This window comes from Suillus subalutaceus (genome assembly GCF_016647625.1).
Source record: "Suillus subalutaceus strain FC151 chromosome Unknown DFJ58scaffold_47, whole genome shotgun sequence".
Lineage (NCBI taxonomy): Eukaryota > Fungi > Basidiomycota > Agaricomycetes > Boletales > Suillaceae > Suillus > Suillus subalutaceus.
In genome coordinates this window covers 127,697-266,289 of record NW_024540296.1, presented here as the reverse complement: position 1 = coordinate 266,289, position 138,593 = coordinate 127,697, and the positions used below count along the sequence as shown (strand labels likewise).

The window sequence follows — 138,593 nt, the reverse complement described above, 5'->3', positions numbered from 1 at the left end:
ACCTATCGGATGTTCCTCCTTCGTCAGAATCTGGCGCGCTCGAAAACAGCAGTTGGAACACCCGAGGATGGACCGTTCAGGAGTTCCTCGCTCCTAAAATTATTCTCTTCTACCAAGCAGATTGGACCCTATATCTCGACGACCACTCACGCAACCACAAGCAGTCTGTCAGTATCATGAAGGAATTGGAGCGTTCAACTGGCATAAATGCGCAGGCGCTCGTCGACTTCCGTCCAGGGACAAGAGATGCCCGAGAGAAACTTCGATGGGCGTCAAACCGTGACACCACGAGAGAGGAGGATATCGCCTATTCTTTGTTTGGCATCTTTGATGTCAACCTTCCTGTTATTTACGGAGAGAAAAGACAAAAGGCGCTCGGACGACTCTTGCAAGAGATCATAGCCCATTCGGGCGACATCACAGCCCTTGATTGGGTGGGACAATCATCCAACTTCAACAGCTGTCTGCCAGCCGGCATTTCCTCATACAAGGCTCCGTCATGTATGCTGCCATCTCTATCCGAAGACGAGATGCAGAATTCGGTCTCCACGCTGCGAGATACTGTGACTGTGGAGTCGGCTTTGAACCTGTATACCCTCCTTGAGAATCTCAGCGTTTCTCGTTTTGCCAATGCCAGACTGCAATTGCCTTGCATCGCATTTCCTCTCACAGAAGCCAGGCGGAGCCCTGGTCAAGCCTACGGGGCTAGATGTTTCACTTATGACGTCAAGGCAGACGGGCTACAAGACCTGCTGGTCACAACAGAAGACAGGCTGGTTGAATTTTCGCCTGAAAAGCGTACTGAACAGTCATTCTTACTCGTCCGTCCCTGGAATCGGTATGATCTCGGGCTGAGCACGCAGCGTGCAGAAGGTTGGCGCGAGCTTGCTTCTCCGTCAGATGATACGCTCGGCAGCTATCCTGGATACAACGAGTCGGCTACGCGAGGGTTGCGGTTGATCGTTCGCCTCGGACGGCCTTTTGGCGCACTTTTGCTAGCGCACCAGTGGGGTGGTGAGTATAAGAGAATCGCTTCGGATAACACTATCATCGCACAAGTCAGGGACATGGCTTCTGTTGATGACATGATGGACGTCAGGATGCTAGATATATTGTAGCTGCGAAGAACAGGACATTTTCATCTCATACGCGTATACCTTGACGCATGAACAGTATCTCTAGAATTTTGTATGGCATCGATCTCGATATTTCATCATATATTGTCTCGTATACAAACAAGCTAATAACAAAATCAGACGTCCTAGGGAAGAGGAGTTCAGTGCAAGCGCTTCGCAGAACTGCGCTCATTCAGATTCGTCCGGTCTTTCTAACGCGTCTCTCAACGACAGGCAAGCAAACCACCACGATTGGTCTTTTATGTAACAACACTCACACCTTTATTAAATATTCCCTGTTCCCTGATACTCTCATTATGTCGGTCAGTCGCGAATTTCACATTGTTTTTAATCCTTTCTTATACTTATCCGTAGGCGAAATTCGTGTTCAAGCAACACAGTATGTCCAAGACCGTATCACCGCACTTTGAGCAACCACAGACAATTATCAAAATGCATCAGTCGCATCCGCGGCGCAAATGCAATGAAATTTCACCTTGCTTGCAAGGTTACATATATAGCATGCGACAAAATCTAACGGACTGTTTCAGTGCCAATAAGTAATAATCGATATCCCCGATTCCTGGCCGTTATTCGCAGGAGCCTGGTTTCCTCCTCCGACCACGACGAGCTCGCACTGTCTGGGGTCAGCACACAGCTGCCTGCCCGCCCCGTGATAGCAAGGCAACGTTTGTCGTATGCAGGCCACGTCATTGAGGATACACCACTCGCATTTGTCGCATTCCAGTGGGAGTATACATCATGACAATGGCAAGACAACCGTGACATCTAGACGATGATGAACAACTGCCGGCTCGGTAGTCCTTCAAGCTTCAATTTTTGTGTGGACGTGTCACGCTCCTTTGTAGGACGGACGATTGTCTTCCTATAATGATCTAACAGCAAATGAACTTAGTATGCGAACCGTCGCGTGCCAGCAGTATTTCATGTCTGCACCCCGGGTCCCCAGGTGACCATATCATTTGATATTCAGGCTCGGGATCAGTTCAGGGTTGATTCTATCAATGTGCGTGGGGTACCAAAAAAGACATCTGCTTGCCGTCGTGACCACTAGTACAACGAACATCCAATCCTTCTTTGCACCCCATCAATCATGCTTCAGCTACCTGACCTGTACAACGCGCAGCTTGTCCTCAGTGCTGCGGCTTGTCTTGGTGTTGTAGGAGTACTCACTAGGGCTTACCGTCATAAATCAGAGGGCCACCTTCCTCTCCCACCTTCCCCTCCCTCTTGGAGGCTTTGGGGGCACTTCCTGCCGCATCACCAGTAAACTTTCGAATTCGATCTGTTGTCCTTTGAACGCTGATTGTGTCCTCTCACCGATAAGCCCATCCCTCAATATAGCGAGATGGGTTGACAAGTACGGTCCTCTGATCACCGTACGGTCAAGATTTGATAACATCGTTATTATTGGCCGTTACAAGGTCAGTCCCTACATACTGAGTGTCATATCTGGGATCAATGTTCTATTGCAGGCAGCCGTAGATATCATGGAGAACCAGGATAAATTTACCGCCGATCGTCCTCGCATGAATGCTGCTGGAGAAATGTCTACCGGCGCAATTAGTATTGCGTTTGTGCCCTTTGGGGACAGGTTCCGTCGGATGCGTAGGTTAGTAATCTACTTCCTCTCGTTTATCTCCGTTTTCAACGCGATGTAGAACACTTCATTCGCATCTCCAGCCTAAAGCAGCTGAGGCCTATCAACCCCTGCAAATGTTACACGCGAAGAATACAGTTCTCGGCATTCTCGATGATCCATGCAACTATCATAACCATGTGACAACATGAGCGCTTTCGGCGATGATTGTACTTTGCTTACAGATGGCTTGAAGTTATGCTGCTACTACAATCATGAAAATTGCATATGGAAAGAGTACGCCCACATCTGCGACCGATCCCGAAGTCGTTGAAATCAAGCAACGGGTTAGGATGTCTACTGCAGTCACGCGTCCTGGTGCTTACCTAGTGGACTGGATCCCGTGGCTCAAATATCTTCCTTGGTATGGACGAGACTTAAAACGGGCATTTGAGAGCACCAAGAAACTCAATACTGGTCAGCTGAACCGCGTGAAAGAGCAAATGGTGTGTATTTCCTTCTCAATCTTGACTTCATATCTGAGCTATTGTACGGCAGAGCGACAAGGACATCGGTCCTTCGTTCGCGAAATATATGCTAGAGAATGTCCATCTCCATGGTTTGACAGAGATTGAGATGGCCTTTCTTGGCGGTTCACTTTTTTTAGCTGGATCTAGTACCGTGAGGTTTTGTTTGTTGCATCCGGAAATATGTGGCTGAAATCAGGCGAAAGACTTCTGCAGCAATATCCACGGTACTTATGGCAGCTGCATGTTTCCCCGAGGAGCAAGCTCAAGTTCAAGCCGAGCTCGATGCGGTCATCGGAAGGCTCCGAGGTAGCTTTGATTCCCTATTGCAGTGCTCTGATTCAATCACATCTGCACAAAAGTGCCTACTTTCGCCGACCAAGATTCTCTTCCTCGCCTGCAAGCATTCATCTCCGAGGCTTTGAGATGGAGACCACCCTTGCCTACCGGTGGTAGGTACCTTCCTTTTGGTTCTATCCCTAAATTTCACAATAATGCACACTGCAGCATTAGCTCACCGAACAACCCACGATGTGATTTGGGCAAGTGATCTTTGAACAACTTATCGCATGAATGATGATCCGGACCATCAGGAAAACTATCGTATTCCAGCTGGGACCACATTGTTTGGCAACCTTTGGTAAGCATCATGCTGCAAGATACGAATGATCTAACGGTTACTGCCTTAGGTCCATCTCTCGAGATCCAGATGTCTACCCGGAGCCTGACGCGTTCAAACCTCAGCGCTGGATTGACGACCAATATCGCCTAAAAGATGATTTAAAATTCTTTGTCTATGGCTTTGGTCGGCGGTAAGCACTGCCTTTCTGCTACTCATTTTTTCAATGACATTACTTTCAGCGTATGCCCCGGTCAACATGTTGCGAACAGGTAAAGTTATTATTCCACGCACATCGTCTTCCGAACTCACTGTGATCAACACAGATCGGTGTTCATCAACTCGCTCCTGATCATGTGGGCCTTCCAACTCACTCTGGATCCTGCGGGGCCGCTGGATGACATGGGATTTATGAATGGGGTGATGTCAGATGTCCCACCATGTGCAATTAAGTTTGAGACAAGGATTACGGAGTTGGAGCTCAGGCGCATGATGCAGCATTATCCGCAGGATGCATGAGAAGCTTTGATGCCTGGATGGATCAGGGAGAGATCGAAGAACCAGTTCCCAACGAATCGCCAATTGTACGCATTGGTGCATCCCTTCAGGACTCGCAGTCTGTTGTAATTTTGCCTTTCATGCGATTTCAACTGTGCGTTATCATCATCATTTATCTCATCTTAAACAGACCTCGTTCAAATAAAGCAAGCACATGACGGGACAATTTGCAGCAGCAACTTGAACAAAAATCGGGCACTGCCACGGGCAGGTACGGTATACAATTCAGGAGCGTGGGGTGGAGATCTCAGCTAGACTGTCACTTCCAATTTAGTTTGATACATCTACAGATCCCACGCGACATATGCGGATGGATGAAATTCACCGGTATAGACGTGGATATATCTTCCCACCCAAGCAACTCGAAAAAATTGCGAGTTTCTCTTCTGCGATGGCTAGTTTTCGCCTTCGTCAGGTGCCAGTGGCAATAACATCACAAGTGCGACGGCAAACGCGAATCATTTCCCAGCAACGTTTGACCACTCCCAATCGATGATGATGCCAAGGATATCCAGCTTGGTCGTTGATGAGTATGTGGTCCAGTGTTCTGCCGGTTGCCGAACGTTCGCCAAAGTCGGTGAACGTTCACGTCCAGTCAAAACTCACGACAGCCTCAGCCAGGCTGATCCAACCCACTTCGGAAACCTGACTGAGCGTGGATATTTGAACCATTTATGGATAAGCGCGTATGTACAGTGCGGACGAACGGCACAGGGGACCAGTGTTAATACAAGAACTGAACTGAGTGGGGAGGACGGAGTAGAATCTGAGTAAATATATACAGGATGACGAGTAGACAGGCAATGAGAAAATGATCGAAAGCGGGAGTTGGGGACAATTGGTGCGCACGCACCGCTACGATTTGTACGACTGGGGCCTGGGAGGCATGACTGCAACGGGCCCCGCACTGAGTCTTTGCCACTGGCACAGTGGCACAGCTGCTGGAAGCCGGACGGAGTCGGGTCTCGGGTCCTGATACCGGCGGGCGAAGAGAATCGGCAAATTCCGGGTACGGTAAAAACCTATACTAGTAGTACTACCACACAAGAACCAAGCTTACGTCTTTCCCCGCCTCTATTGCTATTGCTACTCGTGTAGCTCGTTAAAATGATTCCGCGTACTACAATATGGCGTTTTCCAAGCGTCTTCAGAGCTACTGGTGCTGCTCGCTTCACTCCTACAATTGTACACCGGACTTTAGCTACTCCCGCAACACCACCTTCTCCGAATGACCCCTTCGCAAATGGTACCAATGCCTACTATGCAGAGGAGATGTACAGAATTTGGAAACAAGATCCAAAGTCTGTGCATGCTTCTTGGAATACATACTTTTCTGGCATGGAACATGGTCTTCCTAGCGCCAAAGCTTTCCAGCCACCCCCAGGCCTAATTACGCCCCCTGCAGACGGTGCCCCTGCGCTATATGCCGGCGGAGGTTCTGAGCTCGATGACCATCTGAAGGTGTGGCTCCTGCTCTCTGCTGTGCTGCCGGGTAGCTGATCCCCTGTAGGTTCAATTACTTGTACGGGCCTACCAAGTTCGTGGCCACCATGTCGCCGAACTGGATCCTCTCGGCATTCTAGATGCTGATCTCGCAGATGTTCACCCTCCTGAACTTGAACTAAGCCGATACGGGTTCACCGAGCGTGACTTGGACAAGCAGATTGCTCTTGGACCAGGTATTCTGCCCCATTTTGCGACAGAGGACCGGAAATCAATGAGTTTGAGGGAGATCATTGCACTTCTCAAACGGATATACTGCGAGTTATGTTTATTTATTTACTTGACCGAAATCCTTATTTTCTCTGTAGGCGGCGCTGTGGGTATTCAGTATGTTCACATCCCAGACAAGGAGCAATGCGATTGGATCAGAGAGCGTGTCGAAATTCCAAAGCCTTGGAACTATACGGTGGAGGAGAAACGCATGATTCTTGACCGTCTTATCTGGTCAGAGTCGTTCGAGAAATTTATCGCAAGCAAGTACCCGAACGAGAAGCGTTTCGGTCTCGAAGGCTGTGAGGCGTTGATTCCTGGCATGAAGGCGCTCATCGACCGATCCGTCGATCATGGTGTCAAGCATGTCACAATGGGCATGCCTCATCGTGGTCGTCTTAATGTTCTTGCCAACGTCATTCGCAAACCCATTGAAGCCATTCTGAACGAGTTTATGGGTACGGATGTTGACAACCCAGCGGGCGACGTCAAATATCACTTGGGTGCAAATTATGTTCGCCCAACACCGTCTGGCAAGAAGGTCTCTTTGTCACTTGTTGCCAACCCATCGCATCTAGAAGCCGAGGATCCTGTTGTCCTGGGCAAGACCTATGCCATACAGAATGTGGAGGGCGACGAGTCCACTCACAACACTGCAATGGGTGTGCTGCTGCACGGTGATGCCGCATTCGCTGGTCAGGGAATTGTCTACGAAACCATGGGCTTCCACAACTTACCCAACTATGGTACTGGCGGTACCATCCATCTCATTGTGAACAACCAGATTGGTTTCACTACTGACCCTCGTTTTGCGCGTTCCACCCCTTACTGTTCCGACATAGCCAAGTCTATAGATGCCCCAATCTTCCACGTGAACGGTGACAACGTCGAAGCCGTCAACTTTGTCTGTCAACTCGCGGCTGATTATCGCGCAAAGTACAAACGTGACGTTGTCATCGACATTGTTTGCTACCGTCGTTACGGCCATAATGAGACGGATCAGCCCCATTTCACTCAACCTCGGATGTATCAAGCGATTGAAAAGCAGCCAACACCACTTACCCAGTACACGAAGTTCTTAGTCGGCCGTGGGACCTTCACTGAGAAGGATATCGAGGAGCATAAGAAGTGGGTCTGGGGGATGCTGGAGAAGGCAGCCGGTGCGGCCAAGGACTATGTTCCGACCAGCAAGGAATGGCTATCCGCATCTTGGCAGGGTTTCCCTTCACCTCGACAGTTGGCAGAAGAGACGCTGCCAACGCGTGCGACAGGTTCTGATGAAGAAATTCTCAAGCGCATTGGAAAGGCCATCTCATCATATCCTCCTGGTTTCGCCCCGCATCGCAACCTTGCTCGTATCCTTAGCGCCCGTGGCAAGACAGTCGAAGAAGGTCTCAACATTGATTGGTCAACAGCTGAAGCCCTTGCATTTGGCTCTCTCGCACTCGAAAAGATACACGTGCGCGTCTCCGGTCAGGATGTGGAGAGAGGTACATTCTCTCAGCGGCACGCTGTCATCCATGATCAGAAGAATGAACAGCAGTATATCCCTCTGAATGACCTTGGTTCAAATCAAGCCCGGTTTGTCGTATGCAACTCGTCGTTATCCGAATACGGGACTCTCGGATTCGAACTAGGCTACTCACTAGTTTCACCGAGCTCTCTCACTATGTGGGAGGCGCAATTTGGCGACTTTGCCAATAATGCCCAGTGCATCATTGATCAATTCATCGCCTCTGGCGAACGGAAATGGTTGCAACGCTCCGGCCTTGTCATGAGCTTGCCACACGGGTACGATGGTCAAGGTCCTGAGCATTCAAGCGGAAGGATTGAGCGCTTCCTTCAACTTTGCGACGACCACCCTAACGTCTTCCCTACACCGGAGAAAGTCGAGAGGCAACACCAAGATTGCAATATGCAAGTCGTGTATCCGACGTACGTGTATTTTTCTAACCTTCATGACGCCACTGATCTGATGGGTTGCCTTAGTACTCCCGCTAATTATGTAAGTTCCGCCCTTCAACTTCGTGAGTACCCCACTAAGTTTCTTGTAGTTCCATGTTCTTCGTCGTCAAATTCACCGCGACTTCCGCAAACCACTCATTATCTTCTTTTCTAAATCACTTCTACGCCATCCCAATGCTCGTTCGGATCTTTCGGAGATGGTCGGCGACACTCACTTCGAACGCTATATTCCCGATTCCCATCCTGAACACCTAGTGCCTGCTGAGGAAGTGAGACGTCACATCCTCTGCACCGGTATGTTGCATGTTTGTTTAGTTGTCGAGTGAACTCAACATGGGATTAGGTCAAGTATACCAGACCCTCATCCAGGAGCGTGAAGCCAAGGGCATCAAAGATGTGGTCATCAGCCGCATTGAGCAGATCTCGCCCTTCCCCTACGATCTCGTGAGTTAGATTCGTTTAGGTCGTCTACAGTGTTTCACCAACGTTTACAGATCACTCCTCATCTTGACAAGTATCCCAATGCAGATATACTTTGGTGTCAGGTAAACCTTTGTGTCAACTCCTGGTACTCCAGCTAACTCTTACGTAGGAGGAGCCACTGAACAACGGGGCGTGGACTTATGTTGGACCTCGTATTCTGACTGCCGCCAACGAGACACAGTACCACAAAGGCAAATATCCGTACTACGCAGGAAGGCAGCCGACGGGCTCTGTCGCTACAGGTAGCAAAGTGAGTAGTTGGGTCTTTGATCGTCTACCCATTCTAACCCACACGAACAGGCCCAGCACAAGAAAGAGATTGAGGAGTTCTTGGCCGCTGCCTTTGCTTAATAGTGTATGATGCTCAGTAACAATAATATATACATATCATAGCGGCGCGCAAACGCCGGTCCCCTCTTTTGACTTACCGGTGTACCTTGGCCATAGGGGCATAAAAATCATCTACCTCAGGTGTATTTTCAAGATCGAGAGCTTACTTTTAGCAAACAGGCTAGGCGACATTTCACCGAGATCTATACTCATTCGTACGTTCGTATGGGGCACCTCCGGATCCGAGCACTCCGAGTCAGCGCACCAGCGCACATAACTAAACTTCTTGATACGGAAGTTCAAACATGCTCGAAACTATTTTGTCAACCGCCATTCTGGTGTTCTGGCAGACAAACTCACATGCTTCTAGCTACATCACCTTGTTCCCGACATCCACTTTAGTGGGAGAGGGTTCTATAGAAAATAAATGCCATGCCGTCTGTCATTTCATGCGCGCAAATTACCTCCCTTATTTGTTACTGGGACCCTGCTGTGTCCGATGCTATCCTTGGTTTGAAAACTGAAACTTTGAATCAAAGTGCAAAAGTAGGTGAGCGTTCTCCCCGTCATATTTACGACCATGATTGCTTGTTTATCTACCGCAGACGGTCCACCGTGCGGTGCTCCATATTTTTCACAAAACACCCTTCTGTTGTCTGTCACATCTGCACGATGCAAGTTACCCAAATCTGACTTTCGTTGTCCGTGCCTCAAAGTACTGGACCCTCAGGCCTCGGGTTGCGGTGAGCATGTCGCTGGCCGAGGAACGAGGCCGAGCCGATATGCTCACCGTGTGCCCGCTATGATCGGCGGTCCCGTAAGATGCTGAATGATATCAGTGAACACGATGTTATGTCCGTTCTGTTTTTACCTGTACTGGTAGAGACTGTATGTAGAGATATAACTCATGATGCATATGTGTCAGGGGCTGGCGCGGCCAACGTGTTCAACTTGCAAGTTTCGTGGGAATTTAAATATTTAAATATTCATGGACACTGGACTACCGTCAGTCCATCACGTGACAATCACGTGTACACGCGTTATGGTTGACATCCTTTTCTGCACTGTTGACAACACTTCTTTGCAATCAAGTTCCTCAAGTCCTCTTCAAATCTAGGCCGGGTCTTCGAAAACACATGTCTGGCGCACACAAGATTAAGATCGCCGCGCGTCTGCGACCTCGCATTGAGCACGAGATTGACGACCAAGGGATACAAATTACGCACGACGAAGACGGAGAGGGACCGTCGTGGATTTGTGTGCCCAACCCACGGGACGTGACGCAAATCTTTCGCTTTCCGTGAGTGCGGGTTTTTTCGATTCTAGCATGTTTAGGTGTCATGTGCAGCGACTTATTATTCAACTAGATTTACCAGTTGCTATGACCAAGATTCTACACAAGAGGAGATCTTTGAGCAGGATGTGAGACCGCTCATTGACGTTGTATACAGTGGCGTCGTACGTCCTTGAATTTTCCTTCTGGATTCTTTTATATCAATGGACATAGACCGTAACAATCTTTGCGTACGGCGTAACGTCCTCTGGTAAGACACACACAATGCAAGGAACAAAAGCATGCCCTGGTGTCATTCCAAGAGTTGTTGAGGTGTGTATACTTTCCGCTGCATGTTCCGCGTTACATGATTGCCAATGCCACCGCGACAGGCCATGTTCGAACAGAAAGCAGTGCTGCTAAGGTCCAACGTCGAGCTCGCAGTATCGTACATGGAGATATATAAAGACGAGTGTTATGACTTGCTAGTTGATCGGGAGACGGTATGCTCAAATTCTACTGACCGTCTTCCAATGGCAAGGTTGCTAACTGATGTCCCGGGATGTGTAGGCTCCAAAACTCCCAGTACGAGAGAATGATGTAGGCCAAGTCTTTGTTGCAAACTTGAGTTCCGTACCCATAGCCTCAGTCGAGGAATTCACTGCAATTTATTCGTACGTACTTTATTTTAGTCACTCGCATCATCGCGGGTGACACCCACGCATCTGCTTACCTCTGAATGCAGCCAAGCATCAAAGCAACGCTCAGTGGGCGCAACAAACCTTAACCGTTCTTCATCTCGTTCACATGCGATGTTAACACTGGAGGTAACGATGACTGATTCTTCGGCAGAGAGGTGTAAGACCCAATCGTGACCTTCCATCTTCCCTAGACAGCTAATGTATCATATCCTTCTAGCATTGACAGGAAAGATTAACCTCGTTGATCTTGCTGGTTCAGAGAATAACAAACTCACCGGGAACGACCCCACACGGATGGCTGAGAGCGCAGCCATCAATAAGAGCCTGAGTGTCCTCGGGCAGGTTGTACATGCATTGAACCAGGGGGCTGTGCGTTTTTTGGTCAATATGAAGGCTTATAAACTGATGGCATGCGCAGTCTCGAATACCATATCGCAATTCCAAGCTCACGCGCATCCTCCAAGACGCCCTTGGCGGGAACTCCGTGGGGTTGCTCATTTGCAATCTTGCTCCTGGAACGAAATTTAGGCAGGATACGCTGAACACGCTAAAGTGGGTTGACATTTATATTATTTCAAGATCTTTAGCCCAGCTCACAACCACCTTCAGCTTCGCAGTGCGGACAAAGAACGTCGAGAACAGACCGGTGGTTAACGAACGCGGTGCGCTACCATTACCGAACTGTCGCATGATTCATGAAAGCTTAATGCTCTGTAGACATGCGACCCCCAACCCAAACCCCACTTTGCAGCAATCCTACCACCACCTCCGAAACTTGCTCCCGCCATACTCCAGCCTTTGGAAGCTGTTGCAGGTCCATCGCGTGGCCCACGTCCCAGCATCGCCCGTGTCGCACCCAGACCAAGCCTTGCTGGCGCAGGTCAAAGCAGATCTCGCGTACCACGCGCCAGTGGCATCGGGGTATTTGGTGTCCAGAAGAGACACCGTCCTTCGGGAGTGCCTGCACTTATTAGTGAGACAGCAGAGACAAGTGGTAGCTCAGGGATGATGCAGTTGACAGATAAGGAAATTGATGAGCGGGTGCGCGAATGCTCCTATTCTGGATCACCCTATACGTTACTAAATACAAACCGATAGATTGCAAGAGCCGTCGAAGTAGAAGTTGCACGCCGTCTTAAGGAGCGCGAAGAGTTTGAACGAGAGGAGAAGGAGAATATCGCATTACAGCTGAATCTTCAAAGAGAGAGGGAGCAAGAAAAGTTGAAAGAAGAGGACCAAAGACTTCCAACTGGGGTGCTTACCCCGCTCATGGCCCGGCACCGGGATCTGGATAATGAACTTCGTGCGAGGCTCGAGGAGTTGGAAGACAAATAGTACGTCCGCTCTACCGGCGAGGTCATGTCACAGTGCTGAATGACTTACAGCGAACGCGGAACCAAAGAACTTCAGCTAGCAGATGTGCTTTCACCTGCTTCACGGAAGAAAACCGGACGCGCGTACGTGATGCTGGCCCGCGCTCACTCCGAAAAGTACGTGTCCGCGTCCCGACATATGCTATGCATCTACCTAACGACGTTAATAGGGGTGATCTTCAAGTAGCGCTCGACCTATACCGCAAAGCCGAGTCATATGTCCCAGATAACGTCAAGTTGAAAGAGAGGTGGATACTTTTTGTTATTCATGTTTTCCTTTGTATGGTATCCGGGTCAAAGCGATAATTCTGACGTTTTTCTTTGCTTGTCTTTTCTTGTCTCCGCGCGGCGGCATGCATGAAACAGAGTCATCGAGATCGAGTGGGCGGTGAAGAATGGCGCCACGTTCGTCCCTTCTCCGAAGAAGCCCAGAAAGGCAAGGAAGACGAAGGCTGGAAAGCGCAATGCGGTGGGCAAGAAGGGCATGAGTGGAGACGAGGATGAAGAGGACATGCCGATGGATGGGATCCATCAGATGCTGGAAGGCGAGTCAAGTGGATCTGCAAACCCGCTGAAGAGGTTTAAAGTCGAGGAGGATGTTGTGCAGGCTATATCGGAGACCCCACAGAAGAGGGTGAAATGCGAGATCAAGGTCGAGGGAGATGCATGAGCTTTTGTTAGTTGCAGCGCCGCAATGTCACATGTATGACTGTTTTGTGTGTTTAATTTATTTTCCACCTGGTGTGCGACTATTCTTCATAGCGCTCAAAATATAGATTCGCCAGTATCAGCTGCTTCAAACGCCCCAAGTCCTCTTGGTCACACTCAAGTCCGTGGGTGACCCTGCGGTTTGTTGACGGGTGTATGATGTCCCGTGAACCGTACGCAATCAGACTGCACTGTCAGTTTGCTGTCAATTCAGACTTTTGCATTTCCCATCTTGCAATAAGCCAGTCTCCTGCATCCGCTAGCTTCGCCGCGTGGCAAACAAAATAGTTACTTACCTGACATCTACAGCCAGGCCCACAACGGATATTAATCATCAGGTTCGTGAAGGCCAGAAGCCGGTTTGTTTCTGCAGCCCTGGTATTTATCTTTTTCCTGGGTGCGTTCCCAGCATGTTTGCCTCGAATTTTGCGCGACAGGACAGTGGACTGGTCAAATGGTCAGCCTCTTTCACATGTGGTTCGTGACAATCTTCCCTCAAGGCTCTATTTCAGATACTGAAAGAGCCTGGACTCCGCACTTCACTTAAGGTACAAGTTCCGTAGAATAGTAATTGTCTAATATCACTACCTACTGCAAGGACTGGCATCGGTCAACTCAGACTTGAGTGAAACGATAGAACCCCCTGGATCACGAGCTACAAACGGGCCAAAGATCACTTCGGTAGTTGTAGGATTCGCGGCTCAGTAATCGACCAAGGGCATCGGACCATTGCCGCTGCTTGTCGTGAGTTAATGACAAGACCGATTGCTTGTGAACTGAGTGGACGACTTCTAACGAAAACCCACTTACAGCCGTTTGCAGAACACTAGGCCAATCATCAAAAATAAAACAGGACAGCGTTGTTTGAATTGCAATGTCCGATCAGATGCGATGATCCTTACCACAAATTTCTGGGTATGTAACGTCCTATGGTAGGAACGCGATTGATCGTCAGAAGTTGAAAGTTCGTGGTTTTCCGAGTCGGACTTACTATAGTTACTATAGCTAGTAGCTTGCCGACTTATGTTTTTTCTTTTTTGGGGCTGGCCTAGGCCTAGCCTTCTGTAAGTACAACTTCTGTATGTTACTATGTACTCATGAGTCATAAGAACTCCGGAGATGATGGCGATGGCAAATCTCGGTGGCTATACAATAGCATAACAATCAAATCTAGTTAGCGGCTCGTTGAGCGCTCGTTTTGGGATACATATGTAGTCACTCGTCGATAAACACTGACTCGAACAAAACGTAGTCACATCCCCTCGCGGTAGGTGCCGGTGAAGTTCGAACGCAAAGCCAAGCAAAATCAACGATGCAACAACAATGCGGTTGCAACGAGGCGCTTAAGAAAGGGAACTCGACCCGCAAAAGGAAAGGCATAAGTTACAACGAGTCACATCTCTAGTCACGTGTAGCACGTGCTCGGGCGCGCCCCCATTAGTCAAGTGGCGTGTCCCGCTTTTCCCAGGCGAAAATTGGAAGATGGACCCCTGTTTTCTTCAACTCAATCTACCACCATCCTTACCGCCGAACAAAGCCAAATCTCAAGTACTACGGAAGTGTTATGGTCGCCTCGAAAACCAAAAAGACGTCCAAGTATACGTACGCGGAACGTGAGTAAATTTTTTCACCTCCTTTAACGCGTGTTTGGAGGGATGGCAAAGGGCATCGCTGATACTGACGACTCTCAATCTAGGGGTTCTCAGTGCATTTTCGCAGGCACAGAAAGAGCACAGGAGGCACAGTGTACATCTCGCTACCCTTCGTGCGCATGGTAAGGTGTCCATGCTTGCAAGGGGATTGTTTCTCATCACCTTTGTTACCAGTAAGAAAGATCGCGAAAGATAGGAAAGATAAACTGGGACCTCAGTGGGCATCATGGGTAGGAAAGGCTGTGAAGAAGCTTGTACGCCTAAATATTTCGAGTTCTCTGAAATCTACTGATTTTAAGAGAGCAGGAAGAGCAGGGAGTTTTGCAACCTATAGACTCTAGTGGGTATGTGGGCATGACTCCAGAGGGCAAAAAAGTGTAAGTCTAGTTGCTAAAATCATTGCAACGTCGAACCCAATTCCTTTTAGCCTCTCATATGCTCGTCGCAAGTTCCTTCCGACCGCCGTTGGGGACGCATCACCCGCGCAAGAGGATGCTGTCTGGAAAAACGTCGCCGAACATTTTTCCCCTTCAGTGTATAAACGGCAGCGCGCGATATCTGCATCTCGTTTTAGGTCAGTTTTCGGCGAGGAAGAAGCTGAGGAAGATAGCGCTTCCGCTCGCGGAAGTCCTAGGGCAAAGAGACAGCGACGGGCACCGTCCCCCGTCAAGCCCCCCGATCGGTCCTTGACAAAGATGACCAAGGCAGAGGTTTGTTTGACGTTGTCAGTATCTTAACTTGCACCTCACCATGATACGTAGCTCCAAGCTAAGGTCCGAGAGCTCCAACAGGCGAAGCTTACAGATCAAAAGCTGAAGGGGCAACTTGCGGACCGCGATGAACAGCTACGCGAGGTTCAAGCTGAACTCAGGATGTTAAAACTCTCCGCTGAAAGGGCGTGCGCGGCCTTGCGCGAAGAAGAATTGACAGAACTGGATGAACAGGAATTTCAGCACAACATGGACGAAGAATTTCCAGTGCCAGATTTTGCAACATTGTAAGTCCTTTCAATGACTGCCTGCTCTGTTTGTTATTAACGCACTTGGAAGTGATGTCCAGACCCCACGCGCTGGAACGCCTCAAGATGCAGTTGTGAGACGGACCCAATCGGGCTCTATCATTCACGACATCTCTATGCGGCCCACTCCTGCACCAAGCTCTCCTGGTGCCGAACGCGACCGGAGATACCGAGACGATGAAGACGTGTTTGCGGACCAGCAGCGCGACCATCTTCGTACCCCCGAATCTCTGCCAGACCGCAGGACCTCACAGACCGATGAACAACAACAGCGTGCTCTGGCGAACACGGTAAGCTCACCATGTGACCCTGTCTACTTACTTTGTTGACGTTCCGCATAGATTGATGCCATAGAGAAGGAGATGACGAAGCACGTGACAGAGATCCAGACTCTCAAAGACACAGTTACCAGCCTTCAGAGCGAGCTTGACAACCTAACAGGCGCAGCTGATGACCACAAGTCACGCATAGCCGACCTTGAGAGCGAAACCAATGAACTTGAATCTGGGAAGCGCGACCTGCAACAGTGCCTCGCTGATCGCGATCACAATATCACTCAACTCCAAAATACAATTCTTGAGCACGAGCAAGCTGCCGTCCAGCTCAATGTAACGCTCGCTCACAAGGACGCCTCACTAAATGCAATTTCCATAGAGGCTGAGACGCTTTTGCGCACCAAGAATGAGATTCTTGCTAGGGTTCAAGGAATGGAGGACGAAATGACTGCTGTGCGGAGCGAGAATAGGCGCTTGACAGACGGGCTCGCTAGTTCTCACAGAGAAGAAGAAACCCTTCGGGAGCGGATGGTGGAACTCGCCCGAACCACAGAGGAAAGACAAGGGGAGCTCGCCCAAGCCTTGAGTGTTGCGCAGAACGAAGCCAGACACGGGGCTGTACTCGCCCAGGAGCTTCTCGTCATGACCAAGACTACCAAGGAGCTCGAAAAACAGCTCTCTGAGGCCAACAGCACCGCCACGACCCTCGATGCTGAACTTGCGGAAGTCCTTGGATGCAATGGTCAACTTCAGCTGGTTCTGGAAGGGTCCAGGAAGGAGATTGAAGAGTTGAATAGCAGGATCACGTTTTCCGAGATGAGGGAGGCAGGATTGTCGTCAAAGTTGCTCACCGCTGATGCGACGAAGCAGTTCTTGGAGGATGCCGCTGCAGTCGTAAAAAACACTTCACGAGTTGAACGAGTGAAGGCGCAGTCTACCATTCTTGGGCTCCTCGAGAAGATTGATGGACTGCAAATTCTGCGCGACGACGAAGTGCGGAGTTTTGCCGACCGGATTGCAGCTCTAGAAGGTGAAATCGAGGATCTTAGATCGAACCTTCACAGCCTGAGCGAGGCTCGGCGGAGCGCCCTTTCTGCTTTGAAGAAGTCCAAAGACGACTTCACGCATTTGGAGAATTTACTCGCCGCAGAACAGACCACTGGTAATGGCCTTCGGGATAGTCTGACTCAAGCGCAAGAGCAAACCTCTAGGTTGAAGGCAGAAAAGACAGCCTGCGAGTCGACAATTGTCAATCTCAAGGCCATTTATGATCAGGGGAAGAAGATGCAGACAGACTGGATGTCTGGGATAGAGAGCACAGTATGTCGTCTCGTGATTTGTTTGTCGTGTGAGACGCTCAGAACGAACAGTTTGCTTCTGCCCAGTTGGGTTCATTGGCACACGCGTAACGATGCATTTGCCTGAACTACTGCCAATGCTGATGCAGAGTCGGCAAAACGGTCCTCGATGTTATGGGCAATGTAGGTTTCATGTGAGACTGGACTTGAACATTTATTGCGGATATACTTAACAATATTTGTCTTCATTTTGAGAAAAATTTAGTTTATGTTAAGTAGTCGCAATCAAGCGTTAGCATTTAAATCTGTCTGCTTTGATGAATCAAAGTTGAATTATGCCTTGACCATGTCTTCAATGAAATTTAAGCTCGTCATCGTACGCGAGCACACCTATTGGGAATCCTTCAAGACGTGGCAAAGATATTTATATGCTCAAACATTGGTGCCTAGCTGTGCCTAGTTTGATTGGTATTTATTGGATGATGTCAGATGATGTGCCGGGCCCGAATTTCAGCGCTAGCGCTTAGGCACTGACAAAGTACTTTGTTCTGAATCCCTTTTCAGGTCGTGTGCTGTCCTGTGAAGTCGTGCGACTGTTGTGACACTAATCAGTCCTACGTGCACAGCTCGTGAACCCGAGTGCGGAATGGGAATTTGGTGGAAACCAGGGTCACTGTTATGAGGTGGCACCGTGGAGTCTGAATCCGAGTCGGTGTCTCCCGTCAGCCTGAGTTGTCATCTTATGCACCGAAATGCACCGAAAGTTGAAACCATTGAACCATTCCCCTGGCACAGCCTGGCACTTCCTGGCGGCAGTTTCCAACGTACTTAAGCGTACTTGCCGCACAAACTCAGCGGTAGTGAATGTCGGGAGCAATGACCAAACATTACAGCAACGCATGACAATCTATATGACAGTTTCTGACAGCCTACTAGTAGTGCGGGGTACAACCGTTGGACCTGTATGGCAGGCCCTAGATCTTCATTCTAAGGGTCGGAGATAAGAGCTTATCCCGAATTCCAAGCGAGGGCACCTTGCATTGTCGGGCTGGTCCGAGGTGGTGCGGAAGTGGAGTCGGAGCAGGAAATGTACAAACACGTTGTGCAGATAATGCAGCATGTGAGCAGGCTGGAATTAGTTTATTGAGAGATTGCGGTTGGTTCGAAGATTGTCGAGGCTCGTGAGTTAGGCAAAGACCCCGGAATGACCCCAGCTGATCTCTGAAGCGCGAAATTTTTGACATGATTGATCGTGAGCATCAGTAATTTCTGTCTCTTGTGGAGATACCTTGACATATATCAAAACGAATCCTCTGTCCCGCTTATTCTGGAACGATGTCTGAACGCGGGTCCGTGCTGAAACTACGCAGCACCAAGATCATTCATGAAGTTTTGCCAGACAGACTTTTTCGCTTGCTCGGGGCCTCGCCGCCTCGGAGATGCATTTGAACAAAAGAAGAGAAACGAAACAACTCACCGAACTAAAAAAAACATGACTCGTACCAGAAAGGAGACTCAGCAAGATTGCAACAATGTAGAAGATACTAGTGGTGGGCGATATGAAGCAGTGGCTGCGGGGTTCCACGTCACACGATAGGCGCGCGCACAAAGATAATAGGAGAGCTCACACGAGGTTCTTTATTTGATTGTGGAAGTTGGAACGCACTATGTCCACTAGTGGCCCACAGACGAGCCTATCGACGAGCCTATTGATGTAGGGCTGTACTTATGAGTGGACTTGGCCGTTGGTGGCTAGCCTCTAGTGGTGAGGCTCACAGCCGCTGTTTTAGATAATTGACTTAGACTCGATCTGAAATGAAATTCACATGCAAACAATGCGATCCGGATGATTTAAAGACCGAGGAATGAATCCGAGTCATATCCATTTGTGTTAAGTACTTGAACCTGCTACATCAAACGCTTCAACTACTACTTGAGCTAACACTCGTCGATGCCATGTCTGCTGCTTTTCGAATCTCTCCAGCCCTATGGGACAAGATTCACCACTTTGCAAGCTTTCCTCAGACGGGCGGTATGTCATCTGATATCCTCATAACCCATTGCCCCGGATCTTTAATTTTTATAATCTACAGTCTCGCTGCAGCAAATGGTGCTCTTCGGTCAACATCCAAGTCAGGGAACTCTCCTTAAGGCCAGCCAGTTCCTTGCAGGTAACTTAATCTCTGTTTAGGTTCGACTAACTCTGACATCATGGTCAGAAGAGCTGCCCGTCCGCCTTGCGCATCGTGTCAAGGAGCTCGATGAACTCCCCCACAATCTCAGTGACATGCCTTCCATACGAAAGGTCAAGAATTGGTATGCTCAGTCCTTCGAGGTCCGCTGTAGCCCATTTTCTTTTATCTCCACTTCTTCTCACCGGATCTTGTACAGGAACTCATCAGCTTTCCTCCCGTCCATCTCCCACAACACCTTCGCCAGCAGCTTTGCTCGACAGGCCAGGATATCTTCTTACCTGACAGTACCCCAAACCCAAGTCTTGCCGCCCTCCAGGACCACGATCACCCTCTCTTCAACTTATCCCGTCTCAAGGGCAATGCAAACGGCATCGGTAACGTCAAGCTCAGGGTCCCTTTGGAACGCAGGTTCGTACCCCCTTATCCCCCTACAATCCATGCATACCATGCTCACTTAGTACAAGATATTACGCAAAGTCATCATCCATCGACTGGCCACCCTCCGTTCTCGACTATAATGCCCGTTTCACCCGCATGCTCGAGGCCATCAAACGCAGGCACGACCCTACAGTCACAACAGTCGCACAGGGCGTCCTAGAATGGAAGCGCAGTCAGAACGCAAAGAACATTGGCCTTGATATACAGGCTTGGCTTGATAGATTCTACATGAGCCGTATTGGTATCCGCTTTTTGATCGGCCAACGTTAGTTTTTCTTAGTTTTTCTCCTTATCATTGTCTCATCTCATCTCCGTTGCTTTTCCTCAGACGTCGCACTAAACACGCAACAGCCACACAAAGACTATGTAGGCATCATCTGCACTAAAGCTGTACGTTGCTGTTCTCTGTCTTTCCCCATTCACTAACACCCTTCCTTCGCCGCAGAATGTACACGATATCGTACAGGAAGCCATCGAAAATGCCCGCTTCGTCTGCGAGGAACACTACGCCATGTTCAAAGGCCCCCCTGTTCAGCTCATTTGCCCTCCCAACCTCATCTTCCCTTATGTCCCAGGCCATCTCTCCCACATCTGTTTCGAGCTCCTCAAAAACTCCCTTCGTGCCGTCGTCGACCGCTTCGGCCACGATGCACAAGACGAAAAACCATACCCGCCCATCAAAGTCATCGTTGTTGAGGGCAAGGAGGACATCACCATCAAAATCACCGATGAGGGCGGGGGAATCCCGCGTAGCGCCATTCCCCTCATTTGGACATACATGTATACGACTATGTCGGGACAGAGCATTGATCAAGACTTTCAGGCTAGCGATTTTCAGGCTCCGATGGCAGGATTTGGGTATGGACTGCCATTGTCGAGATTGGTGAGTGACGTGCGCGTTTGTCGGGGTTTTGCGCTGATATGTATTGTTGACAGTATGCGAGGTATTTTGGAGGCGATTTGAGGTTGATATCTATGGAGGGGTACGGGACGGATGTATACATCCACCTCAATAGGCTTTCGAGTAGCCGGGAGCCTCTTCCATGATCCGCGTGCATCTGATTGATCATATTTGCGGTAGAAGAGCTATGTACACAATATAGGGAGGGACCTACTAGTAGATCCACTCGACAAGTACTGACTGTAGTTCACCGGCTCGTTCGGGACCAGACAGACGACTGTTTCACAAGCTTTATGACACGGCATCATTAATGCAATGTATATATTTACATTAGTAACATAGCAGAATCGAAAATTGGAATACAACAAACACTATTTCGTTGAGGAGTTGACATGGGGAGGAAGAGATCTGGCACTCGATATTTCGTGTCTGTCGTCTGTATCGGTCGGCCAATGTGTTGCTGAGACGTTGTACATTGTACTGTATATAATAGCAGAATCGAGATGCAGAAAGAATAATCCAAAGGGTGCCGGTACCACAAAAGTACAGTGATAGCACAAAGCAGAGCTTGTCGGGCTGCGTACAGATGTCTACATGATTTTGCATGCGTGTAGCACTGATAGCGATGTGCGATGGATTCCATGTGGGAATCAAGAGCGCTAGCCTCAGGATACTAACAAAATCTGCGTGGACCTGATCAGACTGTCCTCAGAGTGTCACACATCGACAACGCAGAACCGGTGTGGCTGGCCATGTGCGTCCGGCCATACATACGATCACAAGCCCCTTTTCATCGAGATTAAAAGCAACGCTGTACTGCTTGTGGCCTTGAAGACACTCCCCCGGGGACCCGAATCGGCAGGGGTTCCACGCAGACGAACTTGCAATTTGGAAACAGGCCGCAGACGTCAAACCCGCGATCACATTTGCAGGACTTGTGACGAGCACTTGAATATAATTCAAGGATCTGCCGACTAATTGAAAGAGAAATACAGGAATAGATTGCGTGACGACGTCCGCCGGAAGGGTTCTCGACATACCTTGATCCGTGTACGTTTGAAATCATCTGACATCACTAGCCCAGTCATCTTGGAAGGACGATACAAGTTCCAACAATCAAATGGCATTCCGCGTCGTGCCAACCACCAGGCCTCAGGTCTGTGCACCTGTTGTAAATCTGAAATGTCCTTCGCCATGCACCTGGTGTCCATGCGCGTAGAGAATCACGCAGCAGGCGACAATGATAAGAGTGATAACAGATGCGGCTTATATGTCAAGCAGGAATATTTCGTCAAAGCTGATCGTATCACACACCTCATCGAAATCTCGGATACATCCAACATGTGGTTCACTTTGCCGGTCAACCCTAGTGGCAGACAAGCCGCCTTCTCGTTCCAGTTCAACCGGAAACAATCAACGATATCCATAAGCTAGCTGTGATATCGAGCCCGCGGCAACTGTATGACAACAATTCTGGTGAGGAAGGGCTCACGCCTGAGCATGAATACTCAGACGAAATGAGGTCCTGAACCAGGGATTACATACTTATGCCCTTTAAGTTCTTTTCCAATCGGCTTCCCGGATCCTCCCCTGTTCGGTTCCGACATGAGGTAAGGTTCAAGTCCCCGCAGCGCCAAAGCCACCAGCCAGAAAACGTCATGAGTCGGGATAACCTGTAACTTGATAACCGGCTTCTACAGAGCGATCTTTTGTAGAACCTACCTCAGTATATGTGAAAGAAAGCCTTCAGTGAATTGAGACCAGCCAAACGCGAACAAGAGGCCCACCTTCAACCTGTCGACTTGTTCTGTCATGTAGAAGCGAAAAGAACGTACCATGAGGAAAAGAACAATTACGGGGTCTGCAGCCTGCATTGATTAAGTTGACTCTCGCTACTAATAGATCATTCAGAAAAATTTATCGTTGGAATAAGAGGTAGACATATAAATACAGACGATCTGTTTCACGCACTTGAGACTTTGAGGACCGAATCACATATGTGCACTGGCTGCGTCATTGTCGTATTGCCGCCTGCCATAATTAAGTATTCTCCATGTTGGTAATTCATGCCAATGCCATGGCTGTGCGTTGAACTGACTGGGGGGATCATGCAGTCCTTACTGGTATGTGCAAGATCTTGCAAACTGAACCTGGAGAATCTTTAGATCTATGAGTCTTTCGCACAAGCATCCAGGTGGAAAATAAATTCAACATACTAGTAGAACAGTCGTATACATCGTAGGCCGCACCTCTTGCGCATCTCCTGAGCTCAAAAACACCCCTCGTGCCGTTGTCGAGGGGCAAGGAAGATACCCCCATCAAATTCACCGACAAGGGCGGGGGAATCTCGCGTAGCACCATTCCCCCTCATTTGGACTTACATGTAATGCACACGACCGTGACGGCGCTGACGGGGCAGAGCCTAGCAGAGCATCGATCAGGATTTTCAGGCTCCGATATTTTGGGTACATGGGGTGCCGTTGTCGAGATTAGTGGGTAGCATGCGCGTTTGTCGGGGGCGTGCACTGACCGGTGTGGGACAGCGTACGAGGCATTCGGGAGGTGGTTTGGAGCTGATATCTATGGAAGCGTTAGTGTGGAACGGATGTATGAATCCATATCAATAGACTTTCGAGCAGTAGCAAGCCTGGCAGTCCGTGCTCCCGGGGTTGATCATATTAGAGGAGCCGATGTACACCATGTGCAAAGTTTCTACTCGATTCTGACTGTGACTGACTGGCTCGTTCTCGGGACCAGAGCCCAGACCTTATGACACTGTGTTATTAGTACAATGTACACGATACCACAGCCAAATCGAAATGCAAAAAAAAATAAAAAACCATGAAGATGAAAGTACTCATATACAAGGACAGCATCACGCAGAGCTTGTCGGACAACGTACAGATGTTTACATGTAGCATGCATGTATAGCGATGTTGGGGTGTGGCGATAGCGTGTGCGATGCGAGAAACATGATTAGAAAAGAGCCAAGCAGGGGGGTATTGACAGTGTCCGAATGGGAACCAAGAGAGAAAACTAACAAAATCTGTCTCACCCAGGCCCGTCCTCAGAGTGCCATGTACGCTTGAGCGATGTCGAAGCGGGTATGTGGATTGCAGGATTCATGTGTGCCAATGACGACGACAACGCAGGGCTCGTGTGGCTACCCATGAGCGTCGACCAGTCGGCACTATCATGTGGGTGGACCAACGTCAGATGCTGGTATTGCTGCTGATGGTGTTGTTGGTGTTGTTGGTGTTGTTGGTGCTGCTGTTCCTGGTGGTGTTCCGGCCCACGCACCTCCAACGCATCAACTTCCTCATACAACCTCTGATTCGCAAACCGCAACTGCTGCAGCTCATACTGCCAACTACTTCCCCGCGCGGTATCTAGCTCATCGAATATATCATTAGCCTCAGCGTGAACCAGCGTATTGGAGCTGCTTGAGTTACTGAGTATCGTGATTTGTATGACGAGCGGGTGAGCAAGTGATGGGGAGGGCGCTTGGGAGGGCGTCGAATTTAGGATTGGGATGGGTGGACAGTAGATTACGAGCCGCACGTGCACTGTGCCACGATCTTTACGCAGCATCATGCATACTACTGCAGACGGCTCGCTCCCCGCGTGTCCACGTATCTGCGTCTCATTTCCATTGGCGCGTTGAATCGCCGCCTCCACACGACCTCGATCCCCACCAATGACCATCGCACCCAGAGACTTGCCGATAACCTCACCAACGCTCCATCCAAGGATATCGCGAACGCTGGCGCTGGTGACGAGTACGGTCCCGTTTGCGCTCACCATGCCCCATACCTCCTGTTCGCCAAGCCCGCCAGCATGGGCGATCGAGCGCCAGCTGAGCGAGGGCATCCATTTGCCACGACCGGAGAGGATGATGGCTTTGCGACCTTTACCAGGTTCGACGTGGAGGCGTCCCCGGCACTCGATCCAAGCGTATTCAGAGGATTTGGCACGGGCCCGGAAGAGGAGGTCGACTATTTTGGGTTGGCTGGGTAGATTTAGTGAGCTAGGTGGTATTGGGGAAGTGGAGTCGGCTGATGGGGTATTGGGCGTAATAGAGGACTCTTTGAGCTCGCGCATGAGTGGGACGAGGTCTGCAGGATGGCAGTAGTCAGATATGCTCTTTCCGACGAGCTCCTCGGGTTCGTATCCCAGGACAAGGCGCACACTCGGGGCGACGTAGAGAAAGGCGCCTTTGAGGCTGAGAACGATGATAAAGTCGGGGGATTTTTCGAGGAGGAGCATGTGCAGGAGCTGGTTGCCGTCGTGAGTGTCAGGTTTGTCAGGGGTGGCTGTAGATGGAGGGATATTGACACTTGTGGAGAGGGGGACCGATGAGGTGAATTTGGCGTCTGTGATCAGACTACGCAATTCTTTGCTCAGTACGCTATTTGACGGCAAGGCAAGTCGACCTCTGGATGGAGGCCCGAGCGGGGATGGCACCGGTGCGCCTGCGCCCACGGTGTAATTGACGATGTAACTCCCATCGCGCAGTTTCTGCAGAATCGCATTGGGTTGTTCTGTAAGATCGACCTGGAAACCGACGTGATAGGCGACCTCGTCCGCTTCTTCTGGACGGTTTGATATGCCACCCCTGAGGGGAATCACAGTGACGAGATTGGTGAAGGGCTGTCCGCCTTTGCGGTAATTGGTGATTCTAGTTTGGCACTCCTTGTCCGCAGAGAGAGATTTTTTCAAATGCGCCACAGCATCTGGTGCGACGAAGCGACGCTCCTCGCCCTTTTGTACGTTTCCATCGGGGGACTGCAAGAAGCGACAATTGCGACCGAGAACCTCGTGCTCAGCATAGCCTGTGAGGCGATAGAAGGTGGGGGAGGCGTAGATGATGGGACAGTCATGGCGACGAACATCGACGACAGTAAAGGAGCAAGAACTGTCGACGGGACCGAGGACGACGATTGGGTGGGGACGGGAGACTACGCGAGAGAGGAGGGAAAGGAGGTCGAAACCAGAGGAGGAGTAAACAGGAAGACCTAGGGGGGATGGTGCAGAGAAGCTAGTTGCAGCATTAAATTTGAGGATGTCTGCAGCTGTAAAAGAGGAATTCAAGGTAGTTTGGATTGGAGGTGGTGGGGGTGGGTGAGGGTAGTCGACTTGGGGATACGGTATAGAATGAGGTACATTCGAATAGGCATCGTAGCAATTGCTCGATTGCGCATTACTAGCACCAGATGCTGCCTCGACGCTCACAGGGTGCCTCGACCGAGAAGAAGAACGAAAACTATACGAAAAATGAGCATTAGAGGATATCACAGGTATTATTTGTACTCACGGGGCAAAGCCATTGTTTGCAAACCAGGATGATGCGAACGAACCTGGACTGTCAAGAAGACCAGCTGGTAGGACCTCCGCACCACCACCTGGGGCTAATATTGGAGGTCCATTGTACATGAACTGAGGTATCTGAAACTGAAGCCCATTAGAGTAAGCATGACCGTCATCAACATTATAGTGGCCATCGTTGTAATCGCCGTAGTGATTAGAGTACTGCTGACTCCGCTGCGGCTCATCATGTGCTAAATATCGCTCAAAAGGCATGGTGGGCGGTCTGCAACAAGATCATCCAAGAGGAGTAGAACTTAAAAGTCGATTTTGGGGGTTGGTACTTAGAAGAAGTGTTGAAGCATCCACCTTTGGATGCTGGGTGCTTTAATTCACGTTAGTCTAACGTTATAAAGCCGGCTGGCCGCCGTCAACGGTCTGCTTTTTACCTACTGCAAACATTAAGTTTACCTCACCAACGCTTCGTGTAATCCACGTTTAACTCCACTCATTTCATATTACAAATCACACGATAGGTGTACCTACAATGCAGTACAACGACAAACACCTTCCCGTTTGTGTCAATAACAAAATTCTAGCATGCAGGCTGTTAATCTTTGCCCTCGTTCCCCTAACCATCACCCACATTGGATGATGTAGTGAATAAAAGGGCAAGTCTCACTCTGTCTCAAGGTCAAATACTTTGTCTATGAATCGCGCCGTGTCCTTGGCGTGAGAGTGAATGTTATCACCACATATCTATGCTTGGAGTTGTACACCGTCTGAAGGTCAAGTACTTTGTCAATCGCGCCGTCTCCTCGGTGTGAGAGTGAATGTTATCACCTCATATCTAAGCTGTGTACGCTCCAACGAGCCCAGCTGGCTCAGATAAGCTCCATCCCTGAACATCGTATGCGTCAACTTAGAATATCCCAGATAACCGCATAAAATTATACCCACTAGAAACTCTTCTCTCCTCCTTAAGCTTCAAGTGATCCTCACGGCCCATATCTGTAAAGCCACGCTTCTTTGACAATAATCCTTTGCCAGCCTGGGAACTTGTACCATCCGTGGTGGAGAGCCTCCTAGATGACCGCATCGTTCGATTCCTTGCAACGGATGAAGAGGATGATCTGCCCTATGTTCACCCACGCGAGCGCATACCAGTCTGAAAACTGGATGGAAAACGTAAAACATATAGCACGAATTCATATCCGAGTCGCAAACCTATCGGCACCTGCGCAACTCAACATCTTGTTGATTATATAGTGACGTGAAATGGGTGGACTCGGACACGTATGTGGAACGAGTCCTTGCCAGACGTCTTGATAACGTACTTCTTGGCGTAGATGCGAGCTGCTTCAAGCGCCTAGGGGCTCAACTACTCGTACTCGTCGGAGACGAGATGGCAGCAGAAAGGGAACTCGTCCACAGAAACACGCTTCCGGCCGAGGTCGAAAATTCTGATCTATAGGAACGGAATGAGAACGTTCGTGACGAGGTGTGAATGAACGGACCTTGGTGTCAGCCACACCACGAGTTGGGGTAAGGTTTGTCCTTACAGTAGCGGTAGCAGTGGGCGGGACGACCGATTGTAATAATCTGCGGCAGGATTGAAGTCAGCACCTGGGTACATGGTCTTGCAGAGTCACATCCGAGACAATAGGATTACATCCACCCCGACTAATCGCAATCCAACATTCTTTCGATGTCAAATCACCCGAAGCATCTAAGCGTCATTCGACAACTGGAAAAGTAACACTCACATGTTACATAGAAGTGAGGTGCAATGGGTACTTGGCAGATGAGCCCTTTTTATCAGTGGGAAATCGGATTACCAAAAGATGACAAACCTGACTCGGCAAGTGCCGGGGGACTTCAGCTCATGCGTCAACGTCTGGTGTTGCGCTCGCTCCAAGTGAAGCTTAGATCATAGGCAGTAGGGAGGTCCCGAGAGTGCTGCAGTGTAACCTGCCAATATCAAGTTATACGCATGGTCTGGACAAGAAATCCGAACCACTACGACGTCGAGATCATCTTTTGTCATAACTGCGATAGTCACCAACTAATGTTACAAACGATAAATGAAAAGGTACACAATATCAGTACTTATTTCATGGCGATCAAGAGAAATTGATGAAACGTCGCCTTTAGTAGAACTGTACTCGAGTCTCGAATTTCGTGATTGAATCTTGAATCGCTTTCTGTTTCTCTCTCTTACACATCTCATGGTATTGTGTCGATCCCTGCCACCCTGCCCATGCCGTCTCATTCAACACACCCCACCATTCGTCTTTGAACGGGTGTCCTGGTGCGCCTGCATAACCCCAAGGTTTGGACGTGTACGGCTGCACGAACGGATTGAGCACCGCCACAAGATCAGGATGAACTGGTCCTGTGAAATGCACGACTCCGGGATCCTTCATGTCTCCCAATGCCAGGATATCTCTATCAGCCGAGCCAATCTCCGCGTAGGTTCCGAGTCCCTGCGCATTCCAGCTCAGGTTCACTTCGGTCCAATCGCCAGCAAAGTGCAGATTTAGCACGTCCTGGTCGCGATAGCGAGCGTCTTTCATCTCACGCACCCGAGCCTCAAGCTCAGACAGACGCGTTCTTGCCTTTGCTAGGTCAATCAGGAGCATGCCTGCGTTGAAGTACCGCCTTCGTGAGACGCCATCATGACCCATTGGGAATCCAACATCCATCGCTGCACCAATCGAGGAGCCCTCCAAATCAGTGTTCCACAACTCCTCTAGGCTCCTGCGCACCAGCATGTCTGCGTCCAGGTACAAAACCCGCTCCACTGGCAAGATCTTCATCATATCAACTTTCGCCCAGGTTACGCCTAGCACTGCAGCTAGACTTCCAGTTGGAAGATCCAGGAATACTAGTGTAACATCGTGTCGCTCGGGAAGCGACGACTTAATCTTTTCTTTGTCTTCCACACAAATTCCACAGTCCACGATATAAATTGTCATACGTCCCACGGTCTTTTCGATGGCGCTGCGAATTGTAACAGCTGCTGCCATCGCATACGAGGTGTCGATGGCGAGGACCAAATAGATCCCTAAGCCCAGAGCGCTTGCGAAGCGCCGCTCAGCTCTCTGGTCTACGAGAAATCCGATTCGCATCTCACTGGTCTTCCTCAAGATCATCTGGTATTGCTCTGCGGTTTTAGACAGATGTTCATACTCCCCTGCATGGAGCGCAAGGAATGCATCGATTCCGCGGCGGGGATGGTGAACACTTTCGACGGGCTGCTCGGGCCAATTATAGTCGTCCAAAATGAATATGCATCCCTTACGCGCGAGGCGCCATGCAAGTTCTGCATCTAAGAGTGTATCATCTGCGCGGTGCGATCCGTCCACATACACCCAGTCAAATCCAGCGCTCGCGTCCCGCACTATCTCCTCTTCCAGGAGCGCATATAGTGCGGGGACGCTGAACTGCGGGAGTATGCGAAATGGGCGACCCGTCCGTTGAAGATTCTGTGAGAGCTTGTGGTGCCGCTCACGTCCCGCGGGAGTACGCATGAGGTCGAAATGGTCAATACAGACCATCTCACCGCCTTGAGCGCAGAGCGTGGTGAGTAGAAACACTGCGGAGCGCCCTTCCCAGGACCCGATCTCTAGGATACGTGGCTCAGGCGAAGTCACGAGTGGGAAGAGGCTTTTCCAGGATGGAATATGATAGGTAAACCAGTCTTGTGTTGGCGTAAACTCGTATTCACCTGTAGATACCGACAGATCAGTAACTGTGGATGCAGACATGTTTGGCTGCAGGTTGATAATCAATGTGAGCATCTCAATATGTGCACGAGGAGTGGAGCTGACCAATTGGTACATAAGGTGTTATGAACTAGTCCTGGTGCTGTTTCTTGACGCCTTCCAAAATTTGTGATTTGTACCTGTCTATACATAGCAGGAGTCCATCAGACCGTCGTATCAGTTATTTTGTCAAGTGATCCCTTACTTTTGGTAAAATTTCGTTACCTTTAGGATCTTGAAGGGTCTTTGTGTATTCTGATTCGAATCTTAGGGTGATGGTGCATATCAGGTTCACACAGCGAGGGTTTCGACTAGACTCGTGACCAGCCCCTCTATGAGGCACCTCTATCGACTGTTTGCCTCATAGAGGGTCACCAGTCTAGGTTTCGACATTTTACCACATTTTGCCACTAGTGAAATCACATTCGAAATGCAGTCTAGAGCGCCCCAGAGCGTTCCAGGCTAGGTCTAGAATGCTCTAGCCAGGTCTAGATCTGCTTTTGATTGAAATTTTGCAGGAGGTAAAATGACCAAACCTCCGATGATGTACTTCTCTCACTAGCACCGTTGCTATAGTATAAACAGGTATAAATACATTCTCTGCACACGCTTACATGTGTTTGGGCTCGTCGATCCTATATCCTATCTCACTTTTGCACAGTTTTTGCCCACCATATCAATAGACGCGCTCACTCGCGTTTCGTGTTGACCATCCTCTGATACATTATCGATAGAAAGGTACATACAATCTCCCCTGAGTCGGTCGAAGCAGCTCGTGGGTATGTTTCCGAACTATAGTACAGCGACGGACTCAAATATTTCAGTCAAAGAAACAATGGCGACCACAGGCAGCCCGCGTCGGTTTCTCGTTACCGGCGGGAATGGCTTCATTGTACGGGCCTTTTTGCTATATACATGGAGCAATGTTGAATTCAATGTTCCCTAGGGGTCATATGTTGCAAAGGCATTATTTGAGAAGGGCCACTATGTTCGCATCGCAGATATCAAGCGGACCTCATATTTCAACGAGCGCATTTCGAATGAGGTTCTCGTTGGAAACCTCTGCGATCTGTCATTTTGTGAAAGCGCTGTTCAGAGCATGGACACAATCATGCATTTTGCCGCGACAATGGGTGGCATGGGTGCAATCCACGAAGCAAACGATTTCGTGATTTACAATGACAATTCAACAATGACATTCAGCCTCGTACATGCCGCTGTAGACCGGGGTATTCAGCGTTTCTTCTATGCATCCTCCGCCTGTGTTTATCCAACATCATTGCAGCACCATGGAACGAATCCCGTATCCCTCCGCGAGCATGATGTATGGTCTTCCGGAGCCCCAAACCCGCAAGGCCTCTATGGTCTTGAAAAGCTGAACTCCGAGCTGCTTTTGATGCAGTTTGTCGAGAAGATGCAGATACGCATTGCTCGATTTCATAACATTTTTGGCCCATATGGCGCATGGGTTGGTGGGCATGAAAAAGCGCCCGCTTCGCAGCTCAGAAAGGCGCTTGCTGCACACATGGATCCTAGCACCCAGCATGAAATCGAGATCTGGGGAGATGGGAAGCAACAGCGAAGCTTCCTCTACATTGACAATTGTGTCGAAGCAATTCTCCTTCTTCTTGAATCCGACTGCAGCGAACCAATGAACATTGGATCTGATTGCTCGGTGACCATCGATGATCTCACGAAGATTGCCATGCAATCTGCAGGCATGGACGTAGGAGATCTTCATTTCAGATACATGGATGATTCTCGTCCTGTTGGCGTCCATGCCCGTAATTCAAACAACGAGTTCATCACGAAGACATTGAGCTGGACTCCGAAGATAACTCTCGAGGTCCGGTATGATGAAGACCGCGGGCTGGATCAGAGGGGAGATGGAGAAGATGCTCAGTGATAACGCCAAGACTGCCCAGACAGAGCTGCTGAGCAGTTTTAAAACGAGCAAGGTCATATACTTGAATCGGCCCACCATTATATTCGCCATCCTACTTCCCATCACATCCCGTGGTCTCGAGGGACCGGAGAAGAGCCTCGATAACCTTCGGATCTTTGCAAAGTCTCTTGTGCGCACCACATGGCGTGACACTCGTGAACTTGGACTCGTCCACTTTCAGGTGAAGATATACTTGGGAATTGATGCAGATGATGAGTTTCTCCTGCGCCCCGCGGGAAACGGTGAAATGTTGAACATTGAATCGCTCTTATCGGAAGAGGGAATCACGGATGTTTCTACCGAGATCTGCAACGTATCCCGTGGTCATGTTTGCGCCATTTGGCGCCAGTGTGCACACCGGGCTTGGAAGGAAAAGGCAGACTATCTTGTTCTAATGGGCGATGATGTCGTTCTCCTCGATGAAGGCTGGATGAGAGACATCCACGAACAGTTCACGCTGATTGCACAGCACGAACATGTCCCTCAAGGCATGGGATGTGTCGCCTTCACAGATGTGACTTTTCCCGGAATGCCCACGTTCCCCGTTATCCACCGCACTCATATGGACACCTTTGGCGGCCAAGTCATACCCAAGGTTTTTATTAATCAAGATGGGGACCCATTCCTCTTCCAGCTGTACCGCAAATGGGGCTGCTCTCGAATGATACCCTCAAGACTTTCCAATGGCATTGGCGGAAGCCTACCTGCACGCTACATCCAACAACATGCAGATGGATGGACGTTCGGCCCGTTGACCGAAGCGGCATCAGTGCTGGAAGCATCGTTGGCGACGTCTTTCCCAGCCGCTACTCGCAAAATGACCCTGGACATCGTCATTCCAAGCTACCGGGTTGTGCTCGCTTTCCTCGATCCCATCCTCGCCCTCAAGGAGTCTCCAACTTGTGATACTATGTTCATAGTCATCATTGACAACCCGCACTCACCGAAAATCACCGAGCTAGAGGCAAAATATGCCCATCGCTCAGATGTTCGCATCCGTGTCAATGAGAGTAACCTTGGCGCCTCGGCGTCACGAAACAGAGGCATGAAGGAATCTGCCGCAGATTGGATTCTATTTCTTGACGACGATATCACGCCTCAAGGTGACATTCTGATCGAGGCCGAGAAAGCCATTCGTTCGAATCCACAGGCTGCTGGTTTCATTGGAAACATTTATTTCCCAGTTGCCAGCACTATCTTCACTAACGCCGTTCATCTTGCTGGCGTGACTTACTTTTGGGACATCGCCGTGAAGATGCCACAGAACGAGAGTGACATGCCCTGGGGTGTCACAGCCAATCTCATCGCCCGTCGTGTTCAAGATGGTGTGGAATTTGACTTACAATTCCCGAAAACAGGCGGAGGAGAAGATATCGATTTCTGTCGGAAGAAGCGCGACTTCTCTGTTGCTCACGGGGGCGAAGGTTTTTATCCCGCTCCTCGTGTCGTCGCGACTCACCCTTGGTGGAGTGATGGTCAAAGATCGTACTGGCGTTTTTACATGTGGTCCAAAGGCGACGGGGGGCTCATCAAGCTCTACCCAAATCTGACGTATCTAGATCAATCTCCCAACAGCGCAGAGCTGCTCTTGATCAGCACAGCATCGACAGTCCTAGGCGCGTTAATGTACCTCTTCACAAGGAGCTCTATCGTGTTCATTGTTTCAATGAGCCTCGCAATGGCGACGGTCATTGCAAACATAGTGCACGATATGTACCGTCATTTGTGGAGAGATACGAATCGCACAGAAGCTCTCAGGTCTTCACTGAGAGGACCAGGATGGGCTGTCGCAGTCGCCGAAAGTGCGCTGATCAGGATGGCGAGCGAGGGTGGGAGGTTGATCGGCTTACTTGAGCGTGGAGAAATTATGCTCATTGGGCACAGGTTTGACTGGTTTACAGGGAGGGCAGGAGACGCTCCGATGAACGAAGAAATAATGAATGGACAACAGAGAATGGCGCTGGTGGCTCTCATCTTTGGTGTGTTGTGTTTCAAGTTTTGCTACTAGTGCGTCGCTGGGGCTATCAGTTTGATTTTATGTTTGATTTCTACTCATCCTTTCTCCGAGTCTGCACGTCTGCGGATCGCATGATCAGTGGTGTACGATATGTATCATCTATCCTTTCTCCGAGTCCGTACGTCTGCCGTGATTGTTGGTGTACGATATGTATCATCCTAGGAGTATCCTTTTTCCGAGTCCGCAAGGTCGTTGGTGTACGATACGTATCATTTTAGGAATAGCCTTTTTCTGAGTCCATGTGTCTGCTATGATTGTTGATGTACCATATGTACCATTCTAGGAGCATTTGTCTCCCGATTCTTCGTTTCTTCGAGCCATACAACCTTTGACGACATGCATATACCATTCTAAGAGTAGCCCACCGTAAGAAAAGTCGTGTTAGGCCTAGGACGATGGTCTCCTAGCCAGACCCATAGAAGAAGGAAGACGGTCATTGGCTTTAATGAAGCGAACGCCGAGTGCAATAGGCAAGCAGAGACCGATCTGGTTCCATTCGGTATGAAAGACGGAATGAAAAAGAGAGAGAGAGAGAAACCGAGAGGCAGCCCAAAAAATTCACGCGACTGCAGCGATGATTAGGCATCAATCATAATGGGAACGCAGTAGGAAGGAGCACTCCACCATAAGACAAGTTCACAAGGAGCTTTTCCTGAACCAATTCAACCTAGCTGGGTCACGCTGTAGACGGAAAGTAGGAATTGAATACCTCAGTTCGGGTAGTCCTCCGTACAAGGCATGATGCGTAGGGGACCAGGGACCGAATCAGCCACGACACGCCATCCCGTCATTCTTGTCAACAGTACTAGCCATCATCGGGAGTGAAAACGAAAATGTCATCACCGGTTGGTGTCACCTCCATCCCTGCACCACAGCTATCGATGGTAGGCGGGGTGATGGTACTTTGGGCAGACCTGTCCCCCAGCTGTGGAATCTGCATACAGTCTGCGTAGACTCTGCGTCACAGCTAAATCCCGCACTTCCTGAATGAACGACTGCCATCTTACATTTCATGCAACCAGATCCGGGATATGGTCTAGCAGAATGAGACTGGGGGCATGAGTGTGGCACGACTTTACCAGCCTGCGTCGAAGAGCAGGGCATCTTGAAAAGAAAGAACGACTGCTATCTTCCGTCTTATGTTACCAGATCTTGGATACCCAAAAACTAGTGCCACATTAGACTGGGATTGGCAGTATGGTCGGATCACAGTTCATGCAGTAGAATGGTGAAGAACGACAAAGGGAGCTTTGGGTAGCTCAAAATCAAATTACTTCCCAACTTCGGTTAGATAATCTGTACAAAATATGCTGCTATAAATCTCCGGTACAGCGCAATTGTATCTATACAAAACATGAACGAGAGCATTGCCAAGGTAAATCGTAATACATATGCAAATGCGATGGAGCGATGAGTGCTGAAGACCAAAAACAAAACAAAAAAACTAGGTGCAATCCGTTGAGTGGACCCATTAGATCCGGGTGCTTACAATGAGCTCCGGACGACGTCAGTAGCGGGCGATATGACAGCGACCAATACTGAGATATCTGCAGGCTCTTGAGAAAGGTGCAAGTCATCAAGTCAATAAACGCACCATCTATTTTGCCGCCTCTGAATGGTTTCCCTGATTCCCTTGCACGACATGCAAACGGTACCTCATCCTCCATATCAAACACGCCGTCCTCAATGTCTCGCCCCCTTCTCTCGCTCACGCGACGTGCACGTGAACAGAGCGCTTCGCTCAGCATGCCTGCTAGCGTTCGACGGCCCAAAAGACCCTCACGGCCCTCCTTGTCACTCTTCAGGAATGAGCGCTTGAACCGCACTACTTCATCCAGTACCTCATAATCCCACAAGTTATCAGAGAGCCCATCGGAAGCAAGAATGAGAATATCGTCTGATTGGACTGGGAGGCTGAGGATCTGGGCATCTCGAGGGCGTGCAGAGGATGCTGGACCGAGCTGCACGGGTGTGTTGAAGGCTCTCCACATCTCTTCGCTGCGCCACGCGATGTTCTCGTCGCGCACCAGCATGCCCATGCAGTCTCCGAGATGGGCGATCTTGAGTACTGCGTCATGAGTTTCTTTGCGAGAGGCTGTGTCCGGAGGGTTCTGGAAGATGAATGGGCGGGGTGGGGAGGTGGCTGGGGGAGGCGTACTGGAAGAGTGTTGGAGGACTGCGACGAGCGCTGTTGAAGAGCCTGTCATGAGGGGGATCATCTTTGGAAGGGAAGGTTCTGGTGCATGTGGGGTGGACTGTGGGGAATCGGCGGAGGTGGTGAGGGGTACCTCCTCGGGTATGGATGCGAGTCCTGGAGATAAGGCCGCCTTCGTAGGCGGACAGGGAGGCTCTGGAATGACATGAGCCTTGAGGGTCTTCTCGTATGCACGTTCGAGGATCATTAGGACATCCAGTCCGTCTTCAAGATCCTCCAAAGAGTCTTCGAGCTCTTCGTGAAGCTCGTCTATTTCGGCCTTCCACGGCCATGCGGCATTGTGGACCGTCGATCCCGGATGCCGGTGCGGTGATTTGGACCGAGTAGGGGATACATCCCGGCGACGGAATGATGAGGCCTCGGCTTGGAGGGCCTCTGCCGAACAATGGTGCATTAATCGGCGGGCGAATAATGCACTAGGTGACGGATCTGTGGATACATGATTTGACGAACTAGTATCTGAGAGTAAGGTTGAGAATATGAAAAGTCTGATGAGAATCTTCAAACATACCAGGTGTCTTGGCTCTTGACCAACCGCCGACACCATCTGCGACGCCCATAGCATTCTCCTGTATAAAGTAGGCATCCTCGCCAACTTGGACGGCGAAACTGAGATCCTCTTTCTGAGGTTGGGCGTCAATCTTTCGCCAACTATTGCTATTGGCGCCGCCTATGGCCATGCCCCTCCCCGAGACTTGGGCTTTGTTCTTCTTCGGTATACCATATGCACCGACATCGAGATGGTAGCGAACCTTTTGCTTCTTTTCCCGTGGATGGGAGTCAGTGTGGGAGTCTGCGACGGCGATATTGTAAAAGGGTATTGGTGCGAACGGGGAATAGGGAAAGAAAGAGGAAGACTGGTGTGAGGGAGGGGTGTGGGGAGGAGAGTTTGGGTTTGCTTGTGGTGAGGTTAGTGCCAAAGAGAATGGGGGCTGTCCATGTGATTGATGTGCAGAACCCTCGCCCTCTGCCTTAGCAGGAAGGCGGGATGTGGAGAGAATGTGGGGTTTGCTAGGCTGTGGCTGAGGTGGAGGTGGAGAGTCGAAAAAAGCAAGTGGATTGGAAGAACTAGTAGGTGCATTGTAAAGAGAACGAGCAGAAGGTGCTGAACCAGATCGTCTACGGGAAATTGGAGATGTGGAAGGTGCCGATGAGGATATGGAGCGGGGAATGACAGTGTAAAAGCGCTTTTGAAAGGTCTTCATCGTTGGACCTGGTGCGCTCATGTTGAGCAGACCGTCGTGCTCGATGAGCAGAGACTATTATTGATTGTACTTATACAGTCTGCAAGTATTTGATGTAAGAAGATGTGAGAACAGGCAGTGCGGGGTTAGGTGGCACCGGAAGAACACGGATGGTCGGGTCACAAGACAAACTCACACGATTTCATTGGTCACATACTCAGAGTTGTACTACGGTATATGCGAAAGCTCGTGCATGAAAGGCGAAAGATATAAGACTTTGGGTTCGCATCCTGCAAAATAACATGATGCGGATGCACGACATAGCGCAGTTACTTAACAGGCAGTCGAAGAAGAGCCATGATGCATAAAATAGATATAGTCGAATCTAATATAAGGCGACTGAACACACCTTTCGGCGCTTCGGAAAAGACAACCGCAACCCCTCAAAAGCTACCGTCTTTCAAGCCAGGAAAGGGGATGATTCCCGGGCCAGAACTTGGCCTGAAATACATATCATCCCATGATGGATTCGGAGCTCGCGACTCGCGAGCCCAGTTTGGACAGGCGTACTTGACAACGTCTGCAGCTGAACAACTTTGCTGGTGCGCTACATTTGAAAGCCCTCAAATCAGAGATTGTCTGACAATGAAGAAGTGGAATAATCGCTTCAGGGATGCCCGGGATTCGGCAAGCTTTCGACTGAAAAGCTGTCAGTAAAGCCAATTCTGGGACAATAATGAACGCCGTTGGAGTAGACTGCTATACGTGGCCATCGTGTGTCTGCAGCCAGTTCCGCTTGCAGTGGGTCTGTTACTCTGTAGCTAGGATATTGTGGATCTCCCAGACGCCGTAATAGACCTGGCTACGGTGGCGAAACGAGGAACGTCGATGGATATTTTGATCTTAGCAAGTCATGGGGTTTGATAAATAGGCTCTGCTCCGAAATTCCGAGAGTACATTGAGAAGAGCCATCCTTTCTGGAATTCCTTCAAGTGGAAAGAGTAATGAGCGAATAGGGAGTGGGGTCCCGGGTGATGGCATGATATGCACTTCAGGGAGGTTGTATTGCAATCAGAAATATAGCCATGAGTGATAGATATTCACGGGAGTACTAGCTATGTCGTTCGTAGGAATATTCATAGCGCATCGGGTCCAAGGGAAGCGATGAGGGGCAACGCGCTCAAGGCTGGCACGTGTGGGTCGTATAACTTGTAGACCTCTGTTCCTGGGAAGCCGTGCAAGCATCTTCACAATGAAATGTGCCCGCCCGGCTTGGCAACAAGCTGCTCAAGTTGGACCGCGGATGGATTCGATGAAATTCGGATGCAATGAGTCAACATTTCTCTTTGTCGGCTGATATTAATAATCGGTGAATAGCCTATAGGTGCGATGACCTGGGTCCCTTGCCAACATTCATGGGCCCCGCACCCTTGACAGAGAGGCTATGGTATGGTACTGTCAGTTGTCACTGCAAGCGCCAATGTGCGATGCGAGAGAAATTCACATAAATCAAATGATGAACGTGTTGGTATAGCCTTGCTGCGCCTGCGAGACATCCATAAATAGGATAGGGCTGCGGCTAATTTTATTTATGAGCGGCAAAGGCTGAGATCAAGGGTAAGGCCACGTAAATATCATCCTGAATGTCGCAACCACCACCAATTCCACCTCTTCCAACGGACTACGGTGCACCTCGACCACCACTACCACCACCTATACCACCACTTCCAATAGAATATCTAAGAGAACAATCCAAATCACCTTTACCTGCTCCTCGTGCTCATCGAGTTGATCTAGATCTACCATACAACGTGAGTTCTCATCTCCATCCATCCGTACATGCACCCAACTCATTACATACTAGATGGCTAGATCCTTGGATAATGCTGTTTATCCCCCTCATCAACGTAACCCAAACCCAGGTTTCATCCTACCACTTCCTACTGCCGTTCCTCTCCCTGTTTCACCACGTCCACACCACTCTCCTTCAATGCCACCACCTCAACCTCACTACCCACGACACTCTCCTCCTGCACGTGCTCAAAGTCAGAGCGCCGTTCCCAGTCTCACAGCCCCTATTCCAACCGTACAGTCTCTCTCCATCGCACTTCCCACAATACAACAGCCCGCTCACGATCCTGCACTCAAACTCGCTTGGGCCCGTGACGTTCTTGTCCTCGTAGATCGTACTCAAAATCCTACCGCAACTGACATCCCAGCGGGTCCAGTCACAATTACTGATCCACAACTACAACGTCTCATCGCAAACCGCAGTCCCTCTCATACAGCACCTTGCAAACATAAATCAACAACCACTTCCTCTATTCGCAGCTGAAGCAATATACCTCCGTGCCACCCTAGAATCAAGCGGTGCTTACCCGGATCGCATCCCACACAATCCCCGTCAGGCATTCCGCGATTTCGAAGCGGCTGCACGTGCAGGTTACGCTGCTGCATGGTTCCGTCTCGGTCGCGATTACGAAAACTTTAACGATGCAGTCCATGCCAAAGACTGTTTTGAACGAGGCGCAAAGTTGGGCGTCGAAAGCTGTGTTTATGTACGTCTCTCAATTTGTTTTTCTATCATTTATCTCACCGGCTTCTAGCGCATGGGTATGGCCAATCTATTGGGTCAATTAGGGTTTCCTCCAAATCCGGCTGCTGCCCTCCCCTTTTTGCAGCGCGCAGCTACACTCGCCAGTACTACTACCCCTCAACCCGCCTATGTCTTTGCCCTCCTTCTCCTCGGCGAATTCTCCGCTGCTTCATTGCCTGCCTCTCTCCTACCTCAACCGCACATCGCTCAATCAGAGGCCCGCCGCCACCTCGAGCGTGCAGCCTACCTTGGTTTCGCACCCGCACAATACAAGCTCGGTCACGCTTACGAATTTGCAAGTCCACCTTTCCCCTTTGATGCATTGCTCAGCGTCCAGTATTACTCTCTCGCTAGTCAGCAGGGCGAGGTCGAGGCAGATATGGCCCTCAGCAAGTGGTTCTTGTGCGGTGCGGAAGGTGCATTCGACAAGGACGAAAGTCTTGCTTTCACCTTTGCAGAAAAAGCTGCCAGGCGCGGGTTACCAAGCGCTGAGTTTGCCATGGGGTATTATAAAGAGGTCGGCGTGGGCGGTGAAAAGGATATCCAGGAATCGATGAAGTGGTACTCCATCGTATGTCTTCTTTTCGTGTTCATCGATTATCACTCACGAGTTTGCAGGCTGCTGAACATGGAAACACAGATGCTGTAGAACGTATCGCAGCGCTTAACCAGGTCGTCCCTCAAGCCCTTTCACGACAAGAGCACGACACCATCACCGAAGCCCAACTTGTCCGAAAGCGTACTCAAGCACGGGAACGATCAAGTGGACAGCCACGCATGAGCGCGGAAGATGGAAGACAAGTCATGGAAATGGCGAGAAAGAGTTCAATCGTGCGACAGCAATCACCACCCCAGTCGCATGCGCACATGATCTCGCTTGTTGAGAATTCATCGCCTTCTGCTGTACCCCAGCAACTACCTCCACAACAACAACAGCAACAGCAACAACAGCAACAGCAACCGCAGAGGCAGTTCGCGGGTCAACATCGGTACACCCTTGTAGACCCTGGATCTGGGGGTGCGCCGCCGTCGCGTCAACAGTCACCGTCACAACAGCCACAACCACAGCCAGCGTATGCAAGAGCGGCTGGGAGACCGCCTGGCCAGAGGCAGGGATCAGGGCCGCCTCAGGGGCAGTCACCACAGGCTCAGGCTCAGGTCATACCGGGCGACAGAGCACCTACTCCTCAAGGGTCTACACGTCCCCCGGGTCCAAAACCCCCCACGACGTTTGCAGAGATGGGAATTCAAGGTGCAAAATTAGAGGAGAAGGAATGTGTCATTATGTAGGTGCTCCGTGTATACCCTTTTTCGAACTCTTTTTTTGGCGACCATGTTTCAGTTTGTGAGCTTTTTACGTAGGATTACATGGACGTAATGGCTAGATGTCATGTTTTCGTTTATACCTGGTGTAATGCTATCATGGGCTTTATTATAATTGTTTGGCTGTGTAGCCTCGGTGATGAAACGTTGCGGGATCTAGGAAAAACTTGCTGCTGCGTACTTACGTTCCTCTGATTGATCGCCGTCTAGATTACGCGGACTGTAGGCGCGGACATGACGGAACCTAGGTCAACACCAGAGCTCTGTAGTAGCACGGAGTAGGAACGAGACTCAACGTTGAAGAAATGATCCATAGAACGGAATCCTACAAAAACCTTGACATTTCCAGCACGAGTTGTGCTCACGTATACCTATCCCATACTAATCAATAATCTGCCGACGGTAAAAAAAAAAGTTAGTGTATGGTTATCAGTAATGTATGCAAAAGAGTAAGGGGAAGCGCGAGAGTGGTTTGATTGTTCGGTATACCAATGCAAGGATCGTGTGTAACGTGAAAGTGCAAAATCAAAACATGTCGACTTGAAAGCAAAATCACGGTGGTATCAAAAAAAAAACCACAAAAGGGAAAAGAAAAATCAACAGTCCCATTTCATCAGAGATCAGCACCGACAGCGTCTACGACGTATAGGACTTGCTGTGGTCGGACAAACAGTCCCCTGGACTCAGATGTTGACAGGTCCGATGCTGCAGGCGACGAACTTCGCATCCGCTTCGTGCGGTCCATTCCTACCGTCAACTGGTCTCCTTCTCGTTTTAGCCCGCGATTATCCCTCCCTGATCCGTTCATCCAGTCCATCTTCCGCCGTCTCTGCGTCTGATAATCGTCTGCGCCAAACTCCCACTCTGACCCATTACTCCCAATATCGAAATAACGGATGCCGCCCCAGGACCCATCGTTCCACTGACGGCCATCTGAGGGGTCACCAACCCAGGCCTCCAGTGGTACTTCGATGCCGACCCAGGGTCCGAGCTCACCCTCAACTTCGCCGATGTACCGTGCAAATGCCTTGAAACGCTTGCGCTTCGATGACACTATGCACGGAATGCCAACATCGAGCGTCGCGCCGCGAAGCTGAACTAAAACGTTCGCCTCCTCCGGGGAGGCAGATGATTGTTCGGGAGTCCGTACGCTTGTGGTGATCGTGTCTGATGACCCGCGGCGGGTGAGTGAAGGAGGAGAGTCTGCTGCAGGAGAGGCCCCATCTTGCGTCGGAGAGTTGGTATCATCATCATTGAGGCTGGTGATCTCGCGATCCTTGCCTTTGTCCAGGTCGCTAAGTGTAATGCGAGGCGATTTTTGAGAGTGGTTCTCGATGACTCTGCTGAGCGGCTTCCTTTGTGAGGGGGTAGTGGTTTTGGCAGGTGTACGCTTGGAGGGGGTGAGCTTGGTAAATTCAGGTGTTCCCGCGGCGGACGGATGTTCGTGTGGCGACGGAAGTGGTTGTCGTTGAAGTGGATGCAGTAGATGACAATCTTTCTCTCACAGGAGTGCCTCTGTTCGTCCCAACCGTCCTTGCGCTCGCATTTGATACAGTGGATCCTCCAGACCCCTTCCTTGAACGGGGCGTGAGCATTTCAGAATGAGCAGTCCTGAACGTAGCGTCGCTTATCGCACTCGACAAACCCGAATTCGGGCGGGGAGCAGATGGAATACGGAGTGTGGATTCTCTTGTGGAGGAACGAACGGTGGAAACACGTGAACGCACCGAGGGTGCAATGGATTTTGGCTTCGGGGAAGGTGAACAAGAAGTGATGATTTTACTCAGCGCGGGCTTGGTCCCATTTGGCGTAGGACTGACATTGCCTGTACGAGGCGAGGGTGTCTTGCGTTGCATAGCCTTCTCTGTCGTACTCGATCGCACGGATGTGATGCTCTGCGAGTCAGGTGTGAGCTTAGAGTCAGGGCGTACATCGTTAGGCTTGGGAGTCGTAGCATTGCGTGGAGACGAACGCCCAATGGTGCGCACGCTTGCCGTGGATGATGTCATTGTAACCTCACGGGCATGTTTGTGAGGGCTGTTGATATTACGGCTCAGCACAGACGCGCGCAGCGAATGCACACTAAGTGCATCAGAGTCTGCATCTCCAGTTGCAGATGACTTGCGGAAGGCAGTGCGCCGGAGGTGCGAGGGCTGAGCGGGTGATATGAGGTCCTCAACAGAGACTTCCAGTTCTGATAAAGATACAGACAAGTTTTATGAATCAAAGAAGAAGACGAGCACATAAAACGTACCCTGAGAGATCTCTTTAATGGCCCAGCCCTCGAGGCCATCGAAACCACCCTGCTGACGCGTGCCCGTCCACCGCTTTCGGATGTACCGAATGAGATCCGCACGAGCGTCTTCAACTTGCACGCGGATGTGCGAGGTGGCGGAGAGCATGGCAGCGTCTTCATCTGTCGGGTGTGGTCGTAGGAGGATATTCACAAGGCTCTGATCAAATATTAGCATCATGATAATTGACCTCACGTCAATCCTCACCTGATACATTGTTCCAGCGTGTTTCTCAACCATTCCGCGTTTAAATCGCTTCCATCACCCAGGCAACCCTCTCGCTATCATCAAACCTCTCGCCATCAGCCTCCATAATCTGTAGCCAATCATCCTGTTCGAAACACTCGGCACTCTGACTCACAAGACATTCATCGATCGCTTTCCGCGCCTGTAGCACCATCTCCCGCGACGTGTCTGCCCAGGCATCAATGACAGAGTCAAGCTTTTTTATCGCGTGCTGCGCGGCGAATAATAGGGGAAATACGTTCATCGGCGTCGTCCGCTTTGCTAGACCCTTTAGCAGATTTTCTCTGATCTTCTGCGGGAGCGATGCGAATTCAGAGATGCACCAGCCTTCCCCGAACAGGCCTACGAGTGCCCGTCGCGCGCCCCGTTCCAAGTAAGTGTTCTTGACATCGTCTGCAAGCGCAAATTCGAGCACACGTGGGGCTCGCCGAGCGCACTGTCGGCACCGACACCCGCCAGTACCCCACTTGGACCCTGTGATGCGCTCATACTCGTTGAATTCGAGAGACGCATGAAACAGCCCATGAATCATCTCGTACACGATCCGGGCCTGTATTTCAGCGACCAGCCCGTCCAAAGATAGGTAGGTCGCCGACTTAAGGATCGCGAACGCGGTGTCCAGGTCGTATGTCCGGTGGGAGAACACGAGGGTTCCGGTGTAGATGTACCCCAGAGTAAAATGGAGCGAGGCGGGGGTAAAAGGAGGCGAGGGGAGCGTGACTGTGATTGGTTCGCCAGGCTTTGCGGGCTGGGCCCAGTTCAAGAGCTGCGCATGGAAGTAGGGGGAGCGAGACACGAGAATGAAGCGGTGGGAAGAAAAAATAGCGGTTGCTGGCTCGTGATTTGTCGAGGAAAAGGTGCCAGATAGAGCGATACGTACGTCAGAATAGAGACGAGATCGCCACATAAACACGAGGTCTTTGCGCAGCTTGTCAACGCGGTTCTCCTCTGCATCAACAAGCTCGCGCGACTCTGAGGTATCAAAGAGAAATTCAAATGCCTCGCCAAGTCCCTCGCCTGTGTACAAATATTCCAACTCATTGGAAAACAGCGTTGTGCTACTAATAGCTGGTATGCGCATGACGGTGTTGAGGTTGGTGGAGGGTGAAGGGGATGATGAACGGTACGGAGATGGAGAACGAGATGTCTGAGCGTAGTCCAGGGTGAGACTCAAGGACATGGCAGACTGTGCTGGCGCTGGAGAGGGACTGGTAGAGTAGGGAGTCGGGGAAGCGATGGGAGGGGGACGGAATTGAAAGTAGCGTTGCTGGAAGGAAGGCGGGGGCGCGTGCATACACGATAGCTGGATTTTATTAGCAAAGACGCGATGAGCGAACTCTAGGTACAACTACCTTTGTGGCCCCAAACTTCATCGTGATCATCGTTATTATCGTCGGAGTGGAGTTCCCAAACAACATCTGCAAATCGATCCTTTGCTTGGTGAAAGAGGTTAGTGAGGTCATTACGCCAGGCTCGTGTTGACTGTCTTGTCGCTTCCTGGACAGTATACGATGGCGTAGAACCAACACCGGCCATCGCCATCGCCTGCAACGATGAATACGACGAGCAATCGAATGGAGACGGTGTGGAGGACGGTCACGAAAGTTGCAAGCACCAGAAACACGTGTTGTAATAGGGTTAAGGTTATTGCAGGTAAGCCAAAGAAAATAAAAATATTAATTCCAGGGTTAAGCCACTAGTCGTAAGTACAAGGATATGATTATGTAATCACCGCAAGCAACACGCCCCAAACCAACTTCAAAATCAAAACAACTCCTCCTCTTCGGGCTTCCAATTCTTCGCCTGATCCCAATACCCCGCTAACCTCTGCCCCAACACCTCCTTAGCCATCGCATCCGTGGGACACCCCCTAGGCTTAAACGTATTAAACGCCCGATCTCTAAGTTGACCCTCCCACACGAGATAACACGCATTGTTTTCGAGAGAGACTGTTTCTTCGGGTTCTGCGGATTTACCAGGACCACCAGGGCCAGTAACATCACTGAAAGTGGCGCCATTGGTTTCTGTGCCTTCTTCGCTTGCGTTATCGAGGACCACATCCTCCCCACCGCGCGGACGCGCAGCTTCGGTCCAAGTGATACGATGAAGCATCAACCGCTTATAATTCTGAATGAACTTGGAAGCGCCTTCGACATATACCATGCTAAAGGCAGGATTAAAAATGCACACGCCCGTTAAGTTGAGTTGTTCTGCGTTTTTGCGGACTTTGAAGCGGTGGGAGGGGTCTGTGAGCGTTTTGACCCTGTTGCACAAGTAAACGTAGAAAAGTGAGTGAAAGCAAAGTCAGCTTGGATAGTACCGATGAGCGAGGGGCGCGCACTTGAAAACAGCTCCAACAATACCCTTCTTCTCCTGTTCAGTTTTCTTATTCTCGATCTTCTCTCTGCGTTGTTCATCTGTAAGTTTACGTTCCGCATTCGTCTTTTCGTGCGTGTGTTTTCTCATCGCGACTTCTCTGCGCACGCGAGCTTCGACGCGCGTGGGGTCTTGGACTGCGTCTGATGTCAAAACTTTCATGAGGTTCGACAGGCGGACTGTGTGACACGAATCGTCAGCAAGGTCGAAAAGGTTTAAAGCAGTTGAAACATGCCTTTGGGTGGGTCAGGCGGGATGAGACCCATACGAATACGATCACGTTTATCTTGACGTTCGGCTTGACGGCGCTGCTTTCGCATCTTCTTTGTCTCCTGTAGTGTCATGTCAGATTGTACACACCCATACAAGATATATGCGTGCCTTTTTGGTCAACATGAGCGGTTTCAAGCCAATTTTGTTTTCTTCCATTGGAGCTGGGATGGGAATAGGGTGCTGGACGTACAGTGTGACTGGCGAATCCTGAGTTCGGATGTTGAGATGCGAAAATCCGAGGTAAAGATCATCGTAGGTTTTGTTTGGCAGTAGAGCTGCATCCCACCATTCCACTGTTGGGGGAGGTTCACGCTAGGAGCCATGGTTAGGGATGAAATGAATGATTGAGTATGGACGTACCTTGATGTTCTTCTCCAGAGTCTCGAACTCTGAATCTAGACCAGCTTTACGCGCACTCTCGGCAATACGTTGCTTGAGCGCCTCGAGCTGCGCTTCCTGACGCATTTGTTCGGCGAGCTGTTGATACTTGCCTTGAGGATTGAACCGGAAAGTGCGACCATGACGCTCCTTTGGTGCACCTTCGAAACCACTGTCTTTGGCTGCGGTCGAGCTGGAAGCGTAAGGGTTGGCTTTGACTTCGACAATAGGGACTGGGGTTGGCGCTGGAGGAGGGGTTGGCGCATTTCGGATGTTTGCCTTGGAACAGAGTCAGTTTCAAGGACATGTGTAAGCCAGTCGTGCGCACCTTGATTGAAGCGAACTTGGGCTGCATTGGTTTGTATCGATCCTTCTTCGACTGTGGTGCAGCAGGAGCGGTATCAAGGAGAAGGGGATGAGCGGTCATCTTCAAGCCAGCGCCTTGTTGGGCTGGTTCGATGGGCTTATGCTTCTTGCCCATTTGAGGCACCGACTAGACGTATGACTTAGAAGTAAACATCGTCGGAAATTGAGGAGACTGACCATGTATGGGTTATCCTTGACGGCAAGCTTCGTTTGTGCCTCTGCCACACGGCGCTTGGCCTCTGCGACCTTGCGAGCAAGGTCTTCGGTGTTCTGAAGCGGCGTGCCTGGAGCTGGTGAGGGGCTGTCTGTCTTGACTGGTGGAGCCTTTGCAAGACCAGATATGCCGCCTTTCATGGCTGCGACCTTTGCCGCAATCTCTGCTCGTTTCTGCGCGATGAGAGCATCTCCAGATAGCTGTTGAGAAATAAATGAGTGATTGAATGAGCTTGAGAGAGATGCACTGACAGCTGCTGGGGCGTTGTTCCCATTAGAGTGAGCCTGTAAGGAACAAAGGGTTATAGAGACATGTGAGAACGATGTAGCAGGTGAATTCACCTTGAAGAAAAGAAAGTTGGACTCACAAAATCACTAGAAATAAGGGATGAGCCGGCTAAACAAAGGCACTAGTAGGATTGACTGACTTTTTTTGTTTTTTTTGTTAATGGAGACTCGCCATTGCCGTCGAATGCTCGCTTGCTCATTGTTCGTGGTGGCAAACAGAAGCTGCGCGCTCAGTTCAATATCACTTGACACAGCTTAACCCCTCCAAGTGGGGTTATGTCGAGAAATTATGGTGCGAATCACTTTTATGGTCTTAGAGGCACCTCAACGCATAATTCGGACCTTATTAGATTGCCATAATGGGGTGGGAATGGCATTCTACTTGGCAGAAGTATGATCTTCACTATCCCACTCACTGCCAGTAATACCACGAATAAATGCTTTATTCCCTAAACACTTGCTAACATAACTTGGCTATTATAGGAGGCTGCCGAGGGTAACTGTTGGCTAAGTCAGCAACGTGATTCCCAGGCAATCCCCTCCACTTTTGGCAGCACCCACGATGTGTGCTCATCACCCATATGCACTCGCTGTTCCCCACGATGAGCAAGGTAAGTCCCTCAGCTCTGGACCATTTTGTTTCATTTTTTATTCATTCAGATGCTATATATGTTGCCAATCACGCTCGTCACATTCCTAAAGGCCTGTGCCCTTGAGGGCACCTGTCATATCCTGTATTCCAGACCTATGTCCGATGATGTTCCCACACCTTCTGGATGCACATTCGGACATCCATACCCTTATCCATGACTCCAGTACTCCAGTCCACTATCAGTTCGGATCTGTACACCTTCATACATCCATATATCCATACCTACGGACCTCTGCAGCTAAGCCTGCTTCATCCACCCTTGATCCTATTGGATCCGATGTAGAGGCTCGATCCTGGGTAGCCTCACAATGGCACATATTGCAACATAGGTCGAGTCTACAGTATCATGCATGTAACACGACACTTGCGCGATAAACGCGACGCGCGCGACTTAGGCAACACTTCCGCGACATAGGCGACACTTCTGCGACTTGCGCGCGCTTTAGGCGAATTTTCCCGCGCCTAAGCGCTATAGGGCGCCTGACTTCCCACTGTGTTTTCCCATGTCCAACCAAGTTCCCAGGTATGCATTTCTCCATTTATCATTTATTTCAACATCGTACCATGTTTATTTTCACTTGGTACACATTTTTCACTACACATTTTTTTACTTTACACAACACACATTACCACGGACCACCATCATCATAGACAGTCACCATCTCCGAGTTTTTATTATGTTTTGAATAAATCATCGCAAGCCCTAGTAGCAGTTAGCTCTAGTGGCCATATCCGCATCAGTTGTCTTATCAGCATCTCAGTACACGTCTTAACATCTCACTATCGCTCGCATACCGCTTTCACCCAGTTCCGCTTTTCGACGTGCGACTTTCCCACGTGCTTCGCGCGCCTATAGCGCCTTTGTTCCCGCGCTTTCGCCTTATCACGCGCTTTGCGCATTCCCCCTAGAGTTGACCAGTGGATATTTGCTTTCTCCGCTTCCCCTAAGGGACGAACATATCGCACTCATATTTCCTCCCTTCAACAATTATATCAGCTGCACCCTCAGCTGAGTTGAAGATCCTTCAACTGGAGCCCACCGCGAGGGGATCAGTCAGCACATCCACACATATCCAACTCCATTCCACTCTACTCCACTATCCGCATATCCGCTTCCCACATTTTCGCCTTATTCACATTATCGCGTTTCTGCCTATTCCGCCTTTCGCTATTTCCGCCTATTCCGTGCATCCGCATATCTGCCTTTTCTGCTATTCCGCCTAAAATCGCGAAATTCGCGATTCACGTGCCTCCGCTTTCACGCTATGAATGCGCCAGTAGATTCCCTTGGCATGCCTTTGCGCACATACAGTGCAGCTCCACGTTTTGGAGGTGACTACACTCAGCTGGTCAACTTCCTGGAGTCAGTAGAACGACTTGCGCAACCACTTGGGCTGTCAGATAAGGACATCATCAAGTATGCCTTGAAGTATACTGCGCCTAACGAGAGAGAGCTGTTTTCAGTACTACAAAGGTAACAACTACGAAGAGTTCGCTAATTCCGCCTTGTTCATGTACCCAGAATGTGGCATTGAGCGCCGTTATACACGCCCTACTAGCGCGCAATCCGCTATTCCGCTTCCGCCTTGAAGCGCACCATGAAGCGCCACTCGTAGGCGCACCTCAGCAACCAGAACACGCCTTAGATCAGCCAGCAGTTGCAGTCATGGCGCCAGTACACGAAACACGTGAAACCATTCCCCTTCCGCCTACTCCAGCATCGCCTATCATTGAAATTGCTTTCGCACCAGCCCATATCGAGGCGCCTATTGTAGGCGAACCTACAGAGCTTCAAAGCGACCCAGAAGATCAGTTGGACGAAGTTGTTTTACCCCAGCAAGAAGTACAAGCACCTACCGCTATCGCGAACGCGCTAAACGCGCCACTAGAGGAGATCGCATCACCCATCATCAACAACGACCTCAAACCCCCATCGCATTTTAGCGCGCCTATTCAGGAGCATTCTGCAGTGCCAGAGCTCCAAAATGCGCCATACCTTGACCAGAGTTTGTCTCTGGTAAATCCGCTTGTTACTGACAATACCGTGCATATTGCGTGTTCCGCTTTCAGTGACTTCCGCTTGCCAGTCAAACATCCTTGCATCACATCACCCACTCACCATATAGATCATGTCTCAGGCGACCCTGACGCGCCTCCAGTGCACCCTATGGCGCCTGAAATCGTGCAGTTTGCGCGCCTAGAGGCAATGTACATTCAACCTTCGCCTTTTTCGCCTTTTTCGCTTGTTTCGCATTTTTCGCTCTCAAGGAGTTTTTTATCAGTTGCTAATACTTTGCTTTCCCCTTCAATCAAGCTCACCATCATTCCCTCACTTAGGCGCCACAGTCGCGCGCCTAACGCCTTAATTCTCACGCCGAAGGCGCCCATCATTACACCAAAGTTTTCCCTCGATCGCGTTTTTACCACCTTATCACTTTTAAATCGCATTCCTTGCATTCATCATGACTTATATTTCAATCAGCCATTCAGGCGCGACTTAGGCGCGTGCCTGGCATGTACACATCCGCCTACAGCATCCATCATTACAATTAACTTCACATCATTTGTCCTTATTCGCATTTTTCGCGTTTTCGCCTATCACGTCCATATCACCTTTTCATTTTCTATCAAACACCAACCATTCATGACCAAGCGCCTATGGCGCCTTGATAAATCGTCCATACTCATCATCTGCGCCTTATTCGCGCCTAATCTTGCTTCATATTCATCTTTCACTAACGCGTTTTCAGTATATCAGCCTATCCTCGCAAATCCAGAGGATATAATCATTTTCGCGCCTAAATGCGCTAACGTGCCAGCGTCGCCTGCAGCCTATCATGCTGTAGTGCATCTCTACTACCCTCGCCTCGCCTCGCCTTGGCGCGCGCCTAATAGGCGCCACCAAGTGCAAGAATTCATCCCTCCAGTCACTAGTCCGCCGCCATCGCGAGTTTGCAGAAGATTCAGTTCATGCCCGGTTGAAGAAGTTGTTGCAGAGTCTTGAAGATGAGGATCACATCATTTCCTGTCGCCTACCACTGTCGCCTCACGCGCCTTCGCCTCGCGCCTCATCCGCTTCAACCGCTTCAACCATCATTTCGCAAACATCAGCATATACCATGTTTTTCATAGGATATAGTTTGTTTTACCCTGGTTTTCATCCAGCGCTTTTCACCTTTCATTTTTATTATCATTACATCGCCCTTAACACTAATAACACACTGATATATACACTTATAGATCCGCTTAGAAGAAAACAAGAAAAACAACAAAACACCCATAGACTCGTGCCCACCTCACCCAGTAGGATATTATTTTCGCTTCTAACGCATGCTGTGGCACCATGCACATTATTACCTTAGAATGCTCCCCTATAGCGCCTCATTCTCGCGCTTATCGCCTAATTCCCGCGCCTTACGCGCCTCGCGCGCGCGCTTTTTTCGCGCTTAGCGCATAGAAGGACATAGATGTTGATAGTTGCACGAAGAAGACAAGACGGACAGGACATCTGCAAAGTTTACCATTTCACTTTCGCTTTTTCACTTATATTTTTACTCATGTCATTCATTCCCTTAGCACCTGTTTCATAGCGCGCCTAGTGGGACTTGGTTTGGACATGGGTTGGACCACTTCCTCAACACGCAGTTTCGCCTTCCACACCTTGGATATCACTGGACATTCGCCTCTTCACCTTCCCTGCACTATGCGATGCTTACGCGGCATACGCGACATTCGCGCTTATCACGCACATCCGCGCACCTCAGGCGCCTCAAGCGCGAATGTTCCCGCGCCTTACACAGCACATTCACGCCACACTCGCATCATCAGCCATCTATTGTCATCATGAGTTCGCATCCTTACGCCATCTTGAAGAGTCGCTATCACTTGAATACCGCATTCGCGCACTTCCGCTTCATAAGCGCGAATGTTCCCACGCTTCGCGCGCCTATGACGCCTTATTCACGCGCATACACACATCACTCTCGCCTCATTGCAGTCATCTCCATATCATTCAGGCAGTTGTCACCATCACATCCCCAAGCTTTTGATTGTGTTTGCACACACCAGAGTCACTTCGCGCATTCCGCTGTTCTACCGCGCTTTCACGCCCCTATGACGCCTTACGCCTGCGCCTCTCCCGCGCCTAGCGCGCCATTGTTTTGCCAGTCTCGCCTCATCACATTCGCCTCAGACACGCTCGCAGTACACTCCTCTCGCATCACATACCCCCATCACAACTTCGCTTGAGTTCACCACTTGATGCACTGAGTGGGGACACTCAGAATTTAAGCCCCCAGGAGATGTAGAGGCTCGATCCTGGGTAGCCTCACAATGGCACATATTGCAACATAGGTCGAGTCTACAGTATCATGCATGTAACACGACACTTGCGCGATAAACGCGACGCGCGCGACTTAGGCAACACTTCCGCGACATAGGCGACACTTGCGCGACTTGCGCGCGCTTTAGGCGAATTTTCCCGCGCCTAAGCGCTATAGGGCGCCTGACTTCCCACTGTGTTTTCCCATGTCCAACCAAGTTCCCAGGTATGCATTTCTCCATTTATCATTTATTTCAACATCGTACCATGTTTATTTTCACTTGGTACACATTTTTCATTACACATTTTTTTACTTTACACAACACACATTACCACGGACCACCATCATCATAGACAGTCACCATCTCCGAGTTTTTATTATGTTTTGAATAAATCATCGCAAGCCCTAGTAGCAGTTAGCTCTAGTGGCCATATCCGCATCAGTTGTCTTATCAGCATCTCAGTACACGTCTTAACATCTCACTATCGCTCGCATACCGCTTTCACCCAGTTCCGCTTTTCGACGCGCGACTTTCCCACGCTTCGCGCGCCTATAGCGCCTTTGTTCCCGCGCTTTCGCCTTATCACGCGCTTTGCGCATTCCCCCTAGAGTTGACCAGTGGATATTTGCTTTCTCCGCTTCCCCTAAGGGACGAACATATCGCACTCATATTTCCTCCCTTCAACAATTATATCAGCTGCACCCTCAGCTGAGTTGAAGATCCTTCACCGAGCTCATTCCATCTCAAACTTTACCTTCCCTAGACTACCGGTCTATATCCATGATCCATATCCTAGTCTCGTCTTCACCTAGATCTCTGGATCCGCTCATCCGATATCCAGACGCCTCATCCGATATCTCTAGACCTTCAGATCCGACCTATACTCATATCCGAAGCTCAAACCTTAAATCAGTGTCTATCTCCTTATGGTAATCCCCTTGACTCTGGACTTCGGTTATCTGTGTTTCCCTCTTGCTTATTGATCCTTGTACTCTGTTCATATCCGAGTTCATTTACTTATGTTCCATTCATACTTACCAATATGTTTCCACATGCTTGTACATAGCATTCGTGTTCAGCGTACTGATCCTCTCGGATCCCTTCCAGTATATAAACCTCTGTACAACTCCTGTAAAGTTTCCTGAGTTCGAATATCAACATAGACTTGCTCTCTCTCGCATCTGCTCTTGGACTTTGGTCCATCTTAGTCTGACCTTTCTTTAGGCCTAGGGAAGGATTCCCTAGGCTGACTTTCCAGTCCTCTGGATTTATCCTTCCGTCTACATCCACGCTTAGGGATTGACTCCCTAAGCTGGAGTTTTGCCTTTCCAGCACTTCCTGTCTTTCCAAGACTTCTGTCTACTTCCTGTCAACTCCGTCTCTACTTAAGTGTAGTCTACCTCTGTTTGTTTCTACTCTGGACCTTGTGCGTAGTAGCGTTTCTCCTCCTGTCCTAATCCTGTCCGCTCCTCCGGTCCTCCTAGACCTTTGTACGTCGTAACCTTTGTACGTCATAACCTTTGGATGTCTTAACCTTTGGACGTTGTAACATTTGGACCTCCGGATGTCCTGTCCTTCGGACCACTCCTCCTATCCTATCCTGTTTTGGACTCTGTCCATTGCAGTCCCTCCTCTATGTGTTTCCATCTAAGAAGCTTACTATGGGAAGTCCTTCAGCACTCCACCAGAGTAGCCAGTCTCCGGAAGTCCTTTGGACTTCGTCGGATTCTATCCAGACTTCATTCTGAAATTAAGGGCACGTACTCGGGTAAGGGGCACAGCGCACAAGCTGAGGCCAAGCCCTTTGGATCTGGTACCTCTTGAGTACGGTCTTAACAGCACCATGTATCAAGTGTAAGTCACTTTACTGGAACTAGAGTTTAAAAGTCTGGTCAAGTCCGGTTTTTTGCCTAATCTGGATGCAACTGGACCTGAACCGGTCCTTAATTTAGTGCTACTATGGTTGGACTCAAACCGGACCAACGGAAACCGGTCTTCGCTGATTAGAAGGGTCTTGCAGTCAGTCTTGGACCGGTTGGGAGTGCAACTGGTTCAAAAACCAGTAAAACCAGTTAGAACTGAGTTTTCAATATGTAAATCTACATGTTGGCAACATGATGTGTATATAGTGATGCACTACTGGTACCCACAAAGCCCACTGCTCATCCATACCCACCAAGCCCACCACCATCATGTATCGAAAATCTTCTTGTCCTAAAAAACCATCTGAAAAGGCTGCAGCGATGGCTTCGTCACATTCTCATAACAATACATGGTCTCGCCCACCAAAGTCCAAGGTGTCCCCAAAGCATGCGGGAAAGCGAAAAAGAGCACCTAGTAGTGAGGACAAATCACCATCTGAGTCAGATGATAGTATCATCAAAGAAATGCGCCATACCTCAAAAAGAAGGCGGGGGTGTAGAGACTCGATCCTGAGTAGCCTCACAATGGCATATATTGCAACATAGGTCGAGTCTACAGTAATATGCATGCAACGCGACACTTGCGCTAATAAACGCGACGTTCGCGCGGCGCGCGCGACTTAGGCGACACTTCCGCGACATAGGCGACACTTGCGCGACTTGCGCGCGCTTTAGGCGAATTTTCCCGTGCCTAAGCGCTATAGGGCGCCTGACTTCCCACTGTGTTTCCATGTCCAACCAAGTTCCCAGGTATGCATTTCTCCATTTATCATTTATTTCAACATCGTACCATGTTTATTTTCACTTGGTACACATTTTTCATTACACATTTTTTTACTTTACACAACACACATTACCACGGACCACCATCATCATAGACAGTCACCATCTCCGAGTTTTTATTATGTTTTGAATAAATCATCGCAAGCCCTAGTAGCAGTTAGCTCTAGTGGCCATATCCGCATCAGTTGTCTTATCAGCATCTCAGTACACGTCTTAACATCTCACTATCGCTCGCATACCGCTTTCACCCAGTTCCGCTTTTCGACGCGCGACTTTCCCACGCTTCGCGCGCCTATAGCGCCTTTGTTCCCGCGCTTTCGCCTTATCACGCGCTTTGCGCATTCCCCCTAGAGTTGACCAGTGGATATTTGCTTTCTCCGCTTCCCCTAAGGGACGAACATATCACACTCATAGTTTCCTCCCTTCAACAATTATATCAGCTGCACCCTCAGCTGAGTTGAAGATCCTTCAGCGGTGACTAAGCGTGCACAGTGCCAGAGCCAAGTAGCTGTTGAGGTTATTGAAGATAGTGGACCCGAAGAAGAGACACCAGGGATAGTCAATACTGAAGCTACAGAAGATGGCACTGAATTTGAAGAGATAGCTAATCCAAGTGGTAAAGAGCAGAATGAGAGAGATGAGGTTGGTCTCTTATTACCCTGAAATAAAACATTAGCTCAGTTGCAAAAACAGGACAGTGATGACAGTCTTGAAGATAGACATAGCGCAGCGCTGCCTGAAGCACTGAAACCCAAGAACAGATCCGATGGACATATCCGTCGTCTGGTCCACAGATCTGATCTGATTCTTATTTCATGTTCTGTTCATATAACTCTAACTATCATTCATCTCCTTTTGGTATTCCTGTACACCAGTATTCCAGTTATCCTTTACTTCCGCTACACTTACTGATCCGCTTTAACTTATACTTCATTCCTGGTTCATGATTTGTGATCCATCCGACTTACCAATATGCTGTGCACATACTTTGCTTATACTTCATACATAGCCTCGCACCTTTGCTTATTGATCATTCCGTTAGTTATCTGTAGTATATAAACCCTTGTACATGCGCTGTAGTAGATCAGTTCAAATATCATCTTAGATTGCACTCATTCCATCTGGACTCTAAGTCCCTCTGTTGTCTGTCCGGACTTGAGTACAATACTCTTGTCTACTCCGAGACTTAGGATTGACTCCTATAGTCTGTATCTTCGCCTCTGTCTTCGGACAGTCCTCATCTGTTAGTTTCTAGTTTGGATCTGATCCGGATTAGCTGTTACTCTATACGTTCAATATCCAGAAGCCTTAACAGATCCGTTACGGTACTTATCTGTCCTACTAGATGCGATACTTCAGTACTCTGAAATAAGGGGCAAGACTCAGGAAAGGGGCACAGCGCATGAGCTGAGGCCAAAGCCCTTCGGATCCGATACCTCTTGAGTATAGTCTTAACACTGGTGCAATATATGCAAGTAAGCAATAGCATTCAAGAAGATTTTTAAATACTTACCTCAGATAAGAGTAAATCCAAGATTTGTTGCAGAACATGGAAAATGGAAGACTTTTATGTTGGGAGCAATTCAAGCTGCCGTCAACATATTCGCAGCCATTATGAGGTGTATCAGAAGAAATGTTCCGAGATGGGACTATGCAAGCATCACCATGTAGTTCCATGTGCATTGGTGCAAGAATGGCAACAGGTGAAGCAACAAGAGAAAAGTGGTCAGAAGAACCTCACAAAGATGTTCCAAAAGAAAGTAGAGTTGTCCAATTTCTCAAGGGATGATGTGCTCCGTACAATTGCAGAGTTTGTCATCTCTGATGATCAGGTAAGAATAGTAGATTGCTGATTAGATGCAGTGCTGATGCCAAACGAAGTCGCTGGCTGTAGCAAACAAAGCCACATTTCGAAACTGTCTGGTTGCAATGCGTCCTTCTGCAACCAAGACTGATATTCCATCAATGCATGATATTACGGTCTTCATTCATAACTCCTTCCTTGATTTCTTCTCTCAAATCAAGTCTGAAATCCAAGTAAGTCATGTTTATTTTAATGAGCTACACTAACTATGTTTGCCTCATAGTCTTCAAATACTGGTCACATCTCAACAACAATGGACCTATGGTCTGTTGATCAGACAAAGGCCGCCTTCTTTGGTCTCACTGCACACTGGATACTTGCCAATAAGGAGACCTGGTAGATGGACACTCCAATCACAGGTGGTTGCATTCAAAGGTATATCAGGTGCTCATAGTGGAGAAAACTTAGGACACTACTTTGTTGGGATGTGTGAACGTGCGGGGATTGTGTCTGGTCAGTCATTGAAGGTACGTAAGTTCTAACTCATGCATATATATGTCGACTTAATTGCTGTGCAGCTTTTTTGTGTCACTGCAGACAATACTTCCAATAACGACACGGCATGTGCAGGAATTGAAAGCATCTTCCATTGCCGACAAATATATTCATTTGACACACTGCAACATCGTCTCCCTTGTCTCGCACATGTTGTCAACCTCAGCATCAGTTGCGGTCATGTCAGGAATCACAGTGGATCAGCTAACATTGAAACCAGCACGGCGATATGGGAATTTGACCCCAATGATCACAACAATCGTGTCCTTGGCAACTCATTAGATGTTGTCGCTGCAGTGCGCACCATTGCTATCAAGGTTTGTTTTATTTTATTGTATTCATTGTCATTCTACTAACATACTATACAGATTCAATGTTCTGGACAGCAGATAGAGTATTTCGAGATGCTTCAAAAGAACTGTGGCCTGGAGAATACCCTGAAGATCCCATTACACAGCAATATCAGGTGGGGCACTGCGGATGGATGCTTGGGCATGATATGCACTATGACAGGTATGTATACACTCGACTCATTGTTGACATGACACTTACCAAATTACATTGCACAGGTTATCAACATATTCATCAACACAGCAGACGAGCTCTTTGGGCCAGTCACAACCATTCGGCGCAATGAGAAACTGGTCAAGAACATTCCTTGGACGGCATTTACCTTCAAGAATGCAGATTGGGAGCGCGTGAATGATGCGCAAGAAATCATCGCTGTAAGTCAACATTTTCTTATATATCTCATGCACTGATTATTGTTTCATAGAACGCTAATGACATTCAACAATACTTTTCATCAGAAACACAACCAACACTGTGGCGCGCCATCCCAGCAATTGAGGAACTCCAGACTGCATGGGAGATGAAATGCGATCTACCAAAGTACGAGATCTACAAGGACACCATCCAGGCTGGTCTCGACAAGATCGGAAAATATTACCAGGAAATTTGATGACAAGCCTGTGTATGTTCTCACACTCGGTAAGTACCATTTACTTGCATGTCTACTTAGTATCACTGACACTGTATTTAGTTCTCCACCCATATTATAAACTTGCATACATCAAGCTGCAGTGGGGTGGGCCTGAAGAGCAAGCGAATGAGTATGCTGCTGGAAATCCAAACACTATTGATTGGTATGATGAGGCCCTCAAAATAGTCGAGGCCACCATGCAAGAATATTCCCAATGCACTCAATCATCGCTGCCATCAGCTTCTTCCACTGTCAGGCATCTCTTGTAACACTGTCGGCATCGAATCGGAATATGACCGTCATTGTCATGAGCCTGGTGGAGAAGGCAAGCCTCCAATATCATTCAGGCTGGCATGCCGAACTTTGCTGTTATCTTGCTGACGTGCCTGATGATGTCTCGAAGGACACAGACATCATTGAGTGGTGGTCGGTATGTATTTATTACAATCTGTCATGTGTCATACTAACATAACAATCAATCAATTCAGACGAATGTTGCCATCTACCCTATCCTTGCATGCATAGCAATGGACGTCTGCGCTGTTGTGGCATCTTCTGTGCCTTGAAAACACATATTCTCAGGTGGCGGGAAGACTGCAACTGACAGGCACTCACGACTAGGTTCCGAACGGTTTGAACAGCTTCAGATCCTTAAGTTTTTGTGGCGAAGTTCAGTTGTCGATCGCGTTGCTGCAAATTCAGCTGTCACCGAGGAAGTCTTACTTGAGGAGTATGTTGAATTGCTTCAGCTCAATGCTGAGATGTCCAAAAATACTGACAAGGAGATTGATGTAGTCCTAAACTGAATTTTATGTCATGTTTAAGCTATACAGTGTATATACAAGTGTGCCCTGCCTGTAGGCAACCAGTTTGAAAAAGACCAGTTGCAGTCAGTTTGAGCTCAGTCTTTTTTCGTTGGTGTAACGAGGCAACCACAACCTGCTAGAATTCTGTTGGTGAAGCAACCGCAACTGTGGTCCGGTTCAAAAAAGTCCGGTTCAGGTCCAACTGTGGTCTTTTTGCGGTTTTGCAACTGGACTCTTAAACTCTAACCGGAACATGCATGTGACTTTGTTATATCACCAACATTAAGCCCACTTGTTCATCACTGTCAGCAACATCTCCCTTACTCTTCTCTCCCTCCAACGCTATGCTGAAGGAAAAAGGCATCTCACAATTGGTCACTCTCATCATTGGAAATGCTTGCAAGCACAGCACACTCAGCATTTGACATCTTAAGCAATGGGACCTTGTCAATGAGCATATTCGTTGACAAGATAGATATGACCTTAGTACATCAAGTACAGTGTTTTCATTGAGTTTGTCTTGATCATACCTATTCTAAGATGACATAGGTCTAAGTGATGAGTCTCTAACACTACTCTCCAACCTCCAAAACCCAGATGCAGAGACCACTTCTGTAATGGATGTTGATGATCCTGCTATGGACCCAGACCTTGAATGGGAGACCGTCCCAGAGACATTAAAGGATGATGCTACATTCATACATGCAGTTCGGGATATTGTTGGAAGCCAGTAAGTACTTAAATCTTGTAATGAGTCCTGACCATCATATAGTTGAATTTTCTAGGTGGAGAGTGTATAAGGATGGGTGAACTTGGCACCAGCATGTTACTCACCTCCAAGAGAACTGAGAACCGATCATCAAGGACTTAACTCTAGCATATCTAACTTGGAAGTGCCCTTCAGAGTCTTCCCCCAGCAATGCAGCACTTCCACTGTAACTGTCACCATCCCCTTCCAGTTATGACTTCAAAATTGGATGCATTGACCTTTACACACTGTCCAGCACGACTCACATCCAGTGTGACACTGATATCAAGACTGTCTCTGAGGCTCTTGTTCTGAACGGTTATATTGGAGCAACTTCACAGTCTCCCTCCATTACTATCTCACTTTGCACACTGGAACTTTACTGCAGAATTCGCCTGCAAAAACTGTCGTTTAGTGCTGAGGCCTTTACAAAGGTTCTATGCGATCTTTATAATGTATGTCATCATGTTTATAGACTTGTCAACCATTTCTTATATCCACTTTGTCGGAAATTTCCTAGAGCCATTGCAATTGTCGTTGAGATGTCAGTCCCACGACATCACGTGGTGTTCCAGTCTGTTAGAATATTTGATAATCATTATCATATCTTGTTGATATTGGCATATCATTCCCATGATTGCGTGTGCCGTTTCAACACATTGGAATGCGAGATCTCAATTGATAACATTGCTGTCTGTATACCTGTTCATATCACTATCAAATTTGTGCATCTATACATTATTATTATTATTGGACTGTATACACATTCATGCCACCTGAACGGACCTCGATTTGTGATACCTGCAGCCAGAATTCAAGAGCCATGGACTTGCTGCCCACCAGAAGGCCTGCAGGAGGGATAACTTACGGATGCAGGAAGATCGCGAGAGACAGAATACTTGAGCAGGTGAGTACATTCAACTAAGTCTATGTGATCTGTGCGTATTAAGTATTATTCCTCTTGACAGCTCAAGCCCACCCTGAGCCACTGAATGCTTAATACCGTCCAGTCCAATTATCACAACAGCCAGGCACATCCCGAGGTTTGATTCAATTTAATGGATCTGTATTTTATTTAACAATTTCTAGGCTCTTGTGCAGCTCCTGCTATGCGCGGACCTACTTTCGATGACTATGTAAATCCTGACGAAGGTATGTTAATATTTCTATTGTCAATAGATTATTCATTCATTTCATGTAGGTCTATCATTCACAGCTGCTGCAAGATGCACCGGATGATCATGTCCTGCCACCTGCATTCCAGCAGGATGATATTAGGACAGAGTACCATCCTCATAGCGGCATCCCTACGAAAACCGATCACTTTGGTGATTTTCATTGCCATACTAATACTGCTCACTCACAAGTACCTCAAAATACTACTCCCTGGAAACTGTTCGGCTCACACATCAACTTTGACTTTGCTGAGTTAATTCTCAAAGCTAACCTTACAAAACTGCAGACGAACGAGCCTATCGCTCTCATCCATCACACTGCATTTGAAAGACTCTCAGTTACTGACTACAATGGTATCTGTAAAATGTAGGATGCAGCTTCTCCTCGCCATGCAAACGTAAGTCTCTGCTGAGTACTGACTTGCTATACGTCGCTGATGATTGATTTTCAAGTGCAGTTCAAAAAGGAAGTGATTTTGGTCCCACATAGGGACCAGGAGCACAACTTTGATGTTTGGTATAGGCCACTATGGGACTAGGTCTGTGACCTGCTGAAAGACCCTCGCCTTGGTCCGCATTTCATATTTGATGCTCAGCGGTTGTACAAGTATGATGGACAAGACTTTGTGTGTTTTTTTGATGAGCCATGGACGGCCAATGCTTTCTGGGATAGTCAAGTATGTATGTGCTACTAAATTTGAATGTTCTAACAATGTAAATATGTGTTTTGTAGTCATCCTTACTGAAGGATGAAGGAAAACTGTTCACTTTTATCATATACACTGATAAGGCAAAATTCTCTTCGTTTGATCGTCAAAAAGTGTATCCCGTCATTGCAAGATGTGCAAATTTACCTGTCGGAATATGCAACAGTGAAGGTTTTGGCAGTGGTTGCCTTGTAGGCTGGCTTCTGATTGTATGACAAATTATTCAATTTGTATGCTTATGGCTGACTCTTGCAGGTTGAAGAAGAGAAACAATATTCTGGGACTCAGTCCTTCGTCAATTTCAAGAATGTTGTCTGGCATGAATCGTTTAAGTGCATTCTCAAATCGCTCGCATCACTCTCGAAAATCAGGGTTTTGCGTCAAGTGTTGGGATGGTATTGAGCGTCTTTTTTATCCACTTATTCTTATTTTATCAGCTGACTACGAGGAGCAGTACGTGTGTTGCCTATATCATTCTGATTCACTAATGGTTATTCTACAGATGTGTTATGACCTTCATACGTGGAACGAAGTGCAAATTCCCTTGTCCCGTCTGTCTCGTTCCTAGAGAGGAACTCGGTAATGTGCTTACATCATATCCATTGCGAACAACCACGTCTATGCAAGCTACACTTCAAGAGGCTCAAAGTTTCACTTGACAAGAAGACAAAGAGAAGTTATTAATGTCTCGAGGCCTCCGGGATGTAGATGTATGTGTCCTGTTGCTGTATCTTCGTTCCCAACTCTAATTGTTTGTTTTAGAATGCATTTTTGGATGTCGCTCACACGAATGTCCATTCTGCAGTCTCATTTGACCGCTTACATGTAAATAATGAAGGTAATTTTTCTGACCATCTTTGGACCCAGTTTCAGGAACAGGTCAAATCAATTGGTTGGCGGACACAGTCTAAAATTGACAAATAGTATGTTTTTCGGCTTCGGGTATTATAGTAATAGAAACTGACTTTACAATTTGAATAGCTTCAGCTCGATGCCATGTTGGCACAACATCAATCACTTTAATTATGTCATGGACATATCATTTTCTGATGGCTCGAAGTACAAAGATATCTCTAAGGTAAGGCAGTTTCATTGATTCTAACTTAATATACTACCGATTCTGATGGTTCTGTAGCTTATTGTATTCGCTGTGCATGATGTCATCGACCAAACCTCCCACGCACTCCCTTATCTGCTCCTTCGATGCATCCATCAATATGTCAATGTCGACATGTATGCAGCTCTCGAAGTCCATATGTCCGAAACCATCACCGAAGGCTGTCAGGCCATACAGGAGTTCACACGACTATTGGATGTAAGCTTCTCATTTGAGTTGCGTGTGTTTCAAGAACATTGCTGAACAGGTGTGTACTCTCATTTGTTCATGAGATCAGACAGTATTTTATTGATCTTATCCAGGTACTTTGCCTCGACCATTGCTTCCTCATTGCACATTCAATTCATTTGGATATCAAAGACTATGATGACCTCATTATATCTGAGAGTGACCATTTGCGCTCGGATGGCGAGGATGATAATGAGCACCCCAACAATGATTCTGACAACACATTCCATGTTAAGTTGGGTGCTGTGCAAAAAGAGCAGACATTTGCAGCCGTGGAGCAACTACATGCAAATGACAGTGCATTCAATCGATTTCGCATCAAGCTTGCAAACTTTTTGAGTGATTCCCTCCCTGTTCACGTAATACCCTTACCTGGTGGAAAATGACTCAAGTTCATGCCCGATGAAACTGTATGTTGTTCTGTTGTTTTCTAATTCATGTCTAAAGTACAGAATGCAGGTGACTGAGCATCAATTCATAAAAGTCAACTATGAGTCCATTGTAGACTGGCAAACCACCACAGATTACCTTCGATGTAGTCCTCCATTTCATAACTTCCCTCGATATGACTGCGTTATCATTCAGGCTCAAGCCGGAGTGATATTTGAGGGTTTACTGATGCTTTTCACCTGTGTTGTGGATGGTCAAACTCATCCAGTCGCTCTCATTCACCCATACGATGCTCCAGTTGGACAATGTTCCCTCACAGATAATCACTTTCAGTTCTGGTGTATTCGTGAAAGACCGAGGATCTCATCCGAATTTTTTTCAGTTCATTCTATTATCCATGGTGCAGCACTAGCAGAAGATCACAGTGTCTGGGGTGATTACCTCGTTATTGACACAATTGACACTGACATGTTCTTGCACATGAAGTCAATGCACAAGTCCACTGGTCATCCAGCATGAAGAACTAGCCTTATCTCATCTCCCTCCCCACCAGCATCTCCAGCCCTATTGGACACAAATATGCCTGCGGAGCTGCCAGTGTCATTCAAACTAGCATTGGAACTTGCATTTTCAATGCTCTCATTCATTCTCTGCAATCTGACGCAGAAAGCCTCACATTTTGCCTGTTCGACTCTCAATCCTTATCTGTCAGTCATGCTCACCTTCTTGGCCACTGTCACAAAACATGCAGAAACACTTTTTATAATGGAGTGTTCGATACCTTGGCATGATCTTGCCCTGTTTTTTGCCACCATTCGCCATGCAGGGACTGGATATTCCAGCTACTGGCGGTGAGCAGTGGGCAATGCTGACGAGTGGTTGTGCCCCACCTCTCTCTGAGGATTGGTTCCTTTGTGAGATGGAGTGGGCTTGACTACAAGGAAGTGCTGGCATAAGGTAATGATTACTCTCTCGGTTGTGCCATGTAAGTGCACCATGCATCATTTTACCTGTTATCTTTGAACTGACTCATCCTGTCCAGTGTTTAATTACCTCGCCACCAGCACAAGGCACTGTCTAGTTCCTCATTTCAAGCGCTTCAAATGATAAATTTTACTTTACCCTTCCTTTCATCAAAGTGCTCTGGTCATTTCTGCCATCGCAATGCCACCATCAAACACATCAGGCCTTGCTGATGTCGAACAGGTCTGTGCTAACCCTCTAACTATCACTTATGTCTTCTAACTTTTGCTTCAGGCTTTACGGGAATTGCAACTCGAGTTGCAAGAACTTAAGGACGTCAACAAGGAGTTGACAGAATAGAAAAGGGTCCTCAAGGCAAACCAGCCAAAGCAGAAGAAGAAGGGCCAAACCATCTCCGAAGAAAACATGGCCTTCAACAAAGAAATCTGCTTATGCGGTTGCAAATATGGTGCCTGCTATGAAATGTTTGCGCCAGACAGGCAACTTCTTCAGTGTCCCAATACTACATTCCCTCCGCCTCTCAATGAACCATCACGCTATGAAACACTAGCCTCTGCAGAGTCTGCCTTGCTTGCGGAGCTATTCAGTCTACTTCTGCTGCACATCCACCCTCTTGTCAGGGAATAACCACTTTGCTGATATTGCGAGCAACATTTTTATTTTACTGACTCTTAGAACTGATAGTACTTAAGTTCGAGGATGCAATGAACAGTAGTCACGCATCTGAAATCAAGAAACTGCGCTCCAAAGCTGGGCTCATCTTCGGTCTCCCTGAACAGTATTTCACTGACACAACATACAATTGAGCAAGTGTATCCGAGATCCAGTGTCTCCTTGGTACCTCTACATCACAACACATGCCCAAGCCCTTCTCACCTATCCTTTTTCCGAACCTGGTCGAAGACTCGTCGCTGAGAACACTCTTTGGAAACTGGAAAACTCTTTGGAAAGGTGCTGTCTCTTAATTCGAAACTTGTTGTTATTATCTACCATGTTTTCAGATTATCCGGGTACTACTGTGGGGTGAAAATGGTTTGACTGTGCTTTGAGCAGGAGGACCACCATGCAACAGTAATAAGTGAGAGGCGACATCTTTGACACCTAGTTTGTTGGCATGGGCAGGAGTTGTTGTTCGTTTTTGCACATTTCGAAAGGCTCGCAGCTGATGTAATTTTGTCAGGTTATCTTTCTATTCAGTGCCGACAAGGAGTTTCGCTATTCCGGCAAGGGTGAGACTACGAAGATTCAGTACAACTACATGTTCTCCTCGTACAAGAAGTGTAATAATGTAATAGATTATAGTAGATTAGATAGTCAATAACTTAAAGATAGACAGTAGATAATATAATAGATAGTCAATAACTTAAAGATAGACAGTAGATAACATAGATAAGTATATAATAATAGACAGTTGATAATAATAAACAATAGATCATAATAGACTACTAGGATAATCACGCAGCCTAGGGTAGTACATCATAATTGGATAGATATCATTCCTGCGAACTGTACATTTATTTTAATACCATTATAATAATATTAATATTAATATTAATATTATAATGGTCATAACAATGGGCATTGGCATTGGCATTGATGCATTGGCATTGGCATTGGCATTGGCAGTAATTGGTGTCACGTTGCCATGACATTACCACCAGCACCTGTCAGCATTTCAAAACAGGGCTTACATTGCATTCCCATTGCCATGGTGCATTGTCATTGTGGCATCAGAATGCATTACAATGCATTAAAATCAAACCTAGAAATTTCTGACTTTAGATGCCTTATTGCTGCAGATATTGAACATGTCTGGTAGGTGCATTTGATGTATACAATGTTGTCCTCCATAAGTCGAACTTCAGGTTTCTGAAGCCCTTGGCCACAATTCACCCAACTGGCGTGTCTTAAACACTTGTCCACCATGCTCATTCAAGGTGTGTACTATGTGCTATCCCTAACTCATTAGTTCCTCAGATTTTTGTAGCTTGAGGGAGAACCGCCACTTCTCTACCGGCGCATGAATTGTCTTCAATGGCAACAACTCCCTATCTCATATGGCACCACTGGGTGGCCATAAAGTTGGTGATATGTGCACATTTGATTCAGACTTCTTCCTTTCCCATGACTATGTCAATCTGTTTGCTGGTGAAGTATCATCTTCTCAAGCACCAGCTGATCAAGATGTTCTGCAACTTCAAGTTAGCTGAGAGCCCAGAAAAACTGTGCACAGAAAATTGGAAGGCTGCTGCTGATGAAGCTAAGAAAAAGATGTGGGGAATATTTGAAGAAACAGGGATCTTTGCATGCACGTGCCATCATGGCATGATGCTGTGGATTGTTAACATGGTCCACAGTGGTAAACTGTATGTCACATTTCATAAGGCAGCATCTATTGATTTTAATTAATGTAGCTTTAAGTATCCACTCTCCATCATGAATAAGGCGCTCAAAGTCCTCAGCTCCCAGCTATTGATCAGTTACGATGTTGGATGCAAACTCGCTACCACTGTCAAGTCAACCTCCCTTGCTACTAAGTTCAATGAATCAAACAGCCACCTATGCATTGATGCATTCCACGTGTATATGCATAACTATGTGTGCCAGGATCAAAACCATCCAAATGTAATTCAAGGGATGGGACTGGAGGACTTCTCCACAATAGAGCGAATTTTCAGCGCATCTAACCAGCATGCCCACGTTATTCATTATGCAAGCACCTACAACCGACATTTTTTATTGACATGTTTTTCAGACAGTGGGATGAAGACAAGTATATGAATATCAGCAACATGCTTTACAATAACCATTGTCAAGCTTTTGACATCGTCGAACGCGAAGACTATCACATTCAAGCATGCCAAACTGTCCCTTTGCATCACAGATGAAAGCATTGAGGAATGGCAGAAGCAGCAGTCAGTATACCTTGAAACACTTGGTGAAGAAGCTGAGTGGGATATGCATGTGATGATGTACATTGAGTTGTTACAAAATCTCTGAGATGCAAGGTACGTGAAAGTAATACTTACATCTGATGAACTAACACTACGTTTCCAGGGCTGCAGCACAGAATGCATCAGCATCATTCCTTAATGCCATTCCCTTCGACTATCAATTTGTCTCAACTTCGACTGCAACATCAACAGATGCCACATATGCTGCCAATCTGTTGTGAACACACAAGCTGGAAACACAATGGAGACATGCAAATGAGCACCTGGATACCATATTACAAGAGATTGCTGCCATGGAGGTGAAGATAGGCATTACACGGAGGTGGGAGCCATCAGACAGTGAGTATGCTGAAACCATGAAACACATGGCTACAAGAAAATACCACTGTGCTCTAGATGAGCTGCAGCATCTTGTTGTACTGCGACTCTTTGAGTTGCACAAGTTAAACCTTTCACAGATGGGTATTTTTTTTTTCAATGTCCTTCTTATCTCACAATGTTCATGTTGCAGTTTATCATATGCGCACTCATATTGCTAAAGCCCTCCAAACTCACTGCAAGGCAATTCAAAACAAGGTGAAGGAATACAATGCAGTGGCATCTGCACTTGTCCTGCCTGCTCTGAGTCTCGACTGGTCGCATATCTCTCACTATGGCTTGATGAGTTCACACTTCTCCATGAAATCCAGCAAGATGTACAAACAAATCAATGGACCCGTCCGGAAGTGCGTGAATTGATGTGTCAGTCACTTTGCATCAAACACACTCATGAAGAGGTCCATCATTGCAACATTGAGCTCCATTGCCTTCACTCATCCATTATTGCTGAAAATTGTCACTTCGAAGCCACCCTCCAATGACTCAAGGCTGATGTCATATCCCATATTCCAGACCTACATCTGATGATGTTCCTATGCCTTCTGGACGCACATCTGGACCTCCATACCCTTATCCATGACTCCATAACCTTATCCATGCCTTCAGTCCTTCAGTCCACTATCGGTTTGGATCCATACACCTTTGTACATTCATATATCCATACCTCCGCAGCTAAGCCTGCTTCATCCATTCCTTGATCCTATCGGATCCGAGCTCATTCCACCTGGGACTTTACCTTCCCTAGACTACCGAACTATATCCATTATCCATATCCTAGTTCCATCTTCACCTAGATCTCTGGATCTGCTCATCTGATATCCAGATGCCTCATCTGGTATCTTCAGACCTCCAGATCCGACCTATACTCATATCCAAAGCTCAAACCTTAAATCAGCATCTATCTCCTTATGGTAATTCCCTTGACTCTGGACTTCGGTTATCTGTGTTTCCAGTCTTACTTATGGACCCTTGTACTCTGTCTCATCTCTGAGTTCATTTACTTATGTTCCATTCATACTTACCAATATGTTTCCACATGCTCATACATAGTATTTGTCTTCAGCTTACTGATCCTCTCGGATCCTGTCCAGTATATAAACCTCTGTACAACTCCTGTAGAGTTTCCTTAGTTTGAATATCATCTTAGACTTCACTCATTCTTGTCTCGGACTTTGGTCCATCTTAGTCTGACCTTTCCTTAGGCCTAGGGAAGGATTCCCTAGGCCAGCTTTCCAGTCCTCCAGATTTATCCTTCTGTCTACATCCATGCTGAGGGATTGATTCCCTAAGCCGAAGTTTTGCCTTTCTGGCACTTCCTGTCAACTCTGTCTCTACTTAAGTGTAGTCTACCTCTGTTTGTTTCTATTCCAGACCTTGTTTGTGGTAGCCTTTCCCCTCCTGTCCTAATCCTGTCCAGTCCTCCGGTCCTCCTAAACCTTTGGACCTTTGGACAATGTAACCTTTGGATGTCATAACCTTTGGACATCTTAACCTTTGGACCTCCAGACATCCTGTCCTTTGGACCACTCCTCCGGAAGTTTCCCATGCTCATCTGGAAGTCCTCTAGCACTCTACTAGAGTAGCCAGCCTCCAGAAGTCCTTCGGACTTCATCAGATTCCATCCAGACTTCGTTCTGAAATTAAGGGCATGTACTCGGGTAAGGGGCACAGTGTACGAGCTGAGGCCAAGCCCTTCAGATCCATCAACCCTTGAGCTATGGTCTTAACAGCTGAGAACAATCCCCTGTACCACCACTCTGTCAAAGAATTCACGACATGCCGCCTCTGAATCAATTCTCATAACCTTGCCCATGTATTTCAGACATCTAGCTTTGCTGGTTTCACAGGAGATGAGATGGTTGGCATGAAGAACTTATCTGCTATTCTGAATCATTCACCAATGCACTGTGGTGTCATGCATGGTATGTGATCCATACCATAACATATACACAACAGCAGTGACAAGGAAGGTAGAAGACACCTGACTGATTCCTATCACCAAGTTACCTTATCATTTTCCATTCATTTCTTAGCTAGTATTTTCACTTTCAAACTTCACTTCTATTTTTCCATGTATTTCTATTTTGTTCCATGAGATTCTATCTCTTTCTATTTTTCTAGGCACATTTAGCCACCAGACTTTTCCTCAAGCCACCAAGCATGTGAGTAATCATATTATGTGACTGGGAAATACTCTGATTTGTGAGGATTCAACTTGACTCATCATGTTTGGTCATGATTTGTCATGCTTTGTAAAACTTGCAACTGTATTTGTAATCCACTTTGTAATAAGGCTGATTCAGCACACCTAAGGACTTGGTTTGTAAGCACATTCTTACCAATCCATGTGATGACTCATGCTTTTCACTTTTCATTCTTTGTAATACTACACTTCATTTTGTATGTACATTAGTAAACAAGCTGACTCAACACAAGTTTGTAAGCACATTCTTACCAATCTATGTGATGAATCATGCTTAGTAAGATGGCCTCCCAAAAGGTATATAAGGAGCCCATTTTCACCCATGTAATATAAGCTTCCCACTTTAACTCTTTTCTCAAACCATGTGAGAACCAGTAAGATCTAAGTGCAGGCCATTCAGCAGCCTTGAAGTTAAGAATAAGAAACATCTATTCAGGTTATATACTACCTTACAGGGGTTGACTATATAACAAGTACAGCTACCTAGCTAAGTTCCACCAGCACTACTTTCCTCTCTCTTTTTCAGGAAGGGAGACATGAATCACGAGACACACTTCATGAATCCATGGGCACACACTTTCCAAAACACGTACAAACTTCACACTCAGTATTTCAAGAGCACAGACACATTTCACAATCCACAAACACACACTTGCCAAAACATGTACAAGCTTCACGCTCACTACTATGAAACCATGAGGTTTAAACTAACCGAGGAACAAGAAGGAGAATATTGAAAGACATTCCTTCCAAGAACTCAGCACATTATCTACCATGAAAACTAGAAAAGTCATAGACTGTGTACTTAAGGACTGGCAAGAAGTCTTATCCTGTATAGTTGTGTTGTCACTATATACACTATACCCAATTGTAATTTATTGAATGTACCTTTTGCTGATACATTTTTGTGCATCAGCTCAAGGAGAAAGTCATTCCCGCCTTTGAAAATGCACACAGACCTGCTTATCAGGCTCTCTCCATGGTCGACAACTCTCAGGGACATTCAGCTTATTCCAAAGATGCATTACTTGTGAGCCACATGAATATTAAACCAGGTGGAAAACAAGCCCGCATGTGAGATGGATGGTTCATGCAAGATGACACCAAACACTGCAGGCATTTTCCCAATTTTCTCCAACAAACATCCAAAAAATATTGATTGAGAACATAGAAATTTCCTCTCATATTGCCTGTCAAAACATTGAAAGAAATCAATTCATGTGTTAAAGATTTTCTGTGCATGGGACATGATGCAAAAATCGGACATGTTCCTTCAAGCATAATAATGGGTTTTCTACCTATTGTCCTTTGAGTGGTAACTTACAATAATGTTAAATTTTTGTCCAAAGATACTATGTTTTTCAAATGTTTTGTATATATTTGAAAACACAGACAAAAATTTAACCTCATTGAAAGCTGCTGTTTTAAAGAAAATAGATGGAAAATCCAGTATTATCCTTGAAGGAACATGTCCAATTATTGCATCATGTCCCATGCACAAAAAATCTTTAACACATGAATTAATTTTTTCAATGTTTTAATAGGCAACATGAGAGGAAAATTCTATCTTCTCAATCAATGTTTTTTGGATGTTTGTTGGAGAAAATTGGGAAAATGCCTGCAGTGAATATGCATGTTGGTGGCATGCAAGCGGCTGTGAGTGGAGTCTGAACTTTCTCTGTTTCCAACCATGACTAAACATGCTCTTTCTGGTTGAGTCAACTTCCAGCAGTGAAAGGAGATTTTTGCTGCTGTTATTGTCATAATCCTCTCCACACAAGTCCAGATCATGCAGATGACACAAGAAGAACCATCCAAGGAGAAGGTGCACTGGAATAATGCAGAGATTGAGTGAGTGATTGCATTGCTTGTGCAACCTTGAGTGTCTCTTGGACTTATTTCTGAACACGATCAGCATAGTACAACTTGGAGTAAGCTTTCTGTTTCTGAAGTGTTTATGTCAGTTTTTCACACTCTGTTATTTTCCTGCACAACAGCATCAAAGACATCATTGGCATTGGCTTTCGCTTGTTGTCCTACCTTTGACCCGCTGAAGTTGTTTTTGAATTGGGTGTGCAATTTCCATCAATCATTTTCAGTGTCACTACAAAGAGTGTTAATGAATCTCATGTCTTTCTGTTTGTCAATCACTTTATCATATTCTTCCACTGTTAACAGCCCCAATTTAGTGATATCATTTGGCTGAGGCTCTGGAAATGCTTTGAACCATTCTTCATACATGTCTGCAAAGAAATTTTTATGGTTTTTACTCTTGTCACTCTGCTTTTCAGAGAACTTTCTGTACCATGGTTCAAGCCACTCCTCCTGCTTGGATGTGGTCCATTTACGAGGAGCCATCTATGTTCATGATTTTGGCACAAAGTCATCTAGTGGAGGATGAGATTAACAAGATACATACTATTATGCAGTATTAACATTAATTGATGCATAAATTGACAAGAATTGGGTGTTTAGGCATTTAGACGTTAGAGTGCAATGAAATAAATATCAAAGTAAAAATTTGAGACCAATGTCCCACACATGGACTTGTATGACTACACAATTAGATTGCCTAAAGCCTCATCATAGACAATCAGTAGTAGTAAATATATTGTCTACTCAGCTGGAGGGGTATCCTAAAGGTTCTGAAATAGAGATTGTTTTTGTGCATACTACTCTCTTAGATCCATGTCCTGGACTATCACACAGGAGAATAAATCCTCGAGGGCTGATAGTACCTCTGCAGCCTGGTTAGAGTTATCCTATGCATTAATATACCTTCTACCTATTAAGAACTGATTTGCTCAAATGAAGAGAGGACTGATGTCTGAGGGGCTTGGCCTCAGCTTGTGTGCTGTGCTCCTAATCCAAGTATGGTGCCCTTCATTTTGGATGAAGTATGATGGTGGTTCAACAAAGTCCGAAGGACTTCTGGAGGCTGGCTACTTTAGTAGAGTGCTAGAGGACTTCTGGAGGAGTGCAGGAAACGTCCAGAGGAATATGGGAGAATTCTGGAGGAGTACAGGAAAGTCTAGAGGAGTTTTCACTGTACAGGAAGTAGAGAGACCCTAAGGCAATGCCTCTAGAGGAAAGTGGAGGAGAGACTGCAAGGGATCAAGTCAAAGCAGGATAGAATAGGAAAAGTGGAACTACATCAGGAGGATAGGTCTGGAGGTCTGAGGGTCAGGAGGACAGGAGGACAGGAGGATTGAAGGTCTGGAGGTCTAGATGAGCATAGGACAGGAAGTCCAGACAGACTACCATGGATATAGTTCCGGAGGTATGGTGTACAAATAGGGGCTACATCAGATGCTGTCGGAAGTAAAAACACACAGAAGGACTACACTAGATAGAGTCGGAGAGACAGGGATTGGACCAAAGTCCAGAAAGAGAGTAAGTGCTGGAAAGGCAGAACTCCAGTCTAGGGAATCAATCTCTAGACTTGGAATGGAGACATAGGGGACAAATCCAAAGGTCTGTATTTCCAGCCTAGGGAATCAATTCCTAGACTTGGAAAGGATAGAGCTCAGATGGACTGAAGTCCTAAGTCAAGAAAGAGCAAAGTCTAAGATGATATTCAAACTGAGGAAACTCTAGGAATTGTACAGGGGTTTATATACTGGAGGACATATGAGAGGATCAGTAAGCAAAGGACTAGGACTATGTATGAGCATGTGGAAACACATTAGTAAGTGAGATGAAACATAAGTAAATGAACTCGGAGATAAACAGAGTACAAGGATCAATGAGCAAGATAGTAACAGAGATAACTGAAGTCCAGAGTCAAGGGGATTACCATAAGGGGATAGACACTGATTTAAGGTTTGGGCTCAGATATAAAGTCTAGGTCGGATCTGGAGATCCATTTCTTTCATGTTTTATTTTAAATCTATTTAGCATATCTTACACATTTTCTTTTCAATATATTTTCCATTGCTTTCACATTATATTTTGAATATATTTAATCTTGCTATCACACCTTATCTTTTATATGTTTAGAATATCTTTCACTTATCATTTTTAATACATGTTGGCACAGATATACATATTTCAAATTGATGTATGATGCAATTTTAAATGTACTTGGCAATTATATGCTAAACACACTTCATACATACATGATAAAGATACAGTAACCAAACATCAATATAAATTTAGAAATGTACTTGAACAAATCCATGACATCATCCATGATACAACCACCCCCACTTGACTTGGTTCAGGACCCAAGAATTTTGAAGAGGCATCTGCTAGAACAATTAAGGCAGATGAGTGGTGATCCTTTACCATGATCTATCTTTCCATTGCCCTCATGAGCTTGTGGGGAGCTAACACCTTGCATTCTTCTGATGAACATGCTGTTTGCCTTAGAACTATTCTCAAACACACTATGGAATTAGCCTGTGCAGTGTATCTTGCTTATGTATAACAATGATGGCAAGAAGGGCTTAAGCCTATCACTCACATATCACTGCATATGTTGGAGAGTTACTGAAAATTCATCCCACCTTCTCTCTGCAACCAAATCACCATGCATCTTGCCACATACATGTATATGACTATCTGCTCCTATTCGGGCCCACCCACTTGTAGTGGTGTTTTCCTTTTAAATATCTGATTGGAATTTTACAACACCTTCTAGTGAATCACAAATTTGGTATGTCCTTGTCAAAACATGAATGAGAAAGTTGGACTTACAGTGGCTCAAAAAACTGTCCGCATGTTTTGACATTTTTCACTATCTATGATATTGTGTGAGAATGAACAAATTCCTCAAGGACATACTTATACCACATTGTAGTATGGCTTCAGGGCTTTTATTTGAGCCCTACACCGTGGGAATCGGCGGAGATATGGTGGAGATATAAGGCTTATAAAATGATGACTCATGTGGACAGTTTTTTTGAGTGTATATTAAAACTATATAAATCATTATTTATGACACCATAAAAATCATGCGACTATTATATAAATTATAAAGTGGTGTCATTATGTTATTTTATGACTATATCTAACTATATAAACCAGAATATCTCATGTATCATAGTCATAATCACCATGAAAGCCATCTCCTCTGCTCAAAGAGATAATATCCTCTCTCTGTCTTATGCTGGCCTCTCTGCTCGCCAAATTTCCTCTAGAACTGGAATATGCAAGTCCACTGTGGCCAAGTTCATCAAAGAAAGCCACCCAGACAAGGAAAACTCTTGTGGAGGACGTCCATCCAAGCTTACCTCTACTGACAAAAGGGCTATTATCCAACATATCACTACAGGAAAGGCTGATAATGCTGTCCAAGCCACCCATTATATCAATTCCACCATCACTACCCCTGTCTCTTCACAAACTGTGAGGAATGTTCTCAAGGCAGCTCATCTCAAGGCAGTAACAAAGAAGAAAAAGCCTCTTCTCTCCATCAAACATAGGCAGAGAAGACTAGCCTTTGCCTTAGCTCATCAACACTGGACTGTAGAGGACTGGAAGCATGTTATATGGTCAGATGAGACCAAAATCAATAGGATTGGGTCAGATGGGAAGGTGTATGTATGGAAAAAGAAGGGAGATGGCCTAACAGACAGAGAGGTTAATGGGACTGTCAAGTTTGGAGGAGGTTCTTTAATGGTATGGGGCTGTATGGGATGGAATGGTGTGGGAATGCTTGCTGAGGTTGAGGGGAAGATGAATGCTGAGCAGTATGTGGACATTTTAAATGACCACTTGCTGCCTAGCTTGGCAGAATCAGGGATTGATGAAGAAGATATCATTTTCCAACAGGATAATGATCCCAAGCACACATCCAGAAGAGCTAGGGAATGGTTTGAAGAACATAACATCAATGTTCTTGACTGGCCAGCACAGTCTCCTGATGTCAATGTCATTGAACATCTCTGGGGAACACTCAAGAAAAAGCTTCAAGCCTATGAAAACCCCCCTAAAGGAGTATGGGAGCTTTGGGAGAGAGTAGCAGTGGAATGGGGGAAGATCACAGCTGAGGATTGCCAGAAATTAATTGAGAGTATGCCTAGAAGGATAGAGGCAGTAATTAAAGCCAAGGGAGGTCATACAAAATACTAGAATACCTGGTTATTACTGTAAAATACTTGAGTCAAAAAACTGTCCGCATGAGTCACCATTTTGTGAGCCTTGTATCTCCACCATATCTCCACCGATTCCCACGGTGTAGGGCTCAAATGAAAGCCCTGAAGCCATACTACAATGTGGTATAAGCATGTTTTTGAGGCATTTGTTTGTTCTCACACAATATTATAGATAGTGAAAAATGCCAAAACATACGGACGGTTTTTTTGAGCCACTGTATGATCTTTTAGGGGAGCTTGGAAACACAATACTTCTTTCATATATCAAAGCTACAAGAATTAACTGTTGGCTTGCTGGAACAGACTGTTCACCTGCTATTCAAGAGTGTGGGGTCCTGTTTGATCAAGCCTTTAACCCCCAAAGCACTATGAATTCTATCCACAAGCTTGCCAAAGATCCTATAAATAATGTCATCCAGGTTGCTAACTGTGCAATGAGTAGTACAGTGCCTGAAGAACTGTATACCCTCCTTAGATAATGAACGACAGTATTACATGCTATACTCAAGTTTAATAGTGTTATTTATAGTAGAGTATATATACACTTGGGAAACAGCCAAATTTTCTTCTACCTTCGCAGAGATCAGTGTGATGAACAAGTTTTGGCTGGGCTGTAGGTAAAAGCACCAAACCAAAATATATGAGTCTCCTGCTCTGCCTAGCTGCTACTCCTGCTAGCAAGAACGTTTGACCCTAAAGGATCTCTGACTAGGCTCAGGCTCAAGGAAAGAGAGTGGAGAAGGTACTCCAAGTCAAGGTAAGAAAACTATGTTCCAGGAGCTATCTGGTGAGCTGAGAAGCTACAACTAGGAAAGCTACAACTAGAGGATGCTACTGAATAACCCAAGTGAATAGGGAGCAACCAAAGAACTGGAAACAAGGGAAACTAGGTAAAGAGTGAAGTGATTGTGTAAGCAGTAAAAGTGCGAACCTAATCTAAGGAAAGTGTCAATAGGACCTGCATAGTGAAAACTACCTTTGTAAGGCTACAGAAAGTTTGAACACCATATCTTATGGAGGCTTTGCATACTGACTGTCTCCAGTCAGCCACTCAATATAAGAATCAGGCCAGGAAATCTGTAAGCAGTGAAGATCTCCAGTCAGAATCACCTTCTCCAAACGCTTGATCTCTCCAATAAGTCTAGCAAGGAGCCCATCTTCTCTCTCATTAATCTCCTGCAGGATCTGGCTGACAATGGGCTGAAGAATAGGATGCAAGGTAGCCTCAGTCAAGGGTTCAGAGTCAGGGGATGGCAGAGGAGTGGGTGCAGGAGTAGTAGGGAGTGGTGTGGGAGTGTCCACAGTGAGAAGGGAGAGAGGATGGACAGATGGTAGAGGTGCTGAGGGGTGGAGTGAAGTACGAGCATGAGCAGCACAAATACAACGTCCAGCACGACAAGTCTTCTTCCTAGGTATAGGAGGGGAGTGGGATGAGGTACAGTAGGTATAAGAGTGGTAGCAAGCACAAGGAGTAGCTGTATGCAAAAGGGTGGCAGTCCACATAGCAAAAGTTCAGAAAAGTATGTAAAAGTGACAAAAGTGCGAAAATAAAGATTGCAAGTCAGGGGATGGACAGATCAAGGAGTGGATAGAATGAGTGGATAGCTGCGTTCAAGAGCTTCAAAATGAGTATAGGGTTTCCATGGTTCCAATGAGAGGATGGCTGGAGAAAAATGCAAAAGTGTAAGTGTAAAAGTGCGAAAATGAGGTAGGAGGAGGGGGGTAGGTATAGGAAAGGAAAGGCTGTTCAGATCAGGGAGTTTAATGGGTCATAAGACAGGACTACTAAGGGATGATAGACCACCAAAAAAGCGAAAAGAGACAGGCCTTGGTACTCCCAGGAAAACCTTATCTCTCCTAAACCTCTCAAAAACACAAAAATATGAATATCTCAATAACCTCTGCTCCAAATTGGACAAGTGAGGTGTCCTAGAAAAGCCCTGAATGAGGAAAATATAGCCCCAGAAATGCGAGAGGTCCTGTCAAAAAATGCGTGGGAAAAAACACTTATCAATGTGGAGGGGGGAGGAGAAGGTGATGAAAACAAGGGAATGAGTGACTGTAGTTGGTAAGGGGTAGAGGATATTGCGGAATGGGATGGAGGAGACACCCCTGGGTGAGCACAGAGAACCTAGAACAAGAGACCCTCATGGTGGGCTCCACTTGTGGTGAACACAAGATGACTGGCCTCGGGGAAACTAGCCAAAATAATTGTGAATCTATTCTCTGCCTAGCTGCTACACTTGTAAGCAAGAATGTTTGACCCTAAAGGGGACTGCTACTGAGAACGGCTATGAATCTATAGGAAGTAGAGATGTGGGAATGTAGATAGGGGTGGACCAGACGTGCAGGAACAGGTCCAAAGGTTTCCGAAGCGTGGGAACAGCCGAAGCAGACGGAAATAGCATGAGAACTCGGCCAATGCAAAGCGGACAAGTAAGGAAAGTGATAAGGAAGGACTAGGTTTCAAGGGATTGAATTGCAAGGTCAAGGAAAGACTAGGCAAGATGTCTGAGTATCAGGTAACCAATAGGGGCTAAGAGCCCGTTCAGCAACCAACATTTGCCCATGTTTGATACAAATGAACAAAATGTGATGAGAACAGCATTGAAGCTGATGTGATGGAGTTTTAATGGTCAGCCTACAATAAGTGCATGTATCTCTGTCATATGATAAGGAGCTATATAGCTATGGATCCAAGACTCACACACCCGCCATTTGCTAACCCTTCTAACCCTTTTTTTCTACAGAGACCTCTCGTGACCCCACCAGTTCAACCTGCAGATCAGACTCGCCCCCACCAGGCTGATTTAACATGACAAGCTGCAGTTCGCCAACATATTCTGCCCTATGTAGCGCTATGTAGCGCTTCTACTCAATATACTGCTTGTTGCCTCAGCGCAATTCCTCCTGCTGCAGATTCAAGATGTCAGTGGCCCTGAGCCCTACCATACATCAGCCCTGACAGGGCAAGAATGGGTTATGGAATTGATTGAAGGGCATCCAGAATGCATCCGCTGTGAGCTTGGCATCAATGTCCACGTCTTTGCGAGCTTAGTTGATGACCTTCGTGGCCTCGGATTCACGCTACATTTTGCTGGAAGAACAGCTAGCCATTTTTCTGTACACCTGTGTGACAGGATTGACTGTTAGACATGTCGCAGAACGATTCCAGTGCTCGAACACTACTATTTCTAAGTTTGTGATTTCGTATATGTCTCACACTTCAGCTTATTCCGTCCCATAGATATTTCCGGAAGATGCTAGATATATTCGCCTCCCATCCCTTCTACACCACTCATGTTCACCTTCCTCCTGCTGATGCACCTGTCACCTGTGCAATTCGTGACAGTCCGAAACGATGGCCATACTTCCAGGATGCTATCAGAGCTATCAATGGTAGCCACATTCATGCATTCCCTCCCTCAGCCACACGTCACCTGTACTACAACCAAAAAGGATTTGTCTCTCAAAATTGTCTCTTTGTTTGCGACTTCAACCTCAATTGTACGTTTGTACTAACTGGATGGGAGGAATCTGCGATGGATGCGCAGCTCTGGGATCAAGCTCACAATGACAGTTTAAAAATTCCACCAGGAAAGTATCTCCTCGCAGACCTAGGCTTTCCCTCATGCCAACAACTGTTGGTCCCTTATCATGGTGTCTGTTACCACCTTGCTGAATGGGGTCGTGCTTCTGTCAGGTAAGACTTACAGCTCTCTTTTGCAGTCCAGCTCATCCAATGAATGTTTTAGGCCTCTCAACAAGGAAGAACTATTTAATCTTTGTCATGTGTCTGCTTGTAACATTATTGAACATATTTTCGGTGTGGTGAAGCGGCGCTTTCGCATACTCTTAGTATCCCCAGAATACAAAATCACTATTCAAGCTTGCATTCCTACAGTGCTCTGCGCTCTTCATAACTATATACGCGCCCATGACCCAAATGAAGGGCCTCTGCCTCAGAGAGCCATCTTCAATGACAACCCCACCATTCAAGTACAACCAGATGACACACGTGATGATGATCAATCCAGTCATAATTCAATCGCCAATGATGCAGATGCAAATGTGTTTCATGATCACATGGCCACGGAGATGTGGGGAGACTATCAGAGGATTTTACAGAGCACAATTTAGAAGATGTTTTTCATCAGTTGGACATAGACGAAGAACCGGTAGGAGGAGGAAGACGTAGATGAGTACTATGGGAGTGAGGATGATGCTGACAATGATCTTTAATTTCACAATGTACTCTAGTGTACATTGTGCTACAACAAAAACGAAGATGATGCACTGCATATAACAATGCTGATGAAAACGAAGGAAAAGTGCAACCGGCACGGAAATTACAGCGCGCCAAAGTCCCCCCTGAGAGCCTGATGGATAACAGATCGTAAGTAAGGCAGGCGATTCTCAGGCCTACTGGACACATAAGTGGCGCATGTCGATGGGCTCCTTCCAAAGACAATCATGAGTATGACCTTGTCCTCTGGTGTGATTTCTTCATTGTCTTGCATTATGGCCAAAGCCTGCGATCTCTCATCTGCCACCCAACTTTCATCCGTGTTGGTCATCGACTTTGACAGACTGTCTGTCAGGTGGTTTATGGCACTTTGAAGGTTCATAAATGCCGCGGTATTGCCAGCCACCTCCATGGCAGCCTTGGAATTGCATTGACTAGCAACACGCGACATGGTGCTGCCGCCATGTGCCGAAAGCTTCGGCTTCTTCTCAGAGCTGGCAGAATCTACATGAGACATGGAAGATTGGGTGATGTTACCAGAGAAGAGCATGTCGGAATGCAAACATTTTCTGGTGCTGGAGGCTGATACTGAAGATGGGGGAGGAGGCATGTTCATGGAACTGCCGCTGACAATTCCAATGTTAGTGGATGGGAGGGCAGACATGACCCTATCCCATCCAAAGCCATCTGCATGCGCCGGGCTAACAGGATATGTTGTGAGGAGGAGGGGGCACACAAATAGCAAGACCCATAGCATTGCTGCCCACCTCAGTACTAGCAGCGCTAGGTGCTGATCAACTGGCCATGGTGCTGGCAGATGTGCTGGCAGATGCACTGGCAGATGTGACAACTGCTGGTGACTGTGTGGCTAATGAAGCCAGGTTATAGGCAGCAGCACCCACAGCACCACTCCCATTTGGCAGGATCTCCTCCATCTTGGGGAAGAATTTCCATCTGGAGTTCCTGAATAATTTCATTGCCTAAAAACAGGTAAGTAGCCAGAAACCAAAGTGATACGTGTACACACCTTGTTGCTGTTGGACTCAAGGAACTGATTCCACTGAGTTTCTGCCACTCCCCCCACAATGTTCGCGCTGGACTCGTTATCCCAGTGGCATCCAGATCTGTTGCAATATCTGTTAATGGTGCTGTGGATATTTTTGAGCTATATAATAGGATCGCGATTAGTGATGGCGAGTGCTGATCTGAGTATGACACATACATATTGCCATTTACCCTTGCAATGTCCCCCTGTCTTGGTTGGGCCATGTGTTGTAAACTGTGTGATCACTCTTGCAGCCTGGTTGAAGACATTGTTCTTGAATCCTCCTCCTGTGACCTTTGCTTTTTCAGAGATCAGATGATCCAGGAAAGCGAAGATCTCGTTATCATTCCATTGAGTGTTGGGTGGCCTCTCTGAGGCCATTGGTGAAGTAATACAGAAAAGTTTAACCTGGGCACAGATTATGATGGCAGATACAGTCGCAAAGATGTGTTGTCGCTGCTGTTGACTGATTTGATGCTTAGGAGTAGAAAGACTGGTCATAGTCAGAAGGAGAGATTATTAAACTCCGTCACATCGGCTTCGATGCCATTCATCGTCACATTTTGTTCATTTGTATCAAACATGGGCAAATGTCAGTTGCTGAACGGGCTCTAAGAGTGGAACCTAATGGGTGACTACTTCGAAAGTAAAACCTAAGGGAAGGAAATACCACTGAAGGGAAGTAATGTTTAAAGTAGTCACTACAGGCTCTTTATACTAACTAAATCCTCTTGGACTCAGAAAGGATAGGAATAGTAGAAATATGTAAGAACATGTAATAAGACTGAAACACTTGTTACAACACGAGGCAAGTAAAAACTCGTACCTGTGGAGTTTGGATGAACATGGAATTGACACGGGGCTTTCCTAAAATGGGTTCTGACTGGTCTGAAGGCACAGGAACTTGGCCAAAGGTGATCAGAATGTGTGGGAATGGTCCAGACATGTGGGAATAGGCTCAGGTATGCAGGAATGGCTGATGCGGCTGTGCAAAACATTGGACATGAATGGATATGAGGTAGATGCAAGGGAAATGTGATAGGGAGTGATTCTGACCATCCTAAGCATGCAGGGGTGGGAAATGCATCAGACTGCAGTCGGGTTAACTGATAATGGCGCGGGAAATGCGGATTTGCAAGGGTAGAGAAGTGGTGAAAGATGTATGGAAGGTAGTGCCAGGATAGTTTGACCTCTATGTGAAAAAGGGCTTCTGCAAGGCTAGCCCGAGCTTGAACACCACATCAGTTGTTAACTCCTGTTTCCACTAGTATTAAATATATCTATGCTATGCTGACAGGAGAGTTATTATTTGCTGTACAGCGACATCTCCCACTAGATCATCACCACTATACTATTGATCCCTTCTCAATTTATCCTGATTTCCGGCAAAATTGTACTCAACAGACCTCAAAAATTGCTTTAAAATGCCAAGGTTTCATGAGTTGTTAGTCACTTTGCACAATGGAGGGTTTTGCAATGGAGGGTTTCTGACCATCATGCAGTGATTGTATCCTTATCTTGTGACTAAAACTACCTACTGTATACCATTATTAATGTTTCCTCCTGACTTGACTTGTAGATTTCAGTCTATATAAATATATTATTTAATCTCTTGCATTTTTGCAGGTTGGTGAGTGGGCAAAGGGCAAGCAATGATCAGGCAATATATTCAATCTGAAGACAAAACTTGAATGACACAACTTAACACAGCAGTCATGGACCAAACTTCAAGTAATTGTCCCAAACTAAATGTCATAATAAAACTTTAAATTCAAGTGGGCACTTAAATTCTGAATATATATTTTTATTGCTGGTGATGTATGATCAGTGCAAAAATGATTGCCAAGCTTAATATTTTGAATTTCACACAAAACACTGGTGAAATTTGAAGTTATGTATCCATATTTATGTTAGCTTAAATTTGAATGTTTTTTTTTTTACATTCTGGACAACTGTTAAGAACCAGTTTGCTCAAGTGGAGAGAGGACTGATATCCTAGGGGCTTGGCCTCAGCTCATGTGCTATGCCCCTTACCCAAGTATGTGCCCTTCATTTTGAATGAAGTCTGAAGGACTTCCAGAGGAGTGTGGGAAATGTCTGGAGGAATGCAGGAGAGTTCCGGAGGAGTACAGGAAAGTCTAGAGGAGTTTCCACTGCACAGGAAGTAGAGAGATCCCTAGGCAATGCCTCTAGAGGAAACAGAATAGAAGGGAGACTGCAAGAGACAAAGTACAAAGCAGTATAGGGTAGGAAGAGTGGAACTACATCAGGAGAATAGGTTCAGAAGTCTAAAGGTCTGAAGGTCAGGAGGTCAGGAGGACTGAAGGTCTGGAAGTCTGAATAGGATATAGTTCCAGAGGTACAGAGTAGAAATAGAGGCTACATTGGACGTGGTCCAATGTAGAAACAAATAGAGATGGACTACACTAGGTAGAGTCAGAGAGACAGGGATTGGACCAAAGTCCAGAAAGAGAGTAAGTGCCAGAAAGGCAAAACTCGGGTCTCGGGAATCAATCTCTAGACTCAGAACAGAGACATAGGAGACAAGTCTGAAGGTCTGGATTTCCAGCCTAGGGAATCCATCCCTAGGGCTGATGGAAAGGACAGAACTCAGATGGACCAAAGCCCAGAAGAAGATTGGACAAGAAAGGAGCAAGTCTAAGATGATATTCAAACTGAGAAAAGTACAGGAGTTGTACAGGGGTATCACCAGCACCCCTGCTTTAACTGGATCACGGACTTCAAGTCGGCCTCAGCAGAATCACAGCGAAATTCGCGATCATTCTTTTCATCTGTATCGCCACCCATCCTCTTTTCAAGAGTGTCACTTTTTGATCACATGTTGGGCAGTTCCAATTGTGACGATTTATCAGAAGATACGAGAAATGGCAAGGTAGGACCCTCTTGTTTCAAACCTTGCATAATTCTCATCATATGGATCACAAATATAGCCAGATGATGTGTTTTTGACGCATTTGGATAGGCTTGGCCTGAGAGTTTTCCGCTTGGTTGTCCATTTAAAGGAAGCAGTCAGTGAACGTCAATGCATGCGCCTCTTTACATCATACTGGGAACTGGAAGAAAGCGCCAGATGAAACACATTATGCGATCTCTTGTATCGCGAAGCGCAAGTGGAGTTCGCTCATGCAGAGCAAGAATCATGAGTGTTGTTGAATGCACTCCTTGAAAAGCATCCACCGTCTGTTGGTGTCACAGGCACCCAATATCTCACTACAATCTGTGCCCACAACAAGGCTTCTCTCTGGCAGGCTGACGCTCAACTTGATCTTTTAGCAGATTGTGTCAAGAGCAATGGGATGACCAGGTCGTCCTTTGATGAGGACCGCTTTGCTAATGATGTTAGTGTTTCTCTTAAATAATAACAGCTGACTGACATATTTTCAGGTATATTCATAAGGACGCTCACCATATGTCTTGTTAGTGCAATGGGAGAATGAGATTGTATGATCAGTCGGATTCGCACGACTCTTGTTCGAAACGGGGCTTGGCAGACCTAATCAAATTGATAAACAAAGCTTCTGATCAAAATCCATGACGCACTGGCATAGATAACATCAATTTCACCCAGCTTGGGCATCAGGGGTAGGGGCCTCTTATCTCCCAGAGATTGGAGGGGGACGGGATTTGTCCTCTCTGCGACATCAATGGTGTGCTGAAGGCATAAGTGCAGGCATTGATTGTATACCACCACATTAGGCATTTTGGCAGCTTGTATTTCAGACGCTCTCATAGAAAGTCATACAATGCTCTTGCAAAACTTGTGCGTCAACGAGCCCTCCACCTCAGTTGCGCTGGTGGAATCATGCTGTGTAACATTCTCCTTGCTCACTTCCCATTCTTGGAATCATACACGCTTTCAGTTCACTTTCTCTTGCAACTCTGATATGTGGATCTGCTGCAACAACTTTGTACATGGGTGTTCATTGATGTCACCTCGTCATATGAAAGAAAAACTGATTGGATTGGATTTGAGGGGTCTGGACCTCTGTGACATTGATCCAATGAGTGTTTTTGAGTGAAGCATGTATCAATATAAGTATGTATATCAGGTCCATCATATGCTTTAGAATTATTTTAGTTACTGATATTAAAGCAACTTACTTAAGATAAAGGGTTCCATTTTTTTTGCTAACTATTCAAGCCAAAATAAATCAGACAACAAGACCTTAGATAGTCACTTAGATGTGCTATTTTCTTATTGGATGGCATTGGAAGTGGGTGGTAATTTCTAATGAGATTCAACAAGTGATCTTCAGTACTCATGAAAAAAAAGTACAGAGTATTAATAATAGGCCTTACTAAATTGACAACAACAACTATCCTACAATGATATTAATTAAGACTGCTACAACTCAATACAAACACTTAACTGACCTTAGTGGTAAGTTGATACCTGCAGCCAACCAAAAAAGACTTCATACCAAGCAGTTGTATTGGAAGTGATGCACAAACAAAGTCTTGACAAGTTCTAGAAGCTGAAAGTCAACAGTAAGGGAAGAGGTGATGGGAGTACAGGCAAAATAACCTTGAGTCAGGAGCTGAAGGGGAGTAGGCACACAAGTGCAGCAATCAATTTGTAATATCTTATTATCTACGATATCATCAACCAATCAATAGATCAGGTAATAAGGAAAACATATAATTGTAAAGTATACAAGTGATCTCAAAAGCCCTATGTCAACAAAAGGACTTACACTGAAAGGCAGAAACCTCATCTCACTGCAGTCCAATTTGATCACAAAGCAAAGTCAATTTGCACAAGAATGCAAGATATGAAGCAATCAAGTTCAGCACTACCACTGACCTTGATCTGACCCAATTTGATAGACATTGTTATCCCCCATGGAGATATATGCGAAGTCACTGACGTGGTAGTTTACTCCCCCATGAGAGAAGCTATCTTGATTGGCTCGTAAATCTGCTAAATTCAATATGCGTTCCTTGTGATCACAAGCAAGGCACTACTTATGGGCATTGCAGAAACTCAGGAGAGTTTGAGTTTCTAAGTCTGAGAGCTGAATGAAACTGGAGTTGAAACTGTTGAACGTAAGTCTGGGTGGTTATACTTAGCATAGTAACATGAAGCACTGCTGTAAGAGCCTGCATACCCAAAGTGAAAATTGTTGTCCTCCTCAAGAGTTGACTCATCTGGCTGGAAACTGTCCTTTGCGAGTTCGTGGACATTACACTTTTGCGAGATAGCTTCAACTTCAACATCACTGCAGTCAGAGAGCATCAAATAAAGCGCATGTGAATGGCCCACTTCTTGGAGCAGTGTCTTCGAGCTATGCATGAACCATTGCGCATGAAACTTTTTGATGCCTTCATTGTCCTCAAAGAAGTACCAAATCAAGCAAAACCTTGGAATGCAAGGCAATCAGAAACCAACAGGGCACACGAGGTCATGACTGACCAATGATTGTTTGCTCATTTGTTTGTCCACTGGGAAGGCTGGCACTTATAGGATGATGCGCGAACGGTATCTTCATCCTCTCTGGGTAAAACCACAATAGCATCCCCAACCTGACATGAATAAGACACACTTTTTTGAGAAAAGAAAGATCTTACTGAATACTTTATGCCATCCATGAGAACAGAATGAAAGAAGCCAGGATGGTCATCCAGTGCTAGCCTTTTTACATTTTTCATCAGCAGCAAGAAAGGTTTACTGTAGCCATCCAGGACAGAGGTTAGGATTCACATGCTATTCTCATAGCCATGCCCACCTCTTCTATGATTGTAGGATAAGTATTGTAACAGATCCATTAAGGCTTCCGGATATCGGATGTATAGAGTAATGGCAGTCTCGGATTAGACAAGAGTAGAAGACTCAAGTCCGGACAGATAACAGAGGATGAACAGAAGGACTTAGAGTCCAGATGGAATGAGTGCAATCTAAGATGATATTCGAACTCAAGTACTACAGCACATGACAAGGGTTTTATACTATGGATAACTAACGGAATGATCAATAAGCAAAGGTGCGAGGCTATGTACAAAGTATAAGCAAAGTATAATCAAAGTGTATTGCTAAGTCAGATGGACCACGAATCATGAATCAGAAATGAACACAAGTTAAACGGATCAGTAAGCATAGCGGAAGTAAGGATAACCGGATTACTGGTGTATGTTAAGACCGTACTCAAGTAGTATCGGATCTGAAGGGCTTCGGCCTCAGCTCGTGCACTGTGCCCCTTTCCCGAGTTTTGCCCCTTATTTCAGAGTACTAGAGTATCGCGTATATTGAGACGGATAAGTCTCGTAACGGATCCGTTATGGCTTCCAGGTATCGAATGTATATAGTAACAGCTAATCCGGATCGGATCGGAACTAGAAACTAACGGGCGAGGACTGTCTGAAGACAGAGACGGATATATAGGCTATAGGAATCAATCCTAAATCTTGGAGTAGACAAGAGTATTGTACTCAAGTCTGGACGGATAATGGAGGGACTTAGAGTCCAGACGGAATGAGTGCAATCTAAGATGATATTCGAACTGATCTACTACAGCGCATGTACAAGGGTTTATATACTACAGATAACTAACAGCATGATCAATAAGCAATGGTGCGAGGCTATGTACGAAGTATAAGCAAAGTATGTGTACAGCGTACTGGTAAGTCGGATGGATAATGTATCATAACCGGGAATGAAGTCTAAGCTAAAGCGGATCAGTAAGTGTAGTGGATCAGTAAGCATAACTGAAGTAAAGGATAACCAGTATACCGGTGTACAGGAATGCCGAAAGGAGATGAACGATAGTTAGAGTTATATGAACAGGACATGAAACAAGGATTAGATCAGATCTGTGGACCGGACGACGGATATGTCCATCGGATCTGGATCGGATCTGAGATCCGGATCTTCGGATCTGTACCCGGGAATATGGTATATGACAGTGTACAGGAATACTGAAAGGAGATGAACAATAGTTAGAGTTATATGAACAGGAAATAAAATAAGAATCGGATTGGATCTGTGGACCAGATGATGGATATGTCCAATGGATCTGGATCAGATCTGACATCCGGATTCTCAGATCTGTACCTGGATATATGATATATGATACATATGTACAAACAATGACTGCAAGAAGGGCACAAGCCTATTGTTCATACATTGCTAGTTACATCAGAAAGTTGAAGGAGATGACAGACGTGCCTACAGTATCTATCTCCTTTCAGTAATTCTCTAACTACAGGACTTCCAGATGAGCGCAGGAAACATCCAGAGGAGTACAGGAAACTCTGGAGGTGTTTCATCCACTGCATTAGGTCCAAAGATGAAACTTCCCAAGGTAAGTTCCCTAGATGGTGACACATAGAGGATAGGCTGCAAGGGATAGAGTCCAAAGCAGGATAGGATAGGAGGAGTGGTCCAAAGGACAGGACATCTGGAGGTCTGAAGGTTAAGACATCTGAAGGGTATGTTGTCCGATGGTTATGACATCCAAAGGTTACCACATCCAAAGGTTAGGAGGACCAAAGGAGTGGACAGGATTCGGACAGGAGGGGAAAGGCTACTACAGACAAGGTCTGGAGTGGAAACAAACAGAGGTAGACTACACTTAAGTAGAGATGGAGTTGATAGGAAGTAGACAGAAGTCTCGGAAAGACAGGAAGTGCCGGAAAGGCAAAACTCCGGCTTAGGGAATTGATTCCTAAGACAGAAGGATAAATCCAGAGGACCGGAAAGTTGGCCTAGGGAATCCTTCCCTAGGCCTAGAAGATAGACTAAGGACAAGTCCACGAACAGAATGAGTGAAGTCTAAAATGATATTCAAACTAAAGAAACTTTACAGGAGTTGTACAGAGGTTTACATACTGGATGGGATCCGAGAGGAATCAGTAAGCTGAACACAAATGCTATGTACGAGCATGTGGAAACATATTAGTAACTATGAACGGAACATAAGTAAATGAACTTGGAGATGAACAGAGTACAAGGATCAATGAGCATGATCAGATAACCAATGTCCAGAGTCAAGGGGATTACCATAAGGAGATAGACACTGATTTAAGGTTTCAGCTTCAAATATGAGTATAGGTCGGATCTAGAGGTCTGGAGATATTGGATGAGGCATCTGGATATTGGATGAGTGGATCCAGAGATCTAGGTAAAGATGGCAGTAGGATATGGATCATGAATATAGTCCGGTAGTCTAGGGAAGGTAAAGTCCCAGGTGGAATACGCTCGGATCTGGGTGGATCAAGGGTGGATGAAGCAGGCTTAGCTGCGGAGGTCTGGAGGTATGGATATATGGATGTACGAAGGTGTACAGATCCGAACCAATAGTAAACTGGAGGACTGAAGGCATGGATGAGGGTATGGAGTTATGAATAAGGGTATGGAGGTCTGGATGTGTATCCGGATGTGCATCTGGAAGGCGTGGGAACATCATCGGACGTAGGTCCGGAATATGGGATATGACAGTCTCGGACTCAAGTCTTCCTCCATCTGTCTTCCGTCCTCTGTCTGGACTTGAGTTACTTCGACTCTTGTCTGATCTGAGACTTAGCATTGATTCCTATAGTCTATATCTCTGCCTCTGTCTTAGGACAGTCTACCTCTGATAGTTTCTAGTTTGGACTCTGTCCGGATTAGCCATTATGCTACTCGTCCAATATGTATCTGGAAGTCATCCAGAACAGACTACAATACTTGTCTGTCCCTCTAGACACAATATCCTCAGCCTCCTGAAATAAGAGGTAATACTTCGGAAAGGGGCACAGCATATGAGCCGAGGCCAAAGCCCTTCAGATCTGTTACCCTTTGAGCACGGTCTTAACAGATTGCCTGATATTCCTCAAATGTGTTGCTTGGCTTTATTCTGACTGTCCTGCAACATTGACAAAGAATTCAGAGGTCACTTTATCCTTGAAGTAGAAGATGACTGCAAGAATGGTGGAGGATCATTCTTCTTGTTGTCAACATCATAAACAAGTTGAGAATATAATTGCAGGAAAAGGGCAGCTGCCATGCACTAATATACTGTCACTTTGCTATCACCTGACATGTTCTGATACAAAAACATTATATCTTATATTATCTCATAATTGTGACTCACTTACCTCACCTTTCTTCCACTCACCTAGAAATACAACTCTGGTATCTGATAGCTCAATCTGCACCAAAAGCTCCCAGATCCAGCCATTGTTCCAGACAATCTCTAGGATCATGATGCCAGAATCTTTCTTCTTCCTTATATACACAGATCACAATGATGAGTTATAGGAAGAAGACCAGGACCTGTTGTAAGTCATTGTACAACTAGATGACTCCCAACTTGTTTCTATCAAGACTGTTCAAATCTCAATGTGAAAGCCTTTGACGCCAGTTGATATCATAGCCCAGTACTTCAGATGGTTCTGATATTTGTGAAGCAGGAGTTTGTACAGGGGTTTATATACTGGAGAAAGTCTGAGAGGATCAGTAAGCAGAGGAGTAAAACTATGGACAAGCATGTGGAAACAGATTAGTAAGTAAGACAGATCATAAGGAAATAAACTCAGAGATAAGTCTCATACAAGGATCAAATAGCAAGATGAGAACAGAGACAGCTGAAGACCAAAAAAGCAGAAATATCTAAATAAGGACAGAGTACAGATATGAACAGATGAGTTCCAGAATTAGACCAACTATATATATGCCTGAGAATGACAATGGCTCAGCACAAGTTCAAGGGGAATGAGTAAAGGCTAAAGTAATATATAATATTCTGACTAAGAAAGATACAGAAGTTTTTCCAGAGGTTTATATACTGAAACAAAATCCAAGAGAATCAGTAAGCATAGGAATAAGGCTATGTATAGGTCCAGAGATAGATATAGATGAAGTTCAGAGTTCCAGAGGTCTTGGTGGAGATGGGACTGAGATATAATCATATAGTAAATATGATCTGGATTTCTAGAAGAGGCAAAGTTCAGACAATGAAGATATCCTTATAGACTTCCCTTTGGGTTCATCACTCTTGGCTATTCCAATGCCCATCAGGATCAGCAATTTAATTCTTCACCTTCTAGAAAAAGTATTAATGAGTCCTCTAGTGCACAAACACTCTTGACAGCATCTACTAGCAGTACATTCTCAGGCTCAAATGTACTGGTTGGCATAATTACTTAGTGCCAGAATAGAGACCATTTTATTCTACTCTATACAGTATAGAAAATGACTACAGTCCTCATCATAGCATCATCAGAGGTTTCAGCCTTTGTTGCTAGAGGGCCTTTATTTTGGGCAGGATTTTCATTCACCATCTACTTCTAATAAAGGCTGCATCACCATCCATCTGCACTCCTTTGATTCCTTTCATATCAGCAGACATTCATGATCTGTGTGACCTTTATTTAAAGAATAGAAAGTCTTTCTGCAAGCAGAGTTTTAAAAAACAGAGTTGGCAGTGGCAATGAAATATCACACCTGTTTATGGGGACTATGACATACAAGATAGTGGGAGCCACTGAGTGAGAGGACACATTGGCTGTTATGAGAGACAAGATATCATGAAAAGTGTGAGTGAACTGTAGGGTTGAAAAGATTAGTTAAATAAAGAGAAAAAAGAAAGAATATACTGGATGCAACTCAAATTTAAGCTGTGCATCTTCTGGTCTACAACCAGATGCTTGAGAGAGAGAGTTTAGAAATCATGTAATCATGAGACAGGTGAGTACAAGCTCCACATATTTATATCATTCATCATCTGGTTACAGCAAAGGCAGTGACTAAGTGAGGAGAAGCTATAAGCACCATCCATATCCTCGTGCACTGAACAAAGGCAAATAATAATCTTGATAGAATGTGAGCACAAATAACAGTAGCCTTGGGGTGGAAACTGGCCATACTGGACTTTGTAGGGAGTGGAGTTTAAGTAAACTAAAAAGAAAGAATGCTTACCAAAAAAAAAAACAGAGAAGTGGATGCTATAGAGTACATAAATATGTGCACATGTGCACATGCAAGGTGCTAACACCCCATGAGGACACCTAAGTCAAAGATAATACTAAAATCAAAAGCATATAATAAGTATATTAACTACTGCATGATCATTGAGTACACAGAGACCTCCAGCCATAGTAGAGCTCTCACCTGCAGCAGTCAAATAAAATAAACAGAGTGTTCCCATGATGCCCTTTGGTGCTCAGAGACCTAAGTAGCACAAGTTAATCGAAGATGGTCATGAATCAACACCTGAGCAGTTGAAAGTGTCCTACTAGAGGAAGCTATGCATTGTGGACATATGTTGGCCTCTGGAATAAGCAAGCATTCACAATAGAGCTGCCTATGTCTTCATCCAAAGCTGAGTTTCAATTCTTGGCTCACATACCACTATTCAAGCATCATTTTTGCTAATGTATTAGTAAATCACTCTACTTATGTACAATACTATACAAATATGTACATAGCTATACAGCCCTACAGCTCTACAGGGAGGTCTCCCATTATATAAGTCTATACAGATTACGTACAGCACTGTACAGACTGTACAGGTACACTATTTTGTATACATCTGGTTGTTTGTACACTCTATACAGATTTATACAAGTTTGCACAAATGTACACAAGGTTATATAATTTGTTGCCATTGTGGTTCTCAAAACACCAAAAAATGCGAAAAACACAAGTTGTATTTCAGATATCTCATATACAAATGTACACTACCAACTACAGATAAGAGAGGGTGACAAAAATGCGAAAATTAGGGGAGATGATGAGACCTACAAAGAAGAGAGGGTCAAAGAAGGATTAAGAAGACAGAAAGGAAGACTCGCCAAGAATAGGCAAAAATGTGAACATGGAAGGGAGGAGAGAAGCAAAGAGAAAGCAGACAGTTAGAGAGAGAAAAGAAAAGAGAGCAAGAGACTAACCAATTAGGCAAAAATGCGAAAATTAAAGCAGGAGGAGATAATGAGAGTCCAGGGTGAAGAAAGAGGGATTAGAAAAAGGTGAAAGAATAGGCAAAAATGCAATAATTGAAGGGAGAAAGGAAGAGAAGAGTTAGTGAGGATGGATGGATGAAAAGAATGACCTATCAAAGAGGCAAAAAGGCAAAAATCAGAGGGAGAAGGATAGGATAGAAGATATAGGAAGCAGAGAAAGGTCAGAGAAGAGAAAGTGACACTTACCAGAGAGGCAAAAAATGTGAATTGAAGGAGGGAAGATCTAAAGAAAAGGAGACAGGTCTCAGAAAGAGTCAGAGGGAGAAAGACACAGACACAGGCAAAAATGTGAAAATTATTAGAAGAGAAGAAAAGAAGGAAGAGATTTAAAGAGAGGATAGAGCAGGGAGGGTTACATGAGAAGAGAATGAATCAAAATTTCAATCTTGTAGCTCCTGTTGCAACCTATAAAAGTCTGTTTTAACTTTGTCATGGTCTTGTGTCTTTCCTCCTAAAAAGAGAGTCTGTCTTATATATGTAAAGCTTAGTTTAACACCAGAACAGCTGTTGTATTCTCAACCCCTGAAAGGTAGTACACAACAAGTAATTGATATATATAAATAGACTGTTACATGGGTGACTCCTCATGCAACTAGAAAAAGAATTTTCAGGCATGTTTAGATATGGCATCATTAACCTAGGAGAGTATATACTTTGCATAAGAGCTTGTGCTGCAACTTGGATTTGGGTGATAAGGCTTAATCTTTTAAAATGGAAAGCTGGAAGCTGCACATGGGGACACCTAGGATTGATCCGTCTTCTATACTCAAATCTCAGATTTGGCGCAAGGTTCATATAATAGTTCCTTCTCCAAGCAAGAACAATTATGTAGAATGGATCAACTAGATAATGGACCCAAGGGCATAAGATAGGGGTGCCCAAGTGATATGTATCTCCTTTATCCAGGATATGGAATGGTGGAGAATGAATGAAGGGTCCTCCTGCTCCATCCTCACAGAACACTGAGCCAACTTAGTGTCCTGTGCAAATAATAACCAGTCTCAGCTACCACCTGGTTGCCAGGGTAGTTGATTATGTCTATAGATCTAGCACGTCCTATAGTCTTCATAGAGAATGATCCAATAAGCATGATGAGGGTAGTATGGGTTTAATTAAATTAACACTTTACTTTGTATATTTACAGTCCTGTGTTCAGACAAGCTTGAACAAAATTTTGCTATCAAAAGGCTCACAGGTCCTGTAAGGTAGTATATAACTAGATCCTGATATAATATAATCTCACTTCAAGACAACTCTTAGCCTACATTTAAAATCTTATTGACTGTTACAGTTTGAGAGGAGAGTGAAAGTGGGAAGTTGTTATTACTCAATGCAAAATGGGCTCCTTTTATACCTTTTGGGAGGCCATCTTACTAAGCATGACTCATCACATTAGTAAGTCAGTGACTTACTAATAAATAAAAATACAAAGTATGATGAATTCTCACAAAGCAGAATATTGCCAGTCACATGATATACTTACAAACACATCTGGTGGCTTGCTGAGGGATTCTGTAGATGAATAAGCCTGAAAGAAATAGAAAGAAATGGAAACTGCAAGACAAATTATGAAGGATCCTTACAAATCAGAATATTGCCAGTCACATGACATGCTTATTAAGATATCTTGATGGCTTAAGCCATAGAAATGAAATGATATGAAAAAGAAATTAATGAAAACTATCATACTAGAAATATCAGTACAAGTAAATCTGTGAAAATGAAACCAAGGCTATAATATAATGAGGTATACCTTGGTATACTCTTTGTGATCACTTCTTGTCTATCTATGTCATGATACAAGTCCTATACCACGCATGACACCAATGGATCCACAACATTTCTGACCATAACCTCAATAGTGTCATTGGTGTCTCAAAAGACTCAGGCTTGCTATGGAAAGAACTTCTCATTCAGCTCCTCTGCCAGCACCAGTCACCACTGCTATCACCTTCAGAACCCACCTACAACACCTATTCACCCAACAGCCCCATCATATAGTGCCACTTATCATAAATGTTCTCTATGCACAGGTTCTAAAGGTGCAACCAGTTGATTTATATAACTATGTCTTTGGTATCTGATATAGACACTTACTGTAACCACTGGAATATTAATGAATTAATGGAGACATCTTGATTGGACTGATAGTAACCTTGTAAAACTCCCTTCATGGGAAATCAGTTTTCTTTTTTGCGATTCATGTATAGTCCAATGCCCAGGTTCCCCAAGTCATCAAATGACAGCCAAGAGAGTGTTATATGACAAGTCACCATTCATTCATGTAATATAATTCTTCATTGTATAACTAATATGATAATTACTAGCTACATTCATTTTTACTCCCATCGGACATCCAATACCCCAGAATGAGTGCCATGCAGTGATGGACAGAGTGCAACAGCCACTTATGTATCTTAATCACTCCTTGGAAGAATTGCTATTATCAAATGGAATATGTTTATATTTCTGTAAGTTGCCCTTAATCTCATCTTACCTACAGATATTGAGAAAGACTTTAGGCCATGTGAGCCATCTTCTAAAGCTTGAGGGTGTCTCCTTCTCTGAGTTACAGTGGAATTTCCTGGTTGAAAGAATCTGAAGGGCAGTCCATGGAACTGCAATTGTACTTTATAAGTAGGTACATCAGCAACTAATGAAAGAGGTTCAGATTCCTATACTGGAATTTTGAACATACTATCATAAGTTATCTGTGTTACTACACAAAGGATATGACAGCATTATGTTGTCTAGTAAAAGTGAATAACCTGAGTAAGTCATCACTTGGTGAGACACTACAGATCAGAAGCCACTTCTTTGCTACTTCAAAAATGTTAGACTGGCTGTGTTTAACATAAACAGACATATAATCAAGCATACACTGTATATGAGATTAAAATATTTATACAATTATTTATACTTATCACTTACATGACATAGTGTGAAAATGAGTAGATACATAGGGTACGAGAGTGCTAATCATCACTCCATGGCTACAGCCATGAATGCACTCTCATAAACCATTAGTAATTCAGGCTAGTGTTCATTTTCCTCTCACTACTTTCTATCCTGATGCAATTTATAATAACCTCAGATTTTGGTTACCACGACTCCTTTGAATCTACAGGGAGTGCAGGAAGCGCAGGGACATTTGGTCCACCCCCAAGTCAACCTAGAATTGTAATATCTTCATCACAAATGGACTGGAACGGCTCTATCCAGATGACTTCAAGTGGGTTCTTGCACTATTTGCCATTAAAGTCATTTGTTGACTAATATTGGCAAAGGTCCTCAGATCATAGAATTGTTTACTCACTTAGATTCCAAGCTTAGCAGGTTGGCAGGGTTGAGTCCAATCTAGAGGAGAGAATTAGAAATCTAGAGGTGAAGCTAAGCAATCTAGAGTCAAAACTAGCTTCCCACAGAACGAAATTGCTGAAGCTGGGTAACGGGTTTTATGGACTTTTTCATTCTTACTCATGCAGCATGTTCATGGATCACTCATCTAATGGTACAACTTCACAACTTCTGCTCAGTCTGTTTCACATGTCCTGATATTTACAATATGTTCCTAGTAGCATGTGTACAACATATGGTATCAGATTTCAATTGAATCTTGACCCATGGACCACACATGCATGAACATTATGTTATTTACAGTTAACTACTGGTCATGTGCCACAATTTCAAGGACCCATGCTAAGATAAAAATTTGTTCTCAAAGAACATTCAGACCTTCTTTTCCCACCTTAAGACTTTCTGTCAGGCTTTCTACCATTTGGCTAACAATGTATTTCATGTTAGCCACATGGCACAACAGGTATGTGAGAGACTTACTCTAACAAACTTGAGGCCTCCATGTGAGTCATCTGACAACATGCATTTCACATTAGGTTATTAGTGCTTGAAATCAGGTGTAAGTTCATTTATTAGTAATCAATAATATCCAAATGATTGTGTACTTCATCTTTCAAGCCAGGTTGTACAACTTTGATACAGCCCGAGGGTGTTTTGGGTGCCAGCAACCAAGGCCTACTCACAGAGTCATCCTGCATATGAAGACTGACTTGCTTAGGATAATTCTGGTCATAGATGTAATTTCCCATGGAGTCAGCTGGCATGCCTTGACTATTTGCTTGGTAACACCATTTGTGAGAATCCAGTAAGTTTTCAAATTCTGGTTCAAGAATGAGTGATGTGCTATTGTTGTATCCAGAACTTCAAGAGCTCCCATCCCTGGCACTTGGACTATGAGGCTGCATTACAAAAAAAATGTGACCTCAGTGGTGATTGAAAGAATAGGTATATTTGATTATTCTCCAGTCACACTTAAACACAACTGAAATCTCTTCAATAATCTATACTAATCAATAATCACAAGTACACCAGCATTTGACTTTCAAGTTTGCTCAGCAGAAGTCATTGCTTCACTGTAGCTCCATAGCACTAATTTTATCATAACTGAACTTGGACCCTACTAATGTGGTACCAAAGTGGCTAATTTCTATGGTGGAGGTGGTGTGCATCTAAAAGTATACCTAGAATACACTCTGGAGACTAGGAATTTATAATCATCTATAATGATTCTTAAGAGATACTCTATCTCCAGCATTTACATGAGGGTGTCCAGGGCATTCCTTGGTATCTGAACAATACTATCTTCATCTGTGTCCTAAATAAGTAACTCTTTCTACAAAGTCAATAGACATATTTATGTGTAATGATAGGTCAGTCCAATAGTGATGCAGAATCTGGTCAGATTGCCCCAATATTCACCAGAGACTGAGCTAAATGGGAGAAGGTTAGTGATCTGATGCAACATCATGGGGGTCACAATGTAGTAGATTGGCATGGTCCATTTATGAGAGTGGCACTGGTAGAGAGCCTAGCAGAGGTCAAGGATGGATAATAGATGATTCATGTGTCCCTTGGCATAGAGTAGTGAGTGCATTGCAGAAATGGTGAATTGTGTGGTTGATATTATTTTTGTGTTCTGAGGTTGAATTCAGCATAGATGTCATTAAAACATGCTAAAGATTGAAATTCCACTTTGCTTAGGTTCAGTATCGTACTATCTCCTCAATTGCCCACATTACCATAGAGAGCATCACGCACCGCACCTAGCAGTAGGTTGTAATGCCACATAACTATCATTTCTCCTCTCAGACCCCTCTGCAACACCTCACCTCATCTGCTTCATCAACTCCATGAATCACCTGAGCAAGACTTTGGTGAAGTACTCTTGCCTCATAAACCTCCAGACTAATAATGGTTCTGTAAATTTGTAGATAAAACAATCAACTAATTCACACAAAATCAAAGCCTCCTGATATCCTCACCCCCTGTATCAATACTCCTGTGTTACTCCTGTACCACCTCACCCATTGCTACATCTTTACACCTTGTGTTTGAGATGTGACTGGAACACTGGGGGTCCCATAGACTAGACTGTATTGTCCTACATAGAGTACTACTCTGCAAAGGACAGAAATTGAAATTAAAAAAAAACATAATGTTGCAGGAATAATGTGGGAGGGAAGATGAGTGAAGGCCTTGTGTTGGCAGTTGGCATTTTGTTCTCATATGTCTTTTCCTTGGGGTGAGAATACATGGTGATAGTGTGATTGGATGGTTTTGATGAGGAGGAGGGTGATTATGGTTTGCTTGTGTGTTAACGGTACATTATTAACTTAATGGTACATGAGTTCTGGAAGGTTAAGATGGTGAGACTTCACTTAGCGTTGTTTTCGGTCTTATTATTGTATTAATATATCTTACAAGGTGGGGGATAGAAAATTACCTTTCTAAGCTGAATACCCACTATGCTGATCTTGATGTGCATGGGTGAGAATTTGAGGATTCACTGACACATCTATGCAAGGACAGGTCCTTGGAAAGTGCAAATGTCCTGTGGAAGAGTCTCCCACAAAGGTAGGATACCTGCTATAACTTCCAGCATAATACAATTAGTATTAGACTGAATTATTTCCAAAACTGTTCACTTGATATTTTCAATCTATCTTAGTTCCCTTTTTATTTGTTCTTCATTCCATTGGAGTGTTGGTTTTCTGGACACTGTCTTGGCTATATTAATAAATAAATTCCCACTCTATAGCTAGGTATTCTTTTATCCACACACTTTTGTTCTTGTTTTACTCTGACAGTGTTGTTCAATATTGATCTATTTCAGTTGTTCCAGAAGAAACTTCAAGGTGCTTCAAAACTGTGTATTCTCATCCTGCCAAAAGAACACAAAGCTTTCTTCTTGGAGCACCAAGGATCCAAGAAGTTCAAGACTGGCATCCATCTGAATCATGATACAGTGGCTCAAAGAAGTGTCTCAATGTTTGTGGCTTTTAATGTAATTGCTTTCTTATGAGTCAGGATGTGGAAGTATGACTAAGCCATAGGGAGGGGTGTAAAAGCTCTGCTTCTTCGCTTTGAATTCTGTTTCCTACAGCATGGGAGCTGATGTTATCAAGTGAAGATATGGTCATTTTAATCTGGTGACTCATTCAGACACGTTTTTGACTTTGTATGTTACCAATGCTATTGTATGATTCTAGTACTTTGTGTTACCCCCCCCTTGGCTTTAATAACTGCTGCTACCCTCCTAGGCATACTTTCTATTAATTTCTGACACTCCTCCTTAGTAATCTTTCTCCACTCTACTACAACTCTCTCCCATAGTTCAAATAGCCCCTTTGGAGGATCTTGATAGGCAGCAAGTAGTCTTTTGAGTAATACCCAAAGATGTTCAATGGGATTGAGGTCTGGAGACTGTGCTGGCCATGATAGAAAATTGATATTATGGTCTTCAAATCATTCTATAGCCAGTCTTGAGATATACTTGTAATCACTGTCCTGCTGGAAGACGATGTCCTCTTCATCAATACCTGACTCCTCCATGCTTCTAAGCAGACACTTCTCTAGAATGGAGACATACTGCTCTGCATTCATCCTTCCCTCCACCTCACACAGAATCCCCACTCCATTCCATCCCATGTAGCCCCATACCATCAAGTTTCCTCCTCCAAACTTGAGTGTGTCTTTCACTTCTCTGTCTCCTAGTGGATCACCTGCCTTTTTCCACACATATTCCTGACCATCTGACTTTAGTCTATTGATTTTGGTCTCATCTGACCAAATAACTCTTTTCCAGTCCTCAACAGTCCAGTGTTGGTGCTTCAAAGCAAAGGCTAGTCTCTTCTTCTATGAGCTGGTGAAAGAAGAGGTTTCTTCTTCTTGGTTACAGCTTTCAGGTTAGCTGCCTTGAGAGTGTTTCTGACTGTTTGGGTGGAGACAGTAGATGGGATGATGGAATTAATGAATTTGATGGCTTGAATAGCATTTGAAGCTTCTCCAGATAGAATACAGTGAACAATAGCCTCTTATCATGGGAGGGTGAGCTTGGAAGGACGGCCCATATTGATATTTTCTTTATTTGGATTAGATTTCTTGATGACCCTAGCAATAGTAGCCCTGCTTAAACCAGTTTTGGAAGCAATCTGCCTAGTAGATAGACCAGAGAAGCTGAGAACAAGGATATTATCCTGTTGAGTAGAGGAGATAGACTTCATGAGAATTATGAAGAATTTCATGCACTTATATAGATGTCAGATATTATAGTCAGACCATATTATTGACATGACACCATTTTTTTAGATATTTAGTCATAACACTTTGTCTAGGTGACCTGATTTTGTGAAATTTTTATCAAGTCAAAAAAGTGTCTCAATGACTCACCAGATCAAAATGACCATATCTTCACTTGATGACGTCAACTTCCCATGCTGTAGGGAACAGAATTAACGCAAAGAAGCAGAGCTTTCCCACCACTTCCTATGGCTTAGTCATATTCCCACCTTCTGACTCATAAGAAAGCAATTACATGAAAAGCCACAAATATTGAGACACTTTTTGAGCCACTGTACCTTTTGAGTCAATGGTCCTGCTGTGATCCTTGGAAACTTATGATTTTTGCCAAGCTCTTGGACAGCAGCTTCCAAAGCCTTCCAAGCCTTGACATGGTCTCTGTCTTATGAATAGGCTTTCCACAAACCCTAACAATAGATAGACAGATGGACCATAATGTGCCAGAACATTTGAAGCTTACATAATTTTTATTAGTCAGTCTAAATCTATGGAGTCACTGGCTAGGACTCTACACTTGAGCAGGTATCAAGTCTGGCCACAACAACATTGAGGTGAGGACTTAGAATTCAGAATAAAGTTTGTTCTAGAGAGAGTCCATGGCACTGTCCTTCTGGAATCCCTGAAGTAATGCCTAAAGTATCTGCAGTCCAATGCAAGTGCTCCACCTCCCAACCAATCAGTCTTGTCAAGACCATTCAAATTGTCTCTAACCACAAACCCAAGTTTGAGCAGCACAGCTTCATTAAGCTCATTGAGTCCTCATTTACTACATCATTGATGAACTGTGGGACTTACATTCAAGGGCAGTTAAGGAGGCTTTTCAGTTGGAACCCCTGCCACCCCCATGTATCAGTCCCATGCCCATGTACCAGATTGACTCAGTCACCTTCATCTGCCATTAGCCAATTATCATGGGTATTCATGTCAGTGAAGGCCCTCTACATGTGTTGGAGATGCTAACATTGTGGTGAAGGCCATGTATCTGGAGTACATAGCATTTCCAGCAATAAAATGATGGAACATTGATCTCTCTGAATGACCAGCAGTGAATGGAGAACTTGTTAGAGCAAGTACCATTTTGTGATTATGTACAATGCCCAAGAACCAGCAGGAATTGCATTTGCGACACTTCCCAATGGTGGCTTGGCTTTGATGCCTGCTTTATTATGCAATAGACTACCATGGCTTGTACTACTACAGTCTAGTTGTTCATGAGGACTACATGCAGATATTTCGATTATGGTCTTAGACTTGCTATTGGAGATGAGACCTGCTTCCATTTTGGGGTGTCTAGCGCTGCTAGGGCCTTCTGCTGTATCTCAGTCAGAGCCATTTGAATAATCTTGAGCCTCTGGGTGGAATTCACCATCATTGCCAGATAGGAGACTAAATTAATTGTAAAAATAAAATGTTCTGAAGGACTGACCTGCTTGGGTATGGACACTTCACACCAATCATATAGCTGTACAGTTCCAAGTTGGAAGCAGGTATTATCATAGCCATATATCCTTCTGTCAACCTAAGAGCTTCCCTCTCTTCTATGATTATATCAATGCTCACAATACCGCATTTCTGGATGGCACCACCTCTCCTATCACTGTGTTTGCATCTCCAGCTTCTACATATCTCTTGAACACTATTTACTCATTACCACATAACTGGTGTTATGATGCTTATTGACTGCAAGTTGGTCACTGGACTTAGGCTGAACTCTAGGGCATCCTTTGGAGCTTGTGCATATTGATGTTCATCAGCTCCCTTATCACATTTTAAGTGGTTGTTGCTATTGAGTCACCTTCATTGATAATTACTTGTGTTGCTGTATTGTCCTACCTATCAAGGCCAAGTCAGATAGATGTCCTTGAGGCATTCAGGACATCCAAGGCTTATACTGAAAATCAATCTGAGCAACCTTGTCTTAGGACAGGAGGTGACAGGTCAATTATTATATTGCTGGCTGTGGTGCACATCATCCTGGCATCAGAACACTACTGTCCCCTTCATGCACTGTTTGGATCAGCTTTGGCAGGCTGCAGTGCAGTTTCTTTTATTAACAGCTACAATGCCAGAAATAGTGACAGCCCAGTTGCTTCAGAAACTGCAAATCCTACCAACTACCACAAAGCTGATTCACAGATCCACTACACGGCCAAACATTGTATCTTCTTGGTTTAAGAATGAACAGGAGTCTGGGAGAGCAGGACAAGATGGTGAAAAGGTGCATTCAGTCATATTTTGGAATCTCACCAACACAGGATGAACATTAACACCAGACCAAAGTGTTCTTGGTGTGAACGAGCAAAAACAATGGGCACATACAGACCAGTGTCTTTGGATTATCCCTGGTGTCTTGTAGTGATATCACTAATATTATAGGTATAAAAACAGTGACCCTGCATACCATTGTGTTAAGATGGGAATGAAGTGGGCCACTTCTAGAGGCTAACAAGTGACCAGAGATGATCAGGACTAGAGTCCAGAGTAAGTTGCCTAATATATTTAAGTATAGTAAGAGTGTACAGTACCTAGAGTCCAGAGTAAGTTGGCAAAAAGGCAGGGAGCACTGGACTCTAGGATATGGGTGATGTTTGGTCAACAAATGTAAACAGACAAGCCACAATCCACAGGTAAGGAATAACTCAACCTAGGGATATCCTAGGGAGGTCAGGAAGTCATGTAAATAGTCAGAGAAATGTGAGGAATAATACCATAACTATATAGAGATAAAACACATAGGAAAGCGTACTGTAGAGGTGAATAATCATATAACTAACACACAGCGTAAAACCGCGCATTACTGCTGAGGTGAAATTTGGTTAAATTTCATAATTTCCATAGATTTCCATACATTCCCCCAAACCTAAATTACCTGCTATGATAGTCTATCGGAGTGTCAAACTACCTTAGACTACCCATCACCACAATCTATAGCTATAGACAACTTTGCTTTGTGTGCACATGAAGTGATATCTGAGCGCACGCACACGTCAGCTTGCATATGACGACTGAGATTTTTGCTATGTCCCATGTCCCATGTCCCCAGCTAATTGGTCACCTCCAGCCCTGTTGACCAGCACAATGAGCATCATGCCAGATGAACTGCACTTTCCATGTTCTTGCAGTCAATGTGCTCACCATCGAGATGGTTTTATATACCAGACTTGGCAGGTAATTGCCAAGCACATGAAATGGTACAATCCAGGACCAAAAGCTCGGGGATATGCTCTCAAGCCAGCTACTTTGACTCGTTGACCTCTCATTCCGCAGACAAATGCCATACCAGGTCCTTCTGTGCAGCTGTCACAGTCAGACTCTCAGGCTGTATCTATACTGAGAACTCAATGCAGAGACTTGCATGAGCAAGCCAGAAACATACTTCCACTAGCTCAAGTCGACTCACAGCCTCAAGACAATGTGAACTTCGACTTTGATAATGACTATCACCCTGAGTCAGATCCCATACCAGATATTAATCAAGATTTACCCCTCCTTCAACATCAACAACTTCAGCTGCATCTGCCTGATCAGATTTTTCAGCTAGCTGCACCGCCTGATGTTCATGAGCCTGGAGTTGATCAGGATGAAGCCGATGCACCATCCCTCGTACCCATTGCATTCAAAGAAAATGGTGAAATTTGATATGCATACCTTACAGCTGTCATGGCCAACATTTACGGTCACCTCTCATGGAATCAGGCAACAAATCAACTGAATCACAGTCTCAACATGCTCCTGATTGCAAATGTGTTGCCTACATTTCCGCGACCTGTTTGAGCCTTGGCCAGTGCAAAACGGCACCTTGGAATCCACCCCGACCAATGGATTACTCAATATGCTATATGCCCTGAATACTGGAAACATCACTCACCTTCTCAACTCAAGCAGCTTCTTTCCACACAATGCTCCATTCCAGACTGCAATGGAGTCATCTACATGGAACATAGAGATGCAAAGGGTAGGATGGTCCGCACAGCTACAAAAATTAATCTGCAGGTGTCTGTCATTGGCAGCTTATGGCACATGTTCATGTGACCAGGATTTGCACGGTCTATTCATGACAGTTGCCAGGATAGACCTGGACAGAACACTGACGAGAATTTTGTCATGTCGGACATTCATCATGGGACACAGTGGCATGAACTCAAGACAAACATACTACGTGAGGTTGGTGAGATTGGAGCTGTGTGAGACCAAGCAATAGAGGGAAGGATGGTGGGGAAACTTACGGAGCATCGGTATGGCTTACATCTGACTATGAACACAGACTGGTAGGGTTCAATTGTGCGCTTATAGTTGGCTAATACATGAATTGTCAGGATGAGGATACTCGAGAACCGACCACATTCAACTGGAGTGATATACTTTGCGATAAATGATCTGCTTTGGGACCAGCACTTCCTTCAGATAAATATCATTTGCGCCACTGTTTTACCAGGACTGAAAGAGCCTAATGTCCAGCAGATCAATCATTGCCTCAAACCATCGACAAAGGAGATAATACTCCTTCAAAATGGTAACTTAAACAGACTTAGCTCCATTTTTAATATGATATCAGCCATAACTCCAGGTGTCAAAATGGACATCATCGATGAGGACGAACCTGCTGACATCTATGCGGACTAACTAAATCCTCGATTGTGACATGCCAGCTGCTCACAAGTTGTCAGGTACAGCAGGCCACTCGCACAACATGCACCCATGTCTCTATTATGATATCGACATCACAAAAATCAACACACAAGAAGGCTATAATGGGTTTAAAAGTACATAGTGTGCATGTGTTCGAACTTCACAAAAACAAGAATGTATATTGATATTCAAGCTCTGCGTAAAACAGTCATGTTACTAATCAATCCTATCATGGAAAGTATCCAGTATCGCGGAAGAGATAATCGATAAGCTACTATTCTCCACCACCCCTCCTGATGCACATTTCAGAGCGTAAAAAGGTACTAGAGGCCCTACGAGAAACAAACAAGACTCTTCAACTTGCTCAGTACCTTGAGCTAGTAACCATGTTAATGGATGACTGACTCATCTGACTCTGAGTCATCCAACAAGTCTAGCTCAGATGAGTTGGACTCGGACTCGGACTCGGACTCTGGCTCTATTGATTCTGATCTATCATCAAATATCAGCATGGATTCCATAAGCTCTTTTGATACCTGGATGTCCCTTGACTCTGTCTGGAATGACATGCCAGTATTCTCCAATTCAGATTCTACAGAAGCCTCTGGACCCATGTTCAGTAGCCAAGTCTTTCTCGAATTTAGTAATACCATCCAAGCACTTCAAAATGAAGTCGTAAAGCATGTACGCTCATTTCACGTCCTACAGCCACCCACACACCGCAGCTCCATCTACTTGAAGAGTGGACATTGGAAAATCCTCGGAGGTTCCGTCGCAAGCTCCAAGTCGATCCTGATGTGTTCATAGAACTCGTCAATAAAATCATCCATCATCCAATTTTTTACAACAATTCTAACAATCCACAACTTACCTGTTCCCATTCAGCTGGCAATATTTTTGAACACCGCTGGCCACTATGGAAATGCAGCGACTGCAGAAGACATGGCTGACTGGGCAGGGGTTTCAGTTGGAACAGTATACAACTGCTATCGGCTTGTTATGGTTGTAATTTTGCAGCACCATGACGATGTCATCCACTTTGACTCACTGGAGGCTAAAGACCAGATTGAGATAGATTGAGTGAAGGACTGGGTTGAGGAACATACATGTCGATGTGTACCAGAAGCTGGGATGGCATGGAGAAGGTTTTTTTGAGCGAAAATCAAATTACTCTCTGTCCATGCAGGTAAGTCAACTAGAATAAATTAAAATTCATCCTGACTGTTATGTTAGATTGTGATCATGCCCCACAACCTCCATATTGTCGACTACATGATCAGGGGTCCCAGGAAGTCTGCACGACGCTAATGTGTTCTCAAAGACACGAATTACACGACACCCTGAGAACTTTCTGGGAGCAAATTGATGGATCTGGGCAGATTCAGCATATGCATCGTGAACGTGGTGTGTTGTTCCTTTCAAGCGTCCAGTGGCCTGGTGGTCTGAGGCATGATCAAAAAAAATATTCAATACACACCTATCGAAAAGTAAGCCATTGAGTATTTTGAGATGGGTATATGCACTCATACCACAATTGAAGGTCCGAGTTCAATCCGAATACTGCTATGGGTCTCTTAAAGGATGGTTCCAGTCCCTGCGCGACCTAAGAATCCAGATACAGTCACAGAAAGACCTCAGCTATGCGAATATGTGGACTCGCTGTTGCCTCATTCTTCACAATTTCATTATCAAGATTGAGGAGAATATGGGAAAGAAAAGCTCTAATTATCACTTTCGGAAACAATCACAGGTGCGAGGGGCCAGAGATGCAGATGATGAGGACGAGGATGGCAATGGTGATGAAGGATTTATCGGAACAGATGGACGAATTTTCCGGAACACATTGATGGGTCATTTGCTTCATAGCCGCAGAGTTTAGGTGCAGTATACATTAAGAACAAGTCTGAAAGATGACATGTAGTAGTAGTACAGCACCGCAATGAGTATCGAGAGCATGATTAGCAAGAACAACAAGCACTGAAGACAAATATAAGCACGATGAAGATGAGGAATCGTGAGTGGGTCTATACTGAAAAATATAAGATAAGTCGCCTGCAGTAGTCCTCGAACGCGAGTAGAAGTCGGCCCAAGAGGATCTTTACTGAGTCTTTTCCTCGAGTAAATGCGAGGGGATGCGCTGAACGAGTCAGCAAGGGAATCTGCGCAAAGCGCGGGTGCGAGACGCCTTGTAAACGCGAAACGCGCGTTAACGCGACGAAAGGCGAAAGCGCGACGTAGGCGGAACCGTGAGGCGGAACAAGCGCGCTATAGGCGTTAGTGAAGAGGCGGAAGTAGCGCGAAGGTCTCTCCAGATTTTCTCAAGAGAGCTTGTTGCAAAAGAATAGAGAGTCGCGCAGTGGTTGTGTTGCAAATGAATAGAAATTGATTCACAGTATACACTGATGCAGGATGATGGGATGTAGTGAGTAAGTAAGTAAGTCCGTGAAAAATCTATCAGAGTCCCCATGTCTAAGGTAAATGTTCCCAGGCGCTGAGCCGAAGCGGAAGCGAAGCGAAAAGAGTTGTTGTGTTGTAGAATAAGGAAATATGTGTAAACAGACGAGGTATATAGCTAAAGTCAGTTGAAAAGATAAAGGGAGACGCACCAGCGGATCATAGAGGGACAGGACAGGACGTGCGGAGGACAGGCGACTTGGAAAAGCGAAACGCGAAGGTAAAGCGCGAAAGCGCGCGCAAAGGCGCCGTAGTAACGCGAAAGGCGCTATAGAGGCGCGCTATAGGGCGCCAGATGCGCGGATGCGCGGATTAGGCGGAAGCGTCGCGCGTTTAAGTCGCCTTGTCGTATATAGCGCGCGTTAGTGGAGACGAAGTGGAAATACGGCCTTTGTGAGGGCTACTCGCAATGGAGTCTCTACAACGAACTCGAATGTAAACAGACGGCAACAGACACACAAAAGCAAGCATAATATCAATTAGCCCCATCGCCTAAACCCAAGCCACGCTCCATTGCAAGATGACAATATTTAGCTTCTTCAAGTCAGATTTCCAACTCAAGTTGCCTTGTCTTGTCTTCGGATATGGCACATTCATGATCGTGATTAGCCATGACCTGACGTGAGTCATGTTCATGCTCAGCATGAGCCTCGTGAGCCTTCAACTCCTTGGAAAACCTAGCATATTCGAACTTCATCCGCTTGCTCGAGGCCCTGACATCCGATTTATTCTGCACATGGAGTAGGAGGGAGTCAGAGGCATCAGCCAACTTCTTTGTAACATCTGCCCCAATATCGTGCGGCCACTTACGAGACTCTGATGTTGAACGAGAACCAGATGGTGATGGGCCCACACTGCGGTGAGTAGAGGTGGCTGGGCTTCGACCATGCAGAGCACTACCACTCGCTTTACGAGAGTGCACTGTCAAGGATTTCATCACACCCTCGATGCCTCTCACTACCAGATGACTCTGGCTGAAGGTCCATGTGACCAAAGCCATTATCATCATCGACATCTTGTGGTGCCCTCCCACTGGATTGTTGGGATCTTGGTAGGTGGTTGTGCTTTGGAGGGTTGGGAGGAAGTAGGAGCCAATCCACGACTGCCCTCACCTCAAGCTCTACTGGAGCTACTAGCTCCATGTCCACGGATGGTGCCTTGTGTGGCCATAGAGGTCAGAGATGCCTGTGATGGACAGCGACTGATGACATTAGTGATCACGGCCAGCACGCAGTGCCATCGGAGTTTTAATTATTTGCATTCATCGAATTATTCGCGATGTTGTTCTGCGGCATGTAGCACCAAACTTTGAAACCCATTTATGACTATAGTAGTATTTCCTTCTCATATGAGATCCACTGGTATTGAATGTCGTCATAGGCTGGACAGCAACAGACGACGATCATCTCCTTCATCAATCATTCTATTCACGAAACACCAATCCTATTCAGCAGAAGGCTATTCTTGATGATCACAGAGTGCGCTGGAGTAAACTGAACCTGATCGCTGGCTGGTTTCCCTCAAAGAAGACTGCACTTGACTTTATGCACTGCATATTTCTTGGTAACATGATGTTAACTTGTTGTCCATCTATGCTTACAGAGATTTACAAGGTGTCATTGTGCATCTATTTATGCGCATCTTATTTGCAGGTTATATGTTCTCCAGTGCTGGGGGTAGAAACTCACCGAAGCAGTGCTTCGAGAATCTTATCAACAGCATAACATGGCCCAGTCACATTACACATCTTCCCAAAAATGTATGTCATTTATGTTCTTCAAATAGTGTTAACATTACAACCTTTCGGTCAGCTTGGCGAGAACCAATCACTCAAGAAAGCAGACAAGTGGAGAAGACTGCTGACAATCACACCTGTACTGCTATGGTGGTCTTGGAAGGATGAGAATGATGATATTCCAGATGCGGAGCCCCCTCAGTCGCCCAATATGCAAGCTCCTGAATTTTCACGCAACTGCCAGCGCATATATGATGCTGTCTTACTTCTATGTGCAGCTGTCCATCTCTTCACAACTCAATCAATCTCAATGTCCCAGGCACGCATTGGACAATCATTTTTGTCCCAGTATTGCCTCCAGTTGCCTCGAGCTCAACTGCATATTGCAGACATGATCAAGGCTTATGGACCTGTGTACTCATGCTGGTTATTTGCTTTTGAGCACTTCAATGGGATGCTGGAACGTGTCAATAACAATGGACATGGTCGGTTAACATTGATGTGTCATTGGGTTCAGACCCACTTGATATATGAGTATACTCTCTTGCTTCCCCATGATGGTCATGTGATAGAACGAGATACCGGGGTGCGGATGGCTTAAGTGGATATGCCTTCAAACCTGGGACTGCACACCAGCGGTCACCGGCCTTAAGCCAGAAGGTCGTGGGTTCGACTCCCGCACAAACCACCAGGGAGTTTTAGTGGGTATTGTGTGTCAGCAGAGCCCCACATAACTGCCTAATCCGGCAATGGTATGCGTAAATGCATTTCTTCCTGGAGAGTTAGTGCTCTTACAACGTGGCTTATAACACCACGCTATGTGCCGTCAGCTTGGGGCCAGATGGTATTGGTTGCCTTGCAGACTTTGTACCTCTCAAAAAAAAAAAACCGAAATACCCTCCACGAGATCCTCAAGAGTCAAGCCCAGCAGCGAGGGAGTATGATGACTGATATCGCTGTGTATCAGAGCAAAGCTGCTCAAGGTACGTTCTCATTCTATGCTTTGACTCTATTGAACAACTCATCAGACAACATCTGACTCCCACTTCACCAGGCGAAGTTCATCAATCTTTGAACTTTTGGGCCTGAAGGTGGCATTTATCATTTATCCACTGCTTATATCATACTGCCAAGCTCTCTGGCCCTGATATTAACATTGTCGACTGACTTCTCACTTGACAATGGCACAGTCTTCTTCGCTTCCAAGGTTGCCTGTGCCCTCACATACATCCGACAGGATGGTATTCAATATGGTTGCATGACCAACAGACGAACCCAAACAGATGCATATGCTTTCATTTCCTGTGGTGGGTCTCGTCTTCCTGTTGAGATAACTACACTCCTCGTTGTTGGCCTTCGAGACAAAGTACCTCATATTTGTGTGCTTGTCCGATGTCTTAAGTCCAATGAAAATATTCTACTGATGCCTTGGGCGCTCTAGTGAGTCAGGGCCTTGCCTTCGTCTCTCACCATCTTCTAAACTTTAACATTAAAAATAGTGAAAATACTCTTGGCATCCATACCTCATATTCAAACGAGTACCATCCATATGAAATAATCCTGGTCTCCCAAATTGCAAGCCCTGCTTGCACTTATTCCAGTATACTCTAATGTCATCAAGAAAAGTCTTTGGATTGCAGTATCGTTTGACCATGTACAAGATTTGGTTATGGTATGGATGCACGAACAAGACAGCTAACATTCTTTGTCCTTTAGTCAAGAATGGAGCCCAAGGATTTCTTCTTCGATGACAACGACTGAGCTTTATGTTATGAGACTGGACATACAAAGTGCGTACCTTCAGATCAATCTTCAAAGTTGCTATCAGCATTGTCATCAATCATCTGATGTGCATTTGATGTACTTGCAACAGGCTGTGCTGGCACCATGTTCTTCAGCTCGGTTGGCTCCTCATCAACATTGATTGCTCTTGCTTTCCCCTTGTCCTTTTTTGATTGTGCTCTTTTCTTCCCCTTCTCTAGCTTCCTGTTCCCATCAGCTACTAATTTTGCTCTCTTACATGCAGCAACTTCTTTCTTTTGGTTCTTGACATGCTTCTGGGCAGATATGCTCTCTTCAGGATCTTTTGGATCACCCCATGCTTTCCCGTTATCGACAATGAATGCCAGTACATCATACTTTTGGTTCTCTGGCTGTGCAAGCCATTCCTGCGATACCATCCACCTCCTCGCACGATGTTCAACTTTCTGAATTCATGGAAGAGCGACATTGAGTGGCTCACCTCGTGTGCAAATAGTGTAACACTTTGGTGGATGAGGATCCTGTTGAGCATCAACAGCAGTGATAAACTGGTTCCTCTGTTGTACAAGGTAGGTCAGCCCTTGGAATGTCATTGTCAAATCATTGCTTACTTGCTTACTTGCCCATACCCAAGGACGAGAGACATATCTTCTAAGACGTCCTTCTTCATTTGTCTCATCCTCATCTTCTGACATGAGCTGTGAGATAAGGGCAGTCTTGAAGGCATCAGTCTTGAATTCTGACTTGGTGGGTAGTGCACCAAATTTCTGCTCGCAAACCTCACATTTCTGTGAACCCTCATACCTCAGCCACTGTCATAGGTAATGTTGTTGCTTAGTACTTACACCTTGCTGTCAACTCTGACACACACCCTTTGATAGTTTTGCATCCCGCAATGCTCCTTAGTTTTCGAAAGCCTCTGTCAAGGTGGTTACACGAGAGGGCGTCAACATCTTGGCTGCCCATAATGCTTTCTGCAGATCTTGGTACTTGGTGTGCACACGATCAAGTAAGTCTTTGTCACTGATTGCATGCAATGCCCTTGCAGATCCAGGGCTGAATTCGGCACCCTTTGCACAAATGTATCTGAAGACCGTCTGGAGACCTCGATAGTTATCGTCGTGTGTGTTACTTTCCCCCCAGCGGAATCGGAGGAGCTTTTCATTGGTTGCACCATCTACAGGCCATTGCTCACCGTCTTTGGGCCACCATGGCAGATCTTTGGTCGTCAATTTCACAGTACTGAGCATGTGTGAAAATGTGTGACGTATGACGGCCTGTGTTTATCAGCATGAGCTTTGTTTTCAAAAAGTTGTATAGCCCAGGGTTGCCTTTCACTTCAAGACTTGCCTCCATCCTTGCTTCATCCTTGTCTTTTTCTTCTTCATCATCTTCGTCACTAGATTCCTTATCATCATGCCCTCTTTTGACTGTCTGTAATGCATCTGCTAACTTCATTTCAAAATCTTGTCGCATTTCTGTGAGGTGCTTCTTACACGAGTCATGTATGGATTGAATCGTGATGTTCTGGTGAGCAACAACCTCCATGAGATCACGCTGGCTGGGGCACTGAGAAAGTTGTTTCTCTAGTTCAGTCACTTGCTGTTTCATCACCGCTTCTAATGCTGAGACTACGGCGGTCTTTGATAGCTTTGTGCTCTCTCCAGGCTTTTCCGCAGCTGGCAGCAAGCCTTGGGCCTGACCATACAATGGAATCACTCCCATATTTCTGTCATGAGGGGCTGCCGAATATTTGCCTGGTTCCAGGCAACTAGGAGGGAACTGGAAATCGCTGTAGCTTGAATCCATGGTGTGTAGAGAAGACAAACAAGCACAGTTTCTGTGCCTTTTTCATGTTGTATTGGTTATATTATGTTGCCTGCCATGTCTGGGCCATTCAATGTATCACCTTCTTGATCCTGAGAATGAAAGAGATGGTCAATGTTGAGCATTTGTCATTCTTGTTGTCGAGCAACAGCTTTCAAAGAAGATCCCAATATGTGCCTTGAACAGGTATTTTGAAGGAAGTGTTCATGAATTGCTCCGCATATTTTAATGGTAATCCAGGTAAAGCCTGTATTTCCCTATACAATTTCTAGATGTGTATTTTTACAAGTAATCTTAGTATATTATCAAGAAATCTCTCAATTTCTTCACATTTCCCTTGAGCAGTAATCTGTGTCGTTGTGCTGTGGAAGGGTGCATGTCCCTAGTCTTGCCACATCATGTTGACAGTAAAATCTAGCAAAAATGTCGGACTCCCCCCAAGCTGCAAATCCTTCCTTGAGCTTGTCAATCTCCTCAGTAGATATTTCGAGCTTCACCAAGGTCTTCATCAGTCCAATTAACTTGCACATGTGTAAAGATGGGTGCATGTGTGAAGCTTGTAATCCTCGGTCCCACTATCAAGATTTTTGAAGTGCCCAGTCCAAAGATCAACAAGAGTTGGGATGATATTTTGAAGGAAGAGATGCATCCACTCCTCGGGTGCACCATCTGCAAATCAATGGAGTTGACACGACAGAGGGAGGGTTCTCTTTTGATTTCATGTTTTTTTTGATAGTATAGATGCCAGTGAAATCTTCATGAGTGTGTAAAGGGAGGTTTTGAGGATCCATAGAAGGGTGTGTTTGTCTTTCATTATGTGGTGTAGTGAGGGGAGCATAATAGAATGTTCCATGGGCAGCAATATTGCAAACACCCTTTGATTTCACACGAACTACCCAGAGATCCTGCAAACTCATTGTTGAGGGGACAAAGGAATGATGCAATGTCTTTTGGCTGATGTGGTCCTGGTATGATGCCTATGCAGATCAGATTCTCAAGGTGTGTGCAAAGATCCACAGTGCACTGGCTGCATCTCTGTCCTGCTCCTCTTCAGTTTCCTAAGACTGGTGACCAGCCCGTCTAATGAGGCTATCGACGGCTTGCCTCATGAGATGGGCAGCATGCTCCAACTCTTCAAACTGCACTAGCTGTACCTCCTTCATGTCCTGCTCCTCTTTAGTTCCCTATGCTCTCCCCCAGCATGCTGTGCATCATCCAGCCCTAACAGTTCCTCTTCAACAACCTATATAACTTGTCCAAAATTCATGGAACACTGTTCCTTTCGTCACCATCTGAAGCATCATTTTCCAGCACTCTGGATTGACCTTTCTGATTTTGGGGACCCAAGCTCCTGGAAGTGCTTGATAGCTTCATAGAATTTTTAAGCATTATGACCATCAAGGAGGAAGTAGACCATTTGAGTTCCCACACCAGTCCTAGAATATCATGGATGCAAAATTTAATGAGATAGTGAAAAGTGGGAACAAAGAACTTCAGAAACGAAAATTCAAGATAGAGTGTAAGAAGTTCATATTGTCCAAAAGCTCTATGAGTGAGCTTAGTGTTAGGAACAGTTTATACATTAGAAGTACCTATACAAGCAAGCTAAAGAAATATTATAGTGAGATGAGACCATTGATAACATTTCTAGCAATGGAGTCAAGCTAAATCAATCTGGAATGCTGACAGCTTGACCATTGGCATAAAATGTAAAAGCCATATATACAAAGCTGGTTTGGCAGCCCAAACAGATTATGTTTAAGGATGGTTACAAAAGAGTGTTGGACTCACTGGAAGTCCTAAAGGAAGCCTATATGTAGCAAAAATATATTTAAGATCTAGTGGATCTTAGACTAGTTATTGATAAGAACAAGTGAAGTTCATTATTTGATTTACAAGATGTAGTGGAAAGATTCTGTTGTAAGTAGATAAAGTCTGGAAACTTACTATATACTATGATGCACATCAGGGATGATATGCAGTGCTTATTAGAAAGATGCTATTATATAGTGTCCTTGTTCTCCTAATTTAGCTTAAATTTGTTGTCTTGCAGCTCCCCAATATTAATGTCATTAGGGTTGGTGCAATCACCAAGTTGATGATATGTAAACAATTGTCTCTACACTCATGCAGATGGGAAGGATGCTTTTGACAGTATTGCCAGTCACATTGGTAATCTCAGTGATGTGCAGAAGGTTGAATTAGATAGTGTTAGAATGAATATGACAGGCACTATATATGATTTACTTCAGAAATACCAGCTTTTTTGATGAGGGTCAGGATGAGTGGAAGTGGGAGCCCCATGGCCCTACAAGGTGTATAAGATAACATTAGATTATTAAAGAAAGATAGCACACCTTTTCAGCAAATCTAATAAAGTGATTAAAGTGTATTGTTGTAAATAGCTTATCTGAATTAGAGAAAGATTCCCTGTGATCCATGTAATTTGGCATTTCAACCTTGAGGTAGTTCGCAGTGGAGTTCCTCAAGCCTCTTCTTAATGGTTAGATTCTGTGAAATTAACAGGCCCAGAAGCTCTTTGTTCTTATTAATGAACTTCATGTCTTGACTGTTTTAAGTTAAGTAAGCAAATGTATAAGGATAGAGACATATGACTTAGTAAGCCATTTAAAAGATTCATGGGCTAAATATATATATTGTGTGTCCATTTTGACACCACCCAGACACTTCTGAAGATGATAATAGTCCTCCACTGCATCCTAAGCATCACAATCACTTACATGAAAAGGTCAATATTATTTCTGATTTACTGGCTCATAATAGTGTTTTCTCAGAGGAAGAAGGCAGTGATAAGCTAGGATGGTAGAAATGAGGATAGTAATGAGTCTTTGCTATCAGTGTTCCAATCTGGAGATAAACAGGATAAGCAGAACAAGAAAGAGAAGAATACTATCTTAGAAAATCAAGAGATAAATCAGATTGTCATATATTCTATTAACTAACATCTTATATAGGTAGAAGTGGCTGATGATGATAAATCACCCAGTAGCAAATCACCTTAGAAAACACTTGTACAAGTGTTTCATTATGACTATTTGGTCATTGATCAGCATAATCTTTCCCTATAAATAAGTCCCAGTCAATGATATCTATGCTCTTTGAAACATTGGGCATGTCATTGAGGTACCTCAGAGTTCTGCTGCCCAGCCAGCATCATGGTCCAGTGTTGCCTGTTCAAGAAACAAGCAGTAATGGCAGTCAAAAGCAGATTCCACTGTGGTCATATCACAAGAGGGAGTCATGGAATGGCAACTGATGTAATACTAATAAATATGCAGGCTTTTGTTGATGAAGAAAGCATGATTGAGACTGATGACAGATTATGCAACAAAACAATGAGTGTGGTAGGTATCATGTGAGAGCCTGATATGCAAAGAAATGGAAAGCCATGGAAATGAACCAGTAGACTTGCCTTGATATATGCATGTGTAGAAGGTGGATGTCTCTGTTTCATTCTTGCTGCTCACCATTGACAGTCAGTAGACAAGTTCAGTGGGGGCAGCAGTGGTAAATGGGTTCTCTTCCTCTGTCTGAGACTATCAAAGCTCCTAGACATGGACTATGGCCAAGGTGCCAGTGTAATTGGACATAATGGGAGGGATTCTGCGTTCAAGTATCTTAAATTGAAGTTGCAGGTCACGCCCTACCAGTGCATCACAATATGCATGTGTCACAGCAAACAGATGCAGGGTACACAAGATCTCACACAGATCTGTCTTGTAGTGTGCCAGATCTTATACAAATCTGCCCTAGGGCCTAAACTGTTCGCATGAGTGATGCAGCAAATCAATGCAGATTACCAGCGTGACCAAGTACATCACATGATGCCCAGTGAAACATTTGACAGCCTCAGACAGAGGAAGAGCTATGTCTTATTCTCCATATTCATCAACTGCATCAATTCACCAAACCAGTGGCAGAGCCAAGTCATAGGTGACATCAACAATGATAGAGTAACATTGATGTATATATAGTGATTAGAAAAGTTGAGATGAAGTCAATATGTGATGGTTCAGTGTGGCTTACTTAATATATATGTGAGATATATGTAGATGTTGCTGTTCATCTAGCTGCCACTTTGATAGTCATTAATCATCATGGACATTTCACTTTGACACTCATTATATCATAGGTCTTCCTCCCCATGAACTTACATCTGAAAAGGCAAGCAAACAGATGCAATCACATTTACAATCCATCACACAGATAGTTCTCATTTGTAGTGAATTCATGTTGATGGATGGAATGATAAAATACACATTTATGGAAATATAAAAATTGGGGGCATAGAGTCTGGAGAGGGAAATGAGATCTAAATGCTTACCTCATAATGATCTTCTTGGTAGTTCCTTCTTACTTTCCCCACCTCTTCCTCAAGCATAGCAGCTGTTCTACTGAAATATTGTACTCAACCGTTCATCTTCATTCTGTATTTTTCCAGTGTCCAAGAGCTATTGAGAGGCAGCCATGGCATTGTGGAGGTCATCCACCTAGCCCTCAAGCTGGGCCATTGCCTTCAAAGCCACTCTATCTTTATCAGTTTTAATAGAAAGCTAGCTCTCTAATTGCATCCCAAATTCCTGGAGATTTGTGAGCAGAGAGAGATCTGCACCTCATTGTTCCTCCTTATATCCAGCAATTAGCAAATATCCTGCCAGCTGATTTCAAAAACATGTCATGTGATTATTGACCTGAAAGTTCAAGCTTTGTCATTTTGTTTCTCAGTTAGAAACTTAGTACCATTGGGCACTTGCTCATTCCAGAGACTGATACATGCACTTTGCATGGCTCTGTATTTTGTTGGACACTTTCAGTTGCCTAGGTGCTGATCCGTGAATATCAGCTGTTAACTTGCACCTCTAGGTCCCAGAGCACCAAAGGGTGCCCTAGGAAAACTCAAAATTTATTTTGTTTTTATGTTTTTCAGCTGTATTGATTGAGTCAATGAAGTGCTAGGTGCATCGGGATGCTTCATAAGCATATGAATCTCTGGAAGGCTGATGCTTATGCACTTACCCTGAGTGAAGCACAGCTTACTGCTAATAACACTTTGCATGTCCTACATGCATCTGGGAGGGAGTGTTATTACCTTAGTATCGTGCTGACCTTAACCCTAAACAGCAGCCTTTCGAGACCATCACATCATTAATCCCCATGGACTGCAGTATTGAGAGTGGACTGACTATCTGTTCCATGTGAGTCATGTATAGTTCCTTGATATCTAGTGATTTATGCATGTATACAGCACTTGGGAAAGATGACATAAATTATCAGCAGCAGCAGTGTTATGGGGAAATTGAGGTATGCAGTTAGCAATGTCATGGTTAAATGATAGGTATAAATATTGATTGGAGGCCCTTCAGATCAGTCCTTCTCATAAGGATAGTCTTGACAAAGATATGTCATACCTGATATAGTGTGACAATAGCCTTCAGAATCTAGTGATATATATTGCTTGTACATGATATTATTCTGTATAGCAAATCACTAAATATACATTAATTAAATGACAGAAAAGTTGCTCTGATTGCAGTCAAATGCTTCTTTGTAGGTTTAAATCTATCAAATAATGAATTAAATGAGCTTTAAGAATCTATTACAAATACTTTTGCTTCCTTGCAGTGTTTGATTTGAAACCCTCTTTAGTCTTAGCCTAAGATAGTATTATATAAGCTTGTGTTAGAATAAACTAAGCTCTGTAAGGACTTACCTGTATACTGCCAAACAGTATGTTGTTACCTTTAAGTTCAAGTGCTAGGGCATCTAACATATCAAGATATTCTGCTGTCATCATAGAGACTAATTTATGTTTGAAAATGTGATTAAGTGAAAAGAGGGAGTACATATATTTATATCTAACTAGGGCCTTAGTTGACAACCACCTTTCTATAATGATATCTCTATATCCTTTGTGGGATTCCCTTGTCTGCTGACTCCAGCCCATGAATGAAGTGTTTGCCCTGATTACTAATAATAAATAGGATTCATACCAGAGGTCACCAGTAAATTGAACATGCTCATATGTGGGTGAATGAATTGAGATGGTCTCTTCTTAAGCATATTTATGAATGACTAAAATAAGAGAAGATCTTAGAGAATTCTCAGGAACTGTATCCATCACTGGTGTGATGCAGTACTTAGGGAACTCAGAATTGAACTAATGTGGACTTATAGAGTGTAGCCAAATCAATGTCTGGTGTACTGCAGTGCTAATGAAGACCATACAGAACAGTGATTGTCATTTAAATTAGCAGTGTTACCAATCTCAGACATAAATATCTAAAAATAAGTTATTCTGTACTACTAATACCTGAACTTCACTTACAAACATTTTAAGCAGTTGTCGTGATTCTAGAAGCTGTCCATTTAGTGATATAGAATATATAATGAAGATGTTTGCACATTGCAGATAAATGGAACCTAATCAATGTGTCCTGCCAGACTTTATATAAGGGTCTGAGTCTATAAGTTGTTTGCAGCATTTGGCTGATAGTGATATAGCACTTTGCCTATTGAAGTGTCATGCCTAGTGCAGTGGCCCAGTCTAGTTGACTGTCATATCCTGTATTCTGGACCTACGTCCGATGATGTTCCCACGCCTTCCGGATGCCTTCCGGATGCACATCCGGACCTCCATACCCATATCCATGACTCCAGTACTCCAGTCCACTATCGGTTTGAATCTGTACACCTTCGTACATCCATATATCAATACCTTCGGACCTCCGCAGCTAAGCCTGCTTCATCCACCCTTGGTCCTATCGGATCCGAGCTCATTCCATCTTGGACTCTACCTTCCCTAGACTACCGGTTTATATCCATGATCCTGATCCTAGTTCCGTCTTCACCTATATCTCCGGATCTGCTCATCTGATATCTAGACGCCTCATCCAATATCTCTAGACCTCCGGATCCAACCTATACTCATATCCGAAGCTCAAACCTTAAATCAGCGTCTATCTCCTTATGGTAATCCCTTGACTCTGGACTTCAGTTATCTGTGTTTCCCTCTTGCTTATTGATCCTTGTACTCTGTTCATATCCGAGTTCATTTACTTATGTTCCGTTCATACTTACCAATATGTTTCCACATGCTCATACATAGCATTTGTGTTCAGCTTACTTATCCTCTCGGATCCTGTCTAGTATATAAACCTCTGTACAACTCCTGTAAAGTTTCCCTAGTTCGAATATCAACATAGACTTGCTCCCTCGCATCTTAGACTTCACTCATTCTTGTCTTGGACTTTGGTCCATCTGAGTTCTGCCTTTCCATCAAGGCCTAGGGATGGATTCCCTAGGCCGGAAATCCGGACCTTCGGATTTGTCCCCTATGTCTCTGTTCTGAAGTCTAGGGATTGATTCCCTAGACCGAAGTTTTGCCTTTCCAGCACTTCCTGTCTTTCCGAGACTTCTGTCTAAACCCCGTCTATCCGACTCTACCATAGTGTAGTCTACCTCTGTTTGTTTCTACTCTGGACCTTGTCCATAGTAGCCTTTCCCCTCCTGTCCTAATCCTGTCCGCTCCTCCAGTCCTCGTAAACCTTCGGACCTTTGGACGTCGTAACCTTCGGACAATGCAACCTTTGGACGACGTACCTTTTGAACGTCTTAACCTTTGGACCTCCGGACATCCTGTCCTTTGGACCACTCCTCCTATCCTATCCTGCTTTGGACTCTGTCCCTTGCAGCTTATCCTCTATGTGTTTCTATCTAGGGAACTTACCTTGGGAAGTCTTACCTTCAGATCTAATACAGTGGATGAAACTCCTCCAGAAGTTTCTCGCACTCATCTGGAAGTCCTCTAGCACTCTACTAGAGTAGCCAGCCTCCGGAAGTCTTTCGGACTTTGTCGGATTCCATCCGGACTTCATTCTGAAATTAAGGGCACGTACTCGGGTAAGGGGCACAGTGCACGAGCTGAGGCCAAGCCCTTCAGATCCCGTCTACCCTTGAGCTACGGTCTTAACAGTCATGGATGATACAAATAGACTATCCCAAAGATATGAGAAGTGCTAGCAAATTACTGCAGTAATAATATGTTGTAGCATTGTACTAGTTAGCTGAATTGGAAGTGATATAGTGGCTTGCTAAAGAGCCTTATTGATATCACTTCCATTCCAAAATTGTGGTAGATCTGGCCAGCAGTGTGGCATTACACAGGTAAAAATGTGGGTATCTTGGCATACGGCATTGTACACAAGATCCTGGACAAGTATTTGTATAATGGGCTAAGTAACTATGAGGTAACATAGAAATGGTTCAGCAAGAATTTGCAGGAAAATTCAAAGACACTCTTAAACATCTTTGTCTTGCTGAGAGCCAGCAAGCGATTAATAATAAGAGGTTATATATAGGTTTTATTAGTAATTGGGCAGTGGTCAAATAACATAGAATGAATCTGGAAATATAGAGATAATTAGAGGCATAATGTCATCTCATTACTTGAACCACAGATGGGCTGCTTTCTTGTCTATTGTCACCCCTGGCATTAGTATGCTGGCTTGGATCACAGAAATGACCTGTGTAATTTGATTTTGGCTCAATAAGGTTATTGATAAACATGTCTACTTCAAATTTATGATACAGATGGTGGAGATTGCTTAGAATAGTTAGAAGAATATTTGAGTCCAGTTGAACTGCCTGAGAAGCATTTGCACACAGGCCACAAGTTTAACTGAAGAGTCTTGGGCTGCTGGCTTCCATTCTGTATAGTGAAGTATTGGCTGATTCCCTTATCTTCCTCAAAGCTAGTACACAATGCTGACTTGACGCTAAGATAAGTGGCTATTCATCCTTGAACTGAAGTTTCTTCAAAGTCTCAGGATCACTCCAACTCCCATTCAATGCCTGTCCAGGACAAAGATGATCAGATTCAATAACAATTGCCAGTGCATTAGTTTTTTTAAACCATTGTCATCCAATTTTCTTGAACAGCATTATCATCTTGTTCACTTCTGGGCCTCCTGAACTGCAAATTATTCATGATTTTAAATATGTTGATCTTTCTGACTTCAATCTTAGCCTTGTTCACAGCAACATCTAACTGATGTGTTTTGTTTTGTTAGATCAGTGATTGCTGCTTTAGCCTGCACTGGTCATTTATTGTATGTTGCTCTGCAATGTCATCAGTTCATTGTATATCATTGTCTTCACCAACATTACATTTGACCTACCCTGCCTTAAGCTGTCTTCTTTGCTTTGTGTGGCAGCATCATATTATTGTCGAAATTTTGGTCAAGTTATCTAATCCTCATCCGATTAATACATAGTACTCATTTCCATACTCATCTGCATCCTGCCCTAAAGTGCCTCATGTTAGACATATGCTACTTTTATTAGTTAAAGTATATGTGTTTATTAACACTTAAATATATTAGTTGCTAAACATAAGACAGTTACAGTTGAAATTAGACAAAGATAAAGTTTGAGATATTCCTTCTGTAATGTATGAATCAGCCACTTAATGTCATCAAGTAAAGCTTGCTCAATCAATTCTAGTGCAAGTCCTTAGTTATTGTACACTGTTAAGATCAGCTCATTGCAAATAACTGGGACCCAGATTCAGATATTCCTTTAGAAGGCTTTAATAGTCCGCCTAAAAGAATTTTGCCTCATCCTATTCTTGGACCAAGGTCCAAATGAGACTAGTCTAAGTGAGTTGTAAAGCTTATCAATCATGAAGTGCATGCTCAAAGAGTTATTGCTTTGATTGAAGATGCTCTCCTTGCTCAAATTATTACCAAAGTAGTGTGATGGCCCTCTATTCTCATATGCAAAGAGCACTTATTGCATGAAGACCTATATTTCTGCCTTATGCTATCAATCTTCATACTCTCCTATCAATTCATTCTTTTCTGATGACAAGACATAGCATCTTTATGCTATTACTGCTGTTGTAGAATTTCATAGTGAGCACAGAATTGCATCAATGATTGATGATGCATTACATATGCGCTCTAACCCAATGGAATATTCTTGATGACCAGTATGATTTAGACATCATTGCATTTGCATGCGTTCACAGTCATAAGCTTAGAATTTCATGAGTCAAGATGATTATGGTATCTTTTCAAATGAAGAAGGGTATTCAACTCATTTGCTTTCATTCTTTTTCTAGCCAAATCTACAAGGACAATTCCAATGAGGATGATTTGAATAAGGATGATTTTAGTGATGCCAATGATTCTGATGACAATGAGTTCAACCAAAAGGGCCAAGATAATATGACAAAGAACCTAAGGTGGCTATGTCTTCTTTCTCTAGTCTGGAGATATCTATTCATCATAATAGCTCATGTGTATCTTTTCTGATGTCAATGTCTAGCCACTATTTGTTTGTAACTGTCTTACTCTAGTTTGGGCTTGAATCTGCTTATTTGTGTTGTCTGTTTTCATGTATTTTCTTACTAGGATATGAAAGACAGAAAAGAGAGGTCAAATGCCAGGAGATTGCTCTCAAAATATGTAGCTTTGATATATCTAGAAATCATTCCAGTCAAAGATACTAGCTGAAGGTGCTATTTCCACCTTGTTGAACTCATAGTGAGACTTCTCCCTCACTTTAACTACATAGTGGTCTAATACACTGCTGGTGGAAGTTGCTCCAAGTTGATCTATTTAGCATAAAAATGTATTGAAATCATTAATGATTTCCTAGGGCAGTATAACCTTCCTTACCCATATTCTGAAAGAGTGCAAATACTGAACTTGAACTAAAGTCCAGCTCATTTACCTCCTCAGGAGGGTGTAGTTGACTGTATGTTTTTCCCCTAGTCAAATTTTGGTACCAAGCAAGATCCTACAGAATATTCTATTGAAGTAAGGATATCTGTGTCTTTAAGCTGAAGCATAAGTAATATTAGAGATCATTGTACTGCAGTTAACAGATTAAAACATACTCTGATGCTTTTCTTTTCCTGCACTACATATAGACAACTGAATTGACCTATAACAGTACTCTATCATGGTTACAAAAATTATGGATTGAACAAGAAGTCAATCAGAACACTATCAAAATGGAAATGTTATGTGTATAAATTCACTATTATTGGAAAATGGCTTTAAAGTATATAATTAAAATCAGCAAGAATGACCATATTACATACCTACAAAAAGGGATTCATAAAGACCTACAAAATAAGATAGAAGGTCAATTTGTTGCAAGAGACCCTTTATCTGATCAAAAAACTTCTGATTCACCCATAGAGATAGCAGCAGCCATAGAGACTTGCTTGCAATAGGATTAATCTGAAACAAAACTTGCATACTCAGACTCCAAAATATCAGAAGGTGATGTCATATTGTCATATACCATATTCCCGGGTACAGATCCTGAAGATCCGGATCTCAGATCTGATCCAGATCCGATGGACATATCCGTCGTCCGGTCCACAGATCCGATCTGATCCTTATTTCATGTCCTGTTCATATAACTCTAACTATCGTTCATCTCCTTTCGGCATTCCTGTACACCGGTATACCAGTTATCCTTTACTTCCAGTTATGCTTACTGATCCGCTACACTTACTGATCCGCTTTAGCTTATACTTCATTCCCAGTTATGATTCATTATCCATCCGACTTACCGATATGCTGTACACATACTTTGCTTATACTTCGTACATAGCCTCGCACCTTTGCTTATTGATCATTCTGTTAGTTATCCAGTAGTATATAAACCCTTGTACATGCGCTGTAGTAGATCAGTTCAAATATCATCTTAGATTGCACTCATTCTGTCTGGACTCTAAGTCCCTCCGTTATCCGTCCGGACTTGAGTACAATACTCTTGTCAACTCCGAGACTTGGGATTGATTCCTATAGTCTATATATCTGTCTCTGTCTTGGACAGTCCTCACCTGTTAGTTTCTAGTTCGGATCCAATCTGGATTAGCCGTTACTATATACGTTCGATATCCGGAAGCCCTAATGGATCCGTTACGAGACTTATCCGTCTCAATAGACGCTATACACTAACACTCTGAAATAAGGGGCAAGACTCAGGAAAGGGGCACAGCGCACGAGCTGAGGCCAAAGCCCTTCGGATCCGATATTACTTGAGTACGGTCTTAACACATATACCATATATCCTGTTACAGATTGATCCATGATGTAACTAGCAATGTATGAACAATAGGCTTGTGCCCTTCTTGCAGTCGTTGTTTGTACATATGTGTCATATACCATATATCCAGGTACAGATCTGATCCAGATCCATTGGACATATCCATCATCCAGTTCACAGATCCGATCTGATTCTTATTTCATTTCCTGTTCATATAACTCTAACTATCGTTCATCTCCTTTCAGTATTCCTGTACACCGGTAATCCGGTTATCCTTACTTCTGCTATGCTTACTGATCCGTTTAACTTATGTTCATTTCCAATTCATGATTTGTGATCCCTGAAATAAGGGGCAATACTCAGGAAAGGGGCACAGCGCATGAGCTGAGGCCAAAGCCCTTCGGATCCGATACTTCTTGAGTATGGTCTTAATAGGTGAAGTAGATACATCTAGTTATTCTGTTAGTGATTTAGGAAGCAAGAGCAACTCTGACTTTAAGAACAAAGAAATGCAGTTTCAGTTTGATCTGGCCAGTATATCAGGATATTTTGTTACAATCACCAATACATGGAAAGCAGTTGAAAAGGTACATAGTATTTCTTCATTAAAATGTCATGTCCATAATTTTGGGTCATATTTCTTTGGATCCTTATCTAGGCATTCTAGGAATCTGGTGGGGCAGAAAAGAAAAATGTTTTTTAAATCTCCCTACCTCCTATTATGGAACTTTAAATGACATTTGAGTCAATACTAAAGTATCTGTCACAAAGCTAACCATTATATATGATGAACTTAAGAGGGTTTTGAGCAGCCCACATCCCTGAAACTAGGATTCCTTAGCTGGTATCCTGCTGGTGAAGATTCACCTCTAAATTAATAGACATTGAATTCTAGTTATTAATATCAATCATATTCAGAGTGTAGCCATCTTCAGGCTATAATAGGCTGTCTTCTTCACCATTTCCTTTTTCATCAGCAAAATACTTCAATTCTGTTTGGTAAAATGAACACTAGATGGTTTGCCTGTAGGCTAGGACATCGTAGTCTCACTAAACCCTATTGCTGCTATCTATACTTTCTTTTGCCTGCTCTCAAAGTTAAGAGACCTTAGTATTATTATGATAAGCTAATAATAATAATGTCCATAGCTGGTTACTGACTCAGTATGCTGTAAATCTGAAATGGGCAACTTATAGAATATCAGCAAACCATAAGATAAGATTATGGTCAAAAATTACTATTGAGAAAGCCAGCAGGTTACCCCTAAAGAAGCTTTTGTTCAATGTTGTTGGTAGAATAGATAGTTGACAGGTGCTAGATCTGTGAGCTTTAGCACATGACATTGTATATACTGCAGCAATAGAATATTCATCAGTCACCTAAACCATCTAGAGTTTATTAAAAATAGTGATATATCCATATTATCTGATGTGTCAGCTGTCTTTCTATTTACAAAAGCTACATTTGAATACTGGGCTGGAAGTGTGGAGTAAAATTTCAAAAAAAGGTCACCAAGCCTAACATTTTGTAGTGTAGGGTGTACAATGAAATGCTACACCCTGAGAAACTACACCTGTACAGAGACAGTTTACCTGCACTTTTCCTAATTATACTTTAGCATTCTTATGTGATCTTCAGGACTTGTAGAAGGTGAATAAGAAACCATGCTTTAAGCTAAGATAGCTAAAACATTATAAGAAATATAGGATTTGGCATAATTTAGTGTAATTTAGTGAGATGTCTAGGTCATCTGCTGATCTTGGTTACTTTAATAACCTGTCAGACTTGGCTAATTTTATTAGACTTGGCCAAGTCTTATTTATAAGGTTGCTCAAAAAATTATAGGTTTCCTTCAACAGTCAGGTATGTCGTTAATCATGCATTAATGCTTATCAGTTATTATTTGCTTTCAATAACTTCCATTTCATGGCTCAGAAGAGCAGACACTTTTTTCTTCTCTTTGTTCAAAAACATTAGTTTCACCTGAATGTGCTACTTAACCTCATTATCAGGGCATTGTTCATACTTGCTTTTATCAGCTTTCTTTATCTTATTATCACCATCCTGCTTATGTCCGTCTTCTGATTCACTTGGTGTGGGCTAAAGGGTTGCCTCAAGTGAGTAAATGCTGTAGTTGATTTATATTACTGATCAAATAAATGCAGATTATGAAACACATATAAATCCTTATTGCTCTCTGCTGGAGCGATACCAAGGTCGACATAGTCTTTCCAGGGATCAAATACAGCTGTGAGATTCTTGCTCAAGAAATAAAGCTGTAGTCAGGATGCATTAAGTATCAGTGCCTAGTCATCAATGTGTCAACACACCCTAGAGGTTAATATACAATATTAATGCCAACATATCAAGACACAGATCTTGATGCAGATGATTGTATTGTTTATATGTGTGAGTGCATCCAGTGTTGATGTACATTGTACACCAATAGTATGGGACTCACTTTTACAAGGACATTGACAACTTCTGTGATATTGAGCAAGACAGTTTTTTTGATGGTGGTGGTATACAACATGTTCAGAGTCATGATCTGCTTCACCGCCTTCAGAATAATGTCCCTGTTAGCTTTTTGTGCTGTAATGCAATGATTTATTTTGAGTTGTGCCTTCTGCATCTTCTGTTTATTCAGCATATTCTCATTGACTGTGGGTTTGGAGACATCAGTAGTTCCACTGTTTCTGAATAGCAAAAGCAATCACTGGGTTGAGGTTTAGTGGGTGTTAAGTAGATGATATGTCTTCTCTCAATGTTGAATGCAGCATCTAGACAATCAGCCCTGTGAGGACTTTTGGCTAGTACATTTTTGCTAAATGCAACTCCATAAAAATAACCTAAATAGAGGACTCCACTTCTTGTGTGGGCAACTCTGCTTGTATCATAATCATCAAGATATTATTATGAAGTTGCATACATTCATTGAGTAACCATTGAACAATGTTGTCCAGACCTGCAACATATTCTATGGTAAGTCTTTATCTTACATTCAATTTTGCTTATTTTATAAACAGCATGTTATATATATAAGCCTCTTTTATACTCAATCATACAGAATAACCATCTATATGCTACATAAGCTAATTGACTGATAGTTCAGACTGGTACTGATAGTGAGTGCCCATTGGCAAGATATCTCACATTAGAGTGATTATGAGGCATTCATTTTTCCACACCATCGTGAGTTTTTAATTTTTCCTTCTACTCCCTTGTCATGTTTGAGTTGCAGCATTCTCAAGACTACTTCTTCTCCTGCCTCCAGATACATATCATAGAAATTATACAACTTTGATGTATGTCAACCTTAAATGAGATTCTGTCAGATTTTCAAATATGAGATAGACACTTTTTTAGACATAGACAGTATTATTTGGACCATGAAGGAGTTCCAATGTAGGAGGTCTATAGAATCTATCTCACTCCATCATTTGAAACAAACCTGGTATATGCAAGCCCAATTACATATATATTAACATCACAATTCCATAGTCAGAAGCAGATGCCAGTGTGTCTGTTGGCAGGACAGAGTGGTTGTCAAAAAGATTTCCAATTTCTGCCATCTCTCATGCTAGTGTTAGGCACATATCCTCAGCTTTATCAATATTTAATCTATATATTGCATTCCCTAGGATAATACTGTTAGTTATATGATTATTCATCTATGTAGTACACTTTCCTATGTGTTTATCTCTATATATATTTATGGTATCATTCCTCACATTTCTCTAACTATTTACATGACTTTCTAACCTCTCTAGGATATTCCTAGGTTAAGTTATTTCTTACCTTTGGATTGTGGCTTGTTTGTTTACATTTATTTACAAAACATCACCCATATCCTAGAGTCCAGTGCTCCCTGCCTCTTTGACAACTTACTCTGGACTAGTCCTGAATGGGGAGCTCTAAAGACAATACCTCTGTCAAATGATGACTTTATGAATATGTAGGAGTGTATAGAAATTTATATACACAATGAAGAGAGTGAGTTGAGCATATATGAGTCGTTGTTTTTTATTCTAGAAGGAAAGGGAATCAAGCTTGTCACAAAGGATAGTCAGAGAGGGCATTTCACAGGACTAGAAGAGGCACTATGTTGAAATCTATCTAACCTTGACTGGTCATATATGATGAACAGGAGGCATGGTGAGCTGTTGGTGGATGTGGGAACCTTATTTACACCTTACTCTGTAGATATTACAGTTGTAGGAGTGTGGAGATTAGATGTATTGGAGGCATCATTTGGAGCAGAAGGCTAGAAGAGGGGTGAAATGGTTTATCACTACACACTCTCTAGATATGGAGCACTGTAGGCTAAGATGCAGCAGGAGAGATCCCAATAAACCCACATTGTATTTAGGAGCACCTACAATCTTTACTATGAGTCAATCTGGATGAACAGCAACCAAGTGAATTTTGCATCTGACAGTGATACATACAAGCTATCCTCATTGTACATGGCTAAATGCTTCAAAATTGCAAAGGTCATTCATAGTTGCAAAAAGACAATATACAGTGTCAGGGACAAGTATAGAGTCAGTGAATATGCAGCCAGAGTAATGCTAGATAATATAGACAGTAAGATTAGTAATCCACACTTCATATATTATTAAAATATGAGCTGAATGTCTCACATGATAATTTGCATGTAGGCTAGAGAATATCTGCAGTCAGATCTAATTTTGTGGATCCTATCCAAGATCTGGTTTTAAGCTTATCAGGCAGCAGATGCAGGAGATTCAGAGGACTCAAATATCTATCATCAAAAAGAATCCTCCAAATTTCAGTTCATTCAACTACATCAACCCCTATCATCTATGACTTTCATGTTTGTGAATCCCTTGCCCTCCTTGAATATAGAAATATTCTTGAGACAGCAGGGATGTTTTTCTTACAAGAATTCAATCTTGACAGTAACACTTGCCTGGAGGAGATACAGCAAATCAATGTTGTGAATGTCCTGGCTCTTATGGATGTCAATGTAAAGGCTTAGAGAGATAGAGTAGTAGAAAGATGCATGCATGGCCTAGTCCTGAGTCAGAGCTAGAGGACAATCCCATTGGTTGAATACCAACATGGACCTGACTCAAGGCAGCCCTTTTAAACTTACCTGTAATGATTATGAAACCATGACTGTATGACAGTATAGGTGTAACTCCAGGTCACATAAGTCCAAAGTCAAGAATATTTGTGAACAGGTGCTTGCTATCCTTTCCTAACCCTGATGTCTCCAATCAAAACAACACTCAGTGGTTGTCTACACTTTGGAAGGGAGATGGATATATCATGGAGTTCCACAGGATGATAATAATAATGGAAGAGGATCAGCAGGAATTGCTAATGCAAGACTTATGCAAAGTATTTTCAGACTTACACTGTCTTCCTGTAAGCATGCAAAGAGTATAGTTGCAGAGGAATGACACCATAGTATTCATAACAAATCCTACATTTTATAGGATTGACTATGTTGGAAGGGGGACAGAGAGTCAAAGAAAAGCCTCAAAAGCACATTATATCATAAAGTTTATCAAGGGAAGGTGCATATTTGCAGCTGGCCTGATGGACTAATAGTCATTCAACACAGATGGCAATCTGAGAAGGAAGACAGTGAGGCAAAAGTGTTGGGAGATTTAGAAAAAGATGACATTGGCCAAGAGAAACAAGAGAGTTCTTTGCTACTTTTACTTTCCCATGCTCTATGACATGTCTATTTTGCTTGCTATTCACTAGGAACTGGGTGGATTGTTCTACAAATCCGGGGCCATTATTATGGGTGTACCGGACATGTATTTCAAATGTCTGATTATCAAATATTAACCTGGGAGAGACTGTGGCCCCTCATCAGTGATAATAGCTCTTTTCTACTAGATCCTAATATTATGGCCTATATCTACCTGATCCTGGGCATAGAAATCATGTAAATATGTACTAATGATGATATATGAACAGCTTAGACAAGTTATGAAAAGTTAAAGCAATGAAAAACACCACAAATGTGAAAATGCATGTTTGGAGGTTTTGGTTTATGTATGAGGCTCCTATGGGTACCCTGTGTTGCCAACTTGATTAAAATGCTCCAAATATATTTAGGAATGGTCTTCATACCATCCTGGAGCTGTATTCCTGCAGGAAAAGCTTTCCCAGGGAGTGAATCATCAGGAGAGGGTAGTCACACAGCACCACAAAGGCTGCACCTGCTGTCATGAGCTGCTGATACATTGTTCATAATGTTGAACTGATGCTGGGGACAGTATTTACAACTACATATAGCTTGACACTCAAAAATGGGGGCCAATTTTGTATTTCATGCCCATATGCTATACATGTTGATGTTGGAAGCTCTAGGGAACTCCAGAGGGTCAAACAAGCGATGGAATTAGTAATAACATCAAGTATCCCATTTTGTTACTAGTTAGTAATGGCTACCTATCTGTTCCCCTACCAGCAATAAAACCAGCACTCCAGCAGTACCTTAGGTGAATCTGAGCTCGCTGTATACTACTAATTCGAGCATATGATATAATAAGCCTTGTCACTGTAAATAGATACGACGGATAACTCCAGATGTCATTGTCATCAGCACACAGCTTGTTTGCTGTACTTCTCATGGTCATTTGAACCTTACGCTCGTCGTCGTCAATGACGAGCTCACCTCTTGCTTTGTTCTGGACCATTTCTCTCCCTTTTTTTCATAGTGTTTTACTTGTCTTATACAGGCTATACAATAATACACCCTCCAAAGCCCTATAATCCTACGCCTCACTTCAATCAACTAATCAACCAACAAGATCATTCCCACGGATAGCCTACCTCTCTACATGATGACCACATGCAAATGCACGTTCAAAAGCTCAACATCTGGCTTAGTTAAGGAGATGGTCATCATAGATACAGGTACTTCTCAGACACTACGAGCCAATCTCATCAAAATCCATGTAGATAGTCTAGCATTTGAAAGGCAACACTGGGATAGTCAACAAGGTACATCATATGCACTGTCTTTTATGAGCTTCTTTGCTCATCAACTATTCAGCAGCTTCCTCATTCATGAGGATGGCTCCATCTCTTCCTCCTCCTCTTCCTCCTCCTCCTCCTCACCCCATTCCATGCTCTTCACACCTGATTCCTTCATTGCCTTCGGATCTTTTATCTGCTACTTCCAGGGCTTGTATACTTGCTCACCATGAGCCTGGTGCTCCTGATTTTTATTCTTACACTCTGCTAGCTCATCTTCGGTGAGTTTTACCCACAAACAACTTGAGTTAACAAGGCTGTTGAGCAGCTTAATTAGATCTTGGCGGTGGCCAACCTTCCCAGGAGTTTGCATGGCATCAAGCAGATAGTTTTGGAGAGTGACGCCAAAAGTTTCCACAATTTCTTGCTTGTAATTGTCATAGTTCATAGTGACCTTCTTTTTTCATCTCGAAGGTGGCCTTTGTCAGCTGCCATCAGGCGCAAATAATGTGTTGTTAATTGTCCACGATGTTCTGTGATGAATATGGGCAATTTTAAATGATCCTCCTCTCCACGTCCTTTTACTGTAAGTCTATGTGTGTTCTCTTTTTGCAGATCATAAATATAAGTACCTTCATTGTACTTGTTCAGTTCTTGTCTCACAAATGCATTCCAGGGATTCGCATGGTGTTTGTTGAAAATACCCCTACCCATGTGAAGCTGTTTGTATGTCCACTTCGAGCTTCTGTAGACAAGTAAGTTAGAATTTGGTTTCATCATGTTAAATATACTTACCGGCCATGTTCTTGGGCAATAGTCCGTGCTTCCTCCTGGTAAGCATCCTGTGCTGTAGTGAGTGCATTTGTCAAGTTCTTGAGCCTTTCATGGCATGCAGTCTTTTGAACTGTTGTTGGCTTTGCATGGACCTGCTTTGTCTTGGCTGTTGATTGAATGACCATGATGAGAAGGTAAATTTCAGGCTGGTGAAGGTTGGAGTTGCTCAGTGTAGGCAAGACTTAGCTTAAGCTTTGTATAAAGGTACTTTGGCTTGTATAAATAATACCCTCAAATTTAACTAACCTATATCTATATGGTTCATGATACTGAATAACACCCTCAAATTTAACTAAACCTATATCTACTTGGTTTGTTGCACCAAATAACACCCTCAAATTTAACTAACCTGTATCCCCATGATTTGTGGTGACATTCCAAATAGGACCCACCCTGACAACCATTCCCTAGAATAATCTCAACTCATGAAAATGATAGGGACTTGAAAATGAACATTGTGTATGAAGACCATTGGTGGATGAGTATCTGATTTGGAAGCCAAGGGCATTAAGGTTGGTTGCAAAGGACCAGAATGGCCATAGTCTAGGTAGGAAGCAGTGTCATTGAAATGATGAGGGGGCAGATTAACTTCACCATGCTGATCGGCATTGAGGCGATGCTGCACAGTCAATGTCGGTCAGACTGTTTCAATTAAAATTAAGAAGTGGACAACAATACTCACCCAAACTCAAACTGATGTAACCATAGGCATATCTGGCACTGCTCCAATCATAGAAATGTCAGGATCAGATGAATCAGAAATGTACATAGAGTCGGAGTTGAAATCATCCATAGAAGCAGTAGAGGGATTGTTTGTGTGATTCGAGGAAGTGTAAGTGTTAATTATAACACTTGCACTTTGTGTTTGACCAGTGGTGGGGAGACAACAAGCTGGCATGTTGACTGTGGGCTGCTGATGAGCGCTCACTACAGGTCTTACACAAGAACCAGAGCCAGTGTTGATGTCCTGAGAGCAAGAGACAGTGTTAGGATGAGCGCTCGCTACAGGTCTTGTGCAAGAACTGGAGCCAGTGTTAGTACCACGGCAAGGACCAGAGACTGTGTTGGTACCACAAGAGCGAGGGTGTGAGACAGAATAAGGCTGATTTCTTGACTGTGCAAGAAACCATGTCTCAAAGTCAGGGTGCCTTGAGACTTCTGCCATATTATGACTCTGAATAGGTGGAACACCCTGACAAGTGGTGAGAGATTTGAGAGGCGGTGGAAAATGGCAGTGAAGAGCAGCTGCCTTGCTGAAATATATTTTCTTGGGTTAAAGCTTTTAAAAAAAATGAATCAATCTATGCAACAAGCAATGCGTTGTGAAAAACACAACCTGACTAGGCACTAGTAAAAGTACTTAGCCAGTATATGTCTAAGCTCTGCCTATGCTGCTATACTTGCAAACAATAAAGCAAGAACGTTCAACCCAAGGGAAAAGCTACTAAGGACAACTCAAGATTGAAAGACCTGAAAGAGTGCTAAAGTGTGGGAATAGTGCGTCGCAAGATAGAGCACTAATGCGCGGGAAAGAGCAGAAGTCAAGAAAGCGGACACTGAGTCAAAGGAGGGTAATGGATAGTGTGTGAGATCAAAGGTATTGATTGCAAGGGTAAGGAAAGTCAAATAGGGGCCATAGAGCGCAACTAAAGGGTGACTACTTCTAAGTAAAACCTAAGGGAAAGGAAATACAGTCGAAGGAAAGTAATGTTGAAGTAGTCACCATAGGCTTCTTATACTAGTAAACTATATCATCTTGGACTCGGAAGGGATAGGATATACATGTAATAAGACTGTAGCACTTGTTACTAACTCAAGGCAAGGCAAATTACATACCAATGAGGTAGGATGGACAATGGATGGATTCCGATGCTTCAGGTGGATCCTAGAGCGCGAGAACAGTGCGCTGGACAAGCGCTAGGCGCGGGAACAAGCACTAGATAGAGCGGACAAGCACTAATGCTCCTATAGACACATTGCTGGTAGTTCTGATAGCGCTATAAGCGCGGGAATAGCATCAGATAAGTTGCGGGAGCATGAATAGTGCTGTGGGAATGTGCATGCATAGTGCGGGAAAGTGCGGAATAGTGTTGGACAAGGGCTATGGCTGAGACAAGTGAAGACTGCTGATAGGGGAGTAGTGAATAATATGAGGGATAACTTTGGTCCACCTATTGAAGGCTTATGCAGGTATACATGCCTAGTGCCAATATGATTGTCACAGCATGTTAGAAATACACACCTGAGGTATGAGAAACAGGAGTATTTTTCCAACTGCTATTGAAAACCAATGTACGAACCCTCTCTGCAATCCCAGAGGTGAAAATATCCTCCAGCAAGTCCACAGTTTGAGCTATATCCATGGTGTTCAATTGCTGGTGTACCATTTGCAATGCAGCAACCTTGCTTGATGTGATGAGGACTGTGGGCTGCTCAAGACCATTTCCTGGCAGTATTTCAGTGGGAATAGATGATGTGCATAGCTGCACTATGCATTTCTGAAATATAAATTGCGCTTCAAGTGTTATGATGATAGATTTCTGAAAATTTTAAATGGTTCAGTAGAGTTTGCTGAAGTACATGGTGGGGAGACATACATTTCAGTTGCCGTGGCTGGCTAGATTGAGCCATTGGAGGCTTGCAGACATTTCCCTTGGTATCACAATTGAGTCTAGATTGAAGGGGTTCAAATTGATATGGAGATGATAAAGACTAAATGCAGGAGTTAATAGGTGGGCTGAGAATTAAAACAGCACTAACAATATCATGTTCATGCCTGCTATTGTGAAACTGGACTCTGTTAATATATTCCTGGGGTAATCCTGGGGTCGAGATACTGTTACAATGAGCTTGATTTTCCAGTTGATCCCTGACACCAGCTGTTAAAGTTATGTCAATCAATAGAGATGTAGACCATTTAATGAGTTGAAACCTGTTTGTAATTAAGCAAGAGTTTGTGGCAACAGTGGCTTGCCACTATAGCCGCAACTTGGTGAGTTTCTGTGATCTTTAACCAAAGTGTAGTCTTTCCCATTAAGCATGTGGTCTTCCCTATTTATTGTTTTTGCACAACAACTTTCATCAAGGATAATGACTTTTGTTTTTCATAAACAAGCCCAACAACAATTTTTGTTATGGTCATATCTCACCTTCCCTTCAACATTTTGATAAGGTATGATCACATGTAGACTCACCTTAACACATACTACAACTTTCATTAAGAAGTTCAATTAAAGTAATGACTTTTCATTTTTTCCATATACCCACCAGATATGTTGTTCAATTATATATAAGAAGATTTGTTAGGTTTATGGAGGGTGCAGGGCATAGATGCAATACATATAGTGAGAAATTTCCAAAGAAATTGGCATTTGAGGACCACAGACACCCCTGCATTATATGGAATTCAAGTGATCCAAATCATCCTTTGGTACTCCCATAACATAATTCCCAATGGTCTTTGGTTCATATATGGTCCATGGTCTTTGGTCCCCAAGCACAACAGGGAAAGACCACAGAACACCAGGCAGACCAGCAGAAAAGTACCTCTTAGGTGAAAACCTCTGTAGGTGATAATCAACCTAAGAGGTGTCTGTAAGGGGGTGACCAAAGTGCCATGATCGTGAGGAACTTTAGGACACAAAAGCAAAGCATGATGCAAAATCGGAGAACATGTAGATGAAATATGAATAACTTCAGAGATATCACAACCATATTGACAACCTATAAAACAACATACAAAATAAGATGGCAATACTTGACACCCTGAAGATTAACCTTTACCTCAGAAACATTTATTCCATATTCAATGCAATGGATGCTGGCTCCATTCATGAAAGTTACATAATAGATTTATGGGGGGAATATGTGATCAAGTGAGCTAGGCTAACAGACTGTCATAATGTATATTTGATTCTGCTGAACTCAGAACTGATCTTCCTTGTATTGTACTAGCCAACAATGTTATTGACTAAATGGTGTATTCCACACAATCCTCCTTGTTGGATTGGCATTGTCATATACCATATATCCAGGTACAGATCCGAAGATCTGGATCTCAGATCCGATCCAGATCCGATGGACAGATCCGAAGATCTGGATCTCAGATCCGATCCAGATCTGATGGACATATCCATTGTCTGGTCCACAGATCTGATCTGATTCTTATTTCATGTCCTGTTCATATAACTCTAACTATTGTTCATCTCCTTTTGGTATTCCTGTACACCAGTATACCAGTTATCCTTTACTTCCGCTACACTTACTGATCCGCTTTAACTTATACTTCATTCCCGGTGAGGCGATCTCAACCTGGCTGGGCTGATATGAAATATCTAAAAATGCTCAACCAGTATAAGTGAGTCTTGGCTCTGCCTAGCTGCTATACTTGCAGAATGCAAGAACGTTCGACCCTAAAGGGGACTGCTACTGAACACAGAACCAGATGAAAGAAAGACCCTTGAAGTGCGATGGATGCGCGAAAGCGCAAGAAGAAAAGCGAAGTGAGCGCGAAGCGCGAGAGAGCGCACTAAGGTAAGCGTGAGCGTGGGAACGTGAGCGCTAAGGCGCGCGTTGTGCGGAAAATACCAGATAAGGAAACGGATAAGGAAGCGGATGTGCAAAGCGAGTGCAAACGCAGAGCGAGTGTTATAACGAGCGCGGATAAAGGTCTAGTATAGGCGGATAACGATAACCATTGGAAACACAAAGTGCGCCCAAGTGGTGACTACTACTCTAAGGTAAAACCCAATAGCGAGGGGAAGTACAGCAAAGGGGAGTAATAATGATGGAGTAGTAAGTCAGCAACTTTATACTATGGAAATCGCATCGGAAGCGGAAGGGATAGGAGCAGTAAGCGCTAAAAATATGTAATGACATGTAATAATGCTGCAATGCTTGTTACAAACCACGAGGCAAGGGATATGACGTACCAATGAGGTGGGTGGACATAGAGGGACGTTCCTGGATGATAGGCGATGCAGGGCGCTTAAGCGTGAGAAAGCACGGAAGGTGCGCGTGTGGGAATGCTGCACATTGTGTGGGAAAGTACCGCGCCTATGG

General features: G+C 44.8%; 25 protein-coding genes across 25 annotated transcripts; 14 read left to right on the top strand and 11 right to left on the bottom strand.

Moving 5' to 3' along the window:
* Positions 1–2,229: 2,229 nt before the first annotated feature.
* On the top strand, positions 2,230–4,799 carry DFJ58DRAFT_880585 (cytochrome P450; the record flags this gene model as incomplete). Its single annotated transcript, XM_041394542.1, has 13 exons — positions 2,230–2,402; positions 2,464–2,560; positions 2,612–2,748; positions 2,798–2,915; positions 3,012–3,221; positions 3,274–3,396; positions 3,449–3,551; positions 3,605–3,694; positions 3,750–3,784; positions 3,836–3,882; positions 3,932–4,054; positions 4,104–4,133; positions 4,188–4,799. 13 exons carry the CDS (start codon positions 2,230–2,232, stop codon positions 4,378–4,380), a joined length of 1,479 nt encoding a protein of 492 aa, XP_041244363.1. The 3' UTR covers positions 4,381–4,799.
* Positions 4,800–5,427: 628 nt separating this feature from the next.
* Positions 5,428–9,115, top strand: DFJ58DRAFT_353241 (thiamine diphosphate-binding protein). The gene is made up of 9 exons (XM_041379996.1): positions 5,428–5,880; positions 5,930–6,179; positions 6,231–8,067; positions 8,122–8,137; positions 8,187–8,391; positions 8,441–8,541; positions 8,592–8,642; positions 8,690–8,830; positions 8,881–9,115. The coding sequence occupies exons 1-9, from the start codon at positions 5,527–5,529 to the stop codon at positions 8,929–8,931; spliced, it is 3,006 nt and encodes a 1,001-aa protein (XP_041244362.1). The 5' UTR covers positions 5,428–5,526; the 3' UTR covers positions 8,932–9,115.
* Positions 9,116–9,988: 873 nt separating this feature from the next.
* Positions 9,989–13,052, top strand: DFJ58DRAFT_785913 (P-loop containing nucleoside triphosphate hydrolase protein). Its single transcript, XM_041390065.1, has 14 exons — positions 9,989–10,210; positions 10,278–10,368; positions 10,418–10,516; positions 10,576–10,686; positions 10,754–10,857; positions 10,929–11,041; positions 11,102–11,253; positions 11,303–11,436; positions 11,494–11,533; positions 11,602–11,925; positions 11,983–12,218; positions 12,270–12,374; positions 12,428–12,505; positions 12,624–13,052. Exons 1-14 carry the CDS (start codon positions 10,047–10,049, stop codon positions 12,925–12,927), a joined length of 2,055 nt encoding a protein of 684 aa, XP_041244361.1. The 5' UTR covers positions 9,989–10,046; the 3' UTR covers positions 12,928–13,052.
* Positions 13,053–14,470: 1,418 nt separating this feature from the next.
* On the top strand, positions 14,471–17,544 carry DFJ58DRAFT_785911 (uncharacterized protein). The gene is made up of 9 exons (XM_041390064.1): positions 14,471–14,578; positions 14,662–14,739; positions 14,792–14,871; positions 14,924–14,994; positions 15,045–15,327; positions 15,379–15,614; positions 15,667–15,925; positions 15,977–17,230; positions 17,281–17,544. Exons 1-9 carry the CDS (start codon positions 14,530–14,532, stop codon positions 17,317–17,319), a joined length of 2,349 nt encoding a protein of 782 aa, XP_041244360.1. The 5' UTR covers positions 14,471–14,529; the 3' UTR covers positions 17,320–17,544.
* Positions 17,545–19,108: 1,564 nt separating this feature from the next.
* DFJ58DRAFT_785908 (mitochondrial branched-chain alpha-ketoacid dehydrogenase kinase-domain-containing protein) lies at positions 19,109–21,116 on the top strand. The gene is made up of 8 exons (XM_041390063.1): positions 19,109–19,240; positions 19,302–19,379; positions 19,428–19,543; positions 19,600–19,811; positions 19,868–20,106; positions 20,170–20,231; positions 20,287–20,724; positions 20,778–21,116. The coding sequence occupies exons 1-8, from the start codon at positions 19,165–19,167 to the stop codon at positions 20,886–20,888; spliced, it is 1,332 nt and encodes a 443-aa protein (XP_041244359.1). The 5' UTR covers positions 19,109–19,164; the 3' UTR covers positions 20,889–21,116.
* A 1,692-nt stretch (positions 21,117–22,808) lies between these two features.
* Positions 22,809–23,242, top strand: DFJ58DRAFT_841101 (uncharacterized protein; the record flags this gene model as incomplete). The annotated part of the gene is made up of 2 exons (XM_041392672.1): positions 22,809–22,865; positions 22,985–23,242. 2 exons carry the CDS (start codon positions 22,809–22,811, stop codon positions 23,240–23,242), a joined length of 315 nt encoding a protein of 104 aa, XP_041244358.1.
* Positions 23,243–23,793: 551 nt separating this feature from the next.
* On the bottom strand, positions 23,794–26,175 carry DFJ58DRAFT_659837 (PAS domain-containing protein; the record flags this gene model as incomplete). Its single annotated transcript, XM_041382112.1, has 2 exons — positions 23,794–26,005; positions 26,057–26,175. The coding sequence occupies 2 exons, from the start codon at positions 26,173–26,175 to the stop codon at positions 23,794–23,796; spliced, it is 2,331 nt and encodes a 776-aa protein (XP_041244357.1).
* A 1,747-nt stretch (positions 26,176–27,922) lies between these two features.
* On the bottom strand, positions 27,923–30,242 carry DFJ58DRAFT_785897 (glycosyltransferase family 8 protein). Its single transcript, XM_041390062.1, has 8 exons — positions 29,880–30,242; positions 29,791–29,822; positions 28,632–29,749; positions 28,557–28,595; positions 28,328–28,532; positions 28,268–28,300; positions 28,197–28,246; positions 27,923–28,138 (listed from the first exon to the last, which is right to left on the bottom strand). Exons 1-7 carry the CDS (start codon positions 29,963–29,965, stop codon positions 28,197–28,199), a joined length of 1,563 nt encoding a protein of 520 aa, XP_041244356.1. The 5' UTR covers positions 29,966–30,242; the 3' UTR covers positions 27,923–28,138.
* A 700-nt stretch (positions 30,243–30,942) lies between these two features.
* On the top strand, positions 30,943–33,766 carry DFJ58DRAFT_906072 (glycosyltransferase family 2 protein; the record flags this gene model as incomplete). Its single annotated transcript, XM_041394990.1, has 3 exons — positions 30,943–31,417; positions 31,532–31,664; positions 31,693–33,766. 3 exons carry the CDS (start codon positions 30,943–30,945, stop codon positions 33,764–33,766), a joined length of 2,682 nt encoding a protein of 893 aa, XP_041244355.1.
* Positions 33,767–34,070: 304 nt separating this feature from the next.
* Positions 34,071–34,514, bottom strand: DFJ58DRAFT_353067 (uncharacterized protein). The gene is made up of 2 exons (XM_041379994.1): positions 34,400–34,514; positions 34,071–34,341 (listed from the first exon to the last, which is right to left on the bottom strand). The coding sequence occupies exons 1-2, from the start codon at positions 34,400–34,402 to the stop codon at positions 34,126–34,128; spliced, it is 219 nt and encodes a 72-aa protein (XP_041244354.1). The 5' UTR covers positions 34,403–34,514; the 3' UTR covers positions 34,071–34,125.
* Positions 34,515–35,004: 490 nt separating this feature from the next.
* DFJ58DRAFT_785894 (uncharacterized protein) lies at positions 35,005–37,300 on the bottom strand. The gene is made up of 3 exons (XM_041390061.1): positions 36,502–37,300; positions 35,370–36,449; positions 35,005–35,322 (listed from the first exon to the last, which is right to left on the bottom strand). The coding sequence occupies exons 1-3, from the start codon at positions 37,214–37,216 to the stop codon at positions 35,261–35,263; spliced, it is 1,857 nt and encodes a 618-aa protein (XP_041244353.1). The 5' UTR covers positions 37,217–37,300; the 3' UTR covers positions 35,005–35,260.
* A 1,468-nt stretch (positions 37,301–38,768) lies between these two features.
* On the top strand, positions 38,769–41,207 carry DFJ58DRAFT_745463 (HCP-like protein). The gene is made up of 5 exons (XM_041387391.1): positions 38,769–38,985; positions 39,039–39,396; positions 39,449–39,732; positions 39,781–40,341; positions 40,389–41,207. The coding sequence occupies exons 1-5, from the start codon at positions 38,818–38,820 to the stop codon at positions 41,058–41,060; spliced, it is 2,043 nt and encodes a 680-aa protein (XP_041244352.1). The 5' UTR covers positions 38,769–38,817; the 3' UTR covers positions 41,061–41,207.
* A 203-nt stretch (positions 41,208–41,410) lies between these two features.
* Positions 41,411–45,175, bottom strand: DFJ58DRAFT_880560 (uncharacterized protein; the record flags this gene model as incomplete). Its single annotated transcript, XM_041394541.1, has 5 exons — positions 41,411–42,483; positions 42,530–43,287; positions 43,348–43,546; positions 43,653–44,936; positions 45,002–45,175. The coding sequence occupies 5 exons, from the start codon at positions 45,173–45,175 to the stop codon at positions 41,707–41,709; spliced, it is 3,192 nt and encodes a 1,063-aa protein (XP_041244351.1). The 3' UTR covers positions 41,411–41,706.
* A 112-nt stretch (positions 45,176–45,287) lies between these two features.
* DFJ58DRAFT_785889 (pre-mRNA processing factor 3-domain-containing protein) lies at positions 45,288–47,772 on the bottom strand. The gene is made up of 10 exons (XM_041390060.1): positions 47,669–47,772; positions 47,608–47,614; positions 47,492–47,524; positions 47,204–47,440; positions 46,989–47,153; positions 46,643–46,939; positions 46,391–46,594; positions 46,245–46,341; positions 45,975–46,188; positions 45,288–45,896 (listed from the first exon to the last, which is right to left on the bottom strand). Exons 1-10 carry the CDS (start codon positions 47,725–47,727, stop codon positions 45,398–45,400), a joined length of 1,812 nt encoding a protein of 603 aa, XP_041244350.1. The 5' UTR covers positions 47,728–47,772; the 3' UTR covers positions 45,288–45,397.
* A 1,672-nt stretch (positions 47,773–49,444) lies between these two features.
* DFJ58DRAFT_727485 (uncharacterized protein) lies at positions 49,445–52,427 on the top strand (the record flags this gene model as incomplete). The annotated part of the gene is made up of 3 exons (XM_041385476.1): positions 49,445–49,642; positions 49,702–51,129; positions 51,756–52,427. 3 exons carry the CDS (start codon positions 49,445–49,447, stop codon positions 52,425–52,427), a joined length of 2,298 nt encoding a protein of 765 aa, XP_041244349.1.
* A 4,649-nt stretch (positions 52,428–57,076) lies between these two features.
* Positions 57,077–57,244, top strand: DFJ58DRAFT_639966 (uncharacterized protein; the record flags this gene model as incomplete). The annotated part of the gene is made up of 1 exon (XM_041381331.1): positions 57,077–57,244. A coding segment is annotated over one exon (168 nt), but the record flags the coding sequence as incomplete, so codon positions are not given.
* A 3,681-nt stretch (positions 57,245–60,925) lies between these two features.
* On the top strand, positions 60,926–64,238 carry DFJ58DRAFT_716214 (uncharacterized protein; the record flags this gene model as incomplete). Its single annotated transcript, XM_041384200.1, has 14 exons — positions 60,926–61,009; positions 61,304–61,615; positions 61,817–61,954; positions 62,011–62,193; positions 62,370–62,437; positions 62,487–62,563; positions 62,648–62,694; positions 62,747–62,907; positions 62,966–63,062; positions 63,120–63,299; positions 63,334–63,348; positions 63,404–63,688; positions 63,722–63,739; positions 63,789–64,238. The coding sequence occupies 14 exons, from the start codon at positions 60,926–60,928 to the stop codon at positions 64,236–64,238; spliced, it is 2,115 nt and encodes a 704-aa protein (XP_041244347.1).
* Positions 64,239–64,883: 645 nt separating this feature from the next.
* Positions 64,884–65,330, top strand: DFJ58DRAFT_727481 (uncharacterized protein; the record flags this gene model as incomplete). Its single annotated transcript, XM_041385475.1, has 3 exons — positions 64,884–64,925; positions 64,977–65,018; positions 65,067–65,330. The coding sequence occupies 3 exons, from the start codon at positions 64,884–64,886 to the stop codon at positions 65,328–65,330; spliced, it is 348 nt and encodes a 115-aa protein (XP_041244346.1).
* A 1,497-nt stretch (positions 65,331–66,827) lies between these two features.
* DFJ58DRAFT_841091 (uncharacterized protein) lies at positions 66,828–68,395 on the top strand (the record flags this gene model as incomplete). Its single annotated transcript, XM_041392671.1, has 6 exons — positions 66,828–67,069; positions 67,118–67,328; positions 67,521–67,675; positions 67,761–67,874; positions 67,905–67,996; positions 68,169–68,395. The coding sequence occupies 6 exons, from the start codon at positions 66,828–66,830 to the stop codon at positions 68,393–68,395; spliced, it is 1,041 nt and encodes a 346-aa protein (XP_041244345.1).
* Positions 68,396–77,347: 8,952 nt separating this feature from the next.
* DFJ58DRAFT_727479 (uncharacterized protein) lies at positions 77,348–77,839 on the bottom strand (the record flags this gene model as incomplete). The annotated part of the gene is made up of 1 exon (XM_041385474.1): positions 77,348–77,839. One exon carries the CDS (start codon positions 77,837–77,839, stop codon positions 77,348–77,350), a length of 492 nt encoding a protein of 163 aa, XP_041244344.1.
* Positions 77,840–80,685: 2,846 nt separating this feature from the next.
* DFJ58DRAFT_727477 (uncharacterized protein) lies at positions 80,686–82,008 on the bottom strand (the record flags this gene model as incomplete). Its single annotated transcript, XM_041385473.1, has 4 exons — positions 80,686–81,365; positions 81,418–81,562; positions 81,610–81,747; positions 81,805–82,008. 4 exons carry the CDS (start codon positions 82,006–82,008, stop codon positions 80,686–80,688), a joined length of 1,167 nt encoding a protein of 388 aa, XP_041244343.1.
* A 3,835-nt stretch (positions 82,009–85,843) lies between these two features.
* On the bottom strand, positions 85,844–87,054 carry DFJ58DRAFT_841089 (uncharacterized protein; the record flags this gene model as incomplete). Its single annotated transcript, XM_041392670.1, has 7 exons — positions 85,844–85,876; positions 85,948–85,969; positions 86,023–86,041; positions 86,174–86,239; positions 86,453–86,544; positions 86,757–87,008; positions 87,047–87,054. The coding sequence occupies 7 exons, from the start codon at positions 87,052–87,054 to the stop codon at positions 85,844–85,846; spliced, it is 492 nt and encodes a 163-aa protein (XP_041244342.1).
* A 21,814-nt stretch (positions 87,055–108,868) lies between these two features.
* Positions 108,869–109,466, bottom strand: DFJ58DRAFT_727474 (uncharacterized protein; the record flags this gene model as incomplete). The annotated part of the gene is made up of 2 exons (XM_041385472.1): positions 108,869–109,178; positions 109,237–109,466. The coding sequence occupies 2 exons, from the start codon at positions 109,464–109,466 to the stop codon at positions 108,869–108,871; spliced, it is 540 nt and encodes a 179-aa protein (XP_041244341.1).
* Positions 109,467–110,049: 583 nt separating this feature from the next.
* On the top strand, positions 110,050–111,148 carry DFJ58DRAFT_841087 (uncharacterized protein; the record flags this gene model as incomplete). Its single annotated transcript, XM_041392669.1, has 5 exons — positions 110,050–110,083; positions 110,110–110,570; positions 110,632–110,769; positions 110,922–111,042; positions 111,114–111,148. 5 exons carry the CDS (start codon positions 110,050–110,052, stop codon positions 111,146–111,148), a joined length of 789 nt encoding a protein of 262 aa, XP_041244340.1.
* A 716-nt stretch (positions 111,149–111,864) lies between these two features.
* Positions 111,865–113,629, bottom strand: DFJ58DRAFT_841086 (uncharacterized protein; the record flags this gene model as incomplete). Its single annotated transcript, XM_041392668.1, has 5 exons — positions 111,865–112,262; positions 112,302–112,377; positions 112,432–112,632; positions 112,756–113,097; positions 113,159–113,629. 5 exons carry the CDS (start codon positions 113,627–113,629, stop codon positions 111,865–111,867), a joined length of 1,488 nt encoding a protein of 495 aa, XP_041244339.1.
* Positions 113,630–138,593: the final 24,964 nt, after the last annotated feature.

Bases quoted from the DNA above. Each gene is read 5' to 3' on its own strand.
- DFJ58DRAFT_353241 (XM_041379996.1), top strand. From the start codon at position 5,527: ATGATTCCGCGTACTACAATATGGCGTTTTCCAAGCGTCTTCAGAGCT. The intron at 6,180-6,230 runs GCGAGTTATGTT...TTTTCTCTGTAG, and splicing joins ACTTCTCAAACGGATATACT to GCGGCGCTGTGGGTATTCAG. The intron at 8,831-8,880 runs GTGAGTAGTTGG...CCACACGAACAG, and splicing joins CTGTCGCTACAGGTAGCAAA to GCCCAGCACAAGAAAGAGAT.
- DFJ58DRAFT_785913 (XM_041390065.1), top strand. From the start codon at position 10,047: ATGTCTGGCGCACACAAGATTAAGATCGCCGCGCGTCTGCGACCTCGC. The intron at 12,375-12,427 runs GTACGTGTCCGC...CGACGTTAATAG, and splicing joins GCCCGCGCTCACTCCGAAAA to GGGTGATCTTCAAGTAGCGC. The intron at 12,506-12,623 runs GTGGATACTTTT...TGCATGAAACAG, and splicing joins AACGTCAAGTTGAAAGAGAG to AGTCATCGAGATCGAGTGGG.
- DFJ58DRAFT_785911 (XM_041390064.1), top strand. From the start codon at position 14,530: ATGGTCGCCTCGAAAACCAAAAAGACGTCCAAGTATACGTACGCGGAA. The intron at 15,926-15,976 runs GTAAGCTCACCA...CGTTCCGCATAG, and splicing joins AGCGTGCTCTGGCGAACACG to ATTGATGCCATAGAGAAGGA. The intron at 17,231-17,280 runs GTATGTCGTCTC...CAGAACGAACAG, and splicing joins TGTCTGGGATAGAGAGCACA to TTTGCTTCTGCCCAGTTGGG.
- DFJ58DRAFT_785908 (XM_041390063.1), top strand. From the start codon at position 19,165: ATGTCTGCTGCTTTTCGAATCTCTCCAGCCCTATGGGACAAGATTCAC. The intron at 19,241-19,301 runs GTATGTCATCTG...TATAATCTACAG, and splicing joins AAGCTTTCCTCAGACGGGCG to TCTCGCTGCAGCAAATGGTG. The intron at 19,544-19,599 runs GTCCGCTGTAGC...GATCTTGTACAG, and splicing joins GGTATGCTCAGTCCTTCGAG to GAACTCATCAGCTTTCCTCC.
- DFJ58DRAFT_785897 (XM_041390062.1), bottom strand. From the start codon at position 29,965: ATGTATAGACAGGTACAAATCACAAATTTTGGAAGGCGTCAAGAAACA. The intron at 28,533-28,556 runs GTGAACCTGAGC...TGGAATGCGCAG, and splicing joins TTGCTGGCGATTGGACCGAA to GGACTCGGAACCTACGCGGA. The intron at 28,301-28,327 runs GTGTGTTGAATG...CGGCATGGGCAG, and splicing joins GTTCAAAGACGAATGGTGGG to GGTGGCAGGGATCGACACAA.
- DFJ58DRAFT_785894 (XM_041390061.1), bottom strand. From the start codon at position 37,216: ATGAGCGCACCAGGTCCAACGATGAAGACCTTTCAAAAGCGCTTTTAC. The intron at 36,450-36,501 runs GTATGTTTGAAG...CCTTACTCTCAG, and splicing joins GTCAAGAGCCAAGACACCTG to ATACTAGTTCGTCAAATCAT. The intron at 35,323-35,369 runs GTGCGTTTATTG...AAGAGCCTGCAG, and splicing joins CAGAGGCGGCAAAATAGATG to ATATCTCAGTATTGGTCGCT.
- DFJ58DRAFT_745463 (XM_041387391.1), top strand. From the start codon at position 38,818: ATGTCGCAACCACCACCAATTCCACCTCTTCCAACGGACTACGGTGCA. The intron at 39,397-39,448 runs GTCCAGTCACAA...CGCAAACCGCAG, and splicing joins CGCAACTGACATCCCAGCGG to TCCCTCTCATACAGCACCTT. The intron at 39,733-39,780 runs GTACGTCTCTCA...ACCGGCTTCTAG, and splicing joins GCGTCGAAAGCTGTGTTTAT to CGCATGGGTATGGCCAATCT.
- DFJ58DRAFT_785889 (XM_041390060.1), bottom strand. From the start codon at position 47,727: ATGAGCAAGCGAGCATTCGACGGCAATGGCGAGTCTCCATTAACAAAA. The intron at 46,940-46,988 runs GTGCGCACGACT...CTCTGTTCCAAG, and splicing joins CCAAGTTCGCTTCAATCAAG to GCAAACATCCGAAATGCGCC. The intron at 45,897-45,974 runs GTGCGCGCCCCT...CTTGTGCAACAG, and splicing joins ATTGTTGGAGCTGTTTTCAA to GGTCAAAACGCTCACAGACC.